Source organism: Poecilia mexicana, unplaced genomic scaffold (genome assembly GCF_051168715.1).
Source record: "Poecilia mexicana isolate PSO_F unplaced genomic scaffold, ASM5116871v1 scaffold_13, whole genome shotgun sequence".
In the NCBI taxonomy this organism is placed as follows: Eukaryota; Metazoa; Chordata; class Actinopteri; order Cyprinodontiformes; family Poeciliidae; genus Poecilia; species Poecilia mexicana.
The window spans coordinates 26,386,124-26,530,302 of NW_028263382.1; the positions used below are offsets into that span (position 1 = coordinate 26,386,124).

The 144,179-nt window shown below is 41.1% G+C and overlaps 3 protein-coding genes across 3 annotated transcripts; 1 reads left to right on the forward strand and 2 right to left on the reverse strand.

Annotated features, from left to right (window-relative positions):
- Positions 1–26,727: 26,727 nt before the first annotated feature.
- Positions 26,728–102,406, reverse strand: arhgap35a (Rho GTPase activating protein 35a). Its single transcript, XM_015013879.2, has 7 exons — positions 101,654–102,406; positions 52,321–56,150; positions 46,532–46,676; positions 38,770–38,847; positions 33,743–33,871; positions 31,594–31,699; positions 26,728–30,259 (listed from the first exon to the last, which is right to left on the reverse strand). Exons 2-7 carry the CDS (start codon positions 56,032–56,034, stop codon positions 29,776–29,778), a joined length of 4,656 nt encoding a protein of 1,551 aa, XP_014869365.2. The 5' UTR covers positions 56,035–56,150; positions 101,654–102,406; the 3' UTR covers positions 26,728–29,775.
- Positions 102,407–107,342: 4,936 nt separating this feature from the next.
- On the forward strand, positions 107,343–112,167 carry ap2s1 (adaptor related protein complex 2 subunit sigma 1). Its single transcript, XM_015013904.2, has 5 exons — positions 107,343–107,504; positions 107,920–108,069; positions 109,031–109,144; positions 110,633–110,692; positions 110,807–112,167. Exons 1-5 carry the CDS (start codon positions 107,502–107,504, stop codon positions 110,906–110,908), a joined length of 429 nt encoding a protein of 142 aa, XP_014869390.1. The 5' UTR covers positions 107,343–107,501; the 3' UTR covers positions 110,909–112,167.
- Positions 112,168–114,468: 2,301 nt separating this feature from the next.
- On the reverse strand, positions 114,469–125,422 carry rab4b (RAB4B, member RAS oncogene family). The gene is made up of 8 exons (XM_015013891.2): positions 125,232–125,422; positions 121,699–121,779; positions 120,841–120,955; positions 120,117–120,179; positions 118,944–119,098; positions 118,759–118,854; positions 118,495–118,670; positions 114,469–118,408 (listed from the first exon to the last, which is right to left on the reverse strand). Exons 1-7 carry the CDS (start codon positions 125,245–125,247, stop codon positions 118,555–118,557), a joined length of 642 nt encoding a protein of 213 aa, XP_014869377.1. The 5' UTR covers positions 125,248–125,422; the 3' UTR covers positions 114,469–118,408; positions 118,495–118,554.
- Positions 125,423–144,179: the final 18,757 nt, after the last annotated feature.

Here is a 144,179-nt window from a genome sequence, read left to right on the forward strand (position 1 = left end):
ATATTTCTATTAATCGTATGGACTTTGTGTCTCATCTGTTATTGAATGATGTTATATCAGGACAAGATGCGTCACTTTTTGAGACAGTTTAGCCTTCTTCATGTTGTCAGAAAAGTTTTATTTGACAAAAACTATGTCTAACAACTGGGCAAGTATTTTTTTTTTACATTGGCTCAGGTTGTTTTGGATACCAAATAATCTAATTTGCTTATTTTTAGGCTGTGGGAGGAAATCAGAGTAACTGCAGAAAATCCATGCAATGAAATGCTGCCTTCAAACAGAAACCTCACAGATTTAAACCTCTGTGCTCCTCTAGACATCTGAGAAGTAAACAATAACTTTAACCAGCTTAGTTTAACATGACAAAAAAAAAAAAAAAAGCAATGAGACAGCCGAGCTTAACACTGGGTCTGTCTAAAATCATTTTTGTCATGCAAAAAGACATTCATCAACTTCGGGTCAATTACTTAATTGTTAGTAATTGCAAATGGGGCACTTCCTGGTGCAGAAATGAGAACTGCAAATACTTTGAGCCTGAAAAGACTCAGACTGCTTCAAGTAAGCTTGTAGCCTTTTTTCCCCTTCTTTTTAAAATCGGCACCACGATTCAAAACAGTCTCTTCCCATTTCAGCTCCATAGCTGTTTACTCTTGTCCTTGTTTTGCGGGTCGGGTCCCTGCCCCAACACATTTGAATCAAATCCCTAAATTACCTGTTGTATATTGCTGCTTTAACTTTTTACCGATTGATTTAATTCTCAATATTTTACAAGAAGGATTACTTTTTCACTACATTGCTGAGATTCATAAATATTGAAATCTCAAATTTCATACAAAATCAGTTACATTCACAAATAAATATCACTGAAAATCCAAGCAAAACAATCCAGTTTGAATGTGATTTGGCACATAATGTTAAGAGCATCGTGTCATCTCGCAGCTCTGTGACTTTTGCTGTAAGTTACAGGGGCCTAAGTTTTATAACACAAGTCTATGCTACAGTTAAGCCTTTGCACTCTCTCCTCATGGTAATTTCAATACACCTTGACCGTTCCCTGCATGCAGATGCATAAAAAGGCAACTCTCTAAATCGTATCATATTCATTCTCAATTATTCATTGAATGTATTAAAGGTTGCATTTTTGCATCAATTATTAATCCTAATTCATGCTGTAAATGAATAGAGGAAGGGAAATGCAGGCACACAGCAAACCTCTAACTTTTATGTGAGTGGAAAGAAAAGATGTTCATTCTCTGTCTTATCTTAACCGGAAGATGACAGACGGTGGACAAATGTACTGTGCAGACCATAAGCAATCAGACAGTGACTACAATGGTTTGGATCTGTTCTGTAAATTGGATTTTAAATGAGGTCCAAGTGTTGACCTTCAGCTCTGAGCTTTCAAGGGTGTTTGAAATAAACAGGGTGTGATTTTAAGAAATGTTTTGTTTTCAGAGAACCTTAGTGTTCTATAATTGTTTTCCTCAGTGCTTCCCTTGTGTTTTACATTTAGCAGATCATTTTGAGCTCAGTCTACTTAGCTTCCCTTTTGCCCCTGCAGTCATTTAGTGTCATTCTGTGTCCTGGCCCTTTACGCTAAGCTGCAGCCAGTTAGTTGCTCCTTATTAGGTAATGATGGCCCCTTCTTAAATACCTCTCAGTTTAGTCAGCTGTTTGCCAGATCCAAGTTTGTTCAAGAGGAAGAGGGATTGCTGCAAAGTCCGTGACTCCATGCACTTCATTTAAAAATCAAGGTCTTAGAATCTGGAGGAAGTACAGAGAGCCTGAATGGATTTCACTGTTTGATGATCAGTGATGAGTTTTCACCGTCAGTGATGATTTCTATGAAGTCCAAAGCCATCTACAAGGTGCACACTGCTAAAAAAAACAATACGTGAAAATGAGACGACATACAGAGAGGAAGAGTAGAAGCTGCCAGAGTGGAGCACCAGGAGCAATCTTGAGCTGGACACATGGAAGACCAAAAGCACGGTCACTGATTTCAGAAGGGAACCGGGCTTCACTGAACATTTGTGAGGCATGTAAGGTGCGAGTGCTTCCTTCAAGTTCCTGGGGACACATATAACAACAGAGGACCTGACCTGGATGACCAATACATCAGAGTTGGTGAAAAAGGCTTGGCAGAGACTCCGCTTCCTCTGGGTGCTGTGGAGGAACAATCTACGAGAGAAACCGCTGGGGTTCGTTTCACTATTCGCGGTTTCACCGTGTGGTTTGCTGCTTGTTCAGCAGCTGACAGGAAGGCTCTGCAGAGGGTAACGGGGACTGCAGAGAAGATCATCAGCTGCCCAGAGCTCTGCACAGACACCTCCCACCCTGGCCAGCCGCTTTGGAACCCACTACCATCAGGGAAGAGGCTCGGGTCTCTGAGAAGCAGAACTAACCGTCTAAGGCACAGTTTCTGCCCTGAGGCCATCAGAACACCGAACGCAGCCCCGGCTGCTACTGGAATACCTAGGTGTATTTTTTTAATCATGTATTAAATATTAAAATGGCCTGCTTATATTAATTTGTTGAGCTCCCAGTACAACAGAAAGGTGACAAAAAGGCAATAATGTTCTGTGTAACAAACACGTTTACTTAAAAAACATTTTATACATTTAGCAGATGTTTGCTATATAATTTGCTTTAGATTACAACCCCTGTGTTCACCTGATAAAAAAACAACAACAGAGTATTAGGGCCATGCTAAGAAAAAAAAAAAAAAACAATAATAAACTTACGAGAATAAACTCGCGTGAGAATAAAGTGAAAATAATACAAGAATAAAATCATATTATTACCACAACATCATCACATAATATTACAACTTTATTCAGATAATATTGTGACTTTATTTTTGTACTTTTAAGAGTTTATTCTTGTCATAATATGACTTTATTCTCATATTATTTCGACTTTATTCTAGTAGGAGTTTAATCTTACAATATTGTAACTTTTTTTTTACCTTATTCTCATAATTGTGTTACTTTGCTGTCACAATTTTGCTTTTCATGTTTTATTTTTTCTTAGCATGGCCCTAACACTCCATAGTTCATTTAATTCTTGATTCTTCTAAAAGTCTTCATCATTGTGTCACAGTTATTTAACAATAAAGACTAAAGAGGGAGAGCAGGACATTTAGCAAAGGCAGTGTAGTAGAGGAACCAGTGAAGAAAAAATGAAAACCGCTGACAGGAAAGTGGAGAAGGACGTTGGATTGAGGTGAGCTGATCAGGGGATTAGGAACAGCTGTGATGGAGAGCAAACACAGAGGGAACTAAACTAGGCACAAAGGAAAGTACGATCCAGGGGGTAAATCTGATATAAGAGAATAAACTAAGGATTGAAATAATAGAGCAACATCTTTCTAGCAATAATGAACACAGAGAAATAAAATAATTACACTAAGATCTTTAAAGCAATAATAAAAAGAAGTCAGACATAATCAAAACAAACACAAATCAATACGTAACACACATCATGAGTAGATGACACAGCTGCTTCTCACTTTAAACAGTGACTATAAATATGTTTTAATAATGCTTTTTTTTAGATTACCTTATTATAATAATACAATAGTCAATATATTAAGGGCCTTGTGTGGCTTAAATAAAAACATTTAAATTGGGTTCAACCATTTTGTTTAAAATGTGCATAAATACACAGATAAGGAAAACCATACCACGGCGTGGTTTTCCTTTTCTTTTCTGTGATGTTCTGTTGAATGTGTAAACAGAAAGAGTCTGTCTGCAAACACGCCCCGTCGCCAAAGCTCTAAAACCAAGGGGAAACACCAAAAACTACAGCAATTACAGGAAGATAATTGAACTTCTTCAATTAAAAAACAAACTGCAAAAACGTGGTTTTAATTATCTTTCTTCTCCTTCTGTCTCTCAATATGCAAGTATGTAGGCTTGCATTTGTAATAATTGTTGTAATTGTCAGACGGTTTATGCATTACGAATGTAAACACTTAAATTAAACTTGAAAGCAGGTTTTAATCAGATCATAATTGTTCTTGTTTAGAATCCACTTTGCTCAATCAAGTACGTTTAATTTAGCCCTTCTCAATCCAGACATCAGAAGGTGCTTTACATTGAAAGCAAGGAAGAGACGTGCAAAAAAAAAAAAAAAAGCAAGTTGCCAAAACAGCGCCGTTTCAAAGGGAGAGCTCACCCATATGAATTGAGCTATAAAAAGAGGAAAAAGCGCTTTTTGTCTCTACCGTCTGTCTTCTCTACCATGAAAGAAGTGAAACGTTTAAGGAGTCAAACTATTGTCAGCAGTTTCCACCTGCATGTGTGAGATGTGACATCCCGTGAAAGCCTGATGCAGTTTACTTTCTTCCAGGAAAAAAAAAAACACACCAAAGCAACAAAGTGAATAAAACTGTTCACAAACAGAAAAAAACAAAAAAAACATTCCAAATAAAGCACCATATCAATCCGATGAGTACGTCCCTAAATACCCAGATGACTGCTTGGCTTTAACAAATTTAATTAGATTGTTAATGATTATCCTCCAAAACTGTAAAAAAAAAAAAAAAAAAAAAAAAGACATGTAGTCCCGGAGCTGAGGTGGAGCCACAACAAAGCTCTACTGTAGCTTCAAAGGGAGCAAATGCATTCAAACAAATTAATAGTCCATTAAATAAAGGCAAACCTCAGCCAGCTGATAGAGCCTTAAAAGCATGTTAGCATTAGAGCAGCTTAGACACCCATTTATCTCGCAGGGAAGCGTTTTAACAGTAAGAAACTAGAGGATGACTTAGCAGCATCATGTTATAATTTCTGCTGGTGGTCTTTATCCCCACAGTGCTGTGAGGGATGGTCCGACCTAACCCGGACATGATCAATTCTTTTGCTTTCCCCCCCCGTTTTCTTTTTTTCTTTTTTTTCCAACATTGTCACTGAAATTCATTCTTCTCATTTAAAAGGTACTGCATCTCGCTTGTCTCAATTAATCTCACTTTCTCCCTCCATTCGCCCTTCCTGCTTTTCCTTCTCCTTGCTTCCCTGCATCCATCTTGTTCCTGGCTGCCCTCCCCTCCCCCCCTTGCTTTCCCCTCAGGTCCCGGCCCTCACTATGGTATTCCCAAAGTCATCTGCAATCAGACATCTTCAATGGATTAATTACACCGTCCTCACACAGCTTGATTGAGCATGTAACACCGACGCCCCACCTCCTCGGACCCAGACACTCCCTGCTCACCTCCACCCACTTCAAGGCCCCGGCTTCTCTCTCTCTCTCTTGGTGCCATCTTTTCATCTTTCACCTCTGTTATCCAGATTCCATCTATTGCTCTAAATCTTTAACACTTAATACAGGAATAAAGGTGTAACAATTCAAAATGTAACTTTCCTAATGGATTCTTTCATCAAAAAAAACTAAGAAACTGCTATTTTCGTTTTCATATATTTCATATGCCAGACTTTCGCTGAGCAAAAATATTTAGCACTGTAAAAAAAAAGAACTGTACAGTAAAACGTTTTTTAGGACTACATCTTCATTTAAATTTTTTCCAGAGAATGTGTTGAATATACATTCTTGTGAAAAATATTTGCCTCATTGCCTGTGTTTCAGTTTTCTGTCACATTTAAATGTTTCAAATTGTCAAGCTAATTTTGCAATCAATCATCCTGTTGAAATATTACGACAGGCAATATTTAAATGATGATTTCATTTATTAAAGGAAAAGTGATAATCAAATCAAACTGGCCTTCTGTGGAAAAAGTTATAAGAAGTTTTGCTAAATGTTGACTTAAACACATTTTTTACAATTTCTAATGCTGTTTTCTAACAAACCACAGCAAGATGGCAGAAACAGAACAGCGATGAACCAAGGCAACGCTCTGACAATATTCAGTGTATTGAGATTGAATATTAAAACGTTTTCATTTAAAACAGATGGACGGATGGACCATCATTTCATGACCTTGAGCCCACACATCCTGATCAAAACGGTTTTCTTCTTTCTCATACAGACAAGTCTTAAATCAGGCATTTGTGTTTTGCAGTCTTTATTTTGTGACTTAATAAGTTAGAGGGCAAACTTTGAAAAACTTCTTTTTATTTCCATAAAACTTTCTGTAACTAATCAAAAAGTAGGACTTGGAAACCTATGAAAACATTGCTTCTTAGAAGGTGTATGAGGCCATCTTTCATGATGAATGAATTTGGCATCGGCTACATGTAGCACTTTGATCCTACGGCACACGGCAGAGGACAAGTATAGGATTTGATGTACTTTAGCAAAGTGCTAGCTTTGTTAAAGAGGTAGAGTTCTGAGAAATGTTCTCATTGCAACAGCAATCCTTGAATGTAAATGGCTCCTCTGTGAGCTTTCATGAGTACTTAGTGGAAACAGCAAGCTGAACTAAACAAAATGGATGCAAGCAGTCACTTGTGAGAAATCTAAGTTTAAAGATAAACAAGTACAAACCCACATGCAAAACCCACAAACACTGGTCAGCAATGCCAAGTGGACTTTAATCTGCAGATTGTTCATTAGCTTCCACAAGGAAGGAGGATCAGAGGGAAAATTAAGCAAACTTCTCCAGAGGACGAGTCTTCACTGCAGGCCGATCATTACTTATTTTCAGCCAAGAAGCGCACAGGCTGTCTCCTTTTCACTCCTCCCTCCCAACACACACAACAAGCCACATGCATCAATCAAAGATCCCAGACCATAACCCCAAATGCAGAGCGCTGCTTAGAGTCATTCTAAAAATCATGATGGATGACAACTTCCCAAAGCAATCCCTCTGCATGCCAGCATCATTTAACTAAAGGCAGCAGCCTGCCCCAGCCAATACGGCTCCCCTGCCTCTCCGGCCTGAGAGCGTCGGACTTCTCCCGACTCTGACACATTAAAGAATGGTCCAAATGAAACATATGAAGGCTGCCGGAGAAGAATTTCCTTTACCAAAGTTTCTGATCATGATTCTTCCCCTCCGCCGCTCCCATCCCTTCCTCCCAGTGCTCTACAGAGAATGAGAGAGGAGGTTAAGTTGACCTCAGGCGCCGACGCTTTGGAGCAGCTTACCCTGGAGTGTGAGATGACAAAACATTTAGTCCGATCTCACTTTGCAGCTCACTGACAGCCCGAAACAAAAGAACGGCCTCAGAGGAATTTAAAAATCATTGAATGAATGTCAATTAATTTCACGGGACGGAGTTGAATTTATTAGAATATAAAACAATCTTTCTTGAAAGCAAAGGGGAATTGATGTCCAAGGCCTTCAAACAGAGAGAGCAGGAAGACAGAGAGACGACAAAATGAAAGAAAGACGGCTGATGCGGGTGTGTGTGTGTGTGCGTGCGTGCGTGCGTGCGTGTGTGTGTGTGCGCGCGTGCAGGATGAGTGAGTGAGTGAGCTCAGCGGTTATGTTGCACGCTTGGCTGGCAGGGTGTGTGTAAAGTAATTAACATGATAGCCTCCCTCTCAGCCTGATAGCCTGTTCCCTGCAGCGAGGTCGTTTCAGCAGACACCTGAGCTGCGTCTCAGACACAGCCCTGCAACGCATCGCTAATGCAAACACAAACACGAGGCGTGTTCAACTCACATATGTCTGGTACCGACAAGTGCAGGGAAGGCACAGGTATCAGTAGAAATGACACGGTACACATATGCCTGTCAGCGACGTGTTGGGTGAAAGCTGACAAACGTTTTGTGGAGGAAAAGCTGACATTTATTAATTCGACCTGACAATCATATAGACACAATGTAAATGACGTGTTTAGGAATCAGAGGAAAAGAGTGAAATATAATGAAGTCAGGCAGTGTACCGCTGCGCTGCTGGATTTAAAGAAATGTCCAGCGAGAGAACTTCAGATGTGCATGGTTCCTAAAATATTTTACAAGTGATCATTTGAAAGTGGGTTGTTTGCTTGCGTTCAGCCCCCTTTACCCTGGCACCCCTAAAACAATCTTAGGTTAGGAATAAAACCCATAGAGCACTGTTCAATTCATGCTCCAAAACAAGAAAGAGTAGCAGAACTTTATTGAGTAATGACAAGAAGAAAGATACTTTTGAAAAGAAAAATCATAAGCAGTCTCTCCCATAAGGACCACGGTGCTCTGATCAAAATAGATCACAATGAAACCGTTGGCCTACATTTAAAATACAGTGAGACAAAAAAAAAAAAATCCTTGCAAAGATGAAACATGGTAGCAGCAGAATCATGCTGTGGGAGCATTTGGACAGGAAAGACGGTCTGCGTTAACGGAGAGATTGATGGATGGAGCTAAATACAGAGTGATCTTGGAAGAAAACCTATTAAACGCCACAAAAACTTGAGATGTGGGCAGAGCTTCATCTTCAAGCAAGAACACAACCCTAAACACTCAGTCAGAGCTGCAATGCACTGATTTAGATCAAAGCAGATTCAGAGACCCTGTTAATGTCGGGACTTAAATCTAACTGAGAATCTATAGCAGGATTTCAAAATTGAGGTTCTATACATTCTCCATGCAGACTTTTGGAACGTAAGCTAGCCTGCAAACAATAATCTTGAAACTTAGCAGAGACATACAATAAAAGACCCGCAGCAGTAATTGTATGCGGTTTGAAGTCGTACGGTGATATAATGTGGGAAAATGCAAAGAGTATGACTGTTTCTACAAAGACAATGTACAAGGCAAAATGCAAACTTTCCCCATATTGTGGTCAGTACGCACATTTTGATCCTGCAAAGTAAAAGTAAGACAAAGCGGCAGACAAGATAACCTCCTTTGCTGAAGTAATGAGACCACTGGTGACCCACACAATGCTGACAATATCCCTCCGTTCCCTCGCCTACAATCCATTGTTTGCCTCCTCTTCATCCCTCATAACCCCTGGACCTCCACTCCGTCCCTCTAATCCTAAAACTGCGGCTTGGCGCAGACCCCCAAACACCACCTTTTCAGCCCCACACAGCCCTCATTTGCTGAAGGATTAGAGAGAGGGCACCAAGGTCAAAGTTGGCCCACCACCTGGGAGTCTAGCAAAAAGAAGAAGAAAAAAAAAGACTTAGAAATACACACAATCACACAGCCATTAGCATTGTGTGAAGGTAGGATGCAGCTTTGGTGTCGGAACAGAATTATGTATTCACACACTGTAGGTGCGTAGACAGGACCGAACCCCCAGACACCTACCGGAACAGAGACACAAATTTGCATGAGCATGTGCAGAACTAAATAAATTGACCTTAACGCTCGAACTGAAAGTATACAAAAACATGAATGTGCGGCTTTAAAAACAATACCGGAGGAAAAAAGAAAAAGGGTCAAAACCTGTTTCAGGGGAGAGGGAGGCTGGCGATAACACAAGGCACACCTTCGAAAAGGAGTCAAAGTAGGAAAGAAAGTTAGCGGGAGAAGAATAGTGATTGTCAGCGAGAGAAGAAACATCACTCTGAAAACTTCTAAAGGAGACCCTGCTCTGGGTTTTAAACGCTCTCGTCCCTCCATCACTCCCTCTCTCTTCCCACTTTGCTCTCATCCCTTTCATGAATTAAAAGCACGGCCGGTCTGCTGGGGGAAGCATAGTTAATTCTGATCAGATCTCCTCCGCCCGCCCCCACGCCACCCTACCCTCTTACCATCTCCCACCATCGTCCTCCCCCCCTCCCTGGGCGACGGTTGCAGTGCAGCCTGACAGACAGAGATGGGATCTGACAGTAAACAGGCGCGCGGATGCCCGGCGCGTGATTGACACGTAGGCAGGTCGGAGGGGGCCCGCCCCCCTCCTAATCCTGCCCTGTCAGCTCTAATTGGGGAGGTGGGGCTCTATGTCACCAAGGTGACTGATTGACAGGACCCCAGCTTTGCATAGATATGAGGGAAAGGTGGAGAAGTTCACGCATGGCATAACACTGTTAACACTGCTATACTGCTAATAGAGATGTGTGTGTGTGTGTGTTTCCGGAGATGTGTGGCTGCTGAGGGCTCATGCACATTCACAAACACCTAGCTGCAGGTGAACACGCTCGAGAACATGGCCGAGCACTCAAATAAACCCACAACAATAACAGAGAGCAAAATTGACATGCATGCGAGATGTCTTAACGCAGAGCGCATCTGCAAACACACCCAATCACTCGACGTGCTATGATGAAGAGCAGGGGTTGTAAACACTACAAGTGCAGAGATTTGGGATGCATAACAGAGCAGTGCAAAGGTCTTTGCAGGGATTAGACACCTAACACAGGTGCAGAACTCTGCACCTTTTGGATATGCATGTACAGCATATACCGTCACGGCAAATGCAACATTCCTGTGAGTAGAATATAAGCAGATCACTCGTAGCATCATGTCCACATGCCTGACATTATGGGAGGCGACCCTTTAACAGCCCTCCGCTGACCCCTGAAGGTGTGCTGTGGTATCTGGCCCAAAGGTGTCAGCAATAGGTCCTAGAAGTCACAGGGTCTCAAACTCCAGTCCCTGACTTCTGGTTTCCGAGCTTCAAGACACCTCATGCTATAATCACCTCATCAGAATGACGCTGTAGAACATGGGCCATTTGGGTTCCAGGCGTGACCCTCGAGAATTGATGTTTGGACCCCTTTTTACATCCTAAGAGTAGATATGTGGAACCTCCACGTATCGGATGTGCTCGTCAAACACACCTTACAAATGCTCAACTGGACTGATGTCTGGGAAATTGGAGGTCAAGTCAATACTTCAAAGTTATTGTTGTGCTCCTCAAACTACTCCAGAGCTCAGTTTTGCCTCCTGGCAGAAAGGATTATCCTGCTGGACGAGGCCGCGCTCTGAAATGAACACGGTTTCCATGAAAGGATGTACATGTTCAACAATCGTCAAGTAGGTGATAGGTCAAGACTACATATACATGAATAAAAAGATTATAGTTTTTTCTGCAATTCTGTGTTAAATTACCATTTGTACAGATGAACATCTCTGAATTCTTGCTGCTATTAAGAAACTACGCCCAGTAATTAATTGACAGGCCGCTAGACAATAGACAAGTCAACAATAATAAGAGAAAAAACACGGCTGTGCGTAGCATAGAGGCCGCTAGTGCCAGAAATGAAATATTTTTTTGAAAAGCTTGAGAGAGGTGGGATCATCACCTGACTGAGGCAGTTCATACCACTCTCAGGAAAATGAACAGTGACCAGTTTTATAAAATCTGCACAGAGGAAGGTCATTTTAACTGCAACAGCTGCCAGGGCAATTACCACTAAAGTAGATCCTGTCATTGACAATTTTGCAGATCTTGGAATCAGAGGATTTTACTGCTTAGAAAGGGGCAGAATGCGTACCAAATTATGCAAATTAAGAAATAGCATGAACTGAATCTATTTGTGTAGCATTGCAATTGACTTCCTACACAATTCCGCTCGATTCTCATCTCCGTTCGGTGCTCCATCTGGGATTTCACATCTGGGAGCCCAATTTCTCTGGTTGAATTTCAACCGGGCCAATCAGTGAACAGAAGGAGGACTTGTGAGCAATAATGTCAAGTTTCTGCACTATTTTAAAATTGTAGTCTGCCTATTATTGTAGTTTGGAAAGGCAGCAGAGGAAGTGAACAAAGACATTTAGTCCATGTTGGCCACACTTTCAAATATTGAGCAATTAAAGTCAGAGCAGCAGAAATGCGTAGGACATTTTATTGTTGGCAGAGAAATCACAGCCCTATGTTTACGGTGCACATATGTTTCTAGTAAGCCTCATCAATTTGGCGCTTTATATACATCGCAACCAAATGTTAGTGACTGAGTAAAATCAAATGATCAATGATGTCTCAGTAACCGAGTGTCCAAACCCTCTATACAAATCAGATTGAAGAACAAGGAGCTCATTTTTACCTCCCTACTGTTTCTGTGGAATCACGTCAAACAGAGAACAAGGGCAGGTGTTTGTCAAAAAGACATATGAAAACGTTCACAGTGCAGCTTTTGGTGCATCCGGAAAATATGCAAAACACAGAAAGAAACGGCTTAGATCATGCAGAGCTTTCAAGCCAACTTCATGAGCTGCCTGGGGAACAGTGGCATTCGCCAAACATAAGGTTGAAGGGGATGTGAGGGCTGCATGCCTTTATTCAAAAAGCACTTCGACCTTGTCTTCAACTTAGTTATGCTGCAGAAAATCAAGGAAATTAGATCAGTTTTCCTCTAAAAGATGAAAGATTTTGATTTTCTCCGTGACCTTACAGTGTTGTCATACACTCACTGACTCGTGCAGAGCAGAAGCAAATCGGCCTTAACAGTTTAGAAAAGAATGAACTGGACCAAAACCAAGGTTATGACCCTCAATGTAAAACACCTAGAACCATTTACTCTGGAGGGAGAGGAATAACGGGCTCCACACAGCTCAGTTGCACAGTCTGTGTCTGGGCAGCGTGGTTCACTGCCAGCACAGGCTCAACAAAGCAGAGATTGTCTCTGGCACCATGAAGAATCTCTGGGTGTTTATCGCAGCACAGCTGAGTGTACACCCAATCTTTTCTGTCAGTTTGCACAAATTTCACACAAAAGTCCCCAAAGAACCCAGCTCTTCAAGGACTGTCCAAGAGAAAACTCCAATCCTGTTGTAGAAAAAAAAAAGAAGGAAAAAAAAAAGAGCATACGTGTAGCCTGAGAAAATAATCGACTAACAGTTTAGAGACTCTCTGCAACTTGAGGCAAACAGGCAAGCTCAGAGAGTAAAATGTGTTCATTGCACTTTTGGGAAGTCAGTAATGTTGTTGTTTGTGAACTTTACCTAGATCAAGGTCAGACCTTAGGAGCTGAAGATATTCCTGTTTATAGGCGCAAATAAAAGTTTAACTGCTGCTTGTCTTAGTTATATGATTAGGTCATGAAACATAATTGAAAGCAGAAGATTTCTGTCAGGCGATTTGAAATGAATAATCTCACAGTCAAGAAAGGAAAGTGCAACTGGATTTAGTTTCAGGATTTTATGTTTCAGAACACAATAAAACTGATTTGCTCCTCCATATCTTTTAAAAAGTTATTTAAAGTAGACAGAACACAATAGAGTACATGGTACTTGTTTGTAAAAGAAAAAGAAAAACCTTGCAAGACAACTTGCTTTAGATTTATGCAGGAAAGTAGTAATTACGTATCACATATCATTCATAGCCGTGATATAGATATACTTCATACAGGTTTAGAAATTAACACTAATGCTACCTGGTCTAAAACTTATAGTTAAAAATCTATAAATTCCTCAAAAAAAAGTTTGTAAATGTTGCAAATCATGTTAGAAAGCATAAACCAAGAAATTTCCACTTCTACTCGCTGGTGATGTAACGTGATCTATTTTTGTTTAGTTGAGAGCCAGAAATCGAGAGAACAGCAGTAAATATAATGTGAAATGATTTGTATTTTACTGTACTGGTGAACAGAAACACGGCATTTTTATCTGAGGAGTTGTTAAACATGTGAACGTGCCAACAGAACTTCGCTCTCATATAGAAGCAGTTCCTCTGAGACTGAATTTATTCGTAAGGCAGAGATGATATAGCACAGATAATAATAAAAACAGCTCTACTGTCTTTACAGGAGTGGCTGTCCTATCAAATTCAGCCCACAGTAAGAATATAAAATGCTCAGAAAAATCCTAGAAAACAAACAAGAGCTCAATTTCTATTTCCACCGGCTCAAGTTTGGGTGTTATAAAGTACAGCAGTGTGGCTTCTTTTAGGGGCTGCAAAGCTTAAGTTCACAAGATGAAATCTAAATAAACCAAAAGACTTTGGCAACAATTTCCATTAGAAAGAGTAATGTTTTTTGTTTTTTGTTTTTTCAGGTTGGGAATATGCAAATAAACTGCAGTGACGTTGGATAAAAAGAGTGTTTGCTCCAAAATGTCACATATATGAAGACAATAACTATCAAAAGTTCTAAATTAAAAAGGTTATTATAAAGTCCTTAATCGTTACTCTGTTTTATTTTAAGTGTTTGTTTAGCAGCTGTGTGGAGGTGTGTAAGTGAATGTATTTGGCCATGTGTGTGTGACTGAGCGAGTGTGTTTTGATTGACAGCTGCCACTGACCTGTGCCAGTCAGAGTGCCATGCTGCGGGGCGGTGGGGTCGATCGCAACGGAGGCGACCTATGCCCTCATCTGCATCCTGCCTTCATTAGCAGAGCCAGGCAAGGAGAATAACAACCCAATAAATTAATAAAGAGAAAGAGGGAGGGCAGAGAGAAAGAGAGGAGGGAAGGAGCAGACAGGAGGAGAGAAAGTTTAAAAAAAAAAGCAAGAAAGAGCAAGGAAAGGAAGGAAAAGGGCAGAAAGGATAACGTACGAGAGGAACGAGCGATGCACTGAAGGATGGAGGGCAGAGAGTGAGGAAATGGAAAAGCAGCAAAAATTGATATGTGTGTAAAAACTGAGAGAGTGTGACGAACTGATCCCAAAAAAAAGAAGAAAACACTGAATGAACCTTAAGACAAGGGTTACATTTAAATGTAAATTTATCATCAATGATAAAACCTATTTGCAGATTAAAGATGCATCTGCACAATCATGTGAATACGGTGGGAAAAAAAAAATCACAATAACTTCAAATTATTTTTTTCCAAAGAAAGAACCCCAACCAAACGACGCCAAATAAGTCTCTGGAGCAGATTCACAAATGTGGCAGCGAGCCTTATCTAAACAGCATCGCTACATTACCATCTGTCCTTGCTGCAAATGCCAACAGACTCAGATTCTACAACTACATTCCGACGAGCCCAAATGTCTGCTTTTTCCCCCCTTCTCATTTACGATCGGAACGGAGTTAAGAAGGCAGCCACATGGAAAGCTTGTTAATAAAGTATGAGGTTTAATCATCCGCTGTTTTACTGGATACACAGCCGTGCTGCTCTTGCTCATAGGCAGACAGAAATAGAGGAAAATACCTCTTGAAAACCTCCACGCTTGCAGTAAAAGACACACAGCAGAGTCCAAGCGAAAGCTCGCCGTGTAAATAAATCATGAACAAGCATGTTGTGCAGAATGCACTGGTGTTAGGGTAGCTTTCTCGTGAGAGCCGCAGTAATGATCCTTTCTCATCGTCCAGGAGAGCCGCGTTGCATTTATTGCATTCCATCATTTCATTTTCATCTCCGGAGGAAAGCATGACCTGTCCTCATGTTTTAGATGTCTTATCATGTTTCATTTTGTAGTGCTTAACACATATTCCAACTTGTCTAGAGCAGTGGCTCTGAAACTGTTGTTGTTGTTGTTGTTGTTGTTGTTGTTGTTGTTGTTGCTGCTGCTGCCTTCCATCTGTACCGAGCTGATGTAACATCGCCAGTCATTGTTATTTTCTCGTTAAAATGAAAAAAGAGTCCAAAAAATTTGTCATCATACAACCATGTTGCAAACAGATGAATGGAGCATTCACTCAAGTACTTGGATGTTTTCTGTAACTTCGTTAAAGTATGCTGGAGAAAAGTCTAGTGATTTTGGGTGATACTGTCTCTGTTTTTTGAAAATGCTCACTTTCTGGCCATTTTTCACTGCAAAATACCTGATTCCACTCCACAGCTGTAGTTGTAAAACAAATCGACACAGACTTAACTTTCACTTTTTCACTTAGATGGTTGATTACAACAAAGTTACAAGTTGATATTTTTTTCTAATCCAATGTCGACTTTTTAAAAGTCTTAGAAATCCCAGCTGATTGATCGAAAGTACGTAGATTAAAGATACTTTTTGCCATTTCAGGGCCAACCCTAGACATCGTGGTGACCAGTGTGAGATTTTATGTGGGGCCTTCGCATCCCAAATGGCAAATATTGAGACACAATGTAAATAGCATACGCACTGAAAGAATTTTAATTCTAAAAGCAATAGTAAACAAGCAAACTAACTATGTTCTGACCTGATCTGTTAGAGGATATGGCCAGTCAGCTGGATCTACTGGTGCAGCCTTTATTTGGGATGCGTGAGTCAGCTCCTGCGAGGTGGAGGCAACAGCAGGAGGACTTTGTGGAGCTGCAGAAGGCCCCGGGGTGAGATTTAAATATCTCAATATTGAATCTGAAGAAAAAATGAGGAGCATGATTCCAGAAATATGAGTAAGAAAACATAAGAGATGTGCTATGTTCACTATACCGTACATGTAAATTACACAATAAATTTTATGAGGTGCAAATTAAATTTGATTAAAATGATCACACTGAGGTGCAATTTACTCAATGAAGCAATAAACTTCAATAGTATTTGGAAACGCAATGAGCTGTTTACAAAAGCTGAACTTTAACTGTTACTTGAGTTTGTTTTCAGTGACTTATTTTACTCATTTACATTTGAAACCACATCTGATAATGAGTAAAAATAAAAAATAAGGCATATTATCTGTTTCACACTATACAGTCACAACATAGAGACAGTTTCAACAAATATGTTTAAAAAATGTAATAAAATTTACATACTGCAGTTTTAAAACTAAAAATATCTCTCAAATATCCATCATGTGCTAACATGTTTTTGTATTTCACTTTTATAAATAAACGTTTATAAATGTGATCCTTTAATTCAAAACAGTTTGATCTCAATATGTCATCTTTTCCTTTGTGAAATCCATAACTGGAATTTTCCTTTAAGTAAAAATAATATTTTACTTAAATTTTTAATGAGGTACTTTATTTACTTTCGCTTGAGTAACATTTTACACTTGTAGCTTGACTTATATTTAAGATGTGATCAAAAATAACTGTAGATTATGTGTGTACTCTTTCTACCTCGGTTGTACATTTATAAACTTTTAACACCAAAACATAGACTAACAACATAAACGTATGACAAGTTATGGTGCTGTAGTTGCAACATCCACTGAACAACAAAGAAATAAGCAGCTAAACAAGGGAAATGGTTGCAAATCGTGCTTGGCTAGCTAGCCTAGCTGCTAACCGCAGCAAGTACACTCTACTAAATAACTAAGGCATTATACGGCAATTTCATCACATTAGTTTTACTGAACCTCAGTCTCTGTCACATTTTCCCTCTTCTTATTTTTTCTTATTTTGCTTCCTTGGCAAATTTGTACGTTTTGAAATGGCGCTTTCACGTACAAAACTCACCTCACCTACTCCCCCACTTTCGCAACAGCGTCGCTGTCTTCTTCTTCTATGGTATTTTATTGGCGGATGGCACACCAACTTCAGGTGCGTAACGTCACTTGTCGAGCGGTGAGGGCAGGTCAGGGGGCGCATTGGATGCAGGAGCAAAACAACTAGTAAGGATGAGGTGGCGAGCTAAATATTACTATTTTTTAGATGTACTGTAGTATTTAATGCAGAGAGACACCATGCTATCTTTCATAGAAGGAAATTATAAAAAATATAAGTCTTAAAAAGAAAAATGAAAGTAGCTTTTTTCTTGCCCCTTTTTATTGAGTGCACTGTTATAAAAATCAAACATTGAAGAAATTTGACTTTGCAATTGCCTTAAAATTGGCCTCTGTCTCTAGGAAGCTCCTGCTCCACCTTCAGCACTATATCACTACAATGCCTTTCCATTATGCCATTTAATGGAGTGTTAGAGAAATAGCTTGTTTGATAAGTTCAGCAATCACAGTTCAACCAGGTGTTTCCTGGTAAAACACAAGTGTACAGGAGGAACTGCAGCTAAAGTATTGTTAGTAGCTCCGGCTAAGAAGGAGACATTGTTAAAATGCTGGAATATGTAGCTTTAATAGGAGAGAAAAAACAAAAAGAGTATCAAAGGTAAACGCAGCAACAACTTGTTGATTCTGTCTGGAAAAGAGAGGTATAGGATTTGCCAAAAATTGCTATTTTTTGACCAGGCATTTTTGCGCACAGAAAGATTGGGATATTTCCCAACCCACATTTACCATTGAGGAAGACAATCTCAATGAATTAGTAAGGTATTAGTTTTACTAAGCTCCATTGATTTGACACCATTTTTCTTTTTGCATGTTTTCTCTTACATATTTAGACAGGTTACAAAATACCCTACCGCACCAACCGCGTCAGTAGGCGAACATTACTCTGGCAGAAATTAATCTATTTATTCTGAATTCTCCCGTTAGTCGGAAAAGAGAATGAATTTGGAAAAGCAGGAACACGACAGGTCTCGGGAGATTTCTGCCGGCTGCCTTCAGCACCTAATAACAAACACCGCATTAGCCAGACCCATCTGTTGAGGGGGATGCAGGTAATGTTCCTGCGCCTGTGATTCGCTGTAACTGAAAGCCAGGCGCTGGCTGCTCAGGGTCGAGCAGCGTGAGGCATCGGGGGAGCCGGGCCTGCTGTGCCGGGGAGAAAAATCTCAGGACGATCGATGAAGAGGATTAGGACCGGCTTTGGGGGCTCAGAGGCCTGGATCTGAGCAGTATTCTCAGCGGGGCCTCTGGGAGAGTTGGAGAGGAACGCTGGAGGGAAGGGAAGAGGGGAAAAGAGAGCTAACCTGGAGCTGTCAAGAGGCTGAGAGAGGGGCCGGCCAGGCTGGGAATAGAGGAGCAGCCAGGGTCCCAGTTCACATTATGAATGGCACCGAGTCTGTGCCACCCACTCAGATAAAGCGGTCGAGGGGGACAGGATGGGATTTTGTAACAAGACGGAAAATAAAAGCAGATCAGCAAACAAGCTGAAGTTGACTGTTTACGTCTCCCTGTACTCAATCTTTTAATTTTCTTCAGGGCAAATTGGTGGTTGTCCTCTAACTTGATGAGCGCCGCGCGCAACAAAAGGCTGCCTCCGTCTGCGCGTCTGCCTCTGATGCTCATGATTGGTCAGCCCATTCGCCGGCTCTCCGCTTTCCCCCCGGGTGCGGGCGATTGGATCCACGATTCATTTTGCAATGGGGAGGGGTTGGGGGGGGTGGGAGAAAAAGAAGAGAGCACATATGAGAGAAGAAGCAGCCAAAACCACTGGGAAATTATACGGCGGAGTAGCGTGGTGGATCTAGAATTAAACGGCATAATTAATCAAGCAAAGAAGAAGAAGAAAAAAAAAAAAAAACAAGCACGTTGTTCATACGTTTATTATTTGCATTTTTTTTTTCCACTTCAGGAGATGTAATCAGCATGTACACACTGAGAGACTTGCGATACTTGTGTCACAAAGACCTGAAAGCCGGGCGCCCATTTAGGTTGCTGACCCAACATTTGTAAAGCGACGTCATCTCTCCTGTGCGTTTAGTGTTTTTTTTTTTTTTCTAACTTCACAATGGCTTCAGCCTCTGAAGTAATCTTTGCGACAAACACAAAACAAGTCTAGAGAATCACATTGTTGCATGCCCCTCTTTTAAATCGAGGCGTCTATAAAAAATTGGGTTCACAACTCGGAGTCTCTGCGGAGTTGTTCTGCATTATACAGCGGGCGCATTAGACTCAACGAACGGAAAAACCGGCTTCCTCTTAGACAGGTGCTGTATGAATATCCTAAAAGCACAGATTACAAAGCAGGGAGAGCTGTCTTAAGCAAAGTTGAAGGATTACATTTTCACCTCGGGAAGGAATTTCACAACAACAACAGCAAAAAATAATCATTGCAAACATGTGGGGAGTTTAAACAATAAACGTCAAAGACGGAACACACTTTCAACTGAAACTAGATGTTTTTTTATAATAATAATGTAAAAAAAAAAAAAAAAAAAAAAAGATACACATTGCCATGTCAGGATTACCAAAATTGTTTCTACTTGTAAGATGCTGGATTAATTATTTTCATTACTTTCTTTACATGCTGGAAGTTACACACAAACACAAATACACGTTGCAAGCGTGCTGTGGCTTTCCAAACTGAGACTGAAAATGAGCCAAACTGACAAACTTTAAATGTTCTTGTTATCGGTGTGAGTGACATCTGCTCTTATCTCGAAACTTCACAACATTTGAGTTAGGCTGCACTTATAGAGATATATTTTAAGGCAACACCTCAACACACAGTGCTGTGCCTCAGGGATGAACGTGTGTTGGTGTGAAATGTAAATGTCATCCAGCCCTGCAGACCAAACACAACAGACTTTGTGAAAATGCTGATTGAATATGCTGTAAGAATACAACAGGTCCAAATCCACGGTAAGCTGAGAGGTCACTCAGTTAGGAAGAAGTCACTAGGACCAGGGGATTAAAGTGTGCACGTGCCTTTTACTGCATACTTTAAGAGTCTGTAAACAAAAACTGTGAAATGATTAAAAAAAAAATCTGAGTCAAAAACCAACGCATTCTTCACCAACTCAACACAAGACATCATTAATGTTACACTTGCATACAAAAACATCTATATTGCTTGTCGACTTGGAAAAACTTCACATGAATTTGGCCAACTTCAACGTTTCTGAAGTAAAAAAAAAAACAAAAACTAGCGTCTTCTGTGTGAAGCTCATTAAGCTTGTTCTTCCTTGGTATCCATATTGCAAATTTTGCAGAGACATTTAAGAGTGACTTACTAATGCAGTACAGTGGACCACAAATAAAAAATACAATTGAAAGCTCTATACCAAATCCACCAAACAAATGACGTAAAAGAACAAAAAGAGGGATTAAGTCTGGAAAATTCAATATATATCTTTTACGGTGTTTTCTCCTCGGAACAATAAGACCAGGTAAAACTAATTTCATAAATCAAGTGATCCAAATACCTGTTTGTGGCTGTGGTTGCATGTACTGTAGGTCGCCCTCCTGTTTCTCAGTGGGAGGTTCGTGCGGGGACCGCCAAGAGTCTCTTGGGTTGCAACTAGTGTCAAAAAACTCAGTTCACCTCCACACCCTTAAATCTACGAGGAAGCATAAATTCAGAACCTTGGCACTGATATTCTCTCTGAGAAACAGACTACTACCAAAGATAGGATTGTTTAATCAGAATATAATCAATCCAGCTTGTGATGCCAAATCTGTTTTGTTTTGTCAAATAATAGTGCACAGACATCAACAGATATCTATTTGAAAAAAAAATTGCATGGGCCGTTTTAGAGACATCAGTTTAGTTTTGCTGTTCAAAGTGTTGACGTTGTAGCATGAAGAATACTCAAACGTGTTGGGTTGTTACCAAGATCTTTTAAATCTTGATCTCTCACTTCTTCATTTTTCTGATTCCACATTATTTGTGCAATTTTCGGAACACTTGAACTTTTAATTTTAGTTCGTTTTTTATTCTCTTAAAATCCAGTTTTTCGACTGGATGTGGATCTAAGTAGGTTTCCCTTTAGCATCTCATTTCGGAGAACCTTTAATGACAACTTGGTAATCTCCAAAATATAATTTGTGTCATGCTAGCCTTTCTTTCTGTCTTATTTCTTTAATATTTAAGTTGAAATATCCATATAAAGGACACCCATTTATGAAAAAAGTATCTGCAATACTCTTATTAATGTTTTATTAAATATTTCCAACTACTTATTTGCCTATAAATGAGTACAGCCTGTCTAGTCTCATGTTTCTTCTTTTTCTAAACAATATGAACATTTTGGAGTAACCTGTCTAGAATCCCAACTTGAGTTTTGTAAAAATAAAAAATCTGGGAAGGGAGCAAAAAAATTAGGGCGATGGCAAGGAGGGCCTTCCCACTTCAAAAAGTCAAAAATTACCAGAGGAAACACGCAAAAGGCTGGTCAGCAGTTACAAGAGGAGTTTGATTGCTGTAATGTCGATAAAGATTTTTCCATTGATTATTGAGAAGGGTATGAATAATTTTCAACATGCAATTTGTTATTAATATGTAAATTACACCAGGAAAATTATTCAATATTGATACTCCTTTTATTATGCTTTGAGGGATGCCTGTCAATTTCTTATCAGACATACCCTTCTTGGTTGGTGTATGAATTATTTTAGGCTTATTTGTACATATTTTTGGAGGTCACATTTTGGTGACACATTTTGCTTGGGGATGTCCAATATTAAAGTTTGATCAATTTCTTAACCTAGTGCTTAGTGCTTAGGGGGCTGGGAGGAAATTTAAAATACTTTTTTTTTCAATTGTATATGCAATTATCATTTGAAAACAGCTTTTTGTATTTACACAAGTTACGTTTCTCCAAAGTAAAACTAGTCTGGAGATCTGCCACAGGTAAATGTGACAAAAATGTAAAACAAAAAAGAGAAGAAGAAAATGAACACTTACAAACCTAGAAACCAGACATCAGCCAATCCAAGAGAACAAAAAGAGCATTTTGTACTTAATAACTTAGCATCAAAACAAATAAATCATAAACTACCTAGAAAGTGTTCACGGGTCTATGCGAGGTAGAAATACAACCATCATCATGCCTTTAAAAACAATATTCCACTTATAGTGTTTACCTACATCACCTGCAATTAAGCAAGTCCATTGGAGGGAAGATTTGAAAAATAAAAAGGACCATTTAGTTCAATGTATGTATCTAGTCTCTGGTAGGAGTCAGTCAGAAACTGGTAATGTCTCACCACTTACATTAATGTTAGTTCGTTAGTTGTGTGCCCAATAAAAACTAATTCCTCAAATCACATCACAAGTGTTTGTTGAAGAGATTTCACGGGAGCTTAGCTGTCTTTGGTTTTGGTAGGTTTGGTATTTAACTCTGCCACTACTTGTTGGTGTGTCCTTGGGCAAGACACTTCAAGTCAAACTGTGTATTGGTGTATTTATATGCGAGTGTCGTGAATGCGGTTCGGTTAATGAAGTAGTTGGTATGGCAATACAATCGTTAATGGACCAGATTGATCACACCTAGTGTAAACGCCTTGAGAAGTCAGACTAGATAAGCTATCTACAAATCAACCATTTAGTTAGTGATCTGTAAAATCTTTAGTTGTAAAAATGAAAAGGGGACATAGATTGCTTAGCCCGGGGCATCGTTCATGACAGAACCACAACTATTGGAGGACTTTATTTCTAGCAACGCCTCTACAAGAATCTAGAGACACTTCATGAAGGTTTTCCCCACATTTTTTTGCACACAAATCTAAACTCAGTTCTGTTATTCTAGTATCCCTATCGCTGTGAGCCATTATTCCAAACTACATCCCACAAACAGCTTGAAACGTGTCACTTTCCAGCGGGTCAATAAAGGCTCGGCGCTGAAGCGCCTTCATCAATCGAGGTATCAATATGAAAATACCACTGTGACCCAGACATGAATCAATCAGGGCTCCTCTGGGAGGAGACGGAGAAGGGGAGGGGAGGCCAGGAGCGCCTAAAATCATCAATGAGCCGGATCAGGCCGGAGTCAGGCTCGGACAGTCTGTATTGATAAGAGCATTTCCACCTGTAGCGGCCGGAGCGGAGCGGAGAGACAGGTCGCATCTGAATTCAATACCCGCCGCCGCAGCTGCGAGCTTGGAGCGCAGAAAGGAGACACGGTTGAGCGGAGATACGTGCCTCGACTCATCATCAGACCAGCCTCTCTCTCTCTCTCTCTCCCTCTCTCTCTCTCTTTATCTCCTCCTTATATATATGTTCCCTTCCTTCTTCCTCTTCCTCCTCCTCTTTGTTGTTTCGCAGAACTTTAAGACCTAAACATTACACTTTTACTGAGCAGACACGTCTCGCAATTAAGTTCTTTTGTCTTTATTCCGCAGCTTTCCGTACTTCCTCGCCCACATTATCTCTGGAGTTTAGTCAAGCTCCCTTTCCTCCTCTAACTTCAAACTGAGAGGGGAAGCGGAGATCAGGATCGGGAGGGAAAGTCTTCAGAAGCTGCTTTCTCGTATTCCCCTCACTGAGAGCGCCGGATTAAGGTGTCATCCCGGCCTGACATCCAAGACTTGACCCGATCAATTAGGTCCATGCTCTGAGAATCCAGCACGGCTGCAGGGGGGATCAGCGCGAGACAAGGCCGCCCCCTAGTGGCGAGTCGGTGCACACGCAAAAAAAAAAAAAAAAAAAAAAAAAAAAAGCAGAGTCGAGAGGTTTTTACTTGAAATGAAAACTTTAATATTAAACGGGTGTGGCTCAGTTTAGTTGGAACTTTTCTTGTTTGCATTTTATCACGTTACAATCGCAAACTTCATCCTCTTTTGTTGGGATTGTCGGTGAGAGACCAACACAATGTAGCACGTCAAAAAATGTTGTTAAAAAGTTTGACCTTTTTTAACAAATAAAAATCTGAAACTACGATGCAATACGTTGTAGAGCCACTTTTCACTTAAATTACAGTTGGTGGTCTTTAAGAATATTTCTCTAATTTTGCACATGTAGAGACTGACATTTTTTCTCTTCATCCTATTCAAAACTGCTCAGTGCATAGCGATTTTCAAGTGTTGTCCCTTGTTCTGCCTTTGATTGTCTAAAAAAAATATATATTATTCTATGTAAACCAGGGGTTTTGAAACCCAGGTATCAAGGCCTGTTGCTCTGCAACTTTTAGATGCATTGCTGCTCCAACAGATCTGTATCAAATAGCTGAATTAACCAACCGTTTTCAGATTGCAGTATCTAAAAAAAAATTATATTGTAGACAATTATGTTTACCAACAAATTATTTTGTAGGAAAACATATTTTAATCCTCATCACTTATGCCCCACTCAGTCTTATAAAATGCCAATACAATTAAAATTTGTGGTTGCACTGTGACATAATATGACCAGACTGGCCTGCTAAACACTGTTGAAATTCCCCATATTTGATTTGCGATCAACCCCCAGGCTGTGCTCTCTCCACCACGTCGCTCTAAAGGTTAGAGTTCAAGGGTTGCGTTCCTGTGTGTAAAGAGCCCTGCCCTTTTCATCCCCAATCAGAAGCTAATTCCCCCCCCCCCTTCTTCTAGTGCCAGCATGAAGAGATGCTCCACAAAGGTCATAGACATGGATTTCCTTTGGTTTGACTCTATGAAAAGGTCAGCTGAGGGCACCATGAAATGGCAGCGAGGCCTTCACGCTACCCTCTTAGGACCACCGTCCTTACATCACCCTGAAATGGCATGGACTGATCTCCCCCAGGACCCTCCCCACAGGTTTGGGCTGCTGTGACCCCATCTGGTCTCCCAGAGGAACTTTGGTGTCCCTCATCAGCACATGAACAAAGAACAACACAACTAGCATAACTTATAAAGTAAAACTTGTTTTTTAAATATGTTGTTCATGCCCATTTGATCAAGCTCTTCTCAAAGTGCGTTATTAGAAGCCAGTTTTTAAATGCAAGATGCAAAGACTTTTTAAAAATGTCTTAAATTCAGCCATTTATCAAATGTTACAACAAATAACAAAAGGGTATTGTGCGTTTTGTAATTGCTTTACATTTTGTTGTTCATGTTTTATGCCTCGGACAGGTAAGTGTGCATGCATCGCTGTATGGATTGTGGTGAATTTTTTGGCCTGTCCGGTGTGCAACCCGCCTCTTCCCCAATGACCGCTGGAGAGAGACAACAGCTCCCCCCTGTGGCTGGATGGATGTTTTTTTTTTTTTTTTTTTTAATTACTTGTGAATTTTATGGTGAAAATAGTTTTTAAAGTAACAATGGAATAAGGAAAAGCTCTGTATATTCTAGAGAAATGCTGTTTTAATCACATCTATGTATATCCAGGTTCATTGTTGAAGCTGGGTATACAACACATTTCCCATTATGACAACGTGGAAAAACTTTCCGGATGGATTGTTAATCCAGCTTCACTGTTCACTGTTCGTTGTTAGAAACTCATGAATGACTGAATTTATTTGTTAAATGCCTAAAATTGAGAAAAGGTGTGTTCTTTTTGCCACGACTGCTTTGTTTATTGCTCTTTTAAACTGATTACAAGAATTTGTGTTTCAGCACAGAACAGAGTGAATATATTTCTAACTACAGCAAAGACAGTAATGCGCATTGTTTTTAATGCCCAGTAGGTTTTTTTTTTTTAGGTTTCTAACGTCACCTTTTCAGCATTGTAAACCTGCTGAAAGAACTATTGTACTGAATGCAAATGGTACATTTACAAAACAGAATTTCACTGAAGAACAGAGTTTAAAAAAAAATGTATGCGAAACAAAACAAAAAATCAAGCAGGTATTTTTGCACATGGACGGTGCAAGATTAGCTGTAAGCAGATCTAAGTTTTAGGGGGACTTGGTGAGAATGTCTTCCCATTAGAAGGAGTTCAGTAAAGTCATATCTTGTTTCAGCCAAATATGACTTTACTAATCCCTGACAGATGGAAACAAGTGAGATAATGATGACCTGTGCTCGCATCTAACTTCCTGTTTGACGTCGTTGACATGACTAATCACCATGTGACTGTGGTGCTGGTTAGCAACGTTGCCTTCCAGTAAGAAGTTTCTGGGTTTAAATCCTGAAGCTGCATGTTCTTCCTGTCCATTATGGGTTCTCACTGGGAGCATTAAATAAAGTAAATACATGAAATGAGCAGGTTGAAGAAGCAGTTTTTGCTTCAGTAGTTCTTTAAATCCAGCGGTGGAGATGTTTCAGGTGGCTACAGATTTTCTTTCTGCTCCCACCCTTTAAATACTCTAGCTGAAAAAAAACCCAATCAGCTTTTCAGTCAGTTATTTACATATAAATCTGATGCTGTCCTCTTAATTATCAGAAGTTATACCATGTTTCCCACCACCTTTCGGAAATATAAACCATAAGAACATTATCTCAACGTATACCTTCAATAGCCTGCAGCTCTAAGTTCACCTTTGACGAATAGGTTTGAAAATCGAGTTGAATTCTGGTTTAATACATTTAAATGGAAAGGTTCTCAACAAAATGGAAAATTGTCATTGATTTTGTGTAAAATAATTTGATCTGTTCTAGATTGCTTACATTTTCTCAATAAAGATGTGTGTGTGTGTTTTTTTTTTTTTACATGCCAGCTGTTAAAAACAGACAAGAAACAACGAGTTTAACAAGATTTGATTTATTAACTATGATACAGGTCACATAAGGCCTTGCTGTATACACCATTCCCACTGAGACAAATTACCATACTCAGCAAATAAAGACAGTTGTGTTTTTTTTTTTTTTGCGTGACGTCATCTTTTCACTTTACAGTACTTCATTTATATATATTTTTTAAATCACTCTCACCATCAACTTCCCTCAGCTCCCATTTATTTATTTTTTTATCATTATTATTTTATATCATCATCATCATCATCACCACCACCACTTAAACAGTGAGAGTGTTGAAGCCCTCTTCCTTTCTCTTGGGAAGAAATCATGCATTATACTGGGCTGGTCTCTGTTGCTCACAACGAAGTTGCAAAAAAATAAAAATAAAATAAGGCAAAAAATAATTTGTGTTTTTTTTTTATTATCTTTAAATCTTAAAATTAAAACATGAAAAGAAAAAGAAAGTGTTTCTATGAACCCCCTGACTAAAGGGCAAAATGTTAGATCCCCCACCCCCATTACCCTACCGAGAACAATTTGAATATAGTGTTGCTTGTTTCTGGATTTAACTTAGACATATGTCACAATTGTTGCAATATAAACAAAATAATAATAATAATAATAATAATAATGCAGCCACAATAAATTTCATCACTGAACCAAAGTTTGCAACTCTTCATTAAATTGTCACTTTGCTTCCCCCTTTTCTTTCCCCCTTCCACAGTCTTTGGCTGCCCTCACAGTCAGTTCAGTATTAACAGGTTGATGTACAAAGGGAACAACACCGGCCGGCGTTCTCACACAAGTACCAGTGGTCACCCCCTCTTCCCCCCATCCCTCCGTCTCCCAGATAAAGATCCCATTCACCCCCCCACCATGTCCGCTCACCCCGTTCGGTCTTCTTCTGTGGATCAGTGCGTGTAATCGGGACGAGCTGACAGGGTTACGCGGCGGTGGGTGCAAAATGACCAAAAGCAGAACCGCCTCCCTTCCAGTTTACGTTCGGGCGGATCTCGTGTCGCACGCCCGCACACGCGCAAAGTGAACGAATAAGCCGATCAAATCTCCTTCACTGTTCACTCACTGGTTGAGCTAGAAATATGTTGTAGTCGTTTTGTCTGGCTCACGGGACCAAAAAACCCCCCCAAAAAACCCCTACACACACACACACACTCGCAGGGACACCCTAAACCTTCTTCAATCGGATCTCAGCGATTCTCCTCCATCTGCATCGGCCGGTTTCCACAGTGACGTTGGGCTCGGCCTGAGGAATCCAGTGATGCTCCACAGATGAATGGACTGTCTGTTCTCTCTTTGCTGTCTGTTTCTGACAGGGGATGCAGAGGCACACAGAGAGGTTGAGCTCCTGGTGTAGTGGTTATAGTTCATTTCTTGCCCACCAAGAGCGCCAGATAAGATATTTAATTCCAGAGACTTAAGCTGTGTCCACTGCTGAGGCCCGGGGAAGTGGCTAACAATTATTTTCAACCATAAAATACCTTCAAGCTCTGATTTTTTATCTCGCCTTGTGTCTGCCTTTTTGCTAAAATGCGATGTTTGAAAGAGAACAGGGCTCCTTTGTCAAGGTTTGAGCTCGTAGCAAAGGAGGAAACTGAAACGTAACAGAATTTTTGCAGCTACACATTCAGATTTCATACAATCTCTAATTTATTTGCGTTTGAGTTAAAGTCGTCTATGTTTAAGTCTACAGTAGAACATCGATTTTCACGCAATTGAAGCTGATTTCACAGGATTTTTGACAACTGCACCAGATGCTACAGAAACCACAGCAAAAGGAAGGTGCTACGCCCATGCTCATGTGGCAGTGATACCCGAGTTCTCCTCTAGATGTCAGTGTTGTGTTCCCAGAGAGAAAAGTGGACAAAACAACAAAAACAGTCACTTCATGGCAGACCCTGGATTGAAACTGTGCCTCAGAAAAGTGCTTCTCTTTTTTTCTTTTCTTTTGACTAAGGTCATCGCTATGAAAAATTGCAGCAACAGAGGCTCGGTTGTAAAAACCACCGCAGCGTGAAAAGAAACATGACAGGTAATGGTCCAACTCTGGAATTATTTCCACTAAGCGTTGAGCAGAGGGAAATTCAGGTTAAGAAACCGAATAAAAAGGCAAAGCTGCGGGTACTTTGGGATTTGGACCAATCAGAAAATCTCACATAGAGCTGAACTTTAGATCATATAAAGAAGTCCTGGAAACAGGGAGGAGCTTTTTTTCAGAGAATTCAAAGGTCGCTACAGCACCTATAATCCTCACCAGCAGATCCAGTTGGTTGGGACTTTTTTTCTTTCTTTTTTTTTAAAACTCTGCCTGGCATATTCTTATGATTAAACCCAATTTTACCTCTCTTTCAAGGTGTGTGTGTGTGTGAGAGCGGCTGACAGATAGGAATTTTTCAGCCTCTTTGGTCTGAACTTTCTGCCGGGTGAGCTTTAGCACGTGTTTCCTTGTGCGAGTCCTCTGCACAACAGTGGAATAAACCAACACATGTTCAGTCCTCCGGCTTGAGGCAGCCGCAGCCTCTGGGGGTGCTTCGTTACAGCAGGTGGGCTCGTGTGTGTTCCCGGGTGCTCCCGGATTGAGGATTTTACCGTCGTTTGCGTGCATGCGTTTGTGGAGCGAGCCCCGCCAGAGTCCCTTGAACAGCTTTTCCTCGCTCCCTGATAGTGTGTAGGCTAGCTTAAAAAGGCAGTGAGGGTGGAACTAGTGAAGTGAGACAGGGAGACAAAGGGGATAAAGTGTCAAAGAGAGAGAAAAGTTCATTCAGTCAGTTCAGAGGCTCTTCATTTGTTTCGTCTTCTGAAACCAGCGGAGGCTAAAAACGCCTCTGACTTCCCCCCACCCCCCCAAACATGTCTGTTCCTCCCTGTACATACTGCATCTCGCTCGTACTCTCCCAACTTCGACTTCCATCTTAGATTACATCTCCCAATCCTTCAAACTGTGACCAGTTTTACTCTGAATTCTTCACGCTCTGTCCGTCTTCGTCTGCCATCTCTTTTGACTTCCTTCCTGTTTCCCCGTCCCCTCGATGCCTGGGTTCACAGCGTGTGTTGCTCAGCCGGGGGGTGATGCGGGTGCAGTGAGGGCGGCAGCAGGGCCGGGATCGTGGACTGGGGAGTGGGCGGCGGGGAATGGGATGGGGACCTGTGTTGATGGTGGTGGTGCTGGTGGAGGGGAGGGCCGTAGTGAGGAATGACGGGAGGCGTGGCGGGGAGGACGTAGGCAGCGGGGGACGGAGCCGACAAGGACGAGGAGGAGTAGCCTCCGGCCATGCAGGAGTAGGCCGAGGTCCCGCTGCCCCCGGACAGCGTGGAGGTGGGGGAGCCGGTCAGGCCGTTCGACAGGGGTTGATTGTAGAAGAAGAACGCGCACTGGTGGATGAAGCTCTCGATGATTGTCTGGTAGGTGCGGGTGGCGGTGAGAGCGTCCATGGTGGTGAAGTCGGGTCTCATCAGCGTGGGCCAGAAGCAGATGGACAGGTTCTCACTCGTCATCAGGTTAGACTTGCTGTTCTGACTCACCCTGGGAAATGGACACACATATCATTAAATTAAAAAAAATTTAAAAAAATGAAGACGGAATGAAGCGTGACCAAATCGGCCTGAAACGTATGAAGATTTTCTCAAGAATAAAGACGATCTGGAACTGCAGCGTTCGAAATCTAGAAAAAACAAGAGACGATTCTTTGACAATTCAGCTTCATAACGAATAACAATACTCAATTACATTAAAAAAAAATAAAAAAATGACGTAATTCAAGATGGAGTAAGCAGGAAATGGTTTGTTTACGGCTACAAACTTGAAGTTCGATTAAAAAAAACAATGCCAATGTCCAGAGCCGGAGTTAAATTAAACAGAATAAGCTAGGAGTCCACGTGTGGAGCTCACCTGAGTCGTTACAACGTTAGCTTAAACACACACAAAAGATAATTAGCACAATAAGCGCATTAAGTACAGAATTGCTTCTAAATCTGGTGTTTATTGCACATTTTTCTTTAGGTTTTCCATTTCTCCCTCATCTGTTTTATGAAAAAAGACAATTTAAAGGTGGCCTGCTGGCTCACTGGGGCTTTAATAGAAACCTTTAGCCAGTTTAGAAAAAAGAGATTTCTTCATTAATATTTATAAATGATTTATTTCACACCAGTTTCCACTGAGATAAACTGTGACATCAAAATGACAGTAAGAATTGAAAAGAATAAAAGATTCTTACATTTTCGAGCTACTAATATAATAACAGAAGATGCGGTTTTCTTTCAAAATGTATCTTATTTCCCCCACATCACACCAGCCCATGTTCAGGGGCCTATCTTTGTCACAATATTATGGAAAATAACATCTTGTTGGCTATGAGAAGCAATGTTTGTACAGATAGAGCTGAAGCTGACCTCAATAGAGAGAGCCTTTTGGTGTGGAGAGTGGCTACACCCATAATTACTCAAATTACGCAGCAATAACATCATGATATCAGTGTCATAACTTGGTCGTAAACTGACAACTGTGCAGATTACAATGTTTGTAGGTCAAATAGTTCACACAAAAATGCTAGTTTCAGGTCTTCATACATCTGAATATTGCCGAATGAATAAAAGCCCTTACGGTAAAGACCGCATCGCTTCTCTGGGAAATTTGCGTTGAGTTTTAGGAATACTTGTACTTAAATGAATACGCAGAAACAGTGCCGATGTGCAGAACACACAGCCTAAGTGAAAAACGACAAAACAAAAAACAACAGCTGTCTAATACAATCAGTGCGGCTGCTGCAGTGACATCACCTGCAGGTCACCTGACTGGGTGACCAGCTGTGGAGTCAGCACAGCTGCCAGAGGCCATCTCTGCCCCTGCCCATCACTCACTTGTTCAAATGGCCGATGACATATTTGAAGACCTCGTAATTCTCCCGGGGAAAACGTCGCAGGACATCCTTCATCGTCTGGAAGCGCTGCTCCCTGTCGTTGATCTCTGAATAATCGGCACAGGGAGACGAGAGGTTAGGGGAAGGAGCGCGAGCGGCTGAGAGAAAAGATTCGAGGAAGGTGTCCGGGGATTTGGAGAGATGAACAGGGAGGGAAAGACATTCACAAGCAGTAGGCTTCGGCGTTCGTATTATCTGCACATTTTTATCCTGCAGTAAGAAACTTTTGTAAAAAGAAGGATGTTTTTTTTTTTTTACAGAATTGTTAAAACTGCAATTATTTCCTGACAGTATGGGATGACAGATAATCTGAAAGAACTGGGCTCCTCTGCTTTCGTCTCAAACAACCAATCAGAGCCAAGAGGAGGGTCTCACCGCTGTCAATTATACTTGTGTATGTGCCTCTCTGCTACACTATAGCTAGTTCCCAATACAGTCTACCAGGAATGCTCATAATACTTAGCATGGCCACTGACGATGACAGTTTTTCTGGAACGGTTAATTGTTTCTCCGCCACTAGCACATTTAGAAGCGTGTACATGAGCAGGACTGACAGCACTAAGCCCCTCCTGCTGGCTCTGATTGGCTGTTTCTCACCGGGAGCGATGCATTTCTGTAGATGTGAAGAGGAGCATTGGAAAGAACTCAATCTTATTCACAGGTTATCTGTCTCATATTAGTTTTAGCAAAAATGTAACACAGTTTGTAAAAGCTGCATACTTCGGCTTTAAGGGGTGTCAGAGTAAAGGGGACCGTGTACAGATGATAAGAACATTTCGTCTATCACTGAAAAATACAGATGAAACCGAAGTTTAGTTACAATGCAAAAAAAAAAAAAAAAACATTAATGGAGGATAAAATGTGTTCCTCAAGGTTCTGCGATTGAAAGAGACCTCAAACTACAAATGGAAGAAAAGGAAAAAAAAAGAATCAAGACAAAAGACCACACACACTGCAGAGCAGAAACGGCCTACATCCACCCAGTACAGTCTTCTGCAGATTACAGCAAATGACACACAAGCTCTCTCCCTCTCTCTCTCTCACACACACACACACGCACACACACGCACACACACACACACACACACACACACAGGGTGTGCTCGGCCTGACGACGAGCGGGAATGAGTCAGAGAAAACGACGTCACCGGCTCACACGGTCCCCATCCTGCATGTGAAGGCGAGCGAGCGAGGCAGAGCCAGCAGATGTTCCTCTCCGGCGTCGGCCGGCGTGATTTACAGGCAGAGAATCGGAGTTTGTATTCCCACAATGAGGTCAGCGCAGATCAAAAACAGATTTAAAGCGGGATCAATTTACAGAGCTACGGTCCCCCCTCCTGCTGCAGGTCCATCACCAGAGATTAAAACGCAACTTCCTCCAGCTCATTCAAAGCAATGTCACTGAGACGAGATCCGACAAAACCCAACTCCGGGTCCCGGATGCCTTCGCTCCGCCCCTTTTTGTTGGCGTCGTTTCAAATAAACTCTGGTCCTGGGCTTTGTGAGACCTTGTTTGTGATGTTTCTGCTGCAGACTGAAGGCTTTGCTTCCTCCTCCTCCTCCTCCTCCTCACCTGCTCTGTGTCGGCAGGAGGTTTATCAAGTCTCTGTCACGGCTGAAGGGTCTCGGTGGGAAACACGCGCGCGCCTGTCGAGCTCTGTGACTGACAGCAGCCGTGCAGCCCGCGGGTAAATCTCTCCGGCGCTACGCAAGGCCAAGCTGCGCTTTAAATCTCCACTCTGATAGATTACAGGGACACAAAGCGAAAATGCACCCTCGTTCATCTACCACACGACCGTTTTCTAATGACTTCATTCAGATCCCTCCGTCGCCACCGCGCCGTCCCTCTCAAGAGCTTTAAATATTCTCCCCTTCACCTCCTTCTCTCCTCCGCTTTCACAAGCGAGTGGTAAATCTAATTCTCCCCATGGATGGATTTGGATTGCAGGGTTTTTTTTTTTTTTTGCTCGTTAGTTTTGGAGAAATGTCACAATAAAGGGAAACGGATTTCGGACAAAAGTAAAAGACGAGTGCCGAATCTGGTTCTCCACACGGCCGCCCTTCCCTGTCTCCGAGCTTCGGGGACTTACTGAAGGCGTCGACCAGCTCCGTCTGCATGCTGTAGGGCACCAGAGGCTCGGGCAGCTCTGAGAAAAAGGCCTTCATGGCTCCCGCAACCGTGTTGATGCTCAAGTCTTTCTCCAGGTCCAGGTTGTGGTCTGTGGAAGGCAAACGGCACAGACAGAAAGTTAGAGTTCTGGGCAAAAGTGTAGAAAAACTCATTCTGCGAGGAAATGTCACAGTATGTTGTGTTTTTTTTTCTTTTTTTTAAGTTCAACTAACAGACGGAGAATTTCAGAGCTACAAGAAATTGAGACTGTAGCTGTGTATGCATAGTTTTAAGCCTTTGTGGGTTAGGGAAGCCTAAATTGGAATTCAAAACTTGTGTATTTAAAAAAAAAACAACAACTAATAAAATAAATAATAACCGTTTGTTGTATGACTTAACCCTTTCATACGGTGGCCGACAGGTGCAAATGCGCAGCAAAAGAGAAAACATGCAAACAAAAGAAAAGACACCCCCCGAATCAAATGCAGCAAACAAAAAAGAAAACACCCCCGAATTAGAAAACACCCCCGAATCAAATGCAGCAAACAAAAAAGAAAACACCCCCGAATTAGAAAACACCCCCGAATTAAATGCAGCAAACAAAAAAGAAAACACCCCCGAATTAGAAAACACCCCCGAATTAGAAAACACCCCCGAATTAGAAAACACCCCCGAATTAGAAAACACCCCCGAATTAAATGCAGCAAACAAAAAAGAAAACACCCCCGAATTAGAAAACACCCCCGAATTAAATGCAGCAAACAAAAAAGAAAACACCCCCGAATTAGAAAACACCCCCGAATTAAATGCAGCAAACAAAAAAGAAAACACCCCCGAATTAGAAAACACCCCCGAATTAGAAAACACCCCCGAATTAGAAAACACCCCCGAATTAAATGCAGCAAACAAAAAAGAAAATACCCCCAAAACACCCCCGAATGAAATGCAGCAAACAAAAAAGAAGACACCCCCGAATGAAATGCAGCAAACAAAAAGTGTTGAAAACGGAAGTGCTCCAGACCACTATGGGGAGTCTAACAAAAAATAGCTGTGTCCGAATTCAGGCTCTGCATCCTTTCAAGGGCCCTGAGAAACTGATCCTTCGAAGCATAGACATAATAAAAGAGTACACCCTCCCCCCCACGATTGGCTGCTCCGGCGCAAATACACTTTGCTTTGCTCAACCAAAACAGCAGAAGATGCCTTCAGCACTGCGGAATATTGTTGATCGGATCGACGGACTACTGACGTGAGGGCTCGACAGACTTTTCGCAAGTAAGATGGACATATTACTGTGTATTTTTGTGATTAGAATATTACTATACTGTATTTATGTCCACTGGCGAAATACCAGCTAATGCTAGCTATAGTGCTTGGTGTTCAGCCCCCGCTCTGACAGCTAACCGAGATTCCGTAAATCTTAAAATGTTTCAGTCGTTCTCCAACATTTAGATTATCTGATACAAGAGCATACTATAGAAATGAAACAATATTATAAAAATCATAACATTCACCAGCAAAGTTTACACAGATGACAATGGCTATTATTTAATTATTTAACTCAGTCAACGTAAGATAACTCGAAAATGTCCCGTTTTTGTTTTGAAGGTTTCCTACGACGTGAGGAAGAAGGGAGAGACAGATTCACTGCACAGCACGGATGAATCTCGTATCGGATTTTGGATCCAATCTCAGCTGCTGAATCACTCTTAAACCAGAACTCGTAGGCTGGAAAACATTATATATATATATATATATATATATATATATATATATATATATATATATATATATATATATATATATATATATGTGTGTGTGTGTGTGTGTGCGTGCATAATCATGCATAGCCTAATGTATATTATTCAGTATTAATGATTATTTATGTTTGTATACTTATATAAGTATGTATTGATAAGACGAGAGCGGTTCATTAGGCGTCTGTCCTTTTATTATGTCTATGTGAGAAACGGCCCGATCTACAGAAGACGGGTCCTTCGAAGGCCACGAATATGGACGACCAGAAGAGAGAAGCTGTAGCCTCCGGCTAGCTGCCTAGCCTCCATCTCGGCGTTATGTTGCTTAGCAACCGTGACAACGTGAAGCACAGAGCAACGAAGTAAAAAAAACGGACTCAGTTGTTTTTTACTCTTTATTTCTGTATTATTCTTCACCTTTTGTAATAAAGGTTGTTCCATAGTAAAAAGAAAATCTGTCTGATTCTAAAATGTTTAATGTATACAAGGGATATTATTCATTTTCAAATACTCTCCAGATCTCAGGTAGTAAGACATTACAGTTAAATAAACTATGTTTGAAGGCTTAACTTTAATCAGTCAAACCCATTTGCTCAGGAATAAATTAAATACTTTAATATCTACATGGAGCGCCCGGCCAGCTGACAGCTTGCGAGTGAAGCTGGCTGTTAATGCAGCGGGAGAAGACATCTCCGAAAACGTCGGAGCAATATTGGAAGTAGGTGATTTATTAATGAACCGAGCAGATATTTCAGATCTATACATCTACATTCTCGCCTAAAAACATTGTAAAAAATAAATTTGTGTAATTTTAAGTGTAATACAGCAAAAATTATTTTGTCGCCATTGCTGCTTTTCTGAACACCCGCTTTAAAGGATGCAGAGCCTGAATTCGGACACAGCTATTTTTTGTTAGACTCCCCATAGTGGTCTGGAGCACTTCCGTTTTCAACACTTTTTGTTTGCTGCATTTCATTCGGGGGTGTTTTCTAATTCGGGGGTGTTTTCTTTTTTGTTTGCTGCATTTAATTCGGGGGTGTTTTCTAATTCGGGGGTGTTTTCTTTTTTGTTTGCTGCATTTAATTCGGGGGTGTTTTCTAATTCGGGGGTGTTTTCTAATTCGGGGGTGTTTTCTAATTCGGGGGTGTTTTCTTTTTTGTTTGCTGCATTTGATTCGGGGGTGTTTTCTAATTCGGGGGTGTTTTCTTTTTTGTTTGCTGCATTTAATTCGGGGGTGTTTTCTAATTCGGGGGTGTTTTCTAATTCGGGGGTGTTTTCTTTTTTGTTTGCTGCATTTGATTCGGGGGTGTTTTCTAATTCGGGGGTGTTTTCTTTTTTGTTTGCTGCATTTAATTCGGGGGTGTTTTCTAATTCGGGGGTGTTTTCTAATTCGGGGGTGTTTTCTTTTTTGTTTGCTGCATTTAATTCGGGGGTGTTTTCTAATTCGGGGGTGTTTTCTAATTCGGGGGTGTTTTCTTTTTTGTTTGCTGCATTTAATTCGGGGGTGTTTTCTAATTCGGGGGTGTTTTCTTTTTTGTTTGCTGCATTTCATTCGGGGGTGTTTTCTAATTCGGGGGTGTTTTCTTTTTTGTTTGCTGCATTTGATTCGGGGGTGTGTCTTTTCTTTTGTTTGCATGTTTTCTCTTTTGGTGCGCATTTGCACCTGTCGGCCACCGTACTTTCAGCCATGTATTATGATCCTTTGTGTCAGGATTTTTTTTTCCAAATTTTTTTTTTTTGATTTTCTTAAGGCATAAAAAAGGTAGGAAATTTTTTTTAAAATTATTTTTATTTTTAGGTGATCAATTGTAATTTTCTCCAAATACAAAGTTGTTATTTGAAAAATACATCCGTAGTATTGTTCTTTAGGGGTTACCTGATGTCACAATATATATATTTTTTTACCTGCAAGAGTCGTCTACAGTAGAAGGAGGGACCGGGTCAGTCAGCGTGCTTTTTTTGTCTGTCGGCCATATTGGATTTCACAAAAATAATTTCTTGCATTTGCAGCTGATGGTCAGTAGTTGATGTGTATTTTATGATGCATTAGTGTCCATTTCAGTGGTCTGTGTGCATTTATAACATAAAAATTCACAAGAAGGTCAAGAAAATGGCTTTTAGACAGCTGTCCACTGTAGTGAACACTGTGCATGAAGGGGTTAAATCACTATAGCATCAGCGTGGAAAGGCTCACAGTTTGCTACATGTCAACTACAACTGTTACCAAATTTCTGTAATGAGTAATGCACTTACATCCAGGTGTAGTTAACTTGAATTTAAATTATTTCTAAGATAAACCTGATGTTATGATGATTTTTTTTAATTAAAAGAAAGAAGTTTAGTTTAAATACATTTTTGGGAATATTAAAGCAAAGAGCAAAGTAACCGAGCAGAACCAGAGGAGTAGGAGTAGTTCGATTATCCGTTATTTAACAACGCAAGTCAGCATCCATTTAAAGAAGAGCTGCATTTTCAAACTTAGTGTCTTCTGCAACTACTTCCACCTGCGGAAAGTTTGAAACACCTTCGGGGAGCCGATGAAGGGCCGTCTTCAGCGCAGCTCTGCACCGCCCGCGCTGAAGGTTTCACCTTTAATTGACTCGCTCCATTGGGCGAAAGATTTCGAATGATTCAGTGCAGGTTTTCAACTCTGGTTACCTGAGTTGAATTTAACCCCAGCCAAGCGAGGACACACACACACATCCACACCCACACACACAGATACAGACGCAAAGGCCATCTTGGTCTGCTATCCATCACGACAGCAACATGCTTCATTAACCAAACCAATCTGGAGGCAATTAAATGCCCTCAGCAGACAGACACGCATTCAGAGCGCTTGTACACGTGCGATGATGCACACCGGAGCAGGTAGACGATTAATGAGGGGCAGCTCTGCAGTCTGAGAGGAACTGAAGGCCAATTAATACACCCTGCTCAGTGAAGGGAGAAGCAGGGCTCTTTCAGAGCAGGGCTGTCCGAAGTCGGTCCTCGAGTCCCGGTTTCCCCGCATGTTTTAGTTCCCTCCCCAGTTCAACACACCTGGATCAAATGATGGCTCGTTAGCGGCCTCTGCAGAACATCGACATGCCGAGGAGGTAGAAACTACCACCAGGGAGGGAACTAAAACATGTGGGCCACCGGGCAGACTTTAATGGACCCGTTTCAGAAAGCCGGCACACATGCATCTTTGTCGCATCTTGTTTGCGCTTTAAAGCGCGGCGGCGGGCTCCGAGAGGGAAGTGCCCACCTTGCTCAAACTGCCGCTGCATGCCCTCGATCTCCGCCTTGTTGCCGCTGACCCTGTAGATTCCCTCTGTGCTCAGACCTGGAGGCGACAGACAGAGAGAGAAACGCTTTCAGCTCAGGGTTCATTTGCAAAAATATTTTATGGCAGGTTGCCTCCAAAGGCTGGTGTGCAGCACACAGGCAGAGACTCTTTATTCCCATCACACTTCTAAAGCAATTTATTTTGACAAACCGCTGCAGGAAGGTTAAGGAATCGTTGGGGCAGGTCGATGAGTCACGATAACAAATTCTGATGGACAAAATAAGTGATATTATTGTTGATTTGAGACTACTTTCAAGAAACACATTGGTAAATGGCATAATAATGCAAGTTCACATGCTCAAAGACTAATAAACTTTAATTTTGTACACAACACGGCGCTGGAAAACATTTAAAATATCCAAAATAAAACCTCCCAACAGAAAAAATTATAAATAAAGAGGAAATAAATACTGCACACAACTGAAATCATAAATAAAATGAGTTATGAAGTCTCTAAACAAAACTGCCCTTTAAAAAATATTAATCATCTGAACGGAAATTATTTTCATTTATTACACGATTAATTGATTATTGAAACAGGCTCGGGGGCAGCGCGAAAAATCTAGACTGCTTTGGCGCCACAGCGACATAAAACGACTGAAGAACAGACTTGAATCCTGGTTTACAAAATGAGAAAATTAAATTAATTACCGAAGCCCAAGAAAATGCTAAAGTTTTTTTTTTATTTCACATGAATTGCCTTTAGTTTTTTTTTTGTGCCATCCTTACAGCGCCGTGTTCCCTAGCAATGAAGGACTAAGATTAGACTTTCTTTCTTTAAAACAATTTACCTGAGGTGGAAACGGGTCAAAAATGACGTGCTGGTTAAAACAAAAAGTAAAGTCACAAGTGTGGGATAAAAGTACCTGATCTAAAATACACGTTTAGCACTTTGAATGAAAGTTAACTTTTCCAACAGTGGCGGTGATGTGTGGGATGGTTTCAACAGCGCAGCGCAGACAATAAATTAGATATTAACCATAAACTGACGTTAAAGTAAGTAAAATAGCACAAGTTCATAATTACAAACACAAGAGGAGACAGAACTGAGAAAGCAAATAATTTAAACTAAATCTCAAAGTTGCTCTTTACAGCTACAAACAGCTTTTGCTTTCATAGACTCAAGAAATTAGCAACGTGATCTTTAAACAAAAAGGTTTAAGAGTTGTCAACACATTTATGTTAAAAAATACAGATAAGAGGTTTACATGTTTGCCTATTATAGTAGGTTATCAAGTAAAGTTGATTTAAATAATATATCTCAAGGATTAAAAGACTAAAATCTTTACGGGAGGCCACCTGGGTAGAGAGTTAGTCCATCAAGAGGCAACAAAGAGACGAAAAGGACAAATAACCATGCACACACACTGAGACTGTCCCCTTGCATTATTCACATTTTATGTTAACTCGATGACAAAGGCAACTTCAATGGTCTCAAAAATGTCTTCGAGTTAATTTGCATATAAAATCTACTTTAAAAAGTACAAAAGAATAAGCATTTTACAGAAATGAGAGTAAACGGTCCGTCTCAGCAAACAAACCTTGTAAGGTGATTTAAATGATCGTAAATGTGAGTTAAATTATTAGGTTTATTAACATTTGTCTTTTCCTTGGGCATCTTTCTGGAGCACCGAGGTCGTTGTAATCGTTTACAATTTGTTGTCACGTGTTGCTCACATCCAGAACAGCCGGCAGCCCGACAGACCTGAGCTACACGCAAAAATCAAGAATCCAATGTGATTCCCAGATAAAACAGATCAGATTTAAACTGTCTTGCACCCGTGATCTTAATTTTCACTCGCCAGACAAAGAAGCCACAGGTCACTAAAAAAAAACTAAAACGTGTTGCATAATTGATGATTATTTTCTCCCCAAATCGATAAAAACACAAGGAACCGAGTCAAAGCAGGACAGAAAGCAGAGACACGCTGATACCTCATCGCATCTTATCTCATCAATATTTTCCACCAAATTGCCAAAAAAAAAAAAAAAAAAAAAAAAGATGTGGTTTCAGTTCTCGGTTTTGAATTACACTCCCTCACTCACACTTTGGGGGCAACTCGGGGAGACGAGGGGCATCCCAAAGGGAGCGAGGCGAACAGGGCCGAGTCAGAAAGAGAAGATGAAATAATGGGAGAGGCAGGGAGGAAATGAGAAGGGCTCTCAGTCATCGATCTGAGCCGTCTGCCAATCAATTCCCCCACAAAAGCTCTGCAAGCCAGACGTGGGGAAAACAGGGATGGGAGGACAGATAGTGGGAAGGAGTCGTGTCGCAGAGGGAGATGGGATCAAAGCGGGAACGACGAGGAAGCGGAAGATTGCAGCGGTGGAAACGGTTAAGAGAACGAAAAATGGGTCAGGAGTTGTGGTCTTTGTCATTGTTTTAAACTTCTGACTGTCTGTGCAGATTCAAAGTTCATTCCCACCGACTTAGCGTGGAGTAAACACAACAAAAGCCCGACAACACTTCGCACGGCGGTGACTTTCAGAGCGTCTGCCAGCGCTCAAGTGAACAGAGAGAGAGACGCCCGAGGAGCTGCAGACTTTGACAAACGGCGACAAAAACTCTTCGGGGTTAGCGGCTGCGTTTCCGCAGCCTGACACGACACCAGCTGATCCCCACGTCGGTCCAGGCCTCGTTTCCACGGGGAGGAGCGTCGGGAGGAGGAGGGGTTCGGCAGCCCCGGAGGCCGATTTCATAGTTCGCCATGGAGACAGGCGGGCGCTGGGTGCTGCCCTTTTCGTCGCTATGGTGGTCCCCACCACCGGCAGATATGCCTGTGCCCGCTGCAGCACATTCATCACCTGGGGCGCCCGAGATGAGCAGAGCACCTGGAGACTAACCGCGCCACGGGGAAAGCTTGAGCTGAGAGGAGATAACAGCAGTCACAATGGATTGATTTTATATGTCTGCTTTTCTGCAAACTCAGAATGCTTTGACAAAAAAAAAAACTAAAAACAAAATACCACATCCACTCCAATTATTCTCAAGGACAAAAGGAAAGTAGCTATGAGGAACAAAAAAAAAAATAAAAAAATAGGAGACAGATGAGACAAAGATCTGCACCCGTGATCTTTGTCTCATCAAAGATCAAAAAAAGAAGGATAAAAAATGTGTTTCAAAGAGTTATTATTAAAACCAACCAAACCCTAAATTATGGACGTGAACATCAATTAGAGATCTCCAAATTATTTGGAAATACGGCTGCAACTAACAATTCTGCCGATTAATCCGACAAAAAAAAAAATAAACTGGCACATTCTGCAGGCTTTTCATGTAACCACTTAAGTGTTCAAATATAACATTGGAAGTGCATTAAAAGATGAAAGTAAACAAATAACTGAATTCCTTACATAACTAAGAGAATAAACATTTTGTAGCCTAAAAGGTGATAATGTGAAACACATTTAACAGTTTCGTAATTCCTCTGTCAGCAAATGGCATTTTTGAGTTAATCATTACTAAATTAGTTGACAGTTATTTCAATAATCGACGCATTACGATTAATCTCTTTAATTGTTTCAACTCCAGTTAGAATATAATCCAACAGTTGATTAAATTTAAACAAACAAAAATATCCCTTACGTAACAGAAATCCATTACATTCAGAGAGATATGTTTCAAGTGTTTATTTCTGCTCATGTGTTTAATGCAAAAATGTTCTGCTATGGCCGTAATAAAGGCCCACACAATCCAAAATTCAACTTAATTTTTTACTTTAATTTATTTCAAACATACAAACCACATAGATAAAGTATTTGGGGTGGGGGATGGATGTACAAATAATGTTTTATTATTAACCTTTATTTCACCAGGAAAATCCCAGAGAGATTAAGAATCTCTCTTATATGGAAATCCTAAGACTGGCAAAAAAAAAGAAAAAAGAAATAAATTAAGCAAAGCAATAAAGCCACATATGCAACAATACAACCCGATCTTTGTTGATTTATTTTCAATTTCCAGAAAGGAGTGGGAAGTAACGCGCACCTATTTAATCACATCCCTTCTTCAAAAGTCAACATTTATAACAGTTGAATAACATTAAGTGTAAAATTTGATCAGGGAAGGTAAGCTACAAAAGGTCACTGCTGAAATAAGCCGGCTCCTTACAGAATGCATGAATATTAATGGAAAGCTGAGTGGAAGAAAAAAATCTTCCGAGGGATAACTGCAGCCTTTATCTGATTATAAAACCAAAGAGTTTCATATGAGCTGAGGACAAAAAGGGACCGGACTGTCGGCCCGTAGTCCAAGTCAAGTTAAAGCATTTTGTAATTTTCATTAGGAAATCAACGTCCCAGGAGTCTAGAGGATAAGTAGAGAATAGACAGAGGTCCTGTAGGAGCTGAAGGAGACGGCTCACTGTCCTAAGTCAGAGATGTTCCCAGAAGTTTTGAAGCACCTCATGTTTTCATTTTCTCGCCAGACTTGGCTCCTGCTCTCACTGGCAAATGCAGATTTTGGATTAATTCTTTGTTTCCTCATGATGTTGGTAACATTTCTGAGAGACTCTGATCTATTACGACGGGCGCTTTGCTCGATATCCTGCGACTTTACTATTCCTGTGTGAAATCTAAAATTTCCCAAACAATTCCTGGAACTCAGTCAGCCACTTGTATCAGGAATTCTGGCTTTCTGCGCCAGTAAAAAACAAACAAAACAATAAATTAGTGTTGAACGCAGCTAAAAATATTTGAAGACGGCGGAAGGATGTTCTGATAGAGCCATCAAGAAACCATGACTTAGCCAAACAGCACATGTAGCCAGAAACATGTTGCTGATATGGAAATAATGAGTTTTTTGCTTTCCCCCACATATTTCTACAAAAGGCATGTTTATGGTGTTAAAATACATCCAATTACAAAACGGAGAAACTCAGACGACGTCAGCAAAACACTGAAATGTGAAAATAATGCATGTCTTGTACTTCACAGACGAATAAAAGTAAAGATGTTTTCAAAGTTTCTTATAAATAATTTTGCAATTACTAAAAAAAAAAAGAAAAATACATCCAATTAACTCAGATATTGTGCGCCAACCTAAAATAAGCTCACAAACCTATTAGATCATCATGTGGGTTTCATCAAGTTGTTTAAATGCATAATAATCACAGCTTATTAACAAACAAATTTGAAGAAAGTGTAAAATAAATACAGCTAATTATTCTGGCATTTAGTAAATAAGAATGATAGTCACAGCTGATCTAAAATAGAAAGTGTTTAGTCTCACAATGTCAGGCAGGAAAGGCAAAAAGGTTTTGATAATGCACTCATTTTTACTTGATTACATCTGACCTTAACGACGCCTGACCCGAATGATTTAACTGTAAACCTTAACGGTCAGTAAAAACCGGTGCAGCTCCTTCCAGATAAATAAACCTGAACGAGCTAAACAAACTCGGAAACAGCTGAGCACAAACATCCGCCCCGTTCCTGATCTTGTTAAACGGACAGAGGGAGCTGTGGGGGAGAACGTTACCTGGAAGGTCCCTGAGAGAGAGAGAGAGAGAGACACAGACAGACAGACAGACACACGCACGCGCACGCACGCACACACACACACACACACACACATCCTGACACAAGCAAACTCAGCATGTTGGTGAAAGAAAGGAGAAGCAGCAGCGAAGAGGAAGTAAGCAGATAAAGCTGGAGTCGAAGGGCAAACAAAGGAGCAGAGGAAGAAATAAAAAGAGCATTTTGAGAAGGAATGAAAGAAACCAAGTATGACAGGTGTAAGTATTCAGTAAGGAGAGGAAGAAGAAAAAAAATAGACACACCTGGGAGCTGAAAGAGGAGAGGATTAGGAGGAATACTAAAGGTAAAAAGGTGAAGATAAAAGGCAGCGAATACCTGAGAGTGAGCTGCAGACGCGGCTCCGTGAGCGTACAGCGGAGCATGTAAATACCTATTCAACTAGTTTTTCTCCTTTATCCTGCAGTGACTGCTGTGACTGCTTCAGTTAACATCTGAGCAGGGAGAGGCAAAATCAAACACGATGCCTTGTTATCCGGGGCTATGCCCCTATACGCTCCAGCATGCAGGAAAGGAGGCGGCTGCTTTGTGAGACGTTTAATCCACAAACGCACGGACTTTTAATCGGGCCAGAGATTAAACTGTGAAAGCACCGGAATGTCCGTCAGCAATAGGAGCATCATTTTCACTCAGACGGCAAAATTAAACGCAACTAAAGGTGATAAAAGCACATGTATCAGGCGCGTCGCTTAGGGTGTGTGCAGATGGCGGGAAATTAATTTGCAACTAATGGGAGGGTGGAGCGGGGGTGGTGGTGGGGGTGGGAGCATCTGAAATCGTGATCCAGAGAAGAACCGAGAGATCAGCATCACAGCTCAGCCTCTGGTTTAGGTTAACAGCTGGTGGCAGAGTAAGCTGGCACAGCCGGGGCAGCGTAGCATCGGAGCCGCCTGGCAGAGAGCCTGGCATCTGGGCAGCAGGGTGGAAAAGCTACAAGAGGCTGTCTGTGCACATCTGTGCTCCGAGAGAGGAGAGAGGAAAAAAAAACAAAACATAAAAAACTGGATGTATAGATTGTTGCTGACACCAGACTAATGACCTGTAACCTAAACACTGAAACACAACATTAACCTGAACATATTGGTCTTTCAGGTCTGACGTTATTTGCTGAATCCATTTGGTTGGCTTAAAAATCGCTGTGATGGGGGAAACGTGGCTCGAGGGTGCTTTATGTGCTTTGAAGGGCAACGTAATTGCATTCAAGGAAAATAAAGTAAGGCGACGATCCGTCCCGACCGGGTTCTTTTCTGTTCGGCTCCACGATTGATACTTTTTTGCTTTTTTGAAAAAAACAAAAAAAAAAAACAAAAAACAAAAACGACGGAAAATGAAAAGAAAATATTCGCAATCTGTGTCGTGCAAAATTATTCACACCCTGTCCGTTTATGTGACACAAACCAGCGCGACGGTCAAGCTGGGGGTCAATTATACTTGTTCAAATTTTTTTTTAAAGCAAAAATCTGAGAAGGTGCGGCATGCATTTATGTTTGGTTCAGCTTCCTCTGATATTTTTACATACAGTCCATTACAGGAAGTTGAAAAGAAGAGCCTACTACGTGCGTGTAACAATCTGTGAATGAACCCGCTGGTTCTGCAAGGGCCTCAGAGATTTTAGAGAAGTGAGCAAACAGCAGGTAAACAAACCCGAACTGTTTAAACTATCACCCGAAAGGTGAGACGGGACCACAGCTCAACGTGCTGCGAGGTGGAAAACTAACACTGCACATCACCCCTGAGCACAACGTCCCCACTGTTAGCTGCAGAAAGGATGTCCAGTCAAAGCCCGGACCGAAATACAAGTGAGGACGTGTGATAGGACTATGTGACGTCCGACTGAATCTGAGCCGATTTGCAAAAAAAATAAATGTAAAACTCACATGCTCCACAGGACTTGAAGCTGTAATTGCATTATTTTATCCATTATTAGATCATTTGCAAAAAAAAAAAAAAAAAAACATTTCAAGACAATTCATCCTATTCTGAACAAATCACGATGGTGCCGAATTCTGCGTCGGATCATCGCATCCGATCCAAATAAAACCCTTTAGGGGTAATTACAGACTTTTGTACAGATGCGTAACAAGAGACACTGAAAGAAAATGTCCGACTGTGTGACGCATCAAAGTCGGGTCAAGCAGATTCTTACCTGTGGCCTCTATGAAGCGGATGCATTTGTCAATGAAGACGGGGATCGGTCGCTCCAGAGTGACCACGGCAGCCAGCGGCATGCCGAAGTAGTTGCTCTCAACAGGTTTGGAGTTGGAGTGCCGGGGCTTGGACCGAGTTTGTTTCTGCCAAAAAGAGAGAGAGAAAAAAAACAACAACAAATAACACAGCTTGCTTGGTGAAATCAGACAGAAAATACAACATTATGTGACACTAACTGTGATTGGGACAACTGGCTAAGGCAAATTGTAGACTTGTTTTTTTTTTTTTTTTTTTTTTTTTAAATCTACCATGTAGCACAAAGGCCACGACCTTTATCTTTTTTTTTGGAAAGTTACTGCATATTCATGCTTATTGTACAAAAAGGCCAAGCGTGCATGTACACACCCCTCTCTCTCACACATACCTCCTGAAGGCTAAGCCGATAAGAAAATCACACATTCCTATCTGAAGCCCTGACGTTTCCCTCAGTCAGATACACATCGCTGTTATCGCTCTTCATCCTTCTCCTTTTGCCGTTTTGAATTCCTCCCTCCGCTGCGTTGCAGCTCTCGTACAATCAAACTCTTATTCAGCGGTTAATTACTTTTCGGCCTCCTTTATTTTCCTGTTAAGAGCCCTCTTACGCGCTCCCGCAACACTTTCTGCCTGTTCCCGCAAACAGCCGAGGGCAACAGCAGTAATTGTGCAGAGCTTTAATGGCGATCAGTGGGAATATTTTCAAGGCCGCCCCTCCCAGCCCCCCTCACACACAACCCCTGAGGCCTGGATCTGCAGTAACTCTGTCAGCAGCCCCGGAGGCACTGCCCTGGCAGGCTGTGGGGGCGATGGGGGGGTGAAGCAGAGGTGCATGGTTGGCTGGACACACAGATTGCGGGTGCAGTGCAGCACTACGACTAGACGGACAGACAGCAGGAAAAGAGCTGGAGTAGAGCTCATTAGAGAGAAGAAGCACCAATGTGCCCTCTGCTCCAGATACCGGCCTCACTTCACTCCGCCGAACATTTTTGATCACATTTATGGACACATTTACTCTCACAGCAGTGCTCAAGCAGAGGGAGAAGTCATTACAGCTTGTATTCCCACAACCGGCAGGACCGAAAACCAACACAAGTGAAATTAGTTTTTTTTTGTGTAAAAATCTTTTTTTTTTTACATTTGGAGACGACTTGCACACTTAATCCTAAAGGGACAACTCAGGATTTTAAAAAGCGATCTCTACAGTTTGTCTCACCGGCTCGTTGAAAACGTAACGCGTTCGTATCAGAGTTTCTATGTGAAACTCATTTTCGTTTTGGGCCATGTCGAGATTATGAAGGTCCTCAAAAGGGGGGCCGCTTGTGGCAGAATGCATTTATAAAACCAGTAAACAAACCATTAAAATATGAATAAATAGCTGTCTCTGCACTCAATGAGAGCTTCTGAAAGTCGAACAGCTTTTCGTACTGATGTAATTTGGCAGCAAACAGATGAAAACTGCTGTGATTTTCTTGATAAAACATTATTTAAGCATACAGCTATTACCTTGAAGGTTCTCTTAATGTGTTTATTTTGAGTCTAGAGGGCCAATTAGAAAGTAATGGAGGGCCGGATTTGGCCCTCGGGCCTCGAGTTTGACAGATTTTGAATTTAGCCATAATTTGTTTAAAGTTTAATTCTGTTGATTAAATGATTTATTCAAGTTAATGGTTGTTTAGTCATAAACGGATTAAGTTACTTAAACAACAACCATGAGTATTCCTTCCTCTATTCTAGATTTTAATCTTTCTATTATTTCATGACTGAAAATAACTGAGGGAGGAAAAAAAAGACGACTGTTTTTCACTGGAGCTGAAGCATCTGTGTGGACGTCTATCCGTTTCAAGCGGGGCAGTGCGCTTTAAACAACTTGGCAGTAGGATGTCGTGAATAAGCTCCTGAGGGAAGGTTAGAAATGGCCTTAAACATGCTCCGTAATCTTGTGGAAAACCTTCCCAATAGAGCTCAAGCTGCGATAGCCGCCGAGGATTGTGTGACATTTTATTAAGCCCTTCGGATTAAGAGCGGGATGTCACTCAAGTTCTTATGTGTGTGAAGGATGACAAGCCAATACGTTTGCCACTGTAGTCTAAGAATTTTTTTATTTTTTTTTAAAAAGGTAGGCTGAAGGCAGATTTAAAATTTCTTAGCTCTCCTTTACCGTCGCCACATCAGGTCACCAGATTACTAACATCTAGCCCTAAGAATGTCTTTGCATGTCATTCGCAACCTGCCATCTGTCCTTCCAACCGGTCCGATCTGTCCAAACACTCCTGATATCTGCATTCACATTCTGCAGTCAAATGTAAACGCGGAGCTAATGTGTTAAAGAAGTAAAGAGTGTATATATTTACACAGGAGAAGAAGAAGAAAAGAAAAGGTCGTAATAACTAGACTGCAGGAGTTGCAGAGATGTGCCGGGTTCAGTTTGGCAGCATCTAATTTATTTCACTTCCATCACAGTAACTGTGCTGCCGTCTCATTTTAGCAGACCGTCTCTGTAACCCACACGCTTCTTCTTCTCTCTTACTCTTGCTGGGCTTGTCTTCTCCCCCTGCAGTTTTGCCTTCTGGCCACTCCTTTCTGCTGCTAACTGAGACGGGATACGTCTCCAGCTCTAAGAAGACAAAGCAGCCCTCGAACACAACCAAAACGAAACAAATCACATCCTTATAGAGACATCACGGGGAGAGCTTGCGCACACGCACACCGTAGGACACCAAAACACGACTCGCTTCTGGAGTTGACATGAATTTGTTTCCCCGTTTCTGCAATATCTTGAACTCTTTTTTTCTTATTTTTCTTTTTTGTTGTTGCTTGAATGAAGACACCAGATGAACTAGGTGTCTGAAGAATTTCAAACATTCCTCTCGCTGCCTGAGGAGATTTCAACAAAAAGCTGCAGGAGAGAAAGAGAGAGAGAGAGAGAGAGAGGAAATGTTTCCTGTGTCTCAGTGAGGGAGGGAGATCAGGGTGGACAGACTTGGTCAATGACTGAAGTAAAAGGTTTTTTTTTTTTTTTAAATGAGCTCAAACTCCTATTTGTTTTAACTCGTCCTGAGTCAGAGTGGTAGACAGTAACCTAAAGCTCCACCCAGGAAAGTGTTTATGCTGCAGCACATGAACCTAAATCTTTATCTTGAGAATAACTGTCAAAAATAATAATAAAAAAAAACCATCTAGCTTTAGTTTAACTGGAACAAAAATGGGGACAGGACTTTTTACACAAGCCTGCACAAACTGCTGCAGCACGTCTTCCTGAATATGAAAAATGAACTCGATAAAATGTAATCTGAAAGGGATTTCGAGCTGCAGCAGACTGTAAATGGCCCATTACTTGAGAGACAGCTGCTTATAAAATAGGTGAAGAAATTTAATCCTTTGTTGTAACCATAATAAATCCATAATAGCTTGTAATGTGGCCATCAAGTTCCCAGACCAGCTGCATGCCACAAATCAGAGGCACTTAAAAGAATAACAAGAATGACACAGACCCGCACTCCACTGGCTGCGGCTTTCTCGGGGATTTCTCTGTGCATGTTGGATGTTTTCTAACGTCCAACGTGACAATTTGCATCAGACGCAGATTGCAAGCCCAGATGTCTTCTCGTGACTGAGTTGTTCGTACTTTTTCCTGACAGACATATGGCCTCGAGCGCTGCAGAATGTAGTCCGGGCCGCTGAATAATGCGAGACGACAACCTCCGTGCAGGTACATCCCAGCTGAGTGCCTAAAAACATTCATCATCCGCCTCCTTCTCCACCCTCCTGACAGCCATGGCAATTATCACAGATATACAAGCGCAACATGCACAGCTGCAACTCCTGCTTCAGCTGGCACTTCAGCGACGCACCACGTGCGCGAATGAGCAGCATACCAGGGCCGATCAGCCTGGTGTAAGAGGTCAAAAGTATCAAGGGTGGGAAGGGAACAGGACGCGGTGTGACAGGGAGACACCCGTCTTTAAAAATAAAAGAAAAAAAATAAGCTGTGAAGACAAGCGAAGCAAAAAGGAGGCGTGAAATGAACAGACAATCAGAATGATGAGAACGTGAGAAGCAGAATGTATGAATCAGCGAGATGCAAAGACAAACAAACAGAGCAGCAAATAATGAAAGGAAGGAAGTAAAAAAGCCAAACTGTCGCCGGGACGAATCATGAGTCTTTAAAGAAAGCTGACAGGCTTTGGCATAGACTACACTGCGGTGACAACAAAAAGTGAACAGTAAGCAGCGATGCCTCAGCTAAGAAAATAGCACTGGTGTCCATCACAGCCTTTTATTTGATGGCAACTTTGTGAAAAAAAAGTAACTGTGGAATTTAGCAAATTATGCAACAGAGAGCGCCATTATATTCTGGTCCTATTAAGATGAAACTAACTTTATTTGTCAGTGGCAACCCAAGTAATCCATGCCTAGAAATGTAATAAAATAAGTCCAGAAATTACGTGTGATAAAGTGGAATGATATAGGAAATGGGGACTGAACAAGTGAAGAAAATAACCTGCGAAAAGCACAGAAAGCCAAGAAAATAAGTGGAATCTGGCAATGTTTAGGAAGCAATCCTGTGCAAAAAATAATATCAGTGGGTTTAGTCACTTATTACCAACGTACTGCAAAAGAATCAACTTATAAAGCTTATAATCAACATTCAACTGGCAACGGAGAAATAATACAAAGCTACTAGAATAGCAAACTGGACTTGAACATAAATGAAAATCTATGGAAACCTCTGAAGATCAAAGAGCATGGATGAAACCCCAGGAATGAATCTGTGTGGTGTTTAAAGTCACACCTGAGCAATGCATGCTTTTCTGTCTGAAAGAGAAATTTAGAAGCTCTTACTTTGATAAGATACTTCAACTTTAGTGAATGTGTTCAAAGTAATTACACATCATTTCACACAGCTTTATTTAAGGACTTATTTGAGCTGATTTATTTGTGTGTGAACTATTTGGGTTGTTACCCATATCTAGAGTGAGATTCATGCCAAGAGGCACATTGGGAAAATAAATAGTGAAAATATTAACATTACTTTTCCCACTAGAAAGGTTTTAATTTTGGGAATTTAAAAAAAAAAAAAAAAAAAGCCTTCCATGCTGAGATTTTATTCTCACTTTTCATGTGATTTCATGATTATTATTATTTTTTTTATCATGGAGAAGAGCTGACCGTAAGCATTGGTGCACAAACCAAACCAAATGGGGCTCTGTTCCCAATCGTTAAGACATTTTGGATTCTGGTATGAAGCCGTATTCTGTCAGATTTCTTTCCCACTGATGATCTGGCTAGTTTAGGGGACTCCCACTGAGTGGTCAAGAAACGAATATGGCGTGCAGGCATGCTTTCAGAAGTCCCTACAGCATGACGTTTGCTCTGGGTTCAGTTTTAAAACAGCAGAGAGATGTTTCTAAACCCTGCTTTTTCTTAACTTCAGTAACAAACAATTATCCACCAGAGCAAACAGTACTGGGTCTTAGCCAAAAAATAATTACGAAGGGGTGATTTTCTGCTTTCCTGTGTACATGAGGAAAGCAAATGTTTATACTTTCCAAATTATCTACTCTAAATTTAACTACAGCATAAGATTGATAGGTCTGCTTATAATTAATGTTGTACCAGGTTGCTCAAAGATGAGAAATCTTTTTCTTAAAACGTTTTTTAAATTTACTGGGATAATGAATGCACTTCCCATTGGTTGGATACATAATTACTTCTACTCATACAACACTTGGTGGCACAGTTACTAACCTTGGTATTTCTGCGGAGACCCCGGAGAATCTTTATTGTTTTGTGATCATCGCTCTCATCTATGGAGTTGTCCTTCTGAGGTCCTCCATCGTCCTGGCTTGTCTTTGGCGGACCACCCGTCTCATCATCGCTGCCAAGAGAGAAGCTTGTCCTAAAACTGCTGAATTTTCCAAGCCGTTGGGACCTGTCTCTGTAAAGCTTAGGCTTTTCACCAAAAACGGATAGCTTCCTCCTGCGCTCCAGCGAGCTGCTGTCAGCTTCGCTGTCAGATCCGTTGCCCGCAGCACTTCCATTGGCGTGACCCTTGTTGGCGTTGCGGATGGTGACAATCTTGCCCTGCGTGCTGTCGATGGGGACAGAGTAAATATTCTCCTCTTCAGTAGGTCGAGGTTTGCACACAGCATCCATAGGCTCTGCGTAGTCCGAGGGGTCGTAGCCTCCGTCGCTCCCTGGAGCCCAGGTGACAGTTTGGGGCAAGACGGGTCTGTTAGAGGTGCCTTGCTGATCACCGTAGGGTCCTTTACGCACAGGCTTGGGCTTCACTTGTGGAGGCACCTTGTTATTTAGCTTGCTTTCAAATGTACCGATATCAGAAATGACAGAAAATCTATCACTCGATTCCAGGTCTGGCAGCTTGAAACTTCCCAGGTGGGAACTTAGACTACCACCCTCCCTAAGTGTAGGGTAAGGTGGCGATGGGTCAATATCATCCTCTGAGTCAACATGGATGTGAACTGGACTGGGGGACCCGCAGCTCTCATTGGTACATGCCTCAGCTGTATTATCGTACATGTGTGCGGCCTCAACAACAGTGCGCTTCTCCATCACCTCCTGTAAGAAGGAGTGGAAAAGGTCTATCTTATGAAGTCCTCCCACTACCCCACCATGTCCGCATATTATTGTGCTAAATCTGGCGCTGATTTCATGGGCCAGATCCTCTCCCTGACAGATTTGCTCCTTAGATGAATCAGAGTCTGACAACTCCATCTGACTCTCCCCTACTGCTAGCAACTGGACAGGCACAATGTCCTGGACCTCACAAAGGAAAGCACACATCGTCTCCATGGAGGCTTTACGGCGGGCAGAGTAAACTGCAATGTAGCCGTGGACCAGGCCTGTCTTTCGGAGGGAAAACGAGGAGTGGAAAGAGAGCAAAGACAGTTCAACGTTCTGTCTGTGACCCCCAATGACAAGATCCAAGAGAACGGATGTGCCGCTGCTGTGGCTTGATGTAGGACGACAATGCTGGGGCAAAAGGAAAGGTGCCAGTAGTTGATCTAAATCATATGTGTCCCCACACATCAGGCACATAACTATTCGGAGGTCTGCCTCATTGCCTTGCTGAGACTGAGAGTCTCTGTAAGCAGAGGATAAAGGAGGTAATGTAGGGGAGCCGGTCCCAATGTTTCTCCGAGTTTCTAAGAGGCCTCTCAGCATCTGGTTAAGCTGTTTCTCACTGACATTGCGGCCATAACCCTTACCTGGGGAGGCTGGGTCTAGGTAGGTGCATTGTAGCTTTGCAGCTACCTGCTGCCCTTGTTGTATTAGAGTCTGAGCCGTTTCTCCTCCGATATCCCCAATGGAACCAACACCACGCTTAGTGACCAGAAGTAGGGACAGTGGGAGTTGAGCTAAGCTGTTTTCCCTTTCTCTTCTGCCTATGGTTGACTCTCTAAGCTTTTCTAAACTCTCAACAACGTATGAGAGGGATTCCTTTGAATTGTACAAACAAAGGCATCCGTGTGGTGTGAAGGTAGGTGTGTGGAATGAGTTGACGGGCAGACGTACATTGCCTTCTATAGGACGAAGGGTTAACTCGTATATCTTGCCATCTACTACATACCTGTCATCACTAGTACATAATGCCCTGATCTCGTTAGCCATTTCTCTGGCTAGTCCGTCTTTCCCTAGGATGACCAGATTTATCCGTTCAGCCCTTCCACCTTCCAGTCTAGCGCTGTCTGATGACGCGTATCTGGTAGGAAATCTGGAAGCCAGTATCTGCTCAATTTTACTGTCAACACAGTGGGGGCTGTTGGGGCAAGTGTCCTTTGTAGGATGGTAAACAAAGTGTATGTGTTTCAGTACTAGAGCATCCCTTTCTGCCTGTAGCTTTTGTAGTGCTTTGAATCGCTGCTCCTCGCCCAGCACCTCCTGAATGGCTCCCATTTTCTCTTTACTTGGTTTTGCATCCACTTCTAACTCATAAAATAGCTCAGAGTATTCAAGAAGCAGTTCCTGAAAGTCTTCTTTGGCCCGGTCAATGATTTCCTTCTGATGTTTGTTGTAGATGTCTAAATATTCAGCCTCATCCAGCCACTGGTAGAAATCCTCATTCATGATGAAACTCCGAGCCTCTTCCCACGGTTTCCCTGGTGTGATGAAAGGAGAAACACTTAGCTTTTCTTTGAACTCCCATCTCATCTCGGCCCGTTTGCGCTCCTTCCTTAACTGATCCAAGTGGGTTTCATAGATGGTTTCAGCTGCGGGGGTCTCCAGCAGGTCCTGGGGGATTCGATCGTCATCCATTTTATCGATGTGTGGTGTCGTCTCCCAAGGTGTGTCATCCAAAACTATAAACCACTGAGAGAAATCTCTCTTTGTCTCCAAGACCTTCTGAACTCCAGACCAACTCAAGTGGTCTATCTCATCCAACTCTGGTATTAGCACAGACAGGGCCTGTGGTAGAGTATTTAGATAGGCCTTCCTGCGTTTCTCTATGTGCTCTTGTTTTAGTCTGTGAACATGCTGTTGGAAAAGCTTCTTGGCCTTCGGCGTTCCCTCGAGGAAAACATATTCCTTGTACTCAGGAGCTGTCTGCATGCGACGACTGACGACGGGCCATGTTTCGTTGTGGTTGTTCGCAATTCGGGTGACCAGCCACTCATATCGGTCTTTTGCTAAGGCGATCTGTTGGCTCTGCTGTTTCAGAGCCTCAAAGTATGGTATAATCTTGGGTTTTCCCCTGCTCTTATCTATGAGCTGAACCAGAGTAAGGAATGCCAGGTCAACATTGACATTAGAGCGGGCTGAAGTTTCAACTACCTGTAGGTTCTTCTTGGCAAGGGCAAAAGCATGAGAGTCTTTAATGTAGCGCTCAACTCCTTCATCACATTTGGTGAGAGCCAATACCACTGGCTTCTTCGTTTTGGCTAGTTGATTATACAGATTGCCAACAAACTTCATCTGATCCTCAAAGCTACGGTTCATACCCCTGCTGACATCAACACTGAGTAAGAAGCCGTCCACAATGAGCTTGCCTTCAGGCATTTGCTTTTGCTCAAAGTCCTGCTCTAGGCCCAACTGATCTGTGCAAAAGTACATCAGCTTTTCAGCTGAAGCCAGCTTGGTGGAAGCTGCCCTCTTGATGTAAGGCTGGAGTGCCGTGCTACGGTGTGGCTGGAATGTCTGGTCATCAATAAACTCTGTCTGCTCCACCACATTCATGCGGCACTCTTGCCCCTCTTCTATCGTCCTACCAGCTTCTCCCCAGTATAGAAAGTGGTCATTATTCACCACACGGCCTCCAAAGTCACTGGTGCTCAAAACGGAGGTGTGATCCAGGTAGAAGTCATCCGCACTCGGCCGAACAAAGCGGTTGCACAGGCAGGACTTGCCCACGCCACACTGGCCTTTTTCCTTTTCTGTGCCAGACAACCCCACCACGACCAGGTTGTAGATGGGAGCCCGGACATCTTGTTTTTTAGCCATCATTATCGTTGGCAGAAGCTCATCCTGCCATGCTGGCTGCAAGCTTTAGGGAGAGAAGGGGGCTGCCAGGGAAGCAGGGTTTCCATGCAAAATGGAGCTCAGTGAACTCTGGTCATGATCTGCAAGATATGAAGAAAGACAAAAGAAATACAGAAACTTAGTCTCCATAAAGCAAAAATCAAGAACATTCATTATTGGTAATCCAGTGTGTGTCTCGTTTAAATTCCCATTATGTGCCTAAATTCTGATATTAATGTTTAATCTCTGATCCTATTTTCTCTGTGAATGTTTCCTGAAAAGATTGAGGTCAGTGGCAAAGCTGGTGGAATGCAGCACGTTAACTTTGCCAAGCTTTAGTTCAGTGAAAGACACTTTCCCACCAGTTTTTTTTTAAACTCCACAGACTGGAGGGCTTTCTCAAAAGCCTGGCTGAAAAAAGTGTCACAATATAAACATTTTATATCGGTCGATATCAAAAATGATCGATTAAGAGTTTGCTTTAAGTATCTAAAATACTACCAAACTGGTGATGTGAACTTTTCTCTTTTATCCACAACTCCTTCCTGAACTGTTGAACTCTTTTTCTCCTTTCGCTCCAACCCCCTGGTGAAACATACTGAGTCATACTGTTGCGTATTCTGTGAATTGTGCAGACCCCGTTTGCCCTGAAATGCAGACAGTTGAGGTTTTATAGTACTTGCCTAAGTTTCTCCTGACAAATTCCTACAATCCGAATGGATACTAGGAAGTTGATGAGCTAGTTGTGTTTGTGTGAATGAGTATAGCATAGTATAAGGTGAATGAGTAAATGTATGTACGGTTTAGTGCTCTTGCAGCAGACAGACATGAATGTGCACAAAGGCCCCTACACACTTGTGGAAATTGGCAAACTAAGCTGCCTGCATCCCAAAATGAAAGACAGACACACACACACACACACACACACACACACACACACGCACACACACACACACGCACAAGCAGATGAAAGCAGATAAGTGTTCCACTGCTAAAGTTACTAATTGGCCAACTAGGGAGAGCCATCTGCATTTTAAAAAGCAGCATTGCCTATCGGTTCGCATGTCTTCATCAAAAACATGTTTTCCCATGTTTCTCATCCAATAGATCAGAGCTGAATAACATATTTATCTCAATTTGAGTAAGTAAACTGATGTATGGCAAGCAAAAAAAGGCATGCATTAGCAGAACTGTACACAGAGGCCTGATGGGAGGGAACGCTGAGGAAAATTTATTATAGATCATATCTAAAAAGAAATTAAGCGTTAAGGTTCGGGGATTAAGTTAATTGACAGACTCTCCATTAAGGGAACAATTAAAACTTTTCCTTAGCTGTAAGGCAGCCATGAAACCCCACCAATCAACGCAACATGAAAACTAACATTACTTATAAAAGGCAACACAGATAAAAAAAAAAAACTAAATGTTCTTACTGCTAGTCAAACAGTAAGAACATTGTGAATGTGCAAAGATGAACTTCAAAATCCAACACATCCAATGCAGATGGGAAAACAATGAAAGTAACCGAAGCAAGAAGTGCTCTACAGGAGGAGATCAAACAGCGAGAGACCTACTGTAACTCGCCAGCTGAACAATCTGTATATTCCTTTTTTGAATCTCATTTGAACAGGTGCTTATCAAGGTTCAAAGCTGGAAGTTTTCTTTTTAGAGCACTCCATCCCCTGCTCTTTATTCGTTTCCGTCCCAAGCGTGAAATAACATCACAGAATCCAGCGCTGGCATCAGCAGCTTAAAAGTGCACCTGTGTCCTGACCCAGACTTGTTCACATTACAAAGCAGATGGCCTCGACACAACTTATACTAAAGAAAAACATGAATATGAATATGGTCCACCATCTTAACAGGGCATGAATTTGGCCTGCTAATATTGTCCAGTCACTTATCTTGACTGGACAATATTTGCCAAATCTACAAAGCAAACATTCTCTAGATCAAGAATTTTCCATCAAACTTAGTCCTGGATCATTTTCATGCTTTAACTCTCAGATTAAACTTTTGTTGTTGTTGTTGTTGGATTTCGGTGTAGCTTGGAAATTAAAATCTTTTCTTCTCTCTTTTGACCAAAACAGAAACTATAAGGAATTATTAAACCCACCTTCACAAAAACCACAGCTCCACCTGACAAAAAGCCACCCCACATTGTAGCATTACCCCCAACATGTGGGTAAAGAATGGTGATGATAATCTTGTAAATTTTATTTGTGTTTTATCTGGATATTTCACAGTGTCCCCGTCTCCCTTTTTGGGATGTTTTGTGCGTTGGAAACCTACTAACTAATGCAACAGCATGGAGAATATAAGCAGTAATTCCCTCAGTGATACCTTCAGCCTCTCTGCAGCCTTGAGGTTTTAGTCACATCTTTTCATTAAGTTTGGAAAATTTGATAATTTTTGTGAAGTCAGTCATCCCGTATCTGCTATTTTTTTGCTGTCCTCACTGTTCTGTGGCAATATTGTGGATTTTTTTGTACCTTCTATTGACTGGAAACTGAACTTCATTGTATTTTACTCAGACTCACCGACTGACGGAAGATGTGCAAAGAGTTTCCACAAAGTGTTAAGTTTCAGAAATACGCATTCATGAAAATTAAAGCAGATTATAACAGCTTTTCTTCACGCGTTTGTTTATTTTCCCTTGAACGACACACAACACGGACAAGGTTGTGTTAGGTTAATGTATAGATTGTGCTTTCACCTTGCTGTGAGACTCTTCCTCATTAAAGCATTGCCAAGCACTCTAACCAACTGCTTCTCTAGCCTAACTACCCTGCTAGAAAGAAAAATGTTCGGAGTACGTCTGTGAACGTCGTCTAAAAGTCGAACGTCGAATGTTCGGACCATACGCATATATGCATTTCCTTCCCGGTTTATGCCAAGGAAAGTTATCAACAGGCAGCCTTCAGGACAGAATTCAATCATAAGTGATGTGAGGACTCAATGGTTTAGAAAACATCAGCGACAAATAAAAGGATATGAAATGCCTCATTAAATGCCACAGCGGAGCTAAATGGATGGAATCAGAGAATATAAAAGGACACGACGGCTGTATTAGATGGCTTTATTCAACAGAATAGCCACTGGAAGTCTGAGTGCAGCATTTCACAGACTAATTCGTCTGGGAAAAACATTCTCCTCCTCATAAAAATGACACAGAATGTGCTTAGCTAATCCAGCAGTCCTGTCACATCCAGGCAAACTGTCTCACAGTTCGCTCTGAAGTCTGGTGTCTGGCACGGATGTGCAGCCACATACCGGTGTCTTCAGGCCTTGGAGTGTAGAGGAGAGGAGGCAGGGATAGATTGGGACTCTGCCTCTGACTATGAAACATGTCAGAGGCAAGCACAAAAGGAGAAAGAGAGACGGGGAGGGGAAAGAGGAAGAACTGCAGGAAAGAGAGGAAGGCACTGGTAAAGTCAACACAGGGTGGGGAAGTCAGGGCAAACACCGAGAGGATGGGGGTACAGAGAAGAATGGATATGGAGGAAGGGGAGAGAGGTCGGTGGTCTGGGTCAGGCGAGCTGCGTACCGGAGTTCCCCTGAGGGAAGATGGGCAGGGAGTGGCGAAGCGCTCGATGAGTTCGCATCAGCCAGCATTTGTCGAACAGTGAACGTTATACTACAGGCAAAAACGCCCCACCTGATTTCAGTCTAGCCTTTCCCTACCGCGGTTTTACAAAACAGTCTGTTTCAAACGGGTAAATCGCAGTGTGAGCCTATCATCGAAGCCCCTTTCTAGGTCATTGGCTTTCTCAAGGATAAGAGTAGCCAAGGAAGACAGAATGCATCTGTGGGGTGTTTGAGTGCAGCCTGGAGCCAACGCTTGGGTGGCAGGGTGTGAAGTTCATCATTACACATGCCCGTTCTCTCCTGACGGAGAGAACGGGCGGCCGTCGTGGGGTAGCTGAATTCCTTTTATTATAGAGTCTTAAGAGTTAGCGAAGGCGCGTTGCACAGAAGGTTGACGTCAGGGGCAGGCTTGATTTTGAGCTTTTATTGTGTTGCTCTGACGGCGGACTGGATGAGAGAGTCATGATATCAAAGGAAAAGAAAACCCAAGTTAAGCATAGTGGTTCAAAAGGAAGCTAGTAGTGTCTTAAATAACTTAAACACAGGTCAGTGTATTAAAAATAGGACCATCGGTTTGGACAGTCATCCATTGCTAGAAGTCATACTTAGACATATTTATCATGTTATGCCTCTGAAAATAATCCTTGCAAAAGTAACAGAAATTTTACATAAATGTGAATTCTGTCAAGTCTCTTTTGAACGCAGCACTGCAATTCTAATTCTCAGATATCCCAACTTTTTACCAGCCCTGAACGCATCATCCCATGCAGGATGAGAGTCTCGAAAGGTGAAAGCACGGGCAGGATGATCCGTCCGCAGTTTGCGATTCGTGCATTACTGCTTCTGCCGCTTGAAAAGCATACATTTGAGATTCTGCTTACATGTATGTGGGCAGAATCTCGGAGATACGGATTTACACGTTGTTTTATTTGTGAATTATGTTGTACACATGCAGATCTTGTCGAACGCTTTGTGAATCTTTTCGAGAGTAATTTAGCTCCATAGACAAGAGTTTTTCTGCACCCTTTATACCAGAAAAGAGTCTTATTTTGTCGCAACAATTTTTGTACAAAAACAAAAAGGTCCCGGTAGGAATCCAGAGTATTAATGATGTCGGCGTAGGAAGAAAATCTCCCTTTATTCCCAGTGAGGTACAAGAGTGACCAACCCTCTTTGTTTGTGTTAAAAAATAATAATCACCTCCCCCACTGCATGACGTAAGTCCTTAGTCAATTGTACATCCATTCTGCTCCCCCTTAATATTTTTCAAACATTATCCTCATCATATGGATTTCCCATCCCCATGTTTAATTTCCCCCCCCCCCCGCTCCATTCTTACTCATCTCTACTTGCATGCCCCTTTTCCCCCCCTTCTCTCTGGAGACTTGCAGTCCATTAGTAAGACACGAGGGTCCTAAGCGAGGCATTGGGGCTCTGGCTGGGTGGGGGTTGTTTTTTTCTTCTTTTTTTAAAGAACTGATTCCACTTCCTGCTCAAACTGTGATCTCCCACTGGACGAGCAGATGAACAGAAAAATAAAGAGGGCATGAAAAACACAACTTGGACTCTTAGAAAAGAGCGAAGACATGTTGGTTACACAGAAACGACTTGCAGCAGTCCTCTGCGGAGGAGCGCAGTCCCTTCAGTTATTTATCTTTTCCGCAAATGCCGCACATCTACGCCACTCACCAAACAGGAAACACAAATTTCCTCCCCCATTTCCATTTCTTGTAAAAACTCATCAGGAGAAGAAAAATAAACACTAAAAAAATCAAACGGCTGCTAACCCGTTTCGCATGTGGCCGGGCAAACGAAATGAAGCAAACAAACCACACGAGCATGTCACACCGTGACGTTTTTATACCGAAATGTGACCACAGAACTCCAGGGAAGCCAAAATCACATGGCTTTCCTAGACTAGTTATCAATATCAGAGGAGTCCTGAGGTTTTTAAAGAATAATGGCTTAAAAAACAAAAACACAAACACAAACACCCTGTAATCATTTCTGCAGTTTAGGCATTTTCATGAGAAGCCAGAGAAAGTGCTACAGGGAGTTTTCTTTTCTAGTTACATGCAGCATAAAGTAATACATCACTTTCCCTTCCCCCACTTGTTGCTGAGCACTGCCAGCCTGCTCGCTGGAAGAGGCCTGCTTTATTTTTCCATGCACATGTTGCCTCTACCTGAAATATTAGTCTGAATAATTTCATAGATAATATCAGTTTGTGCTACTATATAAAGATCAGAGACAAAAGGTGCCATATGTTGCACAAAGCACTTCAAATGTACCGTATTGAGCAGCTTTTTAAAATTTTTTATATATATTACAATAACAAGAAAGTATGCCTTATTACAATAAGTAGTGGCTTGTATTATTTTAGCAGCAGTAAGAATAAATGTTGGTCCTCTTAGAAATAAACAAACATCTTAGTTTGTGTTTTATATTTCTGTGTAAATAAGGTAATGCAACATCATGTAACTTTGTCATTATTGTGGGTATAGACGCTTGTCTAACCAAAATGTTCGAAATGAAAGTAAACTGATGCAAAAGTACATAAAATGAAAAAAGTAATGCACAAAAATCAGTAAAAATATTCTAATCTCCAATCAACCTGTTATCCTATTTCCTATTGAGCTGCTTACTGTGATTATAGACAGGCTGTAGATTAGTTGATGCTATTTACATCTTTCCACTTAGAGAGTCAGAAGTGCATTTGAGGCGATAACATGATGAGAAAGCAATGGGAAGAAACGCTCACCAAAAAAAAAAAAAAAAAAAAAAAAAAAAATCGCTATGGCTACCGATTTGTGGTGCAAATTTGCAATACTGATGTGAACAAGAATCCTTTCCACAGAAACAAACAACTCCAAATGTTGACTTTCTCTCTTGCACCCGTTTCATACATACTTTTATTGCAATCTGTTAGAAGTTATTCTGCTATCGTTCTCCAGACTTATACATTGTGACAATGAGACATTTCTGATGCTTCAGAATCTCTCTGTGACTTTTGCCGTTAGATGCAACCGAGAAAATGTCAAGGAACGTCTTCTGGAACAGCTGAACAAGGCATTTTAACAGGGGAACGCAGAAGTTTTATATCCACTGTGGCTTTAAGTCAGCACAGTGATCTAGCGCTGCACCATACCCCCAGCTACATGTCCAGTTTCCTTTGACAAGGTCTGCAGATTCAAAGGCTCAGCACCCCCAACCAACAAGAGAAGTCTAGGAATAGAGAGCAAGGAAAAATACAGGATAGCAGCACAAAAAATACAAGAAGGTCAGCAAGAAATAAACTCACACTGAAATGGCAAGATATAAAACCGACATTGCAGATAAAACTGTATTCATAATCCTATCTGTATTTCACAAAGACTAAAACTGAAACATAAAATAGAAAAAAAAAATGAGAAAAGGGCAAAGATTAAGTTGAATAATAAAGTTATTCTGAGAGAAAGAATAGACTTTGTGGAGAGCTCAAGCAGTGAAAAAACAACAAAACACAGCAGAATACGTTTCTGACAGCACGGTTCAATATCATGTGCTAGAAATATGAACGATGACGCGCATTATATATTCCAAACTACTGCTAAAAAAAAATAAAAATCCATATTGAAATCAGGTACCAAAACATGGCTGAGGTGCACAAGCATTCATGTTGTGGCAGCTTCTTGTTTAAAGGCCATTTCTCCCCAATCTGACAGGAAGTCAAGTGAAACTGACTGGATCTCTGCAAACTGCGACAGAAGCACACAAATTTTGACAGCTGGAAGTATTTTTCAATTTTTCCTTTTTTTATGCCAGCTCGATTTGCAGACTTACCACAGAGACGACAAAAATCTGACCTAAAGACGGGGAGTTTTCGGTAGCAACCTTCACCATCTGTGAAGATACAGTGCTGTACATGGAAACACTTGTTCCGGCTTTACCAGTTCATCAGGCCATGCTATATAAACAACTACAACTGTTGTCTTGCATGTTCAGAAAGAAAGACAAGCCTGTGCTTTCCTCTGGCACAAAAGCTCATCTGTGGACCCACACTCTCTCTCTCCCTACTTCTTAATTCCCTCTGCCAGGCTTGAGCTGTCTTTCTCCTCATTTCTTTCAATGCCACCGGCCTTTTGCGCAATTCCGCCGTCGTTTCTTTCCATCTTTGTCCGCGCACGTCGCTGCCGTGCTTCTCTGTCTCCTCCTGCTGCGTTAATACCCAACCTTGCAGCAAGGCTCCTGTCGGAGCAACAAGACAGTCTGCTGGTGATATTTGCATACATCTGATCTGTGCTGCTAGGCTTGTCTACATCAGCACAACTGTATACACACGTTCAGCCATCCAGTGTGGCTTTCTCGTCCCCGGAGCAAAAATCCGATACAACACCACAAACAAACGGTTATATGACACACGGGTACATGCAAATCTGCCAAACCCCCTCACTGGGTTGCATTAAAAGGTGCACAGGGGACAAGCTGGAGTAATGCACACGGACAAATCCTGCACAGCCAGCGCTTTCGGGGTCGTATAGTGGTATTCTGCACAGGTGAGGGTTTCACCTTGGCTCACAATATTCCTACTGACTCTCACTCCAGTTTTGATTGCTTGTTGACCTGATTTGACAGCGTTTCAGCTTTCCTCTGCATCCTCGCTGTCCTTGTGTGATAATATCATGGCACCTGTTTAAAAAAAACGTTGTTTTATTTAACATAAACTCACTGGTTACACTTCCCAACTGTGCTTGAGGGATTTTTCCCATACAAGTATCTCTTACAGACTGGTGTCCAGAGAACAATGAGCCGACTGGTTCAAGATAAATGCCAGCCATTACACAAAGGTGTGCAGAACCTTACTGCTGACGGTACAACACATTGAACAGTGAGGCAGACGGGGTGCAGCGGTCTATTTCAGTATCATTTAAACTCCGTACTCTGCCCGAGTATTGCCGGATACCATTTCCATCCCTTTATAGTCAGTGAACTAAATTTCAGTTTGATGAAAAAGATTTCTAAGGAATGTTTTGAAAAAAGTTTTGAAGGCCCCGACAAATAATGCTATCCGCACTTATTGACACTGTTGTGAAAGAAAGACGTTTTAAGAGCCTCAAAATAAATTAATCTTTTCTTTTTGGCACCATTAATTCTTTGTGCTGCTCCTGCTTGCGAATAGAAAAGGACTTGGTCTTAAACCATTTCACAAGGTTGGATCGTACAGAGAGTGGGATTATTGACCAGTCCAGAAGAACGGACCCAGGACTTTGTGCAATCCAGAGATTGAACAAAGTCAGTCTGTGGGTTTTCGTTAAACTGTTTTTGGGATTTGTGGTTACAGTAGAAGGTCAATTTAGTGGCTGGTGAGCTTTACCTCTGCTGATTTTGCTAAACGTTGTTGATTCACGTTATCTTGCTAATGCACCACAAAATGGCAAATTTTTTGTTTATCTTCTGATGGAAGCAACCAGATTTTTATTTTTATTTTTTAAGAAAATCTGATTAATCTGAAAGAAAAATGTATTTATTAACAATAATAATAACAAAAAAATCCTTAAAATACACCTGTAACAGTAACTAAGTGTTGAATATGTGTGAGTTGCACCACCTCCCCAGAACTACGGTTTTGCACAGGCAATCGAAAGCGCCGCCCATCCGAAGTCAGATCTCAATAGCGGGTCACATGCTGCCATTACATTCAATTAAATCGTCGTTATTAACCCATTTCCACCAAAGCACTCATCCTTAGCTGTAGTGAATGTCTAATAGACATGCTGGGTGTGTTATCCAGATGGTGAACAAGACAGGAAAGCTGTGCACACTTAGAACCAATTCTGATGCCATCAGAGTTTAATTTTCATCACTTTATCTGCTGCTGGGAAGATAAACTGACTGCCAGATGAAAACTGCAGCAGAGTCTTGATTGAAACGTCCACACAGACTTGGTTGTTCCATTCCATGATTAAAATGTGCGCCGCATAGCTCGCACAAATCTTTTGCATTGTTTCCTTCCTGCTAGAGGAAAGAGAAGGAAGCTAAGAAAATGGTATGAGATGACGCAAAGAAGAAAAAATCAAAATGTTTTCTTCTGGTAAAAAGGCTCTTTTTATTTTTGAGTTTGAACAAGTAAATATCAAAGTTGTGAAGTAAAATAAGTTCAAAAATACTTTTGTATGTGACATGTCATGTACAATTCAGTAAGAAAATGCAAACAAAATACAGTTTTTTGGGGAGGAAAAGCTGCAAAAGCTACAATGTTGAAATGGAGAAAAAAAAAAAATCCAGTCAGTACGTTGGTAATAGTTCTCATTCTGCCAAGCAAAATTGATAAAATCAATCTTTGAGGAGATTTCTTGTCCACGGCTCTCTTCAGATGACTTAAAATATACTCTGCCGCACTCAGTTCTGGACGTTACCTTTGGTTTTCTTTCAGTAAAGTCTTTTGTTGGTTTGGAAATATCCTCGCACTCACTGAGACACCGAAGAATAAAATCACTGCTCTTCAGCTTCCTAGCAGATGGGCTGAATCTGGACGGTGTCTGGAACTGTTCACGACTTCACCCGCCTAAAACGAAGAACACTTCTCCGTCTTACGTAGCCTCCTTATTACGAAGCCAGTCAAACCAGGCGCACCGCTGACGTTTTGTGTCAAATATGCTGGAAATTCCTGTAACTTCCTTATCTGGTGCTGCTGACTTGTTGGCCTCAATTATTAATTTCCGTCTAATTTGGAGAACTGTCCAGGTGTCCTGGCATTTTAACGTGTGGGGACTTTAGAGATCCACAGTTAGGTATGTCACTATAAACAATAAATCAAAATGAAATGAAAATTTAAATGAGCTCAATAATTGTCATTTGCATGACTCATCGTTTCTCTTTTCTCTCTCTTTCGACCAAAAACTGGATGACAAAGGTCTTCAGTCTGGTGCATCGGTCTCAACCAGCTCTTTTTTGAGTTAATTTTATTGACAGATTTCATAATTTATTTTATTTGTCATTTCTGTTGCTTGGTTCATATTTTGGAAATGTCTTCCAGTGTTAAAAGTTCATTGGATTTTAACGTCTAATGAACTTTGAGAGAGTGTTCTTGCATTATTATGCCATTACCATTGTACGACTTTAAAATATTCTCAAATCAGCAATATTATTGTTTATCGCGATAACTTCCGGGACAATTTATCGTCAAGGAAAATTTGCTATTGTGACAGGCCTCTCCACGGTATAGCTACGTCACAACTGTGCTTCGCAGATGCTGTGCTACTCAGTAGGAAGAGTATTTCTCTGCTTTCAGAAATGCCTCTAAGAATAAGTTCTTGATTAAGCATCATTAGCTTTAATGCCAGCAACACAGTCAGTCTGTTTAATGCCGTCTACATAACCATTAACGATCTGAAGCTTAGCATCTGCCATATATTAGAGGAAATTAATGTTGAAGCACCACAATAATGCTCGCTCCTTATTAAAATTAAGCGTATAAGGGTAGTGCTGCAAAACTCTTTCCATCTGGAATAATAACCTGCAGCCTTTGTGTGTAGTGTAATTATGTGACAAGATGCCCGAAGGGAGATCTTATATCAACCAGAGATCAACCCAAACTGTTACCAAGTGACAGATGGGGTTCACACACACACGCACGCACACACACACACACACACACACGCACGCACGCACACACACACACACACACACACGCACGCACACACACACCTAACACCTACACCATATGTTCCAACAAAGATCCAGCACGTTCACAACGTACACATGCCCTCTCACTCATCTGCTCTCTGCTTAAATTGTGAAAGTTTAAATAGAATGGTTTAATCTGGTCTCCGCCGAGAGAAATATTCACGCACCAGCGAATCCTGAGACCAATTAAAACTGAAAACGACAAAAATGCACGAGAGTGAGCTGATAGGGAAGAAGGAGAAGAAGAAGACGCCGTCGAGAGGGTTCTACAAAATTCTCTAAGTGTCGACTGCAACCATAAAAAAAATAGAAGAAAAAACTAAAAATGTCAAAGATGCCAGAAGAGGGTCATCGCTGAGGAACTGTGCATGCCCAGCAGTATGTGGTCCGTTCTCATCATGCTCTCGCGCGTGGAGCTGAGGTGCTAATGGCCAGGCCTGGTTGGGAGCATCTTTGTAAGCGTCATCGCGCCCTGCCAGCAGCAAAACAAGAAACTAGTCAATAAGCGTCACTTCCAATTGCATCTCCAGTCAATCCTGCCTGTCCGTCTCTGCTCAGTGAAAGGCTAATAAAGCAGCCAGCAGTAATAAAAAGGTATGCCTGGACACAGCGCTGCGAGACGCTTCTGACAGGCTTTCTGTAATTAAAGGCGCAGCTCTGTCTCAAACAACTGGAGAAAGAACATCCCAATACCGGCTTTGTATGTGTAATTATTTTCCCCCATTGACTTGGACCTCTTTTGTTGTGCTTTACCAACTGATTGAGCTATTGACGGGCGACAAATTTCTCATTGTGAAGAAGAAGAGAAACAAAACAATGGATTGGAAAACTACAAATGTTTTTGTTAAAGCTCACGTCGATGCCTCGGCTAAATTATATTTTTCGTTTTGAGAAAAGAAGTCATTTTTCCACCAGTAAATGCAGCCTTTAAAGAATCTGGGTGTCTCAAAATTGGAAAAGAAAAAAACAAAAGAAAAGAGAGAAAGACAAGAGCAGCAAAATGAAGTTGGCTTAAAGTGGGTATACTCTAAGAGGCATTCAGGAGTGAATGAAGTCATAATTGAAGCAATTCAATTTTATGAGAGAGAGAGAGAGAGAGAGAGAAAGAGAGAGAGACAGAGAGAGAGATGACATTTAAGTACAAACAGACCAGAGAAGAGAAAATTAATCGTTAAAGGGAACTTAATCTTCTTCCTTGAGTAAGTTAGGATATGTCTATGGGCGATACCGAACATATTCATTACATTTGTTGCACGAAATCATTCTCAGACGATGAGACGTCACCTGGCCAATTCTGTTTCAAGTTACTTTGCTGTTTTAGAACCAAACTTCAGTGCAGGTCTGCAGGCCAATGCCGCCGTATGCTGTTGGTAGCTTTCAAAATAATTCACTGTGAAGTGAAACTGCAATTTTCTTTGACAATGTGGCTGAAACGTTGCCAACAGACCCGACAGTGGATGGGATCTTCCACCATTCCCATCCCAGACAGGAGAGCCTCTCGCCGGCCACTCCAGGCCAACACTTCTCCCCTTTCTGGTATAGTTAGCGGATGAGAGCATTCGGTTTCCATTTTTCGAATGCGATACCTCAAAATGTGCATGAAAGCAATCTTGATGAAAACACGGTTACAAAAAATAAAATTAAGGCAAGCTGCTCTGTTCTTTGTTCTATTTTTTGATCATTTGTAACATCCTTAAGCTTAAACCACAGAGGTGATCAGCTGTTTGTGGAGTTCTTTGGCATTTAACATTAAAACGGTTAGCATGCTAAAGATTGTCTTTATTTTGCAATATATTAGTCTCAGAAATCAGAATTCAGATCCGGGGATGAAGCTGCGACAAGAGTTTAGTTTGTTGGAAATGCTAAGGTGTCGCCAACCACCACCAAGTTGATCTATTTCAGTGTAAAATCCCTATACGACGAATACGGCGTCGCATAGTGGATGAAAAATAACACCTTTTAAGTTTTACTTCAGTTCATGCTAGTACAGAAATGGCTGACTCACTGTGGAGCGGACTGAAAAGTGAACAAGCAGACACTCTGAGCCCGGCTTTATTGTTGTGGGAGGAGGCAGGAAGTTAACACACGGAGGTTTTGGTAAGTGCTTAGTGCTTGCGGTAGGTTAATGGCACACAGACAGGGCGACTCTACGACGCTACAATCTCTTCTCTGTATTTTGTGTTGCTGCAACGTCATAACCCTCATAGAAAAGTACAGACAGACACTTTCCACACTCCTCGCACCCCACGTGTTCCCCGCAGACACATCTACGGCACCGGTGGCTAATCTTCCTCTTCATCACTTCTTACTACACCCAACGTCAACCGATCTTTCGGTGCTTCATGCCGATCTGAAGTCACGGCGGCGTTACTCCGCGAGCCCCACGGAGCAGGATAACCTTACTGAGGGAGATGACGGCATGAAACGCTCACAGACCGTAAATTGTCCTGCGAGGCAGCTGGGGGGAAAAAAAGGTACACAGTGAGCTTGGAGAAAGGATGACACAGGGGAAAAAACAAGGAGCGCTAGAATGAAGCGCAGGTTTACTGCCAAAGACGGATGAGTCACTGAAGAGAGAGAGAGAGAGGGGGTAGAAAACACAAGATACAATTGAAAACACCTGAACCTGCCACAGAGTCAATTAAAGATAATGACTTTTTACTCGTTGCTGTAGTAACCAACTGTTGGCACAGAGGCAGATGGTTGCAGAGGTGTTTTGTTTCCCTCTATCAAACATTTCTTCCCCCTTCTCTCTCTTTCTCTCTTCATTTCACACCTTTTCTTTTTTCCTTTTCCTCTGGCAGCTTCGAGTTCTGCTTCTGCACCGGTAAAATTATGAACGTGCACAAAATTAAACCGAATAAATGCCTCGACAAACCTCGACTAGAAAAGAATTTATTTTGCCTTCATAACTAGTAATAAAAACTCTCAGGTGTATGAAAAACATTGAGGGTGTGACTGTGGTTGTGGGAGGGGGGGGGAATATACGACTTTTAAGGAATTACCCTAAGCCAGTTACTCTTTCTAAGAATGAAGATGACATAAGTGTTTATAGCAGTGTTTGTGTGAACACTGTCCCATTTGCAGTTTAAGGGAAGGAAGATCGGGAGCTTCAGAGGTTCCTGTGCAGGGCGCCCAATTTAAATCAGTCAGCAAGCAGATGCAAGTGTTGCATTAAAGCGCCAGGCTTTGCCATTTCGCAGCGATGTGCCTGGAGCAGCAGAGTATTAAAGCCCGAGGACAACTTCTGTGTGCCACGGCTCACCACGCAGACTGCAATGCACTGACAAGCTTCCAGATGAATTAAAATCATTCACCTTTCACTGCGAAACCCGGCTGCTTATCCCAGATGTGGCAGGAAAAAACCCCCAAAAACATCTTTAAATTGTATTTTTGTCAATACTTTCAAATATGCATCGCGACTCGGTGAGTTGTACGCACGATACCGCGCAAGTCACGCTAGCGATATTATGAAGAGGTTAGCAAGTGCAGAATGCTAAAAGTTAACTATTGTCATCATCGGGGAGGTGTTTGAAAATGAACCCTAACCCTTTACACAGAGAGAGTGAGCGAAAGAGAGAGAGGCAGCAGGAAGTTAACAGGAAGTTTCAATAGATTCAAAGTTGCTATGGTTCATCCCTTCGATTTGTTTCCTCTGGACATACTTGATTTGGAGATGCTGGATATTTTAGAGGCAAGAAGAACCAACATTCTGCATTGCGATACGAGCCACACTAACCTTTCCCATCACAAACAGTGAGATGCTAAATCTAGTTCGAACCGCCAACACCACCGTTCTCGTCCACAGTGCCGTCATCGCCTCTGCTCCCAACACAGAGCTGCTCATAGCAGGACGACTATAAATATTACAGCTGCTGAAGAGAAATTCGAATCAACTAAAACTGTGACTGGCAGGTTAAGATGCATCTCTAATCCACTGCATCCCCTTCCTCCAGCCTATTTGTCTGCTGAAATGTAGCACTGGTGGCTACGATTCAGCAGTGCCGAGCGCCGCAATGTGAACTAGACGTTTACTGAAGCGCCGGTACAAATTGGTGTCTAAATAGCAGCGCTAAAAAGGAGAAGTGTGAATCTGAAACATGTAGTATGTGATAAATATAATGGCGGACCACAGGCAAGGCCAGATGCAATCAATACTGACCCCTGTTGACATCCTCCTCCTCCACAATTCAACCAGTTACAGGAGTATTGTCTTAATTATTCACTTTCAAACTAGTTTCTGCACACAGACTAGCGTCTGCTGTTAACTTTCCAAGCCTCGGAGCGAGACAGCATCTCTCTGGGGGTTCAGAATCAGCCCGGTCTCTTGCTGAAACGGAGAAAGAAGCAGGTTGGATTTTATAGCAGTCCTCCTGGCTCCAGCCCAAGCATCAAGCTCTACCTCCCACCTCATGAACACACACTCACTCCTCATAAAATTCCTGTTCTTAGCGGTGATGCCAAGACTTCCTCTCGCTATCCCCTCCTCCGTGCCCCACCCATCCTGTCTCTCCCCTCTCATTGGCAAAGTTGCTCAGCACTACCTCATATCCCAGGGTTCTCGTATGAACCCGCCGGCCAACAGCGCGGGCCGTGAGCTCGCAGAGTTGCTCTGAAATCCTCTTGTGGAATGAAAAAAGAGAAAAAAAAAGTTTGGAGCTCTTCGTGTTTTGTTTTGACTTTTTTTTATCATTATTCTTAGAAACTCAAATGTCAAAAACTTGAGTTGAAACTTCTACGGTAAAGTATTTCAGCCACAAATTAAAAGTTTATAGCTAAAGTGCATTTTAAAGTTCAAATCTGCCTTTTTGTACTCCAGATAGATTTAAAATAGATTGAGGAGAAAAAAACAAAAGGCTGGGTTTGTCATCTTGTGAGAGAAGCGTCTAATTAAAGGCGTTTTTACGTATTCGGACAGCTGAGCTAATTAGCTAAAACGAGAAAATGAAATCCAACTGCTAATTATCCAAAGCGGCTCGGTACAACCATCCACGATGTACATGATGCACAGCGAGTATGAAAGTGATGCTTAGAGACCCCAGGGGGTCTGTTAAACACTTTAAGAGCATAATACTCTGGTGTACCTTTGTGTGTACAAGAAATGCACATCAAACTAAAGGGGATACTTACTAAAAGAGCGGAGGCTGAACTGAGTTATGAAGTCAATGTATGATGACCCAACGCAGCAGGGCTTTCTACAACTGAAAAGATGTATCTTTTTATTACGTCATGACTACCGTACTGCTCTGTGTGTTTGCATGCATCATGTTTGCAAACTGTTAAAAACACTGCAGCTCATATTTGTCTTCATGCTATAAAAGGTGAACGCTTTCCTGCTATCCTGTTGTCTCTCCTCTGGATTCTGTCTGGTTCCAGACTGATTTGGAGTTTTATTATTAACCTTTACAGTTTTAAATAGTCTGGTTTAATCGCTCTTCTCAAGGTCCACGCATCATTAAAAGAACGCCAGCCAACCAGATAGTTACAAGATCCACGCTGAAATACAAAGGTGACTGGAACAGATTCATGTTTTTAGTATTAATGTATTAATGCATTTGTGGCTCTCGAAAAGATTTACACAAATCAAGAATGGTGAAAATGTGGCTAAAAAAATAGAAAACAGTCGATGACCCAAAAGAAATTTGGGAAATTGTCGTTTTTTTCTTTAAGTACGATAACCGTTCAAAGCTCCTTTTTATGTTTTGTACCTTTAATGACATATAGATTTCATTAAAAAAAAACATTTAATTGTTGAGGAGGTAAAACAAAACAATGCAAAAAAAAACAAAAAAAAAAACAATGACACTATTTAATGTACTTTTGGCACGTCAGTAGTTTAAATTTGCCCCAGTGCAAAACGTCTGGACGACATTAAACAGAAGCAAAATGAAAAGAATGATCAATATATTTATTATAAGACAGAACTGCAGACATTTTTTAATGTCTAATGCAACTCAGAAGAGGAATGTGAAAGATGAATTGATCAGGATATTTGCTTGTCAAAGCTGGTCTGCTGCTGGTGACCGTAGCTTGATGTAGTTGTCAAACAGTATCATCTTAATGATAATGACAGGTGGTGCTTATTTATTTAGTCCATCACTAAATGTGTTTTTCTCAACCCGAAAAGTTGCAAGAACCCAAATTCGCTGACCAGACAGAAATGCACAGCAGCAGGCGGGGGTGGGAGGGAGCATATTGCTGAATTAATTAACTTAACCAGTTTGAGAAAAGTCCAGTCACTCCAGCACTTTCACTACCTTCTAAAAAAAAAAAAAAAGGTGTAAACCGTTAATTTGGCCATTTTTGGAACCGTAACATTTTAAAACTTTGATCCAGCTAGTTGTGTTTTAAAGCATTATTTACTTCAGATAAACACTTCCCACTACACGCATGACTGGATAATGACTACTTGTGCCCATCGTCCTGAAGCATCAGCATCTTACAGCAGATGCAATCTGCATCAGGTTTTCATTTATTCATGCAGCATTAATGCAAAGTCTGTCCATCTGGCCATAAATATTACCGACATGTGATGATGTGTTTCCTATGATGGTGTTCCTCCAAGTTACGGCTGCTGGTCAAGCTGAAAAGTGGCCTATTCAAGTCAACCAGTGAAGAACCGGTGCGTCTCTACTGCAAATCCTCCCTCTTCGTAGAGCTAAAGCCATCTTGGAAAACAGTTATCCTGCAGCTGGAAAGGTGATGAACATTAAGAGCCTCCTAATCCGAGATGTGTGAATACCTCCCTCCACCCAGACAAATAACCGAGAGAGCCACGCACTCTCCTCCTGACAATGCCAACTCAACTGATGAGCTCAGGGTAAGGCAATAAATGGGACTGCCATGTTCGGCTAAGGAGGGATTATTTTGACACTATCCACTCAAACAACAAGGGACTTAAAGCTCTCTTTTTAGTCTTTATCTCTTCCTTTTCTCTTTCAATCTGTGAAAGCTCACTCTGCCTCTAGTGCTCGTCTCCATGGGGATTTGAGTAGAGAAGAAGGAAAGAAAAGAAGGGATAAGGTGCGAGATTGTGACACGTTTCTTCTTTTTTTTCTCTCTCTCCCATTTGTGAGATAAAATAAATGTGCAAGCTGTGTGTACAAAGCCTCGGAAAGCACGCTGACTGAGTGGCCTTCAGTGGGCTCATTCATAATGCCAGCCTACACACCAGAGGGCCACGAGCAAACAACTGAAGTTGATAAAAACCTACTGGGACGGTGGAGGGTGGGTGGGACTTGGGGGGGAAGAGGAATAAACGAATTAAGCCAGATAAAGCCTTGTTTTTATTGCACTCGGGAGACTTGCAGTCATGACAGGAGGCTAAAACAAAACAAAAAAAAGCTTCAAACAGCTGAGTCATTTCCTGAAGGTTGTAGTACAGCAAAACAAATTCTGTCACAGAAACAGCTTCATTTAGATTAAAGCAGCCAGGAAAACACCGCTGACATTGATTTCTGTAACTGCAGCTGCTCCTCGAATCCCAACAACCGTCTGATTCCTTCAGCGACCGTCGCGCTTCTGGGCCCCCAATCCCACAATCCACTCCGGGTAGCACTCACCTCACCACTCAGTGATGTGGGCGACAAAATGAAACAAAATAAAAACCCTGGCGCTTCCACCGGGTTGCAACCGAGGAACATTTTAAAGACAAAACATGCTGAAAGGAAAAGCGAGTCCAATTTAAACGCAATCTGACATTTCCTACCGAATGGTAAATGTTGCCTTGTTTGAATATATTCTAGCGTTTTCTGCAGCGCTGCTTATTAAAACCCTATCCCTTCATCTTCCCATTAACTGGTCTGTCAGGCCGACTGTTTGCTGGACCGCTTTAAGCAATGGCATGTTTACCTCCAGTCAGATTCCCATTTAGATCCCTGAAGGAGAAGAAGGAGGTGAGTGTGCAAGTGTGTCCTGGAGTCTTAACAATGCAGGATGGCTGCTATAGCTTTGTTATTGTCGTCGGTAGCGCTAAAGGCTTTTTTTACGTAAAGACAAAGGACACACGCCGCGAAGAAACGCACCTGTCAGATTCAGTCAACTATATTCAGCTTTTATTTATTTATTGTCAACAGGATTCTTCTGTCTGGAAGCAATTTCACGTTTTAAAGAGGCACAGGAGTCTTGACTTTTAATGTGAAGATGTAGCTAAAGGTTAGCGTGATGGCAAAAGGCGTCTTTCATCCTAAAAGGGTGTTTTGGTTCGATTGGGGACCGAAATCTGCAACATTTGTTACTTTTTCGGCTGGTGCAGTTCACGTTCATACTGCACTGTGTCAAACGCTCCAAACACTTTGAGCAATCTGTTCACGCTCTCGCTTGTAGGGGCGCTACACCAAGAACCGCCGAAGAAAACGACACAAAGACCTCTGAAGACATGAGCGCAACTTCCTTCTGTGTGACACAAAAAGGAGCTGGGCGTCAGACTTTAGTGGCTGTAAGATTTCCTCTTTAGTTTTTGGGGAAAGACCACAAACTATTTCAGTTAATTTCAGTCCTTAAACAAAAGAGTAAATTCTCAAAACTACACAGAACTGACAGAAGTATAAACCGTCTCAAACTCTGTGCGATACATCACACAGAGAGCTCGTAATCAAGACGAGCTTCATTATGCGTTATGGGAATTCTGGACTTTCTGAAATCACTCATATTTTATGTATGCCACACCAGCCGGTCTGCTGGAAACAGATTTATGCGTGCATGTCACAAAAAAATGTCTGTAGGCAAATGATTTAGTTTTTGCTTCAGCAGCATTTTCTTCTCAGAGCCCAGTCCTCACAAATCAGAGCATATGCATATTTACATGGGAGAATCTTCCACCCCCCACCCCCGTTTTTACCATCGACGGGCCAAAAACGCGTGCATTTTCAGGTAATTACCCGAGCAGATGAAGGCAGCTCAACTGCTTTATTAGATGTAAGGGATGTGTGGCTACAAGTATGCATGTCTACACTTTTCGCAGACAGCTTCAAAACATCACTAAAATGCCAGCGTATTAACACCTTGTCGTCACACACACTCAACACGTGTGAACGGCTCGACACCCTAACAAAAGGAACCGTTTTATGCAAGCCGCATGAGCTAAAAAAAAAAAAAACACCCGCAGACTCTCTCCGCCTCTGGCAGACGCAGCAAACATGCAGAGCTGGTGGTATAATAGGAGAACATGCAGCATGAAGATGGCACCAAAGCAGCTGGACCTGACTGGTGACAACACTTCCATTCATCACCGCGGCCCCCAGAGACTTTACATCCCTTCACCGAGGCGAGCGAGCGCGCGCGCACACAAACGCAGCTGGGCCACAATCGGCGCACAACGGCCAGTGTCAGCCTCGCCAACCGGTCGAATGGGGCTGCTTGTGCGCTATATTATTCATCTGCATGCGAGCGCATGACGGCGTCTCTGCAAGGAGAGATAAGGGGCTTCTTTATTTCAAATATTCATCGAACATGTCCAGGAGCGTGTTCATCCAGTCGTCTATTAAGCGGCCCATTTGTCAAGATAAAATAATTAAGAAAAAGGCAGGAGAGGAAACGGAGGGAAGTTAACGGGTTGTAGGACAGTGAAGGCAATCAGAGAGGAATCACTTATCAGGAGGAAGAGGAGAAAGTGAAGCAGATGTGGAAATGGGGGGGGGGAGAGGGAAGAGGGATGTCTTTGTCATATCTCACTTTATAGTTGGAAAACTCTGAAAACTCTGAATTGAAGTAGAAAAAGCCTCCTGTGATGTTCAGCTTCCCTTACATTCAGTCCCACAGAGCACAGAATATATATGCACCGACAAGCCAACGCTGTCAACAAGCACAGCAGACTTTATTCCAGCTCTTCAAGAAAAACAAACACACATGGCAGCACAGGTGCTACAAAAGTAGTCTAGACTAGGATAAAACGCACCGAGGAAGCACGGAAAAATAGTGTTTATCATCACGCTGCTATGAAAAATAGCCCACATTTCCTGGGTCTCCCATCATCCTCCAATCCGAACCCGATGGCGTACGACGGCGTCGTTAGACGGGCAGCGGGGGAAAAGGAGAAATGAAGCGAGTTGAAATTACAGCTGGAGATTTGCATTTAAAACGCTCCCATTTGCGATGCAGGTGCGTCACAACGCGTCTTTGTTTACATGAGCAACAGGGCCGAGCAAGACGTTCAGTTCAAAGAGTCAAAAGGATAAGTAAAAAATTAAAAGAAAAAAAAACTGAGATAAATGAATCAGTGAAAGATGACTGCCTGACTTAAAAAAAAAAAAAAGAAAAAAAAAAAGGAGATTCGAGTCTTGGGGATTTTCCACTTACTGGACAAAACATGTTTGTTGATTTTAGCGCAAGACTGTGAAACTGAAATCAGTCCGTCTGATTGAAGCTACACGTCTGTGCTAATCATTTAGCTTTGTATGCTGAATACTGGAGCACCAGACATAAAAGTATGAGTAATTCAAGACGCTCTCTGGTAAACTGAATAATTGATGGACTTCATACTTTGAGCTTTACAAAAGTATACAAGTTGATTGTCCGCCCAATTGGCCAAACAGTTTATTTGCATTCGGAGGGTTTTTGCAAGGCACTGGAATATAATACACAGGGTTGGTGCAATCATCGTGTCTTATCATTTATCGTGATGCAATTCCTATAAGAATTTGGATTATTTTTGTCCCCCCCAAAAAAATTCAATTAACGATATTTAAAACACCACAGAACTGTGTGAATTGTCAAGATTGTTAGTTTTACAATTTCCTCCACTGTTTGTTCAATGAGAGCAATGAGTAGCAAAAACATTTGAAAATATGTATAAATGCAGTTCCTGTGCGCAGCTTAGTGATACACATCACATTTCATTATGTGGCTGTTCACACCTGAAACTGTTTATCCTTTCACTCAAGTCAAAAATAATAGTTAAAACAAGCACTGCGGGGAGCAGCTCGCGGCACAACAGCAGCACAAAGAAAATGTGCAATTTGGAGGAATAATTATCTTCGGCGGTAATCACAATACGGAGCATTTGTTTTGCGTCGTTTCTCCTTGGGGTCCTCGGCCTCTTCAGCGGCCACTCCCGTCTCTAAGCAGTCCACCATCGGGCTATTCAAACCGACTTCTGAAAGTACTTAATGCACCTGAGTCCCACAGGTTTACAGGAAGGAAGTACATAGTGTGTGTGTGTGTGTGTGTGTGTGTGTGTGTGTGTGTGTGTGTGTGTGCAAATGCCGACAGCAAAACTATGTAAAAAAATAAATAAATAAAATAAATCCTGCCTTTTTCAGAAGAAAAGGCTGTTAATGCCCTCCGTGGATGTATTAAAGCAGTGCATCGCAGGGACTCTGGGATTTGTCACGTCAGGGTTTTTATATCTTTCTTTTTCTCTCCCATGGCTGAAACAAAAATGGTGCCTCGACCGTTTGAACGTGTGTTTGCGGATACACACTCCTTTACGAGCTGCGAGACACACTTAAGTGCACACATAGGCACAATGGAAAGTCAGCGGGTGAATGGTAGACGAGCAGGTGCTGTGTTAGAGGAAGATATGGCTTCTGTCCACCTCAGCATTTCTAAACACTCACAGTTATCTTCCCTCTCCACAGGAGGAGAGGTCATTGCTTTCTTCTTTTCTCCTCCTCATCACCATCCTCTCCTCATTCCTGCTCGTCCCCCACACCGCCCCGCTTCGGCTTTTTCCTCCCCGATCTCATTTATCCACTTGCAACCTCCTTTTATATCCTTCCCCTCTTTAGCTTTTTTTTTTTTTTTTTCAATAATTTTTTTTCGGTGCTTTCCTGCTTTTCCACTCCGTCCTTCTCCTCTTCGTCCCCTCCTTCCTCCGCTCCTTGTCGTCTCCTGTGCTCTCAGCGGAACAGTCCATTCAGCAACTAAACAAAGCTGCCTACAGCATCGCTCACTGGCTAATCAAGCAAAACCAGAATGCAGCAGTCCTCAGATCCACTCAACAGCAACCATGATACCGGGCAACCAGAGGACCCGGGTGACTTTGCCTCACAGAGAGAGAGAATAAAACATTGCACGAGACAATGTGATCCCCACTAAATGCTGCTCCCATCTGGGGTTGGGGGGGGTTGGCCCATGTTTGCATTAGCATTTAATCTAAATTGGCGTAAATATACTCTGGCACATGCTGTGAAGGATTCAGCGGACAGTCCGACAGGCTGGAAGCGCTACAGGTTAAAATGAGAGAAGATACACAGGAGCAAACAGAAAAGGACAAAGATGATGCAGAGGAGAAAATTCTCTGACAGCCGATCAACATTAAGGTTTGCTTTTCCGACCATGATGAAACCAAACACTGGTCAGCTGCAACCTCGTCCTGTGAGGAAAATGTAAGTTTACCAGACAGCATGCGAGCCTCCCCTTCTGTGAAGCAAAGAAAGAAACAAAAAAATATAAAATAAAAAAATAGATCAAAGATAGTGATGGTGTAAGACGCACATATATAAGGCGTATGAGGAAACCACAGTGGGGCTCGTCTGGAGCTGCAGCTCTCTAAAGACACAGAGCTTTGATGGAGCATTAAACCCTTAAAGATTTATTTTCTTTTTCTGTCACATTTGCATGTTCTACAGTCGACAACGGTTAAAAAAAAACAAATACGTTTTTAAAATATAATTTTATTGAACTGAAAATTAGGTTGTAAATTCTATTTATTTTTATTTTTATTTTTAAATCACTGAAATATATCTTTCATGGCAGCATGACGCGCGCTAAAAGATCATGTCCCATTATGAGGAAATTCAAGGACAGGTGACAAACAAAGACACCGACGCCCATCAGTCAGGAAACAGTTACAAAATATTACACAAAATATTATCTCATGGAAGAGAGATGAAGACTGAAGCTTTTCAGTCTACATGATAATAATAATAAATCTTTGAATTAAAAACTTATCCAGGAGCCAAAGCCTCACTGGTCTCGCTTTCCTGATTCGACAATAAGAGATTGGAAAAAAACTGTATTCATGGCAGAGTTTGAAGGCCAAAACTACTGCAGTCCATAATATACAAGAAAACAACAAAAAAACACCCAACTCACGTTTCCCAAGTCAAGACGATCCCATATGTTTTGGAAAAATCTTATTTGGACTGATGAGACAAAAACTTTTTTTTTATTTTTTATTTGGAAGTTGTGACTCCTGTGCCAATTCCTGAGTTTTTCCTCATTTTTTTATTTATTTATTTTTAGATGTGCTGTGTGTTTCTGTGCTCTCTATTCTGTTGTTCACAATAGAGCTGTCTTTCTTCCTGACAGCTGTTTTCATTTTCGTTTTTAGGTCTTTGTGAACGGCCACGCTCCTGTCGTTTACTCCAGCGGTTTGTTGGAAGCTCCGCAGTACTGCCTCCCACCAAGCGACATAATATTACCCAATGTGTTACTGTAACAGCAGCATCAGATATAAAGGCTCTCACAAAAGTCAGAAAAGTTGTTTCTCAAAAATATGTTAAAAAAAAAGAGAAAATATAAAAAAATTACAATATTAATACTAATACTATGTAAGATCAATAACAATCAATAACTGTCTTGCACACATAATTGGCGTCTGCAGAGGAAGTCATGCTGTCATTTGAATCAGGTGTTTCTGCTGGAACAGAGACAACATGTAGGACAGGAGGATCAGGGTTGGGAACCACTGGTTTGCGGAGAAATCGTTTTTCACATATGGTCAGCTTTTTTAATTTTAATCAAGCCTTTATTTAATAAAGCAATTTCCACAAAAATTACAAAAATATATATTTTTCAAAATAGCCACGGCAAAAACATGTGTAACATCCAACTTCTTCGCAACTCCGTAAACATTCAAATGCAAGGCTGGAGTCGATGTTTGCACCATAACAGAAAAGAAAAAGGGAGCTACTTTCATTATTGAAATGAGAAAAATTCAGTTTGATCTGAAAAAGCAGCAAGGCGAACAAAAACAAGGGCAGGGAGAGGTGTGGAAGAAGAAGAGCTGCAGAGCATGCAGAACTCCCCCCCCCGTTTTCTCCAGTCAAACTTGCAGCATCTCAATTTTGCTCCAAAAGCCACCAATACAGCCCCGAGTTCAGGAACCCATGCTGCTTTTGATTAACTTCGCTGAACAGTTGATTCGGTGTTGGAAGTCCCGTCTTGGACAGAGTGGCTGCAAAATATTGAGTTTGAAACCCTGAGAAGAAGCTGCTCACTTCACAGAACCGCCCTGAATGAAACCTGGTGCCTACAGCAGCTGAGATGAAATAATTCACTTGTCATCAGAATCGGCTAACGCTCAGCATGTGCAAACACGCCAAAAACAGCCGAGTTTTTATCCGAATATATGTTGTTGTTGTTTTTTTTTTTTTTAGGATTTATTCAAGCTGAAGTCTGACATGTGCAGAGCGGGGCTGTCCGAGTTACTCAGCAGAATCAATTACTGCTAATGTGTTTTACCCACTAGACTCTTATTTTCACTAGTGACTGTATATTAATGTTTATGTGTGTTTATGGACTTATAACATTTTAGTGGCGTTTGTACTTACGTTAAACCTGGACTGAATAACTATGCAAAAATTCTTTTAAAAAAAACTGTTTTTGATTCTCAAAGCTTTACATGTTGTTGTTGATCACACTCCATCTGTTTAGAGTTAATTCAACTCTAAGTTTATCCCGGTAGGAATAATGCAAACTCATGTCTCAAAAACATAAATGAGAAAATTGCTAAATATTATTTTGTCGCTATGAATTACGCAAAACACACATTTTTATTTCCGTTTCTTCTTCTCATTATCCTCATCGATCTGTGAGCTTTTGCATCTCAGCCACTAAGAATATATACAAAAAGTGTCTCATCAAGGTTTCCTTGTCCAACAAGAACAATGTAATATTTAGCATTATATGTAAAGCACCTAAAATATAGTTTCCTACCAAATTTTGCATCCATGGCTTCCCGTCCTGTGATTGCCATCTTGTAGACACTGATGTGACGATTGTGCAGCTCTAAACCTTTATTTAATCCAACGGAGCAAACTCATGCTTTCGTTGATTTCAATTTGAACTACCGTGGGAATTAAAGACATTTTAAGCATTTCAACAATTGATTGTCTTTATTGTTTTGTAGCAAATTTGCCTCTTTTTTTTCCCATTGCTTAAAGCAAGAATCCCTGCTGCAGCTGTTTGAAAGAAGCCAGCACACCCGAAGCATCTAGAGAGTATCTAAATTAGATTACAACGAGGACCGGGCAGTACTACCGCAATCCTTTGTCTCGGGCATGTTGTTATTTTAAAGTATCCAGCCTCCAGCTAGGACTACAAGTCCCTGAAACACAGAGATAATGCTCACAATTAACCGCTCCGTGACATGACGATTTCTAATGCACATCAAGAACCTAGCAAGGCCTCTGGTGCAGCTTCAATCTTCTCTGTGCTGCTTCAAGCAACTCACCGCTCTAAAAACAAAACAAAATAAAAAAACAAGATCCCACTTTCACCTAAAGAGTAGCTACTAAACGGATGAACGTACAGATTGAGAAATCTCCGCCTCGCGTCTCGAGGTTGTCGCGTTGGCCCGGCCGACTGTTTGGGTGCGATGGGAGACATTAGCGGCGCTAAGAGGAAAGAGTGGGATGGCAAGTTCAAAGTGTGCTGCGAGGAGGAGTGAGTGAGCGCCGTGGCGGGCGGCGGAGAAGACGGCGCGGCGATAAGACGGAGAGGCACGGGCGATGGCGAGGCAGCGGAGGAGAGTGTGATGGCGGGATGGGATTTGAGTCTTTTAACTTCATTAGTTCCGCCTCAGTCTGGGGTCTGTAGATTATGTCTAATTAAGCAGCTTAACATGGCTTAAAATGCACCATACAGAAAGGGCCTTATCTGTCAACCTGCTCAAACGATTCTCCGCTCCTCCTTTTTATTGCCGTGGCAGGCTAACATGAATTCCCTCACATAGCCTTTATGCTGGGGAGATTAGAGGATTTGACATCGGCGTGAGCTGGATAGAAGGCAACTGCAACGTTAGCAGCAAGCGTGTCTGGCAGGCAGAAATGCAGGCAGATGCTTCGTCGCAGGATGCGAGGGGCTGACAACAAAGGGTGGGGCTCAACACACAGAACTCCTCCTGAGACGTTCAATTAAATTAGTGTTAGCACCACGACTGCCATATGTGGGCCACGCAGTCTGTCAGAGTGTCGGATGATATAATTAACCATCCAACAACAGCAGGCGTGATACGGATCCCAGAGCTGGACATCCAGGTTACACCAAAAAGGTCAAGGTGCTAATTACCGGGGGTAATTTTTAATGAACAGCGCAGACAATAAGTTGCACCAAAACCTGAATGTAACACCTGAAATTAGTTATTTTTGGACAAAGAAACTAGTAACCAGATGTAATCTTAATGTAGGGACTTATTATTTTATGAGTAAACTACACTTAAAAAAATAAATCTGATTTATCAGAACCAGAAATGTGCTTCCATTTAATCATACATCTGAATTTAAGGCGCCTTCTCACTGACGTCAGCTCCGAAGTTTGGATCAACTGCGTAAGTCTAAATGCCTTCTTTTCTTTTTCCTTTTCAAAGATCCCTGTTAGCACACAGTTCTGGCAATTGCGCTGGTGGTAAAACAGCCAAAGCAGCAGGATTATTTCTCAGCTACAGGTTCTAAATAAAAGCTTTTTTTGTTCTTTGCAAATGCCCAAACCTTAAACCAACAAATCCAATTGCCTGCTTTAGATAGGCGAACCCTTACATCATTTAGAGTGACCTGGCCACTTCCTCCTCATATGCGCCACCTGTTATTTGTCCAGAATAGCAGCATTGTTTGACATCAGACAAGCCTGGCTGCCATATGTCAACGCGAAGCCACAACACTGGAAGTTCGAGGTGGAGTCTCGGGGAGCTGCAGTAAGACGCAGGAGGTCAGACGGAGTTTGGTTCGACTTGATTTTGTAAGCAAACCAGCATGACTCTGCCTCAGGCAAAATTGCACCCACACAGTGGGTTACTTTGAAGGAAGTAAAAAAAAAAAAAAACACTCCCATTTCTCCATCCAGCGTCTTCTGCGTTCCTGTTATCGCCTCTGTGACAGCGGCAAGCTGTGAACTAAGACTAGAACTATGCATCAAACAATCTTCCAGCTAATCCACAAACAGCCTTTTCTAGGTATTAAGGCAGGATGTAGGGAATTATCTCATGTGCGATTTCAGAGGCAAGATGGCCTCGCTCAGAACCGTAAACACGGCAAGAGACGAGGGGAGGGGAAACTGTTCTCACAGAGACCGTAATCTGCTGATGTCAATCGCCTTAGGATAGAAATCCACTTTCTCTCTCTTTCGGACAGAAGCTCATCTAATTTACCTCAGGTGTAAAAGGTCCACGGGCAAAGAAGAAGCAAAGGCATGATCTGCAGAAATGCAAACGAGGACAGCTCGAGGTGTTCGAATTGTAAAAACGCACAAGAAACCGACGTGGAGGAGAAGCGATAGATAGATAAAGTCAGCGCCTGAGCGACGTGTTGAGCAGAAAGACAGAAGCAGAGGGAGAGATGAAGGCAGAGCTGCTATCTGATAGAGGGGATTTATCCAGCCCTGGAACAGTAATTTACTAAAGCCATTCTACAGAGGCCCATCAGTGGTGATCTGCTGCCAGATTAGACGACAAAACCTCATCCCTTGCTTTCCCTCCAGCCAATCAGAGGCGAGCGGCGTGAACGGGGTGAAGAACGAAGAGAGGAAGGAGGAGGCCAGCAGGAAAAATTTCCCGTCTTGTGAATTTAAGGGGCGCACATGCACCAAGATCCACGCACACATGTGCATAGAAAACATGGAAGAGAGCCGACTGGAGCCGGAGCTAATGCTGCTGCGATTTCTCGCCCTCGGGACACGGCGGCCAACTCCGTCTGGTTGGAAGAGCCGGGGATTTGTCTTTTATAATCGGTTTTCTGCTCGTTTCCTCTGCACTTGCTTGTCCTTCTTTTCTGTGTTGCGGTTGCTTTTCTAGCCCAAAGGCCATTGCAGCATTCCTCTGTTCTGCTGGTTCAATCATTCTCCAAGCCCACTTTCTCTGCCTGCATACATCTCACTTTCCACACTGGAGAGTCAGAGTGTGCGCCACAGCTGTGCAAGCAGTGGGAACCGGCGTCTACCGGGGTGCACTGACACGGAGCCCCCACAAGTAACAAACCCACACTTGTGCAAAACTCAATTTGTAGCCCCTGCAATAAAAATGGCTGTAGCCCTTGTCCAAAAGTCGTAACCTGCAAAAAGACAGAGTCGAGGAAATGAAAACCGGTTGCTACTGCTGGTTGAGAATGAACAATCTTTCAGGCCAAGGCCTGAAGGCAGAGGCGCAAAGTGACTAAACTTTAGTGACTTCCATGTTTAAAGACCCAGAACCAGTGAGGTTTCTACTTGGGTTAAACCAGCAACATAAAAAGGAAGCTTTGACATAACTGCAAAGCAGCAGGCCAAAAAAACTGAGTGTGAGTGCTTTAGTCGGGATAAAATATATCCACTGAGAAAAACTAAAGTTGCAGAATCCAAAGAGAAATTCAGCCTTTTCTTTACCTAAAAGCCATCAGGTTTTCAACTATACAAGATCCTGTAATGCTGCTGTTCTTAAATGGATCAAAGACAAAAAAAAAAAAAAGTCCTGATCTTAAGGAGACGTTACTCAGCTCTGTACTGCCTCACATGATGCTGTTAAGTTTAAATTATTTCCAACAAACTCAAACAATTCAACCATTTTCATGAAAAAGAAAATGTACCATAACAAAGTCTACCTTGCTACACATAATCGGTTGGAGCTTCCATATAGAGAGGGACACTTCCTGATTATAATAAGAGAAAAGATATCTCAAATTTGTCATTTGTTTCTTTTTCCAGTTGAGCCAAATTTATACCAAACTGACATGTGTGCACCACTCGTTTTTAACCATGTGATGTTCAGTACTTTAATATACAAACACAGCATTTCAAATGGCATCCAAAGCTACTCAAAATCAGTGCCTACATTTTTTTTAAAACAGTCTTAATACCAGCCAAGTTTCCCCAAATGACCTTAAAACCAGGAAAGAAAGAAAACGAGAAAGACGAGATACAATAAGACCAAATTAGAAGACACATTTTGATTTGTGAGGGTAACTAACTCAAAAAACACTGAAGGGAGGGTCACATCATAAACTGCGACATGTATATAAAGTGATGTTATGACACAGCTGTGATCAAAACAAACCAGTTCTTAACGCGTCTGCTCCTCCCTTCGCTCTTCAGTAACTCTCTCAGCGTCTCACACCCTCTAACCGCCCGGCGTAGGCCAAAGCCTTCTGGGGAATTCAAACATTTCAAATTCTGCATGTCTATGTAGCAAAAACAGAAACTTTCCAGAGTTACTGTCGAAAAATAAGTGAATCATAATCTAAATTTAAACCTGCCATGCTTGCGGCTCACCAGATTGTCCCGGTGATTTATGTGCATGTCCTAACCATCAACATCCGGTGTCTCCCGCTGGCAGAGTGACGTAAGACAAAAAAAAAAAAAAAAAAAAACAGAACAACTTCAAGTCACTCCTTCACTCTCTGCCACAGTTGCACCCGTTTCCCAGTTTGAAAAAGACACATGATAACAATAAAAGCCTCTACAAACTCTTTTTCAAGCAGGACCTGCATATCAGCACAACCTTGCAACATCTACAGTGACTCCCTAAATCTTCTGAGGAGTGGGACGACAACACTGACCCACGTCTCCCGTCAACTTTGACCTCCAAGCAGGAGCAGCCCGACAGCACGGAAGATGGGAAGAGGCGAGGCCACGGCTGAAGGCAGATATGCTCTGCGGTCGAAACGCTGGATACTCCTAGGATTGCACAATTTCCTAGAACCTGATTCTCTACGGTCAAACACTCACCCTGGAACCAGAGGGAGGGAGATATTTACATAGCTCAGTGGCACACGCTGAAATATTGTACGAGTGTGTTGAAACAGAGTTGCTTAAGGCCTGACAGTAAGCATGTTCGAGTGTTTTACCTTCTGGTTCTGGAGAGCAGGTTATGCCGCTTTCTGGCTCTTCTTGTGCTTATTTTACTCACCAGAACACGAACAAGAAATATCAACCGAACTGACAGCATTACGTCAACAACTATGTTGATGGTAATTACTTTATTATGCATATTTCCTAACAAACTGCATTGTTTAATGCATTAAATAAGTTGGAGACATTTGATCTCACACGCCAGCGTTTCCACTATGTGGACAGACATAGCAGGAGGTAGAAATAACAGGAGTTAATGGCCTGCAGGGATGTTTTAGTATCAATGTAGGGATGCTGCTCACACTAAACCCATACAGCGAATACTAATGGCAAGCTCTTTCATGGCGGACTTCCACAAAGTACGGCTTTGAAGAGCATCGCAGCAATCAAATGTCCTGCACATGTCTTGAAATCATGTCTGGTTTTGCTCAAAAAGTTGTAAAAGAAAATACAGTGAGTTCTGCACAGTATCACAAATGCTGTTGTTTTCTGGTGCAGAGGATTTTCCAGTGTTATCAGTCGAATATTCAACAATTAAAATGGTAAACGTAAAGATTTCTATCAAAAGCGTACTTACTGGAACAGAATAGATGTAAAAAAAAAAAAAAAAAGTAGCCTAAAAGCGAAATAAAACAATATGTATATGTTGTTTTGTTTTCTCCTTGTTTAAATCAAGTAAATTGTGCCTCTGGATTTGTACAGACTTTTCAAAAGTCATTTCCTCTCTTAACCTGACTCGCCTTTCCAGATTTATTTTCATTTTAAGATGAATTCATTGAAAATGTCGTGTAAGGCAAATACTGAATGAAAACATGGATTACTACAACTAAAATTATTATAAAATGAAGACAATTAAAATGAACAGGTGCAAAACTTTGCATTGCAATTAATCATAATTACTTTTTATGTTTGTTTGTTTGTTTTTTGTTCAATTTAAGAATAATTAATTACAATTGGATGATAAAGCCTATATTTTTCTGTGCATATTCAATGTGAAAGTCAGTTGTACTAGTATATTAGTATCTGTTCAAAAGAAAATAAATAAATAAATAGTTTCAGTCATTATTGCGTAAAAACTGATAACCAGCCCTTCTGGTTTATTGTCCATTTCTAAGAATTTCCTTATTATTATGGTAGCACATGCTTAACTTGTACAGAAACCGCAAGTAATCAGTCCCTTGGACCAATTACAGTTTTTACTTTTACAGTTTTATTTTAACAGTGAATTAAAAATTGAGATGTTAAACTTTTAGCTTCAGTCATATTGATACAGGATTGTAGTTTCCATTCCAATCAGGGATCTGAATCCTGCAAGTGGCTCATTTTTGTCTAGAACTGCAACTGCCTTGAGAGTTTCTCTTTGATAAACACAGCTTATCTACTTCTCCTCAGAAATATAAACAAAATATTTGATTTATTTCAAAATTTGCAATCCAACTTTGCATGCAAAACGTAAACTCTACGTCTTCCAGCGTACACCGAGCTCTCTTCACTAAACCACCTTTTGCACACGTTTTGCTGTATTTATATTAGCATCTTGACGTTCAAGGTCTAAAGATGTTCTCAGCTAAAAGCTCACCTTTCACAATCTTTGTTCTTTTCTAGCCATCACATGTGGTTAAGATGAGGCAAACTCAGTTCGTTCTGACCTGACAGACTGCATTCCCAGCGACCTTTTCCCTCATTGGGTAAAAAGAGCTGCATTCAAATATCTCCAACGGCTGTGACTAATACGAGCCGCGGCGCGGTGAGGTCGTCGTCTCTCCGAATAACCTTCCAACCAAAAAGCAGCTCCGAGCAATGTTTACATTTTTTTAGCCCGTGTTTTCCTTAATTTTATCTCCTGGAGTTAGGGCATAAATGGAAGTCAGCAAAGATTAAAAAAAAAAAAAAAAAGAAAAAGGGAGAGCCTGGACTTGTGCAGACTCAGGGTTGTGGTATTTGTGGAGTTTAGCAACCAACGCTGGGATGTTCAGAGTACTATTAGGAAGACAAACATGAGCAAAACGTCAAACTTTTCCCCATTTCAAAGTCTGAGCTGTGTCACTGCTCTGACTCATGAACCATTACAGCAGCAAACTTGTGCCGTGTCTTGCAGGCTGTAACCTCGACTAAAATGAAAGTTTCCTCATTGTGAAAATTCCTGGATCGCAGAGTTTCATATCTTAGGGGAATTTCTGGGAATTTTTTATTTATTTTTTTTTATTCTACAGCCCTGCTTGATTCAGCAGATACCGACCCCCACCGCAGATGGATTCAGAGTTAGAAATTTACTCATTTCACTCCTCATCAGGGGAGATTAGGAAATGGTGGATCCTCAGGAGCGGCTGGAACGCTGCAACAGGAAATGAACTCTGACATAAGTGCTATGGACCTTGGGGCCACTACAGTGTCCTGGAAAGTTCTGGCACTGAGAAAGTAAAAAAATTTAAATAAAAAAATTAAAAATACCCAGATCCCTCCCCGGAGCAAAAATCAAACTCAGAAAAACCTATTTACAGTCCTCAAGAAAAAAGGCATGGCAGAAATATACAGCATTTTCTAAAAACAAACAAAAAAAAACTTAGTTTACTTAAAACTTGTATGTATAAAATGGTTTCCAATAGTCAAAATAAAATCCTAAAAGTTTTTTTTTTCCTAGAATTGGGTCTGATGGGCAGATAGAATATTGAAAATGTATTTTCTTTTCATGATCATCAATTGCATCACATCCAAATCACCGCCCATTTTGGGGCCCTTAAATGCATCATGCACCTTTTTATTGGTTTGACAAAAACTTTTGAGGCGCAAATAGAAATGATGATGTAATGCTTTCTTTCTTTTTCTGTCAAATCCTCTGTTTTCCTCTGTCAAATGAGCCACAACACATAGTTTGTCTTATATGGTATAGTCCTTGTGAATATGGGGAGGGGAAATGAGTTTGGTCAAAATCCAAATCAGCAGATCAGACCTCAGAGAAAACAAATAATTGGCATATCAGCCAAGAAAAGCCTGATGGTTGCGTCTCTGCATGCCATGACATAAAAATGCAGCTGGTGCTTTTTAAAGCTTGGCTTTAACATTATACAGACAAAAATCTGGACCAAAGAGATGTGCTTTTTTTTTTTTTTAAATCCATATAAAATTCCTCAACATTTTTCACAGCACTGTACATGATGAAACCCTTTATTTTCCTACAGTCTGCATTCCAGCCAATTCATGACTAAGAAGCTTGTTCTTTTTTAGCATAAACAAAGATTGTATTGGCTCAGCAGTACTAATAATTACAGTAACAAGGTCAGGATATGGCTATCACAGAGACAGTGATCCATCTTTCTAGCGTGCAGATGGACCAGACGGCAGCTCAACAAACGCAGCCAAAGCACAACAAAAACGGGAGGAGGCAGCAGGTCTGCCATTTTAAAACTCCATACTGTGCCGGACTCAAATGATCACATCCAGGGAACGTCTTCATGCATCCATACAGAACTAACCTGGGAATTTTAACCTTGTTCAGCATTTATTCTGTATCCAAAAACCCAGACTGTCTCCAACGGAGTGATGAGAAATTGAAGTAACATTTCTCGTAGCAAAAATATTTCACTACAGGTTTAATGTAGTTCATTGTGAAAAGTACTACTTGTTTGGACAAGTTATTTGAAGATAATATAAAAATTCATCTTTAGACGATACCCTAGAACCTTCCAAATTTTTAAAGAACATATTCAGACACGTAAAAAGAACCCAGAAAATGACATTATTTTGCACATTTAAAAAAAAAAATAAACCTGTGAAGTAACCCTGGAAACTGAAAGTACAGAAACTGTAAAAAATAAATAATAATGATGATGATAATAAATGGATGACTGCAGTAAAAAGGTTTCACAGCGGCGCCTCACCGTTATCTTTCATATCCATCTTTCCCTCTCGTGCCACCGCGTCAAACGCCCGCCACTTTCTTTTTCATGGCCGTTTTCCAAGCTGTGAGACAATGGCTTGGACATCATTAGCTAAGTGGTGGCTGGATGACAAGCGCCAGCGCCGCAATCGATAACGGCGTGGGCCCTGGACCGGCCGCTGGTGGAGCACCGCTTACTCATCAGCCCCTGGGCCTGCCGGAGCCGGAGCTCGGGCCAGATGCTGGGCCGAAGCCAGATAAGGGATGTGAAGGTGTCAGGGGCCCGCTGCCTGTGATAACAAACGGCTATGAACGACCACCTTATCTTCTCACCTCAAAGGGGTAATGACGCCCACCGTCACACAGCTGCCAACAGCGCAGAACCGCTCCTGACAGTTATGAGGATGCCTACATTGTTTGTGTATTGAGGGGGGGCCGTAATCTTTAACACCGTTTATTTCTGGCCTCGCGACTGAACACGACGATGAACGACGTCCCGCGTCAATTCTCAAACGTCCAAAGTCGAGCTACAGCCAAACTGGAATACTAAACGCCAACGGCGAGATAACCACAGCTTCGCGTCAGAACGCCTGCAGCAAGCGACGACTGAGGAATACCTAATCCGAAAGTCGTAAACCAAGTCCTGAAATAAAAGAGACCGTGTCAGCACCTGTTCGCTGGGGAGATGCCAAACAGGTGGGCAGATCCTCCTCCGGTGGCGTGTGAAGCTAACATCTAATGACAAGGTGGTGCCCTTCCTCCACGCTTAAAGACAACTCGCCCCAGCCCTGCTCCACAAGGACAACAGCAAAAAAAAACAAACTGAAGCTGGGAACAGAAAAAAATAAATAAATAATCTATTAAGCGACAGATAAACAACATGAGAAGAGGAAAACAGGCGCAGGGCTGAGACTAAGTGATCAATGAAGTTGGTGGGAAGTTCAGCAGAAGTCAGAAGCTCTGCTCTCAGGAGGGCCGTGCGGTTGTGCCCGCCGCAGAACCTTTTCTCCATCCCTTTCCGCTCCACTTCTGTTGTCTCCCCCTTTTCTCGGATGCAAATCGCTCTGTGATTAAAAGCCGCCAACTTTAATTAGAATACATTTGAAGCAGAACACCCCTGTGCCTCTCAGTCTCCACCTCTCCCTTCTCCATCCGAGCGCTGCAGGTGAGCGAGGACACTGCCAGTGGCGGAGTCAAAATCCACGGAGGGACAGACTAATAAACAGTCAAGGCAGAGGACAAGTAAACTTCAAGCGCAAACGATGTCAATATTAACAGAAGTATCGAATCCTATTCTTACAACTTGTTTAATTTTAAAAGTCACAAAGAAATTCTCCACAGGAAAGGACCAAACAAATTTTTAGCTCAGACATCGTACAAGTTTTTATGCATTGGTTGATAATATCGGAGTTGTTCTTTGCAATAAAACCTATTACCATCTGAAAATCTATTTATTTATACTCAAATGCTATACAAATATTTGATCCCCACCCATGAAAACCTTATCAAATTCACTCTTTTTTTTTTTGAGGGGGACAATGTGATGATGTGGTTCAGCATCTCCCTCGTTGGAAAAACAAGTATTGTAATCACCGGAGACGATCTCAGAGCAGGGAGACAAAACAACGAGATTCTGCCATGAGTGGAAATCCCATATCTTCCACTCAAACTATCCTCCAAAAGGTCAATGCCCGACCCGAACCCTGCTGAACCCTCGTGGCATCAGCCTGGGTGTGCTGCTCACGTCAGAGAGACCAAGGTTGCTAGACTGACTGATTTGTGACAAACGCTGGTAGGGGAACGTTACACAACCACACATGAGCGAGCGACCAAGCTGGCGAACACCATGCAGACCGGATGACTGCGGCTGATCAGGATGGTAAAGCTTTACGTTTGTAAAATAGTTCTGGAAAGATACAAAAGTGAGCATTTTGCATGAGGACCAACTTAAAATGCTTAAAAGTGGGAATTGTCCATTTTCCCAGAAATATTGCTAAAGCATATTTAGCGTTCTCATATCTTACCTTACCTTATAATCTGGTAGTTCTATTGTTTTGCTCTGACTTTATGCCCAGAAACGTATTACATTATTTTACATAATGTTCCAATGCCCTGACAAACTCATACCACCCAATGCGCATATCTTACTATAACAACCAGTAAGCAAATCACCTTTAAATATGTTTTGTTGATTATTTGACAAATGCTGTGCCATGTTTCAATCTATGGTTTCTAATATTTACGCTGCATTTTTGGAGCCAAACAGCAGCTCTGTTTGCTGTCAGTTATGATATTTACCAAGCAGATTTGAGAAAAGCTGAAAAATTTCAGTTCTGTGGGGTTTTTTCTTCTTCTTTTAGTTCAAATACAAGCCATTACACCGGACAAGCAGCTTGCAGCCTTAGCCTCAGTCTTTCTGACACGCCCAAGCTGTTGGTTCAGAAGTCTCTCTTCGCCATTTTCACAAATGCTAAGATAATCTCAAACTTATTGTTTGCTTATATATACACAACAATAAAACCACAGATATGTGACTTTCTGCTTACAGAAAACAGCAGGCACTGAACCTTGCTGAAGCGGTAGGTCGGATGCCAAAACACAACTACAACCAGATCTATCAAAACGGAAATAAGGTGTGTGCTCACCTGACATGATTCAGAGCAGCAGGCATGCACAAAAGTGTTTAGCAAACAGAAAGCAATTTACTGACTGACTACCAGGAGCTTAGGAGACTCCATTCCAGTCGATGAGGCACATTCTTGTCCTGATCAGGGTGGTTATAAACAGGCGGGCTGTTGTCCAACTGTCCTCATTACAGAAAGAAACAAGCATTACTGTCCCGTTGCTTTATGCCTCCGCCAATAAATCAGGTTTGAGATTACATCCAAGTACATCAACACTCTTAATAGTCAAGTGTATTTATGGTGCACCGCAAAAGCTGATTCTGGTCAAAGACAAGGGCTGTGGTTCACAAAGATGATAAATCATATTGATGTTTTTGCACGCAGAAGTGCGTCACCAGAAGTTAAAGTTAGCTTTTAGTTCCTCGGTTTGGATGTCGTAAAACGACGCGACATCAAATGGTTTTAATCATCTCATCCTGAGGCAATATTATGCTGTAAAACATCGTTTCCTGACATTCTTGTGGGCATTAAATTTTTCCAGACCAACATACCAGCAGTAGGAATATAACTTGAGTCCTTGTCAGAAAGACAGTAATTGTCTTGTTGACAAGCATTCAGTAGTCTTGTTCATCGGACCACTGATCTGACATTGTGGTAACTTAATCCACCACATATGTGTGTGATCTTAGTTTAAACCTTGATTTGTGAACCTGATGCAAGTTGTTTTTAAACAGTTTTTTTTCCCCCTTCTTCTTCTTTTGGGCAAGGTGTAACATGTTGCTCAGTCCTTCAAATACTCAGATCCAAATCTGACTCGGAAAAGATTGCATCAAAGTCATATGAAAACCGAACAATAAGGAAAAGCTCCATAGATGATGGTGATAGACTGAAATTAAAAATGGCTGTAATCTCTCTGAGAAGGGCAGTCATTTCAGATATTAAATGACTTTTGTTGGATGTAGTACGTCTGAATTTCCCCTCTGTGGAACAATAAAGGCTATTTCTATTCTGTTCTTTTATTTGGCAAAAATGTACAATATTTAACTTGAATTGCTGTTTGGAATAAAAATGCTTATTTTAAGTGCTTCATTTGAATTTAAATAAACCAAAGATTCAGCTTACCGAAGTTTTAAGTCACACTTGAAGTGTTGGACATGTTTTTGACAATTCCTCGCTATCGTCACTTCATGCAGCTTGAAAATTGCTTTTGTTTAGTTCTAATTAAACCAGCTGCGATTTCCTCCCAATTTGTCTTTTTGTGTCAATCAGTACTTCTGGTGTCTTTTGAGATTATAACCAGCATGCTGGGCTGTGTTAGCAGTCACATGAGCAACATCTGTGCGTTCACCCCATAGTCAAGTTTTAACATCAAGTTTTCACCATACTTGATGTTAGCTTTAAAAAAAAAAAGTAAATGCCAAAGTGACAGTTCACATCTCTTGCTGTGACACGATGCAGTAGAACAGTGTAATCCCAAAAGGACTGTGTGTTCAGTAACCATGACAACCACTGATTGACGTCAGGTGAGCTCGGTCAGATGAGAGAACAGTGAAGAAGCTACAAGAAAACTTTTAGTTACTGAAAAAAGGAAGGGGTCGGGGGAATCTGCTATTTCTAACTATACGTAAACACAAAACACTAAATGATTTCAGGCCACATCAAACGACAACACACTTTTGCAGAGTCACTGTTTCAAAGCAAAGAGTTCACAATATCTGGAATTATGAAAAATTTAAAATATAAAAGTGACCAAAAAATTACTTGTAAAACATGTCATGATATACCAACAATTCATTCATGCTGCGGTAGAGAGAGCGAGAGCAAGACTTTCACCGAGTAAGACAAACACATGGAGAGATGTCTTTTTCATACTGACTGCTAACATAGAGTGGTTAGCAGGATATTCTTGGAGTTAGGTTGGACATTTACCCATGATGCAACACCGATTACTGATTTGGGACACCTCAGGGCCTGCTAGGCATTTCAACTATTTCTCCTTAACCAACTTCTCTCTGCTCTCCTCCTTAGATGTGTTTCTGCCTTTGGATTTCTAGATTATTTTGATTGCACATTACAACACTTCCACTTCTATATGACCCCACTGACTTTCATATTCCATATTGGAAACTTTGATTTTAACCTTAGTTTCTGTTGAATACATGCACACTTCAGGAAACTTTTATATATGGAGTGCCTCTCTTTTTGTTGTGGCCTTTTAAGACAGGTCATAACAGGGGAGGTTAGAATCATTCGGTCTGGCAAAACCATATAATAAAGAAACAGCTCTCTCACAAAGCGCCTCAAAATCGCCTCCGTGTCTAGCATACGTATAAAATAACCCCACTTCCAGCAGAGGCAGAGGAATAAAGTTTTAAACGCCGTTCTTGCATCTTTTATTATGGTTCTCGAATAGAAAATTGAACAGAATCAAATTAAAGTTTTACAAAAACCAGAGCTCGGCCACAGAACTTTCATCGGCGCATCTGTAAGATGAACTTCCAGCCGTAGAGGCTCAGCCTTCTTCTGTCTGTTGAGAAGCATCAAAAACTGCTTGAGATAATAACGAGGAGCGGAGCTTTTAGACAGGCTTTTAGCTTAAAAAGGTCATCGCTTAACACCAGTCATTTGTGTCATAATTAATTACTACCTACAACTTTTTATGACAGCATTTATTTCTTATAATTTAGTACTTCACTCCATCTTGCCAATTACAGGATCCAAGTTATCAGTTGCACCAGTATTAAAGGCAGACCCCTTGGGGCATTCGAGAGTTATCGCTTTTACAAGAATCAGATGACCCAAAAGTATCCCCCCTTTGGCCTCACATGGATGCATAATGAAACAGACCTCTGCCCTTTTCCAGCTCCTCTCCTCACCTTTGACCCTGTGTCTCTCCACTTCTTCTGGCCCACCTCTTCCCTCCGACGCAGCCACGCATCATAGGTGGACTTCCTACAGGAAGCCCAGGGGAGCCAACAGCGAGATTCTCCAGTGAGAAAGTTAAACAAAAAACATCATCATGGAGTCCCCCTTCTGCTTGCACCAGCCCCAAATCTGACAGAAAAAGAGTGGGTCTGAACATCAGGTTGACAAAAATTAAATAATCAAATCAGTGTCATTGAAGATTATGACACTGACAGCGTTTAAAGATAAACGCTGTCACGTTTATCTTTAAACATTTGAATTTCAGTGGGAACTCCACCGTCTACAGTCTGTCAACGTATCAAGCCGTAAGCAGCAACACTGACTCATCCCAAAAATAATCAGACACCATTACACCCATTATGTGTAATGGAGGATGTGTTCAAGCGTATCTAATCTTTTTTTTTTTTTAAGTTAGTTCCCAAGGCAACCTGCCAACCCGGTTGAACTTTAAACCTGCAGAACATGCTGGAGCTGGATGCAGGTAAAACAAACTGTGTGTGAGCGACTACGGCAGCACAAGTCCAACCTATTGACCTCTGAGCAGTGGCCTAATTTCACTGCCAGAGACTCAATCATAACATCTTATCTGCGGACGTGCTGACTCATGGAATTCGGCTGGGCCACGGCAAAGCAGCAGGGTTACTTATGGCCGACATTGATTGGTCGATCCATGAGCACAAACACCAAAAGGGCACATACCAGAGACACGGCCTGAAGCAGAAACTGGCAGCAGTTCGCTCGCGCTTTGTTTCACTCTTTGCTGCCTCCGAACTGACAGCCGACTTTGTTGTGTCACTCTTTTACTTTTTCCTCGCTCTTCCCAGAATTCCCTGCTCTCGGGCTCTGCATGGCTCTTCCACATTGCCACAGCCCCTTGTTCCTCTGTTGTGTAATTGGAGCTGGAATGGCAAAACAACGGCCGCTCGTTTCCAGAGGTCACCATTCCTCTGTGGCTCACATCCTGGTTCTTCGTCTCTATGGTCACACTAAGTCCAAATGCTGTGTTACTGTTGTTTAATGATTTAAATGTGACTTAAAGATAAAATAAACGATAGCATGCAGCGCTGTGGGGGTTTTTTTTCTCGATAAAAATAAAGCTATGTAACAACGTATGGATTTCCACAGTAGGATTTATTTTACAAATGCAAAGTTACTGGAATGTTCTTGAAGAAACAAAAACGCTAATTCAACGTTTAAGAATCAAGCAGATTCTTAAACGAGGAGGTAAGTTGTATCTGAGCCAAAGTTTAACACTGATAACTCCTAATCTACGGATGCTACTGAAGATGGAAACATCAACAATGGCAAAGACTGTCTTCAGACTTTAACTGGCACAAATATGTGTCCCATTGTTGCAGTTGTACAAAACACTTGTTTGCACCTCTAAAAGGAGATATAGCATTGAAAACAATAAAAAAAAAACAAACGGATTCATTCAAAAGAACTCAGATCAGTTCCCTTAAGCCTTATGTCAAGTCACCAGAAGTAAGTGTGCTTGGAAGCTTGCACAACAAATCGAAGAACTGACTATGACATGTTGTTCTACAGGGGGGGAAAAGTACATCTAAGCCAAGTCTGATTTTACAAAAGCATCTGGATAGTAACTAAAGCGTTTTTTCAGAACCACATAGAAAATATCCGCAGGATACAGCACAACAGAAATGTCTTTGTGCTCCAAAATAATACACGTGTTGTGATAAACTGTGAGGTGATTTTGAGTTACAAAGTGAAACCAATCTACTTGGATCACTGGGTTTAATTTCGAATTATTTTCACGGTCATTTAATTTAAGGGACTAATGCAGAGGACTGTGTGAAGTCCTATAAATCATCTGCAAATTTGTAACGAGCTCGGGAGCAGAAACAGCGGGGACAGAGGAGGCCTCAGTTCGACTGACGCGGGCACACTTTCTAATGGAAATTCAGATACAATCATCCCAGAATGCACTTCTCTCTGCCTAATAATCGGACACTAAAACAAGGCGGTCATTGAGAGGAGAGAGTGACTCTAATCTGGTCCAGAGAACTCCAAAGCTGACCACTATAATTAACTTCTTTTATGCACCAAACACAGACTTCCAGGAAAAAATAATAATAATAATCACAAAAAATTCACTCCTTTGAACTACCAGTGGGGGTGGGGGGAATGATGAAAGTGCAATTTCACAAGTGGGGAAATTTGCCATGCTGGGTGTATGGAGTCAGCTCATGCTGACAGGTGGAACAGTTGTGAAATTTGCAAACGAGCAGGTAAGTGGCCTGTGATTTACCCAGCAGAGCACTGGCAAATAAAAGCTGGGGTCAATGTGGGCAAAACATGAGGGAAGTAGTGGCTGTGAGGTTTATTATAACTCTCTTACTCTTTGATAAAATAAATTGAGTTAACCTAATGTCAGATTTTCTGGATCTCTCTGATTTGATAATGACAGAAAAAGTGTAAAATTTTTTTGCACCGATAGGAAAATCTGGGCCGATGTCAACATCCTGTTATGGCCGATGACAGATGTTTACCAATATAATATATATTACATTATATATATATTGTGACACCTTGAAAAAAAATGACCACACTGCTGACTTCACCACTGCTTATCTGCTTCGGTTAAACTCCCAAAACTCCTTCGCTGCATTACTATGAGACATGACTAAGCAAACAACATGTGAACATCCTCCTCCCTTCTCTCTCAAGAATCAAATAGCAACAATAAGGAAATAACTACTGATTATTAATATCAGCCCAGTTTTATTAGTCAGACCAATACCGATATGTTCAGAAAATGACTAATATCGACCGGTACCGATGTTAGTGCCGATATATTGTACATCCCTAGTTTGTTTGTTTGTTTTTTTAATCAATTGACCAACCAATCACAAATCAGTGCAGAATCTGGGAAAACTGACTAAATCTGAGTCTGTGCATCTTTACAAACCACCTTTCTTACTCTGATATTAAGAAATAGAGAGATTTTGTTATTTAGACTGCATGCCATACCCTGTTCAGATCAGGATCTATCATCCAGTGACCTCAGCAAAAACAAAACAGAAAAAAAAATGTATCTGCATCCCTGGCCTACATCCTGATGAGCCAAGTCTGCATCCTCTAATCTCAGGAACACGGTCAAAACCCAAGGCCTGCCATCTCGATCCACAGCCCTGAGGCAGAATGTCAGGGGTGAATGCGGCTAGCTAGCCCGCCGCCTGAACAAATGGCACAACTATTAGAGTAAGACGAGACTTCCCAGAGAGGTGTGACTGCATTGCAAAGGCCCCAATCAAGCACAGCAGAGGAGAGCTGACAGCTGCTAATGCATTTACCTGTGACTACAACAAAAAAAAAAAAGAAAAAAATCATCTTTCTGGGAAAATCTATACACGCATGCGTTTACTCAGTCTGCTTGGTCATCCTAATAAAGCCTGGATTAAATCTAAAAAAGAAAGACTTATCAAATGTACTCAGTCAAAACACGCCGGGCAAATGTGGGATTATGAGTCACTAGATTTGCCGGAACAAGCCGCCCCATCCACAACACATAGCATCAGAGACAACACACAATCAAATGACAAAGTTCCTGTTTCTTTGCAAATGCCTCAGTTGTCACGCAATGACACAGCAGTCGCTGCAGCTACAACTCAAAGTCCCCCCTGCATGTTGAGGACAGGCCACAGTTATCTCACCCTGTGGGGAATACTTCACAGCCAGCATCCACTTGTAAAAAGAAAAGCACTCAAGTCCAGCAGAGGGACTCGAGCAGAAAGGGAGTGGCTGCAGAAGCGATGGCCGGCCTGCGTTGAAATAAAACCGTGACACATCAGTGAATGACCTCGCAGTAAAAGAGAAAATGCTTGTGACAGCAATCGTTCCTAACTTGACTTCCCTCTAAATCAATCCTAATATTAGAAAAGGCGTAATTGGTGTGTGTGCCATCTGAAAAGATCTGAAGCAATTTGTCCCATAGAAAAGGGAAAATATAGAAATGCACCGATCAGCTTCTACCGGCCGAAACGACAATCTTTTTTTTCACCTGATACAGCAAGGTGAAAAGGGAGTGCAAGGTTCATTTACAGTGGTTGTAGCTTTGAATCCTACAGACAATTATGGACCTACAAAAGTTGCCTCATTTGTTCTCAAGAGCATTCGTCCTTGGCACAGATTGGACTTATTCAAGTCAAAAAAGTCCATCAAAGGACATGCTGCCGGTCAATGAGCTTACAGACTATATATAAATGGTAGGAGTTCTTCATTTTGATGTGTTTAATGAAGAGCCAGGAGGGGAACAAATAGAAATTTCAGTATTCAACCTGCCGCTCAATCTGAGTCAACTGAGGATAAATCAGACGGTTGTGATTTCTACCCATTTCGTACATCTCTGTAAGTCAACTTGAAGCTTACTCCCAATTTCTATAATACTACAAGAACATTCAATTTTGGAACATAAATACACTCAGTCCACTTTATTTAATAAGACATAGATTAGGTAGCAAACATACGCCTCTGTAGCTATCATATCCTGCCCTTTAATGAATGCATGATGATGTAGAGTTTCTCCAGGCCTGGCAAAATCATTCAAACAATTTAAAGGTTTGAGGTCCACATTTTTTACAATCTTCCTATTCCATATTGAAACCAGCATACCTTAGAGTGGCTCTGAATACGAATATAATAAAAACATGTATCATCATTAGGGGGAAAAAAATCATTATTGCTACAACTAAGGGCTTCAAATCGTGCCAGCCCTGTGTGTGTGTGTGTGTGTGTGTGTGTGTGTGTGTGCGTGTGTGTGTGTGTGTGTGTGTGTGTGTGGGGTGGAATGGGGTTGACTCCCAATTCTCTTGTTATTCGCAGGAGCTCAGCACAACACAAGCTGCACTCCTCAGAATACGATAAACACCCTAAAATATCGGCTTATTAAACTGCTATGATAATGTATGGAAAGGAAGAGTCTACATACCACAAGCAGTCCTGTCTTCCCAGCTCTCGTCCACTCCGTTCTTCCTCTAACGTCGCTCCTCTGCGACTCACGGCCGGGAAAAGACTTTTTTTTTAAATGTAAAAAAAAAAACAAAAAAAAAACATAACACTCCCCAGAAACACTCGCATCAATTTTTTTTTTTCCGCTTTTCTAGTAAACACGCCGTCTGGCCCATAAGAGCTCATCCCCCCCGCGCTGTAGTCTGAAGTTTTCAGACATGAGCATTTGCACTTTCTCTTTCAGGAGGAAAAAACAGAACTCATTTCTTATTAAAAGCAGCAGCAGTTAAAAAAAAAAGAGAAAGAAAATCTTCCCAAAATAAAAGAGAAAAGTCCCGTCCTTTTCACATAGGCTGGAAATGTCTGGCGAGGAGAGAGAAAAAGAGGGGGGAAGGCGTTGGGAAGCGCTGTTTCGGTGTGTTTTCCCCTTCTTGGATCACCACCACGTTGTTTTCACCAATTATTGTTTCCTTTGTTGTGTCTGAAATAAAAAAAAAGAAGAAACAAACCAAAACAAAAGAGTCCGTATGGAAGCCGATTCGGAGCTCTGCCGTCATTTACAGCAACGCTATTTTCAGAGTAAGGACAGCTCGTCGTGAGGCGCTGTGTTTTCCTTTCTCATGTTAAGCCCCTCTCGCTGGATAAATGCGTGACGTTGAGAACGAGCCGATTTTTTTCCCTCAGCTTCCCCAATAATGGCGGACCGTCTCCTCTCCTATTCACAGAAAGCAGAGAGAGTCTCTCCCCTCCCAGCGGTTGATGCCACAATTACAGCACAAACAGCACAGCCCAACAAGGCACTATAAATGTGACAAAAAGCATTATGGATGACATTTACTTTAGGCCAGGATGGCCAGAAATAGGGGTTTATTTTTTATTTTAATGATGTCTGACTAATTTTAAATAATTATGACCTTTGAATTATTTGGGTATTTAAATAAAGCGAATAAAAATAAAACCATAGAGTAATCTCAACCCTACGTGCAAATGTCATCTTAATTTAATTTTTACATAACTTTGGCTTTTTTGCCACAAATCTTAGTCAGTTTTTGTATTTTAGGATTAAATATTTTTTTCCCCCAGGATTTTCACTCTTCCATATCTGCACCTATATAATTATTGTTTTGTGGTCATTGGTTCAATTCAGATTATATATGTAGTGCAATTTCACAACAAATATCATTTCAAGAAGTAGTTTCAGTTCAACATCGCTGTTTTAACCATAAGCTTTATCAGAAAGGAAAGTTTTTAAGGCTATAGTCTTTATAGTAGTAGTATAGCCTGCCTCACTAAAACCTTAAACATCTCCCTCAAATTCTGGGACCAAATCTGAGACCAAAGCATCGTGTTAGGAGAGAGCAATCAGAACCCTGATGTAAGATTTTGTTTCATTATTAAGGGCTTTGTGTGTGTGTGTGTGTGTGTGTGTGTGTGTGTGTGTGTGTGTGTGTGTGTGTGTGCGTGTGTTTGTGCGTGTGAGAAGGAGAATCTTAAACTCTATTCTGGATTTAATGGGGAGCCAGTGGAGGTTCTTTTCATAAACACTATACCCTTTTGTTTGTCTTTTTTTATGCCAATAGGTAACTTTGCAGTCAACAAAAATCCCATTCAGAATTTCCCAAGGCTCCATCTTCATTCCCTATAATGTATGCGACCAGTAGCTCAGAATATGACAATGATAAGCTGCCATAATAATGCAGATGATACGCAGCTCTACGATACGATGAGCTATGAGCCCATGAACCCATCCAAGCACTGAATATACACGCAGAACAAATCAGGGCATGGATGTCAAAATCGCCTTTTTATCATCTAAGGAGCATTTCTAGGAAAGAGGGACTAACGTCCCAGCGTGATCTGGAAAAACGAATCCATGCTTCTACGCTAAGTTTAGTTACTGCGACAGTGTCTTCGTAGGACTGCCCAAAGGAATCAATGAGGCAGCTTCAGATGATCCAGAAGGCCTCTGCTAAAACTAGGAAGTCAGAGCACATCACCTCAGCTCAGAGACTTTAAAATACTTCTGTAAGTTTTGAATGGTTTAGCACCAAAACACATCAAAGATCCATTGTTGATTAATTAACCTTGCAGACCACTTTCCTGATAGAGAGCAGACGTCATTGTTCTACGCATGACAGCATGTTGACTTGGTTCCGAAGCAGCAAAAAAAAGTCCAGTATGCAAAGTTTGAGTAGCTTTTTTTTTCCCCTATGAAAGAATAAATTGACTTTAATGTAAATTTAAAGCACAGAAGCACACAAAATAAATTTCACATTTGTCTGTGTGAGTAATAATTCAAATAGGATTTGGGTTATTGCTTCTCGGGGAGCCTTCGCTTCGTCACGGCAGTATATCTGCAGTTTAGAAAAGGACTAACTGAGTATATTTTTGTTCCATTTCCCTCCCCGGGCCCCAGGGGTCACACATACCACTTCCGTTCTTTTACAGCTGATCCACATTCACACGTACAAAGTCAAACATTAGTCCTTCTCTGACATACTCAACTGTCCCTCCTATGCTTCGCCCAATAAAGGATTCACCTGATAACTCCGACCTGAAGCCTGATTTAGCTTCAGCGGCAGCAGAGAGGGGGAAATATTTCCTTCCCTAGAAAATCAATCATCTCAAAGGTTAGTCCTAATTACTTGAGTTGTGCTCAGAGTCCTCCACTTGATAAAAGAATTACAGTGACGGGGTTGGTACTTTGATAAGTTCAGCCAGTGAATGATGAATAATTCAATCTTCTGAGGATGTCAGCGGCGCTGTACTTTGGAGAAATGACTGCAGAGTCGCACAAGAGCTCAAACAGATGTTTAATGTCTCGTACTTGGAACCCTCTCCTGAATATTTTCTCCCTCGCTCTCTGTGAGTTCTCGAACTTCCTGAAAAATGCCTTTTTGGGCTCTTGATCTAAAATCAGTTTAATGTTAAACTGTGCTTTATGTGGTTTTACAAACAGCTTTATTGAGCTGTTATGTTATCGGGGGGAGAGTACAAGCATTGACGGCATAAAATGTAACTTCCTGGCAAAGCAATGTTCAACTTGTGCTAAAAAAACAAAACACACACCTACCGTCACATTGCTTGCTGGGCTTTTAGCAATATTTGCATGATCCCGATTGCACCAAGCACAGTTAGCAGCGGGTCAAAGTTTCAACTGAGGAACCTGTCTCTGTGTCAAAGGCCTTTCTCCTCCATTTGCTTTCCTTTCCTTCTTTTTCTCCTCATGCCATTTTATAACGCTAAGCACCATCTAAGCAATTTCATCCTTGCTTAGAGATTACCACAGTAATGGCGCTTAAATGAAGCCAAGCACATTGATGCCAAAACACAGCCGCAGGCACTGCATGGAAGAAAAACTTCCTTTGTTGAACCACTTGCAAGCTTCTGTTATCTTTTTTTTTGTTTTCTTTCGTTCTTTTGCTGTTCCACCTCAACTCTTCTCTGCATTTTGCAGCTGACATATTTCTGGGTCCCATAGGACGAGCACATTCCTTTCCTCGCAGTTGTGCAATCCCTGACAATCACAGTCCACCACCTCCCCTTCTCCCTCTGACTCCCCATTCGCCCAAAGTTGCTCACAGGGCAAGCTGTCCAAACTGTCTGGGCAATGTTCTGTGGGGAGCTGGCAGCCCGGCCTGACCTGTGTACAAAAACCGAACCCTGGCTGGCGATGAAGGAGCGAAGCTCAAATAACTTGTTTTAAAAACACGACAGAGCTACAGTGGACATGAGAATCTAAGCACCACTGGTAAAATGTCAGGCCACTGTGTTGTTAGAAAAACAGATATGTTAGAACTTTCTCTGTTTTTAATCTGACCCATGCAATGAAAGACAAAAAGATAGTGGAAAAGGTAGAGAATAAGAATTGAAAATGAAATGGTAGAAGAAGGATGCTGTTGGACACAAACTGAGGATGTGTTGACTAACACCCACCACGTTTAAGCTCGCGTTGAACTGGAGCCGTTATTTAAAAGTGTGTCTCATTAGCCCTGAGTAACTTTTCAAAAATGGTTTTTCTCACATTTTCTTGGCCACATCTCAAAGCAAAAGCCACGGTCTACAAACAGCTTCTAGTAATTTCATTGCCAGGAGGCATCAGTCAGAGGAAAACACAGAAAAACTAATGAGGCTTTAAACGTACCATGGAATATGGTCATCATCCTATTGAAGGAATATGTTTTAACAAGTGAAGAGAAAGAAACTGGTCACCCTAGCCCATAGCTGTCATGATCCGTAGTTTTCTTTTTGTTTTTGAGTTATTTCTGTGTTTATTGTTCTGTTCCCTGTGAGCCTCTGTCTCTGCGTCTTCCCCGTTATTGTTCCCAGGTGTTTCTCGTTCCCTTGATTACCCCGTGTGTATTTAAGTCCACCTGTTGTCTTTGTCTCTTGTCGGGTCCTGATCTCTGATCGTCTGCCTGCACAGTTGAACTGTGAAGTCCTGTGTCGGCATTAGCTCATCGTGTCAGTCCTTGTTGTCAGTTGCTACCTGTATTTAGCTGTGTGCTAACTTCTCTGCCGTGCCGCCTGTTTTTGGACTGTTGGAGCATCTTCATCATTAAACTCATCATCTTCACCATAACCTGGGTCTCTGCGTCAATCCTCACCACCACCCACTACCACTCATGACAATAGCACCTATGGGATAGAGTGGCAACATAGACCATTTCTTTCAAAGAACTTTAGCAAAGTGTACTGAAAGCATATTTGCAGATGTATTTTGATTTAATGAAAACAGTGTTGAACTTCATGGGCAAAATTCTAGAAGGTATTTTGGGAGCAAAATACCTGCACAACACCAATCCCTCTGGTGGTGCCCTCATTATTTTTTTGTGCCGTTTGCTTAGTTATGAACAGTTCTCTGAGCCAGTCAGTGTTGGTACAAAACCTTCAACCTTCTGCTAGACAGTTGACAATTAATAATTTAACATAGGAGTCTAGAGTCCAGACTTCAATCTATTTTTTCTGAAGAGTGGGACTGTTTAAGAACAAATACTAATGTGGCAGGTGTCTATTCTATATTTTCACTAAGGTCTGTGTATTTAAATAGAAATTACAAAAATATAGATGTTATTGAAAATATTATTAAAACTGTTATAACTAGTTTGATTACTTGTTTTGGAAGTGGTTGAAATAATTGTTGCTTTTCTGTTTTAAAATTAGTTACAGCATATTATATTTTTACTGACACATTCAGTAATGGTTATGGCACTGTTAGAATCTCATGCTTTCCTGTGCCTAGATGCAATGAGTGGCATCGTTTGGCTTCATATATCCTTGTCCATAACAAGAATGACATTTCTGTATTCAAAATATTTGAAAGCTTGTAATAAAGCTGAAGTTGAACAGTATTGATATTCTACATATTCGTGTACGTAGCTACATATGCAAATTAAATGTCAGAGCGGTTGTTTAATAATGGTTAATGTCTCAAAGAACTGTGTGAGAACATCCAAACAGTTCTTGTTGAATATCTGAGCCATTTCTTTCGGATCTGAAAAATAAAGCCGGAATTCCCGTATCTGCACCGCAACCAACGGATGGACTCATGTGACTTTTAACGCAACTTATTAAGAAATCGTCAAGCAGGATCTATGGGTTTTGTAGTTCTGAAAATGAAAGCTCTGAGTTCCTACCAGTGCAACAGAAACACGTTTCCCATCATGCAACGGCACTTTGGCGTAGCTTTGCACTTCCGGTTAGCTTGATAAGATAGCGGACGAGCGGTCAATAGAAGAAATACTGATGTGTTAGTGTAAAAGTGGTGCTTTTTCTGCTCAGGAACGCGCTATTCTGGAGCTCTCAAAGACTTTATTTGGGAAACGAAAATGGTAACTATGTCATTGTTTTGCGTTGATGTGCTTTACCTAAAATATCAGTTGGAATTTGCTACCGTTGGACTGATAAGCTCTTCATTCAGTCAGCAGGAAATGAAAAACGTTAGCGATTTTTTTATTGACCTAAAGAGTTAAAATGTATACAATTGACCCAAACTAGTTTAAAAATATGGCTGGCTTTTTAATTGAACTGTTATGTTGCTAAATAAATAGCTGTAGTCATTTCACATTAGCTAGGCTAATAGTTTCTAGCTACAATGATTTCTTTGCAAACCTGTCCAGCTTTAAAACGTTAAATCTATATATTTTTTTGTCTTCCCATATTAAATTGCTTTGACTAAGTTGATATTTTGTATTTTTGTTGTAGCTTTACTAATGTTTATCTTTCTGTTATCTTTTCCTCGTAAAGATCCGCTTCATCCTCATCCAGAACCGAGCAGGGAAGACACGGCTGGCCAAATGGTACATGCAGTTCGATGACGACGAGAAACAGAAGCTGATCGAGGAAGTGCATGCCGTGGTCACTGTCAGGGACGCCAAGCATACCAACTTCGTTGAGGTAAGGGGATTTTGTTCATGTTTAACTTACGTTACATTCTTTTGCGCAGTTTTCTCTCCAGCAGATTGATGACTCTGAACATTTTCCCAAGAGTGTTTGTTGTTAAAATATCTTGCTAAGAGTCTAGATTAACATAATTGCTGTTTTCCAACTAGTTGGCGCAAAGCTGCAGTCTCTCTGTGCTCTGTGACTATTGTTCTTATGGAAGCCGTCTGTTGTTTTCCCTCAAAATGAAATCTGTAATCACTACTTGAAATGAAAGTATCCGCTGAAAAGAAAAGCTATTTGATACTGAAAACACTTCAAATGTAAACAACTAAAAATGTGAAGTATTTCAGTTTAAATTATATAAGCTTTTATGTTTGTAGGCGTCCTGCATCAACCATTTTCATATCAAGCGAATAATTTACCTGTAGCTTATTGTACAGGGCATTAACATTTTTTAGGAGAGGCTAAAATTAGTCATAATTCACTCATTTTTTTATTTTGAATGGGATTATCATATTGTTGCATTGAAACCAGTAACGGTGTCTAATACTCACACGTCAACTGCTTGGACAGTTAGTTTGACTTTATTAGGCAGACCATGTGCTGTACATTGTACATCACTTTTTGCAGGAAAAAGATGTGCACAAGAATCCTACAAATGTACAAAAAAATCACCTTTGCCAAGTCATTTTCCTTTGCTTAAATGTGACTCATTAAACTCAAAGGAACCCGAGTTTCTCTACAACCTTGAATTGTGCAGCCTTCAGTTCAAGGTTGATGCATCTGATGCTCCAAGCCATCAGACACAAACAAAAATCTGACCTTGTTTTTTTCTTCATGTTGCGGATTTTATACGTTTACGCAACTTTTTTTTTTATGGGGAAGCTGTGGACATCGGGCGCCGGTGAAAGTGCTGATGTTATGAAACGAGACACTGAGTTACTACAAGTATTTCTTTGTTTTACTCCCGCAGTTCAGGAACTTCAAGATCATTTACCGGCGCTACGCTGGCCTCTACTTCTGCATCTGTGTTGACGTGACCGACAACAACCTGGCATACCTCGAAGCCATCCACAACTTTGTGGAGGTAAGTAACTGAAACGCACACGATGTAGACAGAGCATGTGAACTGTGATGATCTAGTTGTTGTGGTCTGCTGGTTTCCAGGAATGTCTCCAGAGGGTTTCTCTTTCTTTTTACTGTTTTTTTTTTTATTTATTTATTTTTTTTAAAGAATGTTTTCTGGTTTATTTATTTGCTGCATCTAAATGTCAAACTTGATTATTTCTCCTGTCAGTTGAAGTATTATCTCACTGTAAGGACATCAAATAAGTTACTTTGTAGTCACAGTTACTGCCTGATGCCTTTATATCTGTATGGACCAATATTTCTGGAAGCACTTGCTCATTCTTTGCCATAAAGCATTAAGGCAGTTCTGAAGGTAACATTTTCTACAACCCAGATCTAGTAAGATGTACTTAATAAAGAGGCCATCCCATGGGATTTGTTTTCGCAGAATTTTGTGAACACAATTTTTCCCCATTGCTCCAACATAAGCAAAGTAAAATTTAAATGAATGATTGTTGAGCTATTCAAATTTATAGATCAAGTCCTAAAGCAATGTAAAAACTACTTAAAAATGAAGCATAGCCGATTTTAAAACCAATGTAAAATGTTTGCAACATATTGTAATATTTTTGTCTTGCGTTATGTGTCTCTATCATTTAGTCAACTGCCTTCTGAAATGTCAAGCTTAAAGTACAATCAGGTTTATTTATTTTTTTCCTAAGACAAACAGTTGAGCATTTTTGTCTTGACTGCTCAGGAGTGAAAGTCTTTTAATTTACTGTTTGACCTTGACAGAGACATTTAATGTACAGCAATGCAGGATCTTAAAGTGAGCCTCCTGTGTTCTATATGGCCACATCTAGAGAAAAAAGATGCACTCTTTTTTTCTGCCCTTTTTTTTTTTTTTTTTTTTTTTTTTTTTTTAAGATTCATTCATTTGGTGCTATGGCTGTGGCTCGAGATTTCCAATGTCTTTAATCCATTTAGACAAATGAGAGAAAAATGGTTTTTTCTCCCCCTTTTCTCTTCATATCCATAGACTACTCATTATCTGACGTGTACAGTTAAAAAATGCAATAAGATGTTAGAGACACCAAATGAGTTTTGTCACATTATTTCAACAACAGGTTGAAATGAACATCTCTTCAAATGTAGTAAGTTATAAATGTGTTTTCCGCCTCTCCTTTTCATTTTTTTTTTATCCCTCTGGGATGATTCTGTTTTCTTTGTCATATTGACATGATGCACTGTAGCTCCATAGCCATTTGACACACTGTTCAGTTTTGTGAAAAGTGGCTGATATTTTCAGTGTGCTGCAGCTTCTCCATCACCGCTCGGCGTACGAGCAATTTTAATGTAAAATTGCTTCCTGCCAGTCGAAGACAGAATTGACACTTTTGCAGATTCATGAAGTCATTATTGTGCTCAACATGCTATTAAATTAGCTTGTTTCAATCAGAACATTGATTTCTCCTGATTTTTTTTCTTCTTCTTCTTTTCCCTGAAGGTGCTAAATGAATATTTCCACAATGTGTGTGAACTGGACCTTGTGTTCAACTTTTACAAGGTGAGATTGTTTTTCCATGTCGACACTTTGCAATTGTTTTACAACCCAGATGACAACTCCTTGTGTTTTTTTTGTTTGTTTTTTTTCCCGTCTACTTCCTGTGTGCGTTTCAAGGTGTACACCGTGGTGGACGAGATGTTCCTGGCAGGAGAGATCAGGGAGACCAGTCAGACCAAGGTCCTCAAGCAGCTCCTCATGCTCCAGTCACTAGAGTAGAAGTCGATCCCTCTCCCCCCACTCATCTGCAGCCCCTGGCATTCAACCCTAGCTTCTCCGTGTTTTATATCGCTCTGAAAAGCAACCACGTCTCTCTCCTGCCACTCCTTCAATGACCGCAGGGAAGCAGCATTTTAGAGAACGTAGCCAATATTGTCTAAATATTGATATTCGAGGTAAACTACACTGCTTGCCGTGGAAAAAAAATTATACTTTGCAATATTCTGTACACGTGGAACAGCTAGTGTTGTCAGTAGGCGAACAGAAACAAAACACTTGTATTTGTTACTGTTTGAAATCCTCATTAAGGTGCAGTCATGTTTGTGTTCTGTCTCAGCCAGCGGGTGCAGAAACTAGTTATTCTGTGTATTAACAAGTAAATCGACTCATTTATCTCTGTGCACTGTGGAAACCGGTGTAAACCTGTTAGCCCCAGTCCCCTTTTTGTTGCTCTTTAACCCATACATTTATCTAATGGCACTACTTTTAACTAACAAGCACCAGAAAAAAAACCCAAAATGAGGACCACAGATGGTAATGAAAGCCTTGCAGTCAAAAAGCAATAGCCTCGGGAGCGTTACAGTATTCTTCAAGGCTCATTTGCATTTTTTATTCAACTCTCGCTGCAAGCAGACAAGTAGAAATCTATTTTAGAGCGATTAAATCAGCACAGCGACTTCATCCTACTCGAATGGAGTACCGTTTCAACGTTGTGCTAACCCGTGCCGTGTCAGGCATCCTTCAGGGCGGCGGATGACATGATAGATTATCTCTGACTGATTTTTCATTTCAACAAACGGTGCTTGTTGGGTCCCTCTCAAAACACTTGAAATGGAGACGAAACTTAAGACATTCAGCGTATTTTCCCCATGAGGCAGTAATGTGACGTTTGCTCAGTGCGGTGTGTGTAAATACAGTGCATCTTGTCGTCGAGTGTTATGAAATGAAGTCGTACAGAGTCGTACATTCCTCTGGCTCTCCATAAAGCGAAATTGCATTTTAAGCTCCCTCGTGCAGTCGAAACGATCTGCTTTTATACGTGTCTCTGCTGGAGTTAAACGCCTGTGAAATTGAAAATGTCATTCTAATTTTAACCATATCCAGTCGCACAGTTGATTTCACATGTCGACAGACGTTTTGTTATCGATCGAACAATAGTGAACAATCTGCCGCTTCCTTTCTTGTGAACCTCATAAGATGTCTCCAGTTCAACACCTGTATGTCCCATTTTTGTGTAAATAAACAAAAAATTGACCAAACTGTTTTATTAGTATGACTTATGATGTCATTAAATGATTGGACCGCCATGGAAGCATCCATTAACCTGTACCTTTTCTACACTTTGTCACAATTAAAGCTATATACTTCAGTGTTTTTTTTAAAGGGATTTTAGACATGGAGTGATCTAAAAAAAAAAGGTCAACATTTTACAAATAAAAATGTAAAACATGTTAGGCGCATTTGTATTCATCCCAGTTTACCAAGATAAGTCTCTTAGGTAGTAAATAGCCCACCTGAGTGTAATTTAATCAGAGAACAGCTGTATTTATATTTAAAAAGGCAGAGGGGCTCTTCAAAGAAAATCAGTGAACAAACAGCATCACAAAAACAGATCAGGTTTACAGATGTGGGGAAGTTTAAAACAGTGTTGGGTGTTAAACCTGTCTGCCATTTTTTTTTCTTTACTTTTAAGGGCGGCACAGTTGAAACCTTCAAGTTTACTTTCCCATATCCCTTTCAGCAGATAATCCAATAAATAACTTTCTACAATACAAGCTCCCATTAAAGTGAAAGTTGAGTGAGAGTTCAGTGGAGAATTGCTCAACTAGTGAGAAATGAAGGGGGCCATTGTCGAAGGGCTGAGTGAAAATGGCGCAAAACTTCAGTTCAGTATGAAAACTACAAGGAGAGGCTGCGAAGCTACCATTCAACACCAACACACGCAAAGGAAATGTTCTTAGCTGAAATCATTGACGAAAACATCAACATTGCTTGTGCCTCGTTTGCCACAGTTTACGGATTGACAATCCCGGATTGACTGTACCGAGCTTCACTCGACCAGAGCCCACAGTAGATCTGAAATGCTGCTCACGTTCTCACTAACACTTTAGGAAATGGAGTGTGTCACTCCGGTTCTGAAGTCCTTCTACTGGCTCCGAGAGAATGGACTTTAAAATATTTTAGTTTGTAAATCACTGAACAACACAGCACCAAAATGCATGAAAGTCCCGTTGCTATGTCAACCTTCCAGACCACTCAGGTCTTCTGGCTCTAGTCTCTGCGTCCACAGAACCAAACATGGAGATGCAGCATTTCTATGCCATACAATATTTTTTTTTTGTTTTGTTCATTGTATTGCGTTTTTCCGTTGAAAAGCACTTTGACTTGGCTTGCTGCTGAAATGTGCTGTAAAAATCATTATAAAAAGTTCTGTTCATCGAAGACCCACTGCCCACCTAAGCTGACAGGTCTAACAGGAAGAGCATTAATCAGACCGCTGTATCTCTGGAGAAGCTGCTTAGATCAACAGCTTAGGTTCGTTTGGCAGCGCAGTGAGTCATGCACGTCGCATCCTGTTTTTATGGAAGAGTGGCAAAAAGAAATCCAGAGGAACTTGCTGGTGCTCTGGTCAGATGAGCCTGACATGTAACATGCTGAGTGGTGTGGAAAACTACATTTGCACATCACCACCATGAAACGTGGTGGCAGCATCATGCTGCTGCAGAGATGCTTCTCTTGTAGAAAAGAATAAAACTGGTCAAAGTTGATGGCTGAATAAATGGAGGGAAAACCTGGGGAAAAAAAACTATTTAAAATTTACAAATGACCCAAGACTAAGGCAGAGGTTCTACTTCGTGCGTCTTACACCTAAACAGAATAAAATATTAAAGTTTTAGAATGATCCAGAACCTAATGTTTTTTTTTTTCTGTTTGTAATTTTGTTTGTAAACTGAGTTTTTATAAAAGTGCTTTACAAAGAAAATGTGCTTTTAATAATCTTTGACACGACTTAAACTATTAAATCCTACTGAAACCTCTTAAAGTTACTGATCTTATTTTGTCTAGGCATAAATACGGGCAAATATAAGGAGTAGCCAGCATTTTTCTGGCTAACATTTAGCACCATCTAGTGGCCAAACCTCAAACGTAGTAAACCCCACTGTTCGGTTATGAGGTCATCTTCACAGCAGGCGTGCGATCATTCAGTCAATGTGTCCACATCAGCAACATTACGCCCCTCTAGTCGTTACTCCATCGACCCGGGAGCATAAATTTACACAACTGGACGCGGAGGGCACTTGCTATTTATCTCGCGAGACTTCCGATGTCCTAACCTCAAACCTGACGGCCTTTTGAAAGAAACAACTCGACCGAAGAATGGCGGCGCGAGGAAATGAATCAAGTGCGCAGATTCCGACGTGAAGTTTCAGGCTCCATCAAGCTAGCTGCCAATAAATCTGAATTGTAGTCGCTGCTCATAGGAAGCAGCAGGGAGGATTGGTTTGTACTCAATGACTCGTTTGGTATTACCAAAGAAGAAGAAAACGAACAGGGAACTGTTTAAATGAAAAACAAGCAGTTTACTGGGAATTGCATAATTAAAACAATGAGCAATACTCACCCTCAATAAGACAATTGACAATTTGTATTTACAACATAGGATATAATTAAAATGTACAGTAATATTTGGGCTGAATATATCACATCATTTACAAAACAACCGAGTCAGGATTGTGTTTCCCCAGTGATGAAGTCCAGACAAGTGAAGAAACGATGCTTGTGTTGTTGTTCGGACCGCTGCTTAAACCTGTACACACATATTAATGCGCTTCAACTGCGAGTCAGCAGAACTGAAACATTTAAAACAATAAATGTGTATTAAAACAGGACGAGTCCGTTGCTTTCTCACAAAGCGAACAAGATGATTTCGCTCCACCACAGCATGGGTGACGACAGACACAAGGAGACCAAAATTAGGAACCTCAGTTGTAATTCAATAAGAGCTGATAACATCTACATTAAAATCTTTATTAAAGTATATTTTTCAAGTAAAATAACATTTACATTTCTATAGTTACAGCATATTCAGAAAACAAAACTGTAAAAGTAAAAGTGCACTTTCAGATATGACAGACTCACACAATGTAAAGCAACACATTTTCACCACTCTTGATACCCTAAAAACACAGAAAGTCGCCCCCCCGAGTTTCCCTTCAGTGTGCAGACTCACTCGGGTTAAAATATCCACCGTGAGCCTGGAGGGACAAAACCTCATAATTAAGGGTAAAGACAAACGTTTAGCTGGCTGCTTTCATCAACCATTGAATGGGCAATTCACACAAGCAGTGCCTGTCTCTTTAGTAGGAAGGTGGTGGGGGGGTTTGGAAAGGTACTGAGGTGGAACCCGATTCCCCACCCAGCATCACCAGAATGTCTGCCTCAGTGATCCGAAGACAGAGGAAACACTTTCAGTGGAAATTCTGCTTCCATTTCCCCCCCACCAAAGTAATTTATAACCTGAGTTGGCTCACTAAAACAAACTAGAACAGATTTTTTTTTAAAGTTGAAATATCGAGTCATAGAATCAAGAATAAGTTTGAAATTTTCACAGAGTGTCAAAATCTTACTTCATATTTGAAAAATTCAGAGTGGAAAGAACAACGGACAAAACCCCGAACTGCAGTGTTATGTTAAAGCAGCTCTTCTTTTTTTTTCAACTGTTGTGGGTCTTTGTTTGGTTTAACAATTACAGTCTCAATGTTTTGCTCACCTGTACAATTTATTCTTTGAAAATATGCCCCGCCCCCCCAGCTACATTTCAACTCAATTTTTGATAGTTCCAATTTTCCTTTGACATTCTCTTTCTTTCTGAAAATGTTTTGACTTTTTCCCACAACAATTTGAAAAGGTAATCTGTCTTTTCTCAAGGTCACATTTTCTTGGAAAGTTTTTTACATTTCAACTCTCTAATGTTCTAATCTTACCAAAATGGCTCCCCCCCCCCCCAATATTTTGACTATTTTCAAATGAAACTTTTGACACTCCTACCAACCCCTTTGACTTTATTCTCGACATTTCAACTTTATTCTCAAATGGGAATTCAGAAAAATGCATATATAAAAAAAAAAATCTACCTTTTTTTTCTTCCTCCATATAACCCTAATACTTCTTTATAGATTGTGTGCTTACGTAGTTACTTTTAAGGCTGCAAACAGATTTCTGAATCATCACTTCCCCACACAACCACACATGAATAATTGACCGCGAAGCTCGATGACGAATCTGAGGAACCGTGAAAACTTCCAACAGCAGGAAGCTGCGCTCGCCGTCAAATTCCTGATCCAGCATTAGCGTGGAGAGCAGTGTGGATCATTGGGAGCTCGTGAAGGAAAAAGCCCAGGAAGAGGAGCACAACACTGGTTTTAAAATAAAAAGGCAAACGGCTCCAAATCTGTCAGTAAATTAGGACTAGACATCACAGAGGTCTTACCGCCTTAACTTTTTAATATGGCTCAGTATTTACATGTTTGGAATCTTTGGGAATCAAATTTCCCCTTTGTTGCACTATGACGTGGACGGGAGTGAAACGCTGGAGTAAAACACAGTTTAGGTCAGATAGTCGCCTTTTAATTTGGGCTGAAATTAGTTGTTTTAAGTGTTCTTTGGAGAATAAAATGATTATAGAACATACAGCCTGAATGGCTTCGGAAACAACACCTGTGAAGATGTAAAATTGTAAATACAAGTGTGCATATATATATATATATATATATATATATATATATATATATATATATATATATATATATATATGTAAAAACTTCTACAATAATTCTGATTGGATACTGGGCCAGCTTATTAAATACATTTTTAATAGGTTTACCCAAACTATCAGCTTCAATGAAAGGAAATTGGTTAGGCTGGTCAAGAATCACCCAGAAAGCTCAGAGAGATGCTGGGACACCATTGTCAAACAAACAAACACTCGCTCCACTGTCACGACCTTTAACCTCGATGGAAATGTGAACACAAGGAGAGAAGAGTCAAAGATTTAACTGTGGAGGAGGAGCATGTTTAGAGGAGACACGGTGAGGCTTAAAAACCCAAGAACACAGAACAGACTGCCGAGCACGGTGGTGGCAGCATTATGCTGATGTCTGTTTCATTGCCGTTTATGCTGGTGCTGCATAAAATGGGTACAAAAAAGAAGACGGCTGACTAGCTACAAATTCTTCAGCTTCGTCTCAGATCAACAGTAGGTTCAAACTTGGACACAACTGAGTGTTTTTAAACAGGACAGCGATTCAAAACGCAGATAAAAAACTGGTTCTGGAGCTGATAAAGCGGGCTGACATCAAGCTTCTGGAATCTGGGATGGATCTGACCTGAACCCTGCTGAAGATGTGAAAACTCTGCTCAAAGAATCTGAGCCGTCCAGCAACAAATTTGAGAAGACTGGCAAAAACGTCCAGGCAGAATTATTGTCTTTATGGCTTCAAAACTTGTAGTTTCTCTGCATCACCCAAAGAGAAATGTATGCAAATATTACTGTGTGTTTATATTTGAGGGTTTACATGTAATTTTTGACACTGTGTGGACTACAAAAAAAAAAGCTGCAATCAATTCACATTGGTGCTCCCAATTCTTGCTTCTAAAACTCATTGCAACTGTATGGTATATAATCACTGCAGAAAAAAAAGAAAGAACAGGATCAATGTGGTGGATGAAAGGATGCAAACGTCTGACCAAAGTATTTAAAGTATGGAGGATAACCTAAAAGCCATCGCTCTACGTCATTACGGTGCATTTGCAATTCAAAAACCAAGCATTTTCCACTGAGACACTCAATGATTGAACACTCTGGGTCTGACTGAGCTCCACCCGAACCCCACTACTCTTCAATTTTCTGATCAAATGAGAAGCATCATAAGATGACAAACCACAGACGTGGCGTCTGATAGAAACCTGAATACGACATTTTTAAGCCAAACTATGGAGGAAGATGATGACCTCTTTTGAGAGTACACATTTAGACCGTTTATCACAGAGTCACTATCGGTTACGATTTGCTTCGATTAACTAATCGGCCGGAGGCCGAGTGATGAAAATGCTCGAAGGAGCTTCACAATCATTTACAGTCAATGAAGTGCAAACGCAGGAAAACATCTTAGGGTGGCTTAAAACCAGCGTGGGAAAGCGAAGACGTAAAAACGACAGGAGAGAAGCTCAAAACAAAACCCTTGACATGTCCTCCTCTGGCATCTGATGACGGAGTGCCTTCTTTGTGATCGCACCGTCTTCGCACCGAGAGGGAGGGGGTAGTGGGTTAAGCTGTCCAGATGCGGGATAAAAACCTGAACCACTCAGGTAAGGAGGCTTACCAGAGGTTGGAGGTCAGGGGTCATCAAAGTAGTGCCCCCCAACCCACCAACACTGATCCAGGTGGTCTAAAGTGCATGAGACAGCAGTCGCACACACCCAAAAACACCTGGAGATGAGCTGCAGGAGAAACGGACGTTGTCTCATCAGTTTCAGGGAGTTGTACAGTGACGTGATCCAGCCTCGGTTGATGTCTCGCTACCTACCTGTAGGGGGCGGTCTCTCCGTATGGGCCAGCGGGTTCAAGTAAGGACGGAGTCCGACCCCTAGCAGTTACACTGCTGCTTGTTTTGCGTCGTCGTGCCTCTCGGCTGCCGCAGCTGCCTCAGTGAGGCGTCTCCATATTGGATTCCTGAGCCCATCCTCTCAGGGTCCAACTCCCCTTTAGAAAAAAGGAACCAAAAGGGAAGAAAATGTCAACAAAACTCTGGCAGAGGTCCCCGTCTTTACCAAACCAATTAAAAGTGTACCTGAATCTATCTTGTTGAGGATGGTGCGAGCGCATTTCAGGAATCCCTCCTCGACGTTTTCACCCGTCAGAGCGCTTGTCTCCAGAAACATTAGTTCTGAGTACGAGGCAAAAACATGCGGGTAGAATTTCATGAGTCGAATACAGCCGCGAAACGTTTTGCGAGATAAACCCAACGCTAGTTACCGTTCTCCTGAGCAAACCGCGAGGCTTCCAGGAACGTCACTTCTCTCTCCGCGTCCAGGTCTTTCTTGTTTCCGCACAGGATGATGACGATGTTGGGGCTCGCTAGTGTCCGTGCGTCCGTCAGCCAGTTGGTCAGCGCGTTGTACGTTTCACGGCTGTAACGCGACAAGTTGAATGCAGTTTCAGTGCAGAGTATGAAACGAACAAAGGGTATTTTTTCCAGATTTCGTTCGATTAAAAGTACAAACTTGCATTTTATCATTTTTAACTTGACAATGACTATATGAGTGGGAAGAAATGGCATCATGAAGACCAAAAAACAAAGCAGGCAGGACAGAGGGGACGTTGTGGAGAAGCTTATAGCAAAGTAAGGTTACAAAACAAGATCCTGCAGCGGCCCAACTGCAAACCTTTAAGATATGGCGGTTCATCTAAGCCTTTTCCCCGTGTTGACGTGTTGGTAATTACCACATACATACGTAGCGGTACGTGACACATATAATATTGCTCAACAACAGCCCGTTGCGTGCCTTGGTGTCTATGGCAACATGAGGTCAGTGAGGTAAAACAGGGTGTAGGCCTGTTTAACAGCTGTTTTCACTGACAAGCACGGGCTGATGTAACTGCTTGTCCACACGGCGATGAAATGAGGCGACTCGACCTCAATCTGCTTCCCATGGTCGTTCTCCTTCCCTTAGTCCAAGAATGCCGCCTGCTTCCCTGCTGCCCACAGATGAGACCTCCCTTTGGTGACAGAAACTCCAAACTGGATCGCATTCCTTCTCTGCCTCGCTCCCCTCCCTCAATTTCACAAATCCTTTACTCTTCGTCTTCATGTCTCACTGCATCTACTTAAGTCATTTTCGACTATGGAGACTCTATAATAGTTATGACTCATATTTTATAAAAACAGACAGAGAGGAAATTAATCTAAAGTGAGTAGAGCAGAAAACTATTTGCAGTTTGGGCTTCACACATCAGTACGTTTCAATTTTGAGTCCAGCCAGATGCAACTGCAACAGATCAAAATGATTTGCTTTTGGATGGCTACCATTCACGGAGTTGTTTTTTTCTGTTTTTTTTTAATAAACACAGATCATTTCAAGTATAAGAGGACATAAAAAAAATAAATAAAAAAAAACAGGAAGTGATGTTAACGAGTGCAATCATTACCTGGTGATGTCATAGACCAAGAGGGCTCCAGCTGCTCCTCTGTAGTAGCTGCGTGTCACAGAACTGTGAAAAGACGCAACGTAAGACAAAAACGCTCTCTTCCCGTAAATACTCGACTTCAATACACTAAAATAATTTCAGAGAGCAAACGAACTGTCAGACTAGGCAATAATTCAACTAGTCGCACGACGAATTAAAATTAGCTTAATAATTTCCATTTGAACAATTGTCAGAGATGGTCCACTTTAATATCACTGAAGAACCGACATTTTGAAAAATGCTGCAAACATTTGACATCCAGAACGATGTGGTTTTTATTATTATTTATTTATTTATTTTTACAAAAGTCCTACCCGACACTTTTGCCTGTGTACGCTGACAGATAAATACTTTTTGAAACTAAATTTTGGTTACAGATCCTTCGTAAGCTATTTCTGTTTGTTTATTTTGGATTTTTAAATGTTAAACGTCCTAAATATTCTTTAGAAATGAAACACTTTGTACTTACATTAATATGCCATTACTATTATTATACTATTTGAAAATGGTCTCAAAGTGACAATATTATCGTTTATCGCAATAACTTCAGGGACAATTTATCGCCCAGCAAAATCTGCTATTGTGTCAAGCCTGACTGTCGCTCTGCGTGTAGGGCTCGGTGAAAACCCCTCCATCTCGCTCACAGACTGCCGAAACCTCGGCAGGAAGATTCACGAGACGTTACCGGAATCGCTCCTGTCCGGCAGTGTCCCAGATCTGCAGTTTGACCGTCTTCCCGCCGACATTGACCACCCTGGAACCGAACTCCACGCCGATGGTGTGGTTGGAGTCCTGTTTGACTGCACAGGAGAGATGGGACAGATTAAAAACAAAGAAATGTCATATTTATGCAGTTTACACTGCAGTAAAGAAGGACACAGCTTTATAGGTGTTCCCACAATTTTAAACCTGATGTCATCTGCCGTTATTGTGTTGTGCGTTTGAAACTTTTGGATCTGCAAACTTTGTTTGAAGTGTGTGACAAAAATCTGAAATCTTTAAGTGGGAAAATACTTGTTCAGACTCCTGCATCTCTCCTGATCTCATTAGGAAAAACTGAAACATTCACTAAACTAGAGATTCATGTGAAAACTTGAAACATTTACAATGTAAAGTTTTATTTAAGCGAGATCCTTGGAGCTGACTGTACTGCTTACATTATCTCGACAGTTTTATAGTCTAACAGTTTAAATGCTGTTTTACAAAACGTCCCTTTCATTCTGAATGACAGGTTTATTATATACACTTGAACAACGTTGACTTTTATGAAGATATAATGTTCTGTTCTGTCAAAACAATCAGAGAGCTTTCAAAAAGTGTAATTTTCATCACATACTCTAGAATCAAAATGTAGAAAACTATCTAGTTTAAAGCTGCGGAGTACAATATGTACAGTATAGTTATCAATACCCTGCACTAAATGTCAGACAACAGGACTGGCGTACACTTTGTCGTTGTGGTTTCATTCTTCAGTGAGTCAATGAATCTTGTTTCTCTTTCCTCTCAGAAGGAGGACGGCTGACCTCTTTTCACTGAGACTTACACTTGTTCTCGATGAACTGGTGGAGGAGGCAGGATTTCCCCGCACCAGCACTGCCGATCACTAGGAACTTGAACAGGAAGTCTGCAAAAAAGACGAGAGGAGGCAGAGTTCAATCATCGACGTCGGCAGCAGATCGGCTGTCGGCTCTTTGCACCAGAGACGAGCCTCGGATAAACTCCTAATCCTGTTAAAGTCATTACTTTCACTGAATCCGCCAACCTCCAATCGCCCCGCTAATCAGAAAACCTTGCATGTGAATCTCTGAGGCTGTACAGGCTGCGGTTGTTTGTCGGAGGTTGAAAATGGTTTTAGTGAAGCAAACTCTTCATGTCTCACGGTGAAAACAAAACAAACCTGGACATAGACAAAAACTTTGAAGATATCGATCGGAGGAATTGTGCGCGGCCACCTATGACGCAAAAGAGAAAAACAATAAACGGCTTCCAAAATGTTTAGCTGATTAAAACCTGAACCGTTGAGTCGATATTTTGTTGAACCACCTTTCACTGAAAGTCTGTCAAGGTTTCAATTTAACTCTCAATGCCATATCAAAGTTAGCAATGATACAATCTGAAAGGACTACTTGGTTTGTATATGATTTTGTGTAAACAGTCGAGTTTTCACAGTTAGCATAGCAATTACATATTTACCCAGTTGGATGGTCTAACTGCCCTAGATGCCCACTTATGATTAATAAGTTTTGTATATGATATGGCTATGGTCACTAAAACTGTATTAATGAAAAAGAAAAATTACTGTTGACAAAATCGTCCTTGGAATATTCAATAATCGCATTATGAGCACTTCTAATACTGTTTAGCCCTGAAATGTTCTCCCACTTTCTTTGTAAAATATTTCAGACTCATTCGCCTGGATGAAGTGTGTCAGTGAACAGCCTTGTTCAAAATCTTGCCACAAGTTTTCAGTTGGCTTTGGGCCTGGACTTTGACTGGGCCATACCAACACCTGAAAAAGCTTTGAATTAAACCATTTAATTGTAGGTCCTCATCATGTCAGAGTTTCTGCTCGCTGGAAAGATGCCCCCTCCAAACCCAGTCTCAATGATTTTGCAGCTTCCAACAGGTTTTCTTGTCAGGATCAAAGGCAGACCACTCAGGCTACCCAGCTCCTGTGAGCTGTTCACCAGTATAATGCAAACTCTGTCTTTCTGCGAGATTTACTTATTGTGCGGTTTTGTAGCCACCTTCAGCAGCTCAGTTTATGGTGCATCATTGTTGAGACGGGCGTTTCCAATAACAACACCAGCTAGAGGTCAGATTTATTCCACCTGATTAGCAGCGGTGAATGCATTGAAGTGTTTTGCTGCAAAACACACAGTTTCCATAAGATAAAAAGGTGACATTTCCGTTCTAAAAGCTTGCCAAAGCTTTTCAGACATCATACCTTATACCTTGCCTCATAAGAACTGCAAATAGCCATCGAGTTGTCAAAGTGACTGTGGAAGTTGTACATGAAATGCTTTCAATTAGAGATTAAAATTTGGCATCTGGACACATGTTGCCTAAATTAAGCAATAGGTATTACAAAAACTAACGCCACCACACACACAATTTTCTTTGAAATCTTTGCTATATTTTGGATTTCAGAACCATTTTGTATAGCTTAAACAAAAACTGATTTGTTAATATTGCTGCTTAAAAGAAAGGCATCAAGTAGGTATTTCCAGGGTTCCTACAAAACTCTTTGCTAAAATGCCAGGCTTTATCCAGACTCAAATTTTAGGAACTTATAGTCAAGAGGTAAAAGTACGGCAAGAGATGAGGAAATGATAGGAATGAAGGAATAGGGATGAGCATTTATCGTGTCTTGCATCATGTATCGTTTCTTATAGGAATTTTCATTCATCATTGTCACAATAAAGTCCAATTAATGATGTTTGAAATGCATATCAATAAATCAAAAAGCATGACTAAATGCAGTTACCATATGCGGTTTAGTGATACAAATCACACTTGTTTATGTGATTTGTGTCCTAAAGAGGAGCATTCCAAATGGACATGGTTTTCAAAAGCAGCATCTGTGTTTGTGGGACTATGACTGCTCCGTCATGCAGTCAGAGCCATACAGTTACCTAAAATATAAGTAACAAATAGTTCCTATTGTCATTTTTATTGTTATCACAATAGTACTGCAAAAATACTGTGATAAAACTTTAAGTCCATATTGCCCTCCTCTAGGCACAAAGGACAAATACATGAATGACTGGTGGGTCAGATGGATAAATGGACAAACAGCCTGGATGAGTGAATAAATCATTAAATGAATGGTGAGTGGATGAATGAGCAAGACAGACGGACAAGTAGATGGATAGCTAGATGGATAGATTTAGTTTTTTTTTGGCCGTTCTCATCCAGATTTGCAACATCAGTAGGAACTCAGATTTCACCTTAAACGTCTCTCATTCTGTAATTTTAAACATGTTCCACAGACAACTACATTGCAATAACACGCAAACATGAATTAAATATTCCACAAATTCCTACTGCAACCAATTAACATGCAACCACTGCTTCATGATGCTTTCGCCATTTGCAGAACCGATCCTTCAGTGAAGACGGTGTAGCGAGACTGAGGCAGAAATCGATGAAAGGCCATTACAGCTACCATTAGTGCTGGCACTTTTCCTCATAGATACAACCCCCATGGATAAAGTTTCATACAAGAAGTGAGGCGGCGAGGGGAATTCAAGTAGATACAGACGGCGAGAGTGTGACTGGGCGTGCAACAGGAGAGGGTGATGATGGTGTGGCATTTCAAAACATTTGTGATGTGAGAATCGGTGTGCTTTTGGAGCTTGTATCAGACAGAGTCGAAGGTGAACAGGAAACTGGCAAATATTAGCACAAGTAAAAGAAATTGAAACGGCAGCGGCTGGGTTTTTACGCATCTCCCGCTTTATGGAAAGGAGAAGTTTGCAGTTGTTTTGATTCAGGATGGGGAACTGATGCTCGACACATTTAGCTGCTGCAGATCTACAGGTAACTGCGGCATAATGAACCGTAGCTCCGCGGAGCTTCCTCTTTCTCGGCCTCGGACTAAAGGCTACTTCTTATTAAACCATCACCACTCAAAAATGCGGGGAGGTCACTGTAGCCAACGTGGGTCCCTCTGGCTTAAAATTCAATCAACCAGATTATCGGATTTTCTGCAAGAACCATCTTTGTGGCCCGACAAAGAGCTGTTGCATTTCGTCAGAAGTTTGGTCAACTTTCACTTACAACGTCTCTCCATCTGTTTGCTCACGTTACACTGACTGCTTAACGGGGCAACATAATCCTCCATTGCAGGACTAGACTGTTAGCTAACAGACGCAGAGGTCTCAAAGTAATTCAATTAAATGATAGCTATAAGTTTAAAATGCTCATTATAAGCGCAATGAAGCATCTCGTCGGCTGTATTTACACCAAGCTAGCTAGCGGCGTTGCTAAGAGTCAACCTGTCACATAGGAATACAGGACAGAGCCATGGACGTTTAACAACTACATTTACACACCAGCCCTCCACAAACCTACCGTATGTCTCAGACATCTTGACCCTCGCTGTGTCAAGGACCCTTTTACGGTTCTTTTTGGTGTAGTTACAGTTGTGTGACCGCTGGGTTCACACGTCTTCACGGGTGTTTATCTACGATGCTAGAGGTTTCCTTGATCCCCTTCTTGGCTTCCTCTGTTCCGACCACAACCAAACACTGCAGTTTACGTGTTTACGTCATCGGCGTTCAAGTTGTGTGGCGTTCAATTTTCCGCGAAAATGTCGGAGTCGAGTTTCACAAGATTTGTTAAAAGCAAAGTTTCACAAGTTTAATTTATCCTTTGACGTCCTATTTGTTGGCTGAACTAAAACACATTCAGTCATTTCTAAATCAGATGAAACACATAAACAATTGATTTCAAAATTATTTTCTTTTTAAAAATTTTAATTGCACTTAAACAAGCTTAAATTAAAATTAGAACAGATCCCTTAAATGCAACATTAGATGACAGTCACTATCTTTCTAGATTTTTCCATTGTTATTAAAAACCGATTTGCCTTTGGTTGTTAGGGAAACGAATGGGTTGTGATATTTTACAAGTTAACTTACAATATAAACCAACAATAATTACTTTTTTTTTTTTTGCAATTTCGTAATTGAAGCACAAAAGGAACATGTTCAACAACAGAGGTTGTACAGTACCATGTGTGAAAGACTATAAATAGATTGCAATATTATTAAGCAGCATCAAAAAACATACTCTCTCTTTTTGATATTCTGCTAAAGGATATGGCTTATTTGTACAAACACAAAGGCCAAGGCCCACTGGGACATAGCTCTTGTTTCTTATCATAGAACCAACCTTTAGAAACACCCCATACACTCCATGCTCCCTGAGCAATCTTGCATATAAAGTAAAATGACAAACAAAATGGCCAAATATGCAACAATAGACACAACAGCGATTTTAAATGCAGCATGTAAAAGTAAAACACAAACTTGTTTTGTTCCCCTGCTTGCCTGACTGGTATTTCTCAGTATCTTCTGAACAAGTACCATAAAATACTATGCTATGAAATACATATCTAAGCACAAGTCAAGTGCTTTGATATGCACTTCTGTGAGTGCGTATCTAAGCCACTGGGTGGCAGAAAAACATAATAAAACATCCAGAGTTTTCTTGAGACAGCAAAAGGTAGATTAACCTAGTTTGATGAGCATGACAACAGTCCAGAGCTCTTCCTATAATGTCGCAAGAAAATATTACTCTTAAAACAGCATTTTGTGTCAATTTTGAAATGTATTTAAATTAGTCTCTTTGGGAAAATTTTTTTTTCTGTTTGCTCTACTTGACCTAATTTCCATTTGTTGGCCCCAAAACAAGTATATAAACACATCAGGATGCTCCTGTGCTACAGAGAGGCATGCAGAACTGAGGTGTCCTTGGCCGAATATTTTTTTGTTTGTGTTAGGAGCGAATTATATCTGTGTCCTTGTCCTTTCCTTCCCCCCCACCTCCTGTATCCATTCATCACCTCTTCATGCCTGCTTTCATACACACAAATGGAAAAAAAAAGAGCCCAGAGCTTGGAGTGCCGGGCAGCCTAAGGGCAACAGGTGATAAATTACAGAGCCTCCCGTTCTGCTGCTATCCCTCAGAGTTCCTCCCTGCCTTTGTTCTGCTTTGGCAGATCCACTCATCCTCCCTGAACTTGTTAAAAGCTCTTTTCGCAAAGATTAAAGACAGAAGGAAACACAAGGCTCAGCGTCGTGTGGGGGCACGGATGTTTTTCTAAGGTGGGCTACAAGAAAGGCTGCCCACAAAGGTGTGCGACAAGGAGGGGGTTTTGCTTCCGCTTAGTTGCTTTCCTTTGTTTCTTGATGCCCGTTCTGTTTCTGTTTCTCCTGTTTCTGTCTTGTCTTCTTGCATCAGCGCAGATATTTGTTTGACTGGTGTGGCAAACAAGGCATTTGGGTGCAACTGCAGGAGTTGTCTGTTGACTCACCGACAGTTCAGATTAACAGATGAAAGCCAAACACCATAAATGCGTGAAGAAAATTAGAAAAACAAAAGAAATTATATAGGAGCCAAAAATCGAAACTTGTCATGCATCAAAGCATAGAACAACCTTTGTACACGATCACAACACATGAGCACACCAGGGAAACCCCAAATGAAACCGTTTTCAGTGTTTACAGCAAACACAGTCTCTCTCTGGAGAGCATAGTTTGAGTGAATCACCTCTTTAAACAGGTGAGCTCTGTTTGTTGGAGGACACGAATGTAGAAATGAAGGTGTTTGTCACGCTGTGACTCACGGTCTATACAATAACATAAAGCGATTGTTGACGACCTGCTGTTTTATGTAGAGGGAACAAAGGTGCGATGGCTGTGAAGTAAGGCCTATTAAGATGCAACACGGTGTGAACAGATGAAACGCACGAACGCGTTAATGAGCTGAAACACGTGGGAGAATTTTGTGAGGGGAGGGAAAAAGAAAACATTTTATTGCTTTGTGCCAAAAAACTTCACAAGTATGGACTCAGGTCCAACTCCATTTCGATGTACCCCTTTACATCAACAGATTACTTCCATGCAGAAACATTTAGAAGAAACATTTCATTTACAAAATTACCAGAAATAATTATTGCTACCCTTGCTTACAATACTCCCTCTTGTCAGAAGAATGACACTTAACGTCTTCTGTTACATTTTACAAAGTTTTAGGACACAGAAAGATGTGTCTCCAGGGTTGGTTTGAAAACTAAGATGGCCATAGAAAAGGAGTGTCTGTTTTCCATTTCTGTATTGATTTTGCAAAAATGTTTTGCATTATTATTTACAATTACCGTATTTTCCGCACTATAAGGCGCACCTAAAAGCCTTCAATTTCCTCAAAAGCCGACAGTGCGCCTTATAATCCGGTGCGCCTTATATATGGACCAATATTGAGCCACAACAGATCTAGCAACTACGGTAAGCAGCCGCCTACTTCATTTTCGCCCGTAGAAGAAGAAGTGCGCGGTGCATGCTGGGATAGTTGTCGGAACGCTGGTTTGTCATTTATTAATAAAGTTTGACTGACCTATCTATCTACCGACCGTCAATAATCAGGTTGTCTGCAGGTCATTTAGCACCACGTTCTCCACAAACATGTTGTGCACGAACAGAGAAGGGTGACCATCGTCCGGCCACACCCCGGCCCAGTCGCAGAAGACTCTCCTGGCCGACCGCAGTGGGACTGTTTTGTTGACATTCCCTTTAGTGCAGCTCCGTCTAGTGGATGCATAACGTAACTCCAGCCTCTACTGTAGCGTCTATTCTTTGCGGCCTTATATATGAAAAAAGTTTTAAAATAGGCCATTCATTGAAGGTGCGCCTTATAATCCAATGCGCCTTAGTGCGGAAAATAAGGTATTTAATCATCTGGTTTTTTAAAGCGGTCATGATCATACACTGTGACCGTTTTCCCCATTCTCTTTGAAAGAAGAGCAGTCTCACAGATTATTTTCACAGAAGTTAACATTGATTTTTTTCACATTCTTTTTGCTGCATTCAGGCCAAAAGTTGCTGAAAGCTAAAAAGAGACGTGGGGGACCAGTTAGTGGGGACTTTAGATCAAGACACCTCCCCCTTCCCTCCATTAAAATATGATTCTATTCTCTTTCCTATGAATATTTTTGTTTTTGTTATTTAAAAGCACTGTGTTTCATTGTCCGTGTTAAGATGCACATTCATACATATGTTGGTATGGTAACTGTTCTGGCTGAGAGTGAAATGAGTTTAGAAAGGGATCAGTTTTTAACAGGCGCTTAGGGCAGCCTGGGGTCCTAAGTTTCTTTGTTGAAGAACGTAAACTCAGTAGAACATAGCAGCCACCATGGACATAATATAAACATAATAGACATAATATATTCTTATATTATGTCTATGGTTCTGACTATCAGTGATACCCTTAAATCCGTCCTACCGTGTAGTAACGCGCATGTGCACGTCGATGCTACGTCACATACTGCTTACTCAGCAGATTTCTTATAAATACGTCAGCAGGGCCTGCTGTTTCTAAAATACGTCCTACCTGTGGAAGTTTCGTTTCATGCGTTTTATTTCAGCGCAAATTACGGTAAGCTTTATTTAATTTATTTGGCACCTGGCTTTCATTAAGCTGCCTATTGATGTAATCTGCAGTTATAAAGTCTTCTTCCATCACTGTAATGGAGTAGTCAACAAAATACTCTTTGAACTGAGCCATAGTTTGTCATGTTTCACCTGTTGGTTATGTATTATAGTTTAATTGGTAGATCAAATCACTGCAGCCTAATACTTTATTGGGGGAATCAAAAATAATCTTATCATGCTACTTATTTATTTTTTAATTGAAAAATCTGGGGCGCATTTGAGGATAGTCTTTATTACCCAGATACCCCAAAATAAAATCGAGTGAAATCAAGCATTTTCAGAAGTAACCTGTAATAAACAAAGTCCATCTTTGTCATAGCATAAACACCAATGTTTACACTGTTTTTCAATGCTTCCATGCAATGCATGTAAGGCACCTATTACTCTACACCTATAAAAACAGAATAATTAATTTGGTGTTAAGAGATGAGCATTTTCTACTGGTAACGAACTGCCACGAAGTATAAATCAGACTTTTACTTTTGTGTTGAATGACTGTTTTAAAATACCACTAATGACAAGAAAAAAACCCAAAATTTTTCTGCAAAATTCACCAACTGCACAATTCTTGTTAGTGAAAAATAAATAGTATTTCAAAAGAGCAGAAGAAATCTTGTGTTTTTCGAACAATAACAAGTTTTGTTGCTAATCTGTTGCTAAGAGATGAGTGTGTTTACTGGTAGCCAAGTGCCACGAAGTGAACATCAGATTTTTACTTTTGCAAAATTTGCCAACGGTAAATGTCTTTTATCTAATCAGGTAAGCATTATTTCGAAAGAGCATATGTTTTATAAACTCTATAACTTGTTTTTCATTTAGCGTTACGAGATAAGCGGGTTTTTTCTGGTGACGAACTGTCACGAAGTATAAATCAAGATTTTTACTTTTGTGTTGAATGTGTGTTTAATATATTTACCACTAATGACAAAAAAATTAACTTTTCTGCCAAATTCACCAACTGCACAAATCTTGTTAGTGTAAAATAAGTAGTATTTCAAAAGAGCAGTAGAAATCTTATGCTTTTTGAACAAAAAGAATTTTAGTTGCTAATCTGTTAATCTGTTGCTAAGAGATGATCGCGTTTTCTGGTAACCAAGGTCCACAAAGTTCCACAAAGTAAACTTCTGATTTTCACTTTTGCACAAGTTACCAACTGTAAATTTCTTGTGTCTAAGAAGATAAGCAGTATTTTGAAAGAGCTTATGTTTTATAAACAGTATTAATTATTGTTAATTTGGTGTCAAGAGATAAGCGGGTTTTTTCTGGTAACGAACTGCCACGAAGTCTAAATGGAGATTTTTACTTTTGTGTTGAATGGTTGTTTCATAATATATCTACCAGTAATGACAAAAAATTAACTTTTCTGCAAAATTCACCAACTGCACAATTCTTGTTAGTGAAAAATAAATAGTATTTCAAAAGAGCAGAAGAAATCTTGTGTTTTTTGAACAATAACAAGTTTTGTTGCTAATCTGTTGCTAAGAGATGAGTGTGTTTACTGGTAGCCAAGTGCCACGAAGTGAACATCAGATTTTTACTTTTGCAAAATTTGCCAACGGTAAATGTCTTTTATCTAATCAGGTAAGCATTATTTCGAAAGAGCATATGTTTTATAAACTCTATAACTTGTTTTTCATTTAGCGTTACGAGATAAGCGGGTTTTTTCTGGTGACGAACTGTCACGAAGTATAAATCAAGATTTTTACTTTTGTGTTGAATGTGTGTTTAATATATTTACCACTAATGACAAAAAAATTAACTTTTCTGCCAAATTCACCAACTGCACAAATCTTGTTAGTGTAAAATAAGTAGTATTTCAAAAGAGCAGTAGAAATCTTATGCTTTTTGAACAAAAAGAATTTTAGTTGCTAATCTGTTAATCTGTTGCTAAGAGATGATCGCGTTTTCTGGTAACCAAGGTCCACAAAGTTCCACAAAGTAAACTTCTGATTTTCACTTTTGCACAAGTTACCAACTGTAAATTTCTTGTGTCTAAGAAGATAAGCAGTATTTTGAAAGAGCTTATGTTTTATAAACAGTATTAATTATTGTTAATTTGGTGTCAAGAGATAAGCGGGTTTTTTCTGGTAACGAACTGCCACGAAGTCTAAATGGAGATTTTTACTTTTGTGTTGAATGGTTGTTTCATAATATATCTACCAGTAATGACAAAAAATTAACTTTTCTGCAAAATTCACCAACTGCACAATTCTTGTTAGTGAAAAATAAATAGTATTTCAAAAGAGCAGAAGAAATCTTGTGTTTTTTGAACAATAACAAGTTTTGTTGCTAATCTGTTGCTAAGAGATGAGTGTGTTTACTGGTAGCCAAGTGCCACGAAGTGAACATCAGATTTTTACTTTTGCAAAATTTGCCAACGGTAAATGTCTTTTATCTAATCAGGTAAGCATTATTTCGAAAGAGCGTATGTTTTATAAACTCTATAACTTGTTTTTCATTTAGCGTTACGAGATAAGCGGGTCTTTTCTGGTGACGAACTGTCACGAAGTATAAATCAAGATTTTTACTTTTGTGTTGAATGTGTTTAATATATTTACCACTAATGACAAAAAAATTAACTTTTCTGCCAAATTCACCAACTGCACAAATCTTGTTAGTGTAAAATAAGTAGTATTTCAAAAGAGCAGTAGAAATCTTATGCTTTTTGAACAAAAAGAATCTTAGTTGCTAATCTGTTGCTAAGAGATGATCGCGTTTTCTGGTAACCAAGGTCCACAAAGTTCCACAAAGTAAACTTCTGATTTTCACTTTTGCACAAGTTACCAACTGTAAATTTCTTGTGTCTAAGAAGATAAGCAGTATTTTGAAAGAGCTTATGTTTTATAAACAGTATTAATTATTGTTAATTTGGTGTCAAGAGATAAGCGGGTTTTTTCTGGTAACGAACTGCCACGAAGTCTAAATGGAGATTTTTACTTTTGTGTTGAATGTGTGTTTCATAATATATCTACCAGTAATGACAAAAAATTAACTTTTCTGCAAAATTCACCAACTGCACAATTCTTGTTAGTGAAAAATAAATAGTATTTCAAAAGAGCAGAAGAAATCTTGTGTTTTTTGAACAATAACAAGTTTTGTTGCTAATCTGTTGCTAAGAGATGAGTGTGTTTACTGGTAGCCAAGTGCCACGAAGTGAACATCAGATTTTTACTTTTGCAAAATTTGCCAACGGTAAATGTCTTTTATCTAATCAGGTAAGCATTATTTCGAAAGAGCGTATGTTTTATAAACTCTATAACTTGTTTTTCATTTAGCGTTACGAGATAAGCGGGTCTTTTCTGGTGACGAACTGTCACGAAGTATAAATCAAGATTTTTACTTTTGTGTTGAATGTGTTTAATATATTTACCACTAATGACAAAAAAATTAACTTTTCTGCCAAATTCACCAACTGCACAAATCTTGTTAGTGTAAAATAAGTAGTATTTCAAAAGAGCAGTAGAAATCTTATGCTTTTTGAACAAAAAGAATCTTAGTTGCTAATCTGTTGCTAAGAGATGATCGCGTTTTCTGGTAACCAAGGTCCACAAAGTTCCACAAAGTAAACTTCTGATTTTCACTTTTGCACAAGTTACCAACTGTAAATTTCTTGTGTCTAAGAAGATAAGCAGTATTTTGAAAGAGCTTATGTTTTATAAACAGTATTAATTATTGTTAATTTGGTGTCAAGAGATAAGCGGGTTTTTTCTGGTAACGAACTGCCACGAAGTCTAAATGGAGATTTTTACTTTTGTGTTGAATGTGTTTCATAATATATCTACCAGTAATGACAAAAAATTAACTTTTCTGCAAAATTCACCAACTGCACAATTCTTGTTAGTGAAAAATAAATAGTATTTCAAAAGAGCAGAAGAAATCTTGTGTTTTTTGAACAATAACAAGTTTTGTTGCTAATCTGTTGCTAAGAGATGAGTGTGTTTACTGGTAGCCAAGTGCCACGAAGTGAACATCAGATTTTTACTTTTGCAAAATTTGCCAACGGTAAATGTCTTTTATCTAATCAGGTAAGCATTATTTCGAAAGAGCGTATGTTTTATAAACTCTATAACTTGTTTTTCATTTAGCGTTACGAGATAAGCGGGTTTTTTCTGGTGACGAACTGTCACGAAGTATAAATCAAGATTTTTACTTTTGTGTTGAATGTGTGTTTAATATATTTACCACTAATGACAAAAAAATTAACTTTTCTGCCAAATTCACCAACTGCACAAATCTTGTTAGTGTAAAATAAGTAGTATTTCAAAAGAGCAGTAGAAATCTTATGCTTTTTGAACAAAAAGAATTTTAGTTGCTAATCTGTTAATCTGTTGCTAAGAGATGATCGCGTTTTCTGGTAACCAAGGTCCACAAAGTATATATATATATATATTATATATATATATATATATATATATATATATATATATATATATATATATATATATATATAAAAATTCCTTCTCACCCTTCCACAGGTGGACTCTTTAATCCTCTGAGCTCCGGTCCTCTACTAGAAGCCTGGGAGCCGCAGTATCTTGGCTGTGCCTAGAACTGCACATTTCTGGACTGAGATGTCTGATGCTGGTCCTGGGATCTGTTTTAGACACTGCTCCAGTTTTGGGATGACTGCCCTGAGGGACCCAATGACCACAGGCACAGGGCCACAGGCGTGGGGACCACAGGTGTTCCCTGCGCTCCTCGGCCCTGTGTACACAGGGTGAATCCTAGCAACCTGCGGCCTCTTTACTGGGAGTACCTGACGTCAGCTGCTGGTGTAGACTCGCCGATTTCTGCCGGGATCGGTTCGGTAAATGCCAGGTCGCTGACAAATAAAACTTTCATAATTAAGGATTTATTTTCCTCTCATTGATTGGATGTTTTATTTATAATAGAATCATTGACAAGTGGTTTGGGTGACTCCAGCATTTTTAATTAACTTGTACCACGGAACTGCGACTATTTTAATGCTCCAAGGATGTTGGGGTCCAGTAGAGGTATAGTGACTGTTTTTAAAAGCTGTTTTACTTGTAAACAGTTGCCTCTGGCCTTGTTTATTAGCTTTGATATTAGCCTATTTGAACTCAGCAGCTCTCACACTGTGCTGTGTGCTGTGGTCTATCGGCCACCAAAGTACAACAAAAACTTTATAAATGACTTTTCTGATTTCTTGGCTGATATCATGCCAAGGCATGACTGAGTTCTCATTGTTGGTGATTTTAATATTCATGTATGTTGTCCTACTTCATGGCTCAGTCATTTCTTAATGTTATCGATTCTTTTAATTTTGTGCAGTCTGTGACTGGTGCAACCCATGAGCATGGTCACAGTCTTGATCTGGTTTTATCTTCTGGTCTTCCAGTTTGTAATTTAGTGATTGGTGACTCATTATTTTCAGACCATATGCCTGTTTTATGTGAGATAACGCTGTCCTGTGCTAAAGCTTAAGCATGTGCTGCAGCTCGGTGCTGTCGTGTTCTTAACCCTTTAACTGCTGGTCAGTGTTCTGTTTTTAATCAATTTAGTGGTGTATGAAGTGCTTCATAAATAAAGTTGGTATGGTATGGCACTGTGGTCTTCACCTTCCAGGCCTTTTCCAGTTCCTCTCTGAGGCCCTGGTATTTCTCCAGTTTCTCATGCTCCTTTTTCCTGATGTTGTAGTCACTTGATATTGCTACATCCTCCATAACGGCTTTCCTCTGTTGTTTATCCACCACCATCACAATGTCCGGTTGGTTCGCCATTACCATCTTGTCTGTCTGGATCTGGAAGTCCCACAGGATCTTAACTCGGTCATTCTCCACCACCTTTGGGGGTGTTCCCCACTTTGATCTCGGGGCTTCCAGTCCTTATTCTGCACAGATGTTCCTGTACACTATGCCCGCCACTTGGTTATGTCGTTCCATGTACGCTTTCCCTGCCAGCATCTTGCACCCTGCTGACAGTGCTGGACTGTCTCAGGGGCCTCCTTGCACAACCTACACCTTGGGTCTTGTCTGGTGTGGTAGCGCTGAGCCTCTATTGTTTAGGGCCTGTTCCTGTGCAGCCAGGATGAGTGCCTCTGTGCTGTCCTTGAGTCCAGCTTTTTCCAGCCATTGGTAGGATTTCCTGATATCAGCCACTTCAGTTATTTGTCGGTGGTACATCCCATGTAGGGGCTTGTCCTCCCATGATGGTGCCTCCAGCACCTCGTCCTCTGTACCCCATTGTCTGAGACATTCGCTGAGCACATCGTCTGTTGAGGCTTTGTCCTAGATGTATTTATGGATCTTGGATGTTTCATCCTGGACAGTGGCTCTCACACTCACTAGTCCTCTGCCTCCTTCCTTATGGCTCATGTACAGTCTCAGGGTGCTGGATTTGGGGTGGAACCCTCCATGCATGGTTAGTAGCTTCCGAGTCTTAACATCCGTGGTGTTTATCTCTTCCATTGGCCAGCTAATTATTCCTGCGGGGTATCTGATTACTGGTAAGGCATAGCTGTTTATCGCACGAATCTTGTTCTTGCCATTGAGCTGGCTTCTCAGGACTTGCCTTATTCGTTGGAGGTATTTGGCTGTGGCTCCTTTCCTTGTGACCTCATTCAGGTTGCCATTTGCTTGTGGTATTCCCAGGGACTTGTAACTGTGCTCTATGTCTGCTATTGTTCCTTCTGGGAGTGAGACCCCTTCTGTGTGGACGACCTTCCCTCTCTTTGTGACCATCCGGCCACACTTCTCTAGTCCGAATGACATCCCAATGTCAGTGCTGTAGATCCTGGCAGTGTGAATTAGTGAGTCGATGTCTCGCTCGCTCTTGGCATACAGCTTAATGTCATCCATGTAGAGGAGGGTTAGGGTAACATTAATGGTGGCCCCATTCTTGAGTCAGTATCTGTAGCCAGTCTTGTTGATGGTTTGGCTGAGGGGGTTCAGATGCAGAACAGCAGTGGACACTTGTGCAAGTGGTTTGCAGTTTGCAGTATATATATATATATATATATATATATATATAAAAACCAAACCCCCTCGCCCCCCCAAAAAAAACAAACAAACAAAAACAAACAACAACAAAAAACAAACAAACAAAAAAATAAATAAACTGCAACTGCAAACCACTTGCACAAGTGTCAATCAAATGGGGCAGATATCAAAAACTCTGGAAAGAATCATAATTCTTTCCAGGAAACTCTCTGTCCCTACTGTTGTTCTGCATAGGTCTGAACCCCCTCAGCGAAATCATCAACGCGAGCCATTCCGTCCTTCCAAACAGACTCCAGGATGGTGGCTCATGGGATCCTCCCGGTCAGAGCCGTCATGCACTCCCGCGACATCTGCCCCCGACCCGGAGTCGGTGAGGCACCTTCTGTGGGAGTGCAGCGCAGCTGTGGATCTGTGGGCAAAGGCCGGCTCCTTGCAATTCCCATACTTGCCAGCAAGGGAGGTCCTCGACACGCAGCTAGTGCTGCATGGGGTGAGCCACCGGGAAATGGCAAAAAAAGACTTCACGGAGATGTGGTTCACCCTAGCCACCTTCAAAAATGCAATATGGACCTCCAGAAACTTGCTGGTAAGCAGGCGCAGGCAGATGCCCCCCCATGGCTGTGATCCGAATGGTGGTAAAAAAAGAAAAACATACAGAGCTACAGGTGGCACGCCAAGGACACAGCCACAAAGAAGAATCGCCTGCGCCTCTTTGGACGAAGGAGCCGGCGCTCCACGGACAGAGGTCCCAGCAGCAGCGGCCTGGCTCTCCGGGTGAGGCAGGTGGGAAGGAGCAATGGGGGAGGAAAGCCCCTCTGAGCACCATCACTGTTTGGAAGAACAGGATGGCTCCAAATTTCAAAAGAGACTGGCTACAGGTACCGACTCAAGAATGCAGCCACCAAAAGTCTCCTCCTCTACATGGATGGCATCAAGCTGTACGCCAAGAGCGAGCGAGACATCGACTCACTGATCCGCACCACCAGGACCTACAGCACTGACATCGGGATGTCATTCGGACTAAAGAAGAGTGGCGGATGGTTACAAAGAGAGGGAAGGTCGTCCACACAGAAGGGGTCTCATTCCCAGAAGGAACAATAGCAGACATTGAGGACAGTTACAAGTACCTGGGAATACCACAAGCAAATGGCAACCTAGATGAGGTCACAAGGAAAGGAGCCACAGCCAAATACCTCCAACGAATAAGGCAAGTGCTGAGAAGCCAGCTCAATGGCAAGAACAAGATTCGTGCGATAAACAGCTATGCCTTACCAGTAATCAGACACCCTGCAGCAGTGGCGCAACTGCACATTATTCAGGTGGATGCGAAAACATAAATCGCCCCCTCCCCCAAGGAAAGAACATTAGCGTAGAAAACATACGCTCGCTTCCCCCCCCCCCGAGGCGAGGATACGTTAAGGGTGAAACTTGCACTACATTTACCTCATTATGTGCGTGAGGTGAAGTAGGCACGCTGAAGTGCATGGGAAAACATAATCGGCACCCTCCAGACGGGGTTTTGGCGCCCCCTCTGGTGCTGTGCCCCTATGCGTTGCATGCGCTGCATACCCACTTTTTGCGCCACTGCCCTGCAGGAATAATTAGCTGGCCAATGGAGGAGATAAACACCACGGATGTTAAGACACTCAGAAACTACTAACCATGCATGGAGGGTTCCACCCCAAATCCAGCACCCTGACTAAACACGAGCCGCAAGGAAGGTAAATAAGGCAGGTGATTCCTTGAGTTTTGGTTTTCTAAATTGAGGGAACCAAACCTTTAGAGAATCCTAAAGACCTTTATCGGAAATAAAGGCCCCTCTTAGAGGATTAAGAGGCAGAGCGACCACAAAGCTGATTTGTTGGATTCTGTGAAGATGTTTGCAGTCTAAAGAGGAAATCCCACTCAATTCAAGAAGAATGGGTCTAAGTGGTTCCAGCACACAATCATCTCCTCAGGGTGAATTGTTTGGAATAAAATGCTGAACATAAATCTTTTGTTGATAAATTACAGGCCTTAATATGTTTATTTGTTCTTTTGTGTGTTTGAATAAATAATTTTTTTAAAAAAAATTCTTAAAAGTATCAATCAATTAATTAATTTTATTTACAAGGGACCCTTTCATACTAAAAGCAGCTTTCAGAGCTGTACCAACAATTATCCCTCAGGTTTCTCTGACAAACTGTTACACAAACAGGAGCCATAATACTGGGTGGATAATAAATGACTAAAACTATATGATCACGTAAAAAGGTTAAAATAAGATTCATAAGTATAAATGTATATGTATAGAAAACAACAAGGAAAATGACAAAACGAACCCTAATCAATTTCTATTTCCTTTTTCTCTTTCCCTCTGTCTGAGCTTCGCGCGGTGCATCTGACCTCTGACCTCAACTCCTCTAACCTGTCCTCCCATGGACGAAATGATGTTCCTCCTACAAAACCAACCGAGGAAAGTGATCAAGAAGATCTGGAGGCTCAAGAAGACAAAAAAGACCTCCATCACCTCCAGGGGACAACTGTCAGTTTCCTGTTGGGCATTTGGACTGAAAACTGAGAATGAGCTTTAACAACCTCGGCTGGTCTGCTGTCCAGTATCAATGTAGAGGAAGAAAAGCTAAACATGCTTCGGAGCTGTGAGAGAAGACGACTCTGAACTGTTGACGCTTGTTTCATCTGTGGACAACATGGACATTTCCTGAGGGACGATCTGGACAACCCAAAGAACCAACACCAGAACCAGTTAGACTGACAGGAAGCCGGAGGAGGATTTCACTGCAGCAACGCCGAGACCGAGTGGAGGAGAGGGCCGAGAAGGAAGGAACAACCTGAATCCACATCAACCACTGTGAAGGACTGCCTGTCTGTAATGTCCATCTAGATCACAACTTTAAATCTGAAACAGCAACAGAATGAGCAGCAAAACTTCACTCTACCAAGTATCAAGAACTTCAACTTTTGACACCAAAGAGGACAATGTCCAGAGCAACAGTGAGTTTAGATGTTTCTGAAAGGCTCTCCACTCAAAGAACTATTGCTGGTCCACTGGCGAGTGACTGAAGTGGAGAGTGAAGATTTACACTTTTCTGACAGGAGGTAACAAATCCTCCTGAGCAGACAGACGATCAGTATTCCTGCTTCTATGCTTTACCTACTTTTCAGATGGAAAATCTGCGCTTTCTTGTTGTGTTTTTTATGGACACTTATCTATACCTTCACTGCACTAATGTAATTTTTTTTTTTGTGGGGTTTCCTAGAAAACACATGAAATTGGGTAGCTTACTTATGATCATTCTTAGTTGTTTGACACCTAAGGATGTTTAAGAGTTTAGACATTCATTCTTCTAGACATAAGAGAAGTCAATTTAAATTAACTTTAATGCATGTAAAAGACTCATGTGTTGTCTCTGCCTGGCAGAGCTTTCCATCCAGAATTGCTTCATTATTGATTGTCCTCTGAGTTGTGCACAATTCATAAATAAACCTTATTGAGTGATTATAACCTGAACAGTGCTTGGTAATAGTTTTTTCCACAACAATGGACAAAAACATTAAAGGTTCTCAAGTAAAAGGCGTGGCAGTTTTAGCCAATGTTGGACCCATAAGCCCATGCTAATATTAGCATATTAGCCTGCAAAGGCTTTTATGTGTTATCTTTTGAAAGAAAAATCAACCTGTAACCATATATGCGAGTAGTAATGGCATACATGACACATAAAAATATACTGAAGACGAATAACTCACCTTTAATGAAGCTCTGCTTCTTCCAATGTGCAAGTCCACAAACGTTCTGGAAGCTTCCCGCACTTTCCTGCGCATCGCTGAGCTGAAGCATTCACTCCAGTAACAAAAGTAGTCAAATCCAGTTTACTCAAAATAATGTAGTCTTGTACTTTTCTCAGGCCAAACATGTACATTACTCACATTACTTGAGTTGAATAAACAATTTAGTGAGACTTAAGTAAAGCATACAAACCTAATTTAAGTAAGAATAGGTATTGCCTTTTAGAGTGTTCTAGGTACAGCCAAGATACTGTGCAGAACCCTCAAGCTCCCAGGCCTCTGGTAGAGGACCCGAGCTCAGAGGATGAGAGAGAGAGAGAGACAGAGAGACATAGAGACAGAGAGGGAGAGAGAGAGACAGAGAAGACCACCCGCAGAAGGGTGAGAAGGGAAATGTACGTTGCTGTACAGCTAAGCTAGGTTTCTATGTTGAAGAACGTAAGCTCAGTACAACATAGCAGCCATAGTGTGACGCACGTCGGATTTATGAATGTCGTTTGTTTGTATTTTTAGAAAAAGGATAGTAAAGAAAATGTACAACCACTGCATGTCTCGACATCACTATTGTTCAAGTGTGCAACAGAGGTCACAGTGAATATTTTATTTATTTTTCTCATCGTAGTCCTCATTGTGTGTGAGGGGAAAAGAAGCTTGTCCCACCTTACTTGTCTCTGTTTTTAAAAATTTTATTATTGTTCTGATGTTAGGCAAAATCAAATTTAGATTGCAGCTGTTTTCTTCGACCCATATCCTGACCAATGCAGATTGAGATACGCCTGGTTTACTTGAACTCAACGCTCTCTTCTCTTTCCCATTTGGTTGAGTGGCAAAGAGAAACAGGCCTCTGGGTCACATCATATTTTTACCCGTGGGACACAGAAATGCAAATAAAAAGTTGACAGAAACTCTTGAGCATAAATGATAAACTAAAAAATTCTGCAGAGACATTTATTTAATAGTTATTGCTTGGGATTCGAAAAACTAAAGATAGTATATGTGACTATTAAAAAACACATTACGCGTTTCTTATCTTAAAAAAAAACAAACAGAAGAGACGAGGAAAACAAAGAACACAGCTCTGATTCAGTCTGAGGGGGTGTATTTATGTGCTTACCTACTTTTCACTGGACTGCTTGTGCAACAGTTTGTTTGTACACCAAGCCACCCACTTTCATTTCTACCTCAACCCCCCTCGGTTGTGCCAATATCAGTTAAGCTCCGGCAGTAGGTTGGCTCACGCAGGCATGAAAACATGAACTGGAGGTCATTTGAACAACCGTAGTTAAAGCGACTGGAGCGGTTTCACGTATAAAAATGGGCCACAGGGGCAGGCCGTGCAAACAGTTTCCCTCAGTATGTGTGGATATTGCACAAATTGTACCAAAATAGAAAAAGAACAGTCTTGTTTACCACGGATCGGCGGTTTGGTATATGCAGTCAGACCTCTTGTAATTAGAATCATAGGCGACGGTAAACAGTCTGTTGAAAATCGACAAAGATATGAATAGGGATCTGTTATTTTTTTGGCCCAAATTGAAAAATTTTGGATGAGCACATTGGCCATTTACACCACCTTATAAACAAAACTATGATACATAATCTCCATCCAAACATACTTAAATGACAAACAGTATACATGTCATTTAAAAATGGTAGGTATACACCAAACGTTTAAAAGTTATTATTCCCTAAAAAAAAATTATATATATATAAGATTTAGTATACCTGTCTAAAATAATGCTGTGGTCATAAGAATAAATTCCAAACAACAGTCAAAATTCTGCATGTCTGTACAGTACGGAAACAGAGCCAACAAGTTAACTTGCGCCGAAAATTTAAGCCGACTTTGTGGGTGGCCTTGAATGCATGCAGAGGTGAAGACAAGAAAAGAATAATGTCAGTGCTTTCAATGGTCCAGAAAACCCTGAGCAGCAACAATTACTGGATCTTTTAACACCACACTAGCAGACAAGGCCCTTCTAAAAGTTTCAACGTGTGGATGTCCAAGCTGCAGAAACAGCAAATTCCCATCAAAAGTCCTCTAAGCCACAGTTTTCTCAACTCTTTTCCTACAGTTTTTAAAATCTTTTAACTGCAGCTAGAAGCTTTAGCTCAAAATGTCTGTTTTATTTTTCAAACTACAAACTTCCAATAGTCAACTTGCATTTTTTATTTTTTTTTCGTTCATATCAAAGCTTTGACAAAGACGTTGTAGAACGTAGCATCCCTGACTCATTTCCCCTTGTGTCATGCTAGAAAAATTCACTCTTTAAACATTGTCAAATTAACCAGGAAGTGTGTGGTTAAAAAAAAACAAAAAAAAAAAAACAAAACGTGTTGGTCGTTTGATAGAATCTATAGAAGGGTCAAAAAACAAGAAGTGGAAAAACAGGATGGCTCACATGAATATGATCATTTGTGTTAACCACATCTCCAATACTCTAAAAACATTGGTAACCTTACAATTTTACTGTTTTCTTTTGTTGCTTTTTAACTAGAATAGAATAGAACTGTTCTTTACTGTTTAACAGATAAACGTGGCAGCTTCAGGCATCTGGAAACTAAAACAAAGGAAGAAACCTGAGCAGTGCAGAACCAGCGTAGATTTCTTTAGATTTCTCCATGATGTCACACAAGGAATCCACGTGTCTGAAGTGTTGACATGAAATATACCCGTATCCAATTTACTCAAAGGTTATTTATTAACCAATCGAAAGCTTGGTTGCTCATAATCACAGTATATTAATTTGACTTCTTCAAATTTCTGAATTTGAAGAAGTCATGAGAAACGTATCTGAAGACATTTGCTCATTATGCTGGAATGCTATTAAAAAAATGTTTGATAATTTTAATTGACTTGAAAAAGTCTTGTAGAATATATGATATTGTTTTTTGAAATCTTCTTTAGTGTTTTCTTAAGACAGTTTTGGCAAAGTGACACTTTCATCTCGTAATTTTACAGAACATTTCATATTTTGGTCATAGTCTTGGTGATCATGATGATGTTTTTCTTGGCAAATGTTGGATGGGTCTTAGTATTCTCTTTGTTCCTCAGTGGTTTTTCCATTGAAACATGGATGTCATCTTTGCCCGGGATCTTTCTCATAGTTGAGTCATGAAAACAGACTGTAGCTGACGCAAGGGACAACCGCCTCAGATGTCGTTTGTCTTTTACGACCTTGTGGGCAAGTGGTTGACGCTCACTTTGAGTAATTTCGGCAGGCCGACTACTTCTGAGAAGGTTCGACACTGTTCCATCTACATTAGTGGATAATGGCCTCACTGTGGTTCCAAAGCATCAGACATGGCTTTATAAACCTTTACAGACAGAAAGTGGTCAGGGACTTTGTTCCTCATCTGTTTTTAAACGTCTTTATATTGCATCATCATGTCTTGCTTTTGGAGATTGTTGTGTTGCGTAATACTACTCCACGCCATTAGGTGGCGCTGTTGAGATGAACGGCATTTTACTGTATGTGCTACGTGAAATAAATTCACCGAGTTAATCAAGAACGCGTCTTGTTTACGTGTCTTGTTTTCCACACCGTTACACCAGGTCTTGTTAGCATACCGGTGTCTGTGTGTGGGGCGGGACTGTCATCTTTACAGTTAGATTTTACAACGAATGCAGTAGCTGAACAGTAAGGAGGAATTTATTTCATCATTTCCTTCAATTCACTGAGCGTTTTGTTGTGTAACTTAAGAAAACGAGTAGGTGGCTTGAATACCTCTGACTAATCATATTTTAACGGAGACCAACCCATCAAACGGAGACAACACGTACCGTCCTGTCAGAAGCAGGGCTCGTCAGACCATCCCTAGCATGAATTCGGCTTGAATCACCGCACCGAATTTGATGCAGACATCGACAGGAATTTGAGAAGGAATATTCTAAGCCAGTGATTTTCAACCTTTTTTGAGCGAAGGTACACTGTTTTAATTGAAAAAATCTCGAGGCACACCACCAACCAAAAATGTAAACAAAGATACTCTGTAGTCACCTATATTACATATATAGTCATTCTTGTCAAAGTGTCTTGAATAGGAATCAAATAAACACAAAA

Bases quoted from the DNA above. Each gene is read 5' to 3' on its own strand.
- arhgap35a (XM_015013879.2), bottom strand. From the start codon at position 56,034: ATGATGGCTAAAAAACAAGATGTCCGGGCTCCCATCTACAACCTGGTC. The intron at 46,677-52,320 runs GTTAGTAACTGT...TCTTTTTGGCAG, and splicing joins GTCTCCGCAGAAATACCAAG to AAACAAACTCGGTCCAAGCC. The intron at 33,872-38,769 runs GTGGGCACTTCC...TGCCTTCCACAG, and splicing joins GCAGCGGCAGTTTGAGCAAG to ACCACAACCTGGACCTGGAG.
- ap2s1 (XM_015013904.2), top strand. The intron at 108,070-109,030 runs GTAAGGGGATTT...TTACTCCCGCAG, and splicing joins AGCATACCAACTTCGTTGAG to TTCAGGAACTTCAAGATCAT. The intron at 109,145-110,632 runs GTAAGTAACTGA...TTTTCCCTGAAG, and splicing joins CCATCCACAACTTTGTGGAG to GTGCTAAATGAATATTTCCA.
- rab4b (XM_015013891.2), bottom strand. The intron at 120,956-121,698 runs GTAAGTCTCAGT...TCTCCTGTGCAG, and splicing joins CCAGTTCATCGAGAACAAGT to TCAAACAGGACTCCAACCAC. The intron at 118,855-118,943 runs GTAACTAGCGTT...CCTCGTACTCAG, and splicing joins GCGGTTTGCTCAGGAGAACG to AACTAATGTTTCTGGAGACA.